This window comes from Coffea eugenioides, chromosome 6 (genome assembly GCF_003713205.1).
Source record: "Coffea eugenioides isolate CCC68of chromosome 6, Ceug_1.0, whole genome shotgun sequence".
Lineage (NCBI taxonomy): Eukaryota > Viridiplantae > Streptophyta > Magnoliopsida > Gentianales > Rubiaceae > Coffea > Coffea eugenioides.
Genome location: NC_040040.1, coordinates 5,378,705 through 5,516,855, shown reverse-complemented (window position 1 = coordinate 5,516,855; position 138,151 = coordinate 5,378,705). Strand labels below are relative to the sequence as shown.

The 138,151-nt window shown below is 38.5% G+C and overlaps 19 protein-coding genes and 2 long non-coding RNA genes across 25 annotated transcripts in view; 7 read left to right on the top strand and 14 right to left on the bottom strand.

Annotated features, from left to right (window-relative positions):
• LOC113775727 (UDP-glycosyltransferase 73C4-like) overlaps nt 1-10,837 on the top strand; it is an 11,267-nt gene extending 430 nt beyond the window's left edge. The window contains exons 1-2 of the mRNA XM_027320718.1: nt 1-907; nt 10,430-10,837. The exon at nt 1-907 is cut by the window's left edge and continues 430 nt beyond it. Coding sequence (XP_027176519.1) covers nt 1-907; nt 10,430-10,724 — 1,202 coding nt within the window. The 3' untranslated portion in view covers nt 10,725-10,837. The remainder of the gene's footprint in view (nt 908-10,429) is intronic.
• A 948-nt stretch (nt 10,838-11,785) lies between these two features.
• LOC113775441 (UDP-glycosyltransferase 73C4-like) lies at nt 11,786-13,720 on the top strand. The gene has a single exon (XM_027320324.1). It carries the CDS (start codon nt 11,879-11,881, stop codon nt 13,472-13,474), a length of 1,596 nt encoding a protein of 531 aa, XP_027176125.1. The 5' UTR covers nt 11,786-11,878; the 3' UTR covers nt 13,475-13,720.
• Nucleotides 13,721-15,335: 1,615 nt separating this feature from the next.
• On the bottom strand, nt 15,336-17,582 carry LOC113773201. Its single transcript, XR_003468772.1, has 3 exons — nt 17,505-17,582; nt 16,378-16,441; nt 15,336-15,546 (listed from the first exon to the last, which is right to left on the bottom strand). It is a non-coding gene; the product is annotated as an uncharacterized LOC113773201 (long non-coding RNA).
• A 5,105-nt stretch (nt 17,583-22,687) lies between these two features.
• Nucleotides 22,688-24,989, top strand: LOC113775265 (UDP-glycosyltransferase 73C1-like). Its single transcript, XM_027320069.1, has one exon. The coding sequence runs from the start codon at nt 23,220-23,222 to the stop codon at nt 24,699-24,701; it is 1,482 nt and encodes a 493-aa protein (XP_027175870.1). The 5' UTR covers nt 22,688-23,219; the 3' UTR covers nt 24,702-24,989.
• Nucleotides 24,990-29,888: 4,899 nt separating this feature from the next.
• LOC113773313 (UDP-glycosyltransferase 73D1-like) lies at nt 29,889-32,603 on the top strand. Its single transcript, XM_027317923.1, has 2 exons — nt 29,889-32,080; nt 32,359-32,603. The coding sequence occupies exons 1-2, from the start codon at nt 30,606-30,608 to the stop codon at nt 32,375-32,377; spliced, it is 1,494 nt and encodes a 497-aa protein (XP_027173724.1). The 5' UTR covers nt 29,889-30,605; the 3' UTR covers nt 32,378-32,603.
• Nucleotides 32,604-33,700: 1,097 nt separating this feature from the next.
• Nucleotides 33,701-36,346, bottom strand: LOC113773314 (probable pectinesterase 15). 3 transcript variants are annotated; one of them, XM_027317924.1, is made up of 5 exons: nt 35,870-36,346; nt 35,442-35,613; nt 35,104-35,352; nt 34,458-34,708; nt 33,701-34,059 (listed from the first exon to the last, which is right to left on the bottom strand). In XM_027317924.1, exons 1-5 carry the CDS (start codon nt 36,310-36,312, stop codon nt 33,858-33,860), a joined length of 1,317 nt encoding a protein of 438 aa, XP_027173725.1. In that variant the 5' UTR covers nt 36,313-36,346; the 3' UTR covers nt 33,701-33,857. The 3 variants fall into 3 exon arrangements, with proteins under 3 accessions (XP_027173725.1, XP_027173726.1, XP_027173727.1); XM_027317925.1 differs by having other exon boundaries at nt 35,146-35,352; XM_027317926.1 differs by having other exon boundaries at nt 33,939-34,059; nt 34,451-34,708.
• A 1,395-nt stretch (nt 36,347-37,741) lies between these two features.
• On the bottom strand, nt 37,742-45,787 carry LOC113773311. The gene is made up of 21 exons (XM_027317922.1): nt 44,844-45,787; nt 44,488-44,559; nt 44,179-44,383; nt 43,988-44,096; nt 43,618-43,710; nt 43,426-43,518; nt 43,215-43,307; nt 43,035-43,127; nt 42,860-42,941; nt 42,721-42,780; nt 42,594-42,646; nt 42,328-42,494; nt 40,980-41,193; nt 40,777-40,834; nt 40,635-40,691; nt 40,294-40,539; nt 39,506-39,570; nt 39,375-39,431; nt 39,192-39,285; nt 38,340-38,480; nt 37,742-38,270 (listed from the first exon to the last, which is right to left on the bottom strand). The coding sequence occupies exons 1-21, from the start codon at nt 45,567-45,569 to the stop codon at nt 38,133-38,135; spliced, it is 2,916 nt and encodes a 971-aa protein (XP_027173723.1). The 5' UTR covers nt 45,570-45,787; the 3' UTR covers nt 37,742-38,132.
• Nucleotides 45,788-49,415: 3,628 nt separating this feature from the next.
• Nucleotides 49,416-50,518, bottom strand: LOC113774515. Of its 2 annotated transcripts, none has more exons than XR_003468822.1 (2): nt 49,932-50,518; nt 49,416-49,848 (listed from the first exon to the last, which is right to left on the bottom strand). It is a non-coding gene; the product is annotated as an uncharacterized LOC113774515 (long non-coding RNA). The 2 variants fall into 2 exon arrangements; XR_003468823.1 differs by having other exon boundaries at nt 49,949-50,490.
• Nucleotides 50,519-51,483: 965 nt separating this feature from the next.
• Nucleotides 51,484-60,381, bottom strand: LOC113773149 (paramyosin-like). Its single transcript, XM_027317701.1, has 8 exons — nt 60,069-60,381; nt 59,229-59,426; nt 58,971-59,093; nt 57,605-57,642; nt 57,367-57,526; nt 52,484-55,999; nt 52,206-52,315; nt 51,484-51,998 (listed from the first exon to the last, which is right to left on the bottom strand). The coding sequence occupies exons 1-8, from the start codon at nt 60,153-60,155 to the stop codon at nt 51,758-51,760; spliced, it is 4,473 nt and encodes a 1,490-aa protein (XP_027173502.1). The 5' UTR covers nt 60,156-60,381; the 3' UTR covers nt 51,484-51,757.
• A 2,002-nt stretch (nt 60,382-62,383) lies between these two features.
• LOC113773315 (carotene epsilon-monooxygenase, chloroplastic) lies at nt 62,384-66,044 on the bottom strand. Its single transcript, XM_027317928.1, has 9 exons — nt 65,429-66,044; nt 64,589-64,885; nt 64,304-64,501; nt 63,952-64,053; nt 63,517-63,657; nt 63,320-63,427; nt 62,962-63,044; nt 62,696-62,858; nt 62,384-62,569 (listed from the first exon to the last, which is right to left on the bottom strand). Exons 1-9 carry the CDS (start codon nt 65,918-65,920, stop codon nt 62,516-62,518), a joined length of 1,638 nt encoding a protein of 545 aa, XP_027173729.1. The 5' UTR covers nt 65,921-66,044; the 3' UTR covers nt 62,384-62,515.
• A 6,878-nt stretch (nt 66,045-72,922) lies between these two features.
• Nucleotides 72,923-74,665, bottom strand: LOC113773446 (protein DMR6-LIKE OXYGENASE 2-like). The gene is made up of 4 exons (XM_027318096.1): nt 74,360-74,665; nt 73,972-74,219; nt 73,403-73,751; nt 72,923-73,302 (listed from the first exon to the last, which is right to left on the bottom strand). The coding sequence occupies exons 1-4, from the start codon at nt 74,663-74,665 to the stop codon at nt 73,057-73,059; spliced, it is 1,149 nt and encodes a 382-aa protein (XP_027173897.1). The 3' UTR covers nt 72,923-73,056.
• A 5,531-nt stretch (nt 74,666-80,196) lies between these two features.
• LOC113775983 (purine-uracil permease NCS1-like) lies at nt 80,197-82,283 on the bottom strand. Its single transcript, XM_027321049.1, has one exon. The coding sequence runs from the start codon at nt 82,215-82,217 to the stop codon at nt 80,442-80,444; it is 1,776 nt and encodes a 591-aa protein (XP_027176850.1). The 5' UTR covers nt 82,218-82,283; the 3' UTR covers nt 80,197-80,441.
• A 1,342-nt stretch (nt 82,284-83,625) lies between these two features.
• On the bottom strand, nt 83,626-85,326 carry LOC113775596 (purine-uracil permease NCS1-like). Its single transcript, XM_027320549.1, is given in 2 exon segments — nt 83,626-83,893; nt 83,896-85,326. Coding segments are annotated over 2 exon segments (1,536 nt in total). The 5' UTR covers nt 85,283-85,326; the 3' UTR covers nt 83,626-83,744.
• A 2,689-nt stretch (nt 85,327-88,015) lies between these two features.
• On the top strand, nt 88,016-88,921 carry LOC113773445 (RING-H2 finger protein ATL51-like). The gene has a single exon (XM_027318095.1). The coding sequence runs from the start codon at nt 88,016-88,018 to the stop codon at nt 88,919-88,921; it is 906 nt and encodes a 301-aa protein (XP_027173896.1).
• A 4,977-nt stretch (nt 88,922-93,898) lies between these two features.
• Nucleotides 93,899-96,169, bottom strand: LOC113775627. Of its 2 annotated transcripts, none has more exons than XM_027320578.1 (4): nt 95,990-96,169; nt 95,578-95,760; nt 95,161-95,376; nt 93,899-94,564 (listed from the first exon to the last, which is right to left on the bottom strand). In XM_027320578.1, exons 1-4 carry the CDS (start codon nt 95,990-95,992, stop codon nt 94,325-94,327), a joined length of 642 nt encoding a protein of 213 aa, XP_027176379.1. In that variant the 5' UTR covers nt 95,993-96,169; the 3' UTR covers nt 93,899-94,324. The 2 variants fall into 2 exon arrangements, with proteins under 2 accessions (XP_027176379.1, XP_027176380.1); XM_027320579.1 differs by having other exon boundaries at nt 95,578-95,757.
• A 5,870-nt stretch (nt 96,170-102,039) lies between these two features.
• LOC113776075 (vacuolar protein-sorting-associated protein 37 homolog 1) lies at nt 102,040-106,886 on the top strand. Its single transcript, XM_027321148.1, has 7 exons — nt 102,040-102,197; nt 102,794-103,018; nt 104,387-104,474; nt 105,159-105,198; nt 105,301-105,347; nt 105,428-105,548; nt 106,537-106,886. Exons 1-7 carry the CDS (start codon nt 102,184-102,186, stop codon nt 106,698-106,700), a joined length of 699 nt encoding a protein of 232 aa, XP_027176949.1. The 5' UTR covers nt 102,040-102,183; the 3' UTR covers nt 106,701-106,886.
• Nucleotides 106,887-107,213: 327 nt separating this feature from the next.
• On the bottom strand, nt 107,214-109,799 carry LOC113773443 (dnaJ homolog subfamily C member 28). The gene is made up of 3 exons (XM_027318093.1): nt 109,471-109,799; nt 108,557-108,887; nt 107,214-107,500 (listed from the first exon to the last, which is right to left on the bottom strand). The coding sequence occupies exons 1-3, from the start codon at nt 109,797-109,799 to the stop codon at nt 107,408-107,410; spliced, it is 753 nt and encodes a 250-aa protein (XP_027173894.1). The 3' UTR covers nt 107,214-107,407.
• Nucleotides 109,800-110,682: 883 nt separating this feature from the next.
• On the bottom strand, nt 110,683-112,479 carry LOC113773442. Its single transcript, XM_027318092.1, has 3 exons — nt 112,435-112,479; nt 111,428-111,839; nt 110,683-111,234 (listed from the first exon to the last, which is right to left on the bottom strand). The coding sequence occupies exons 1-3, from the start codon at nt 112,477-112,479 to the stop codon at nt 110,861-110,863; spliced, it is 831 nt and encodes a 276-aa protein (XP_027173893.1). The 3' UTR covers nt 110,683-110,860.
• Nucleotides 112,247-116,357, bottom strand: LOC113774748 (DEAD-box ATP-dependent RNA helicase 38). The gene is made up of 8 exons (XM_027319358.1): nt 115,980-116,357; nt 115,220-115,513; nt 114,678-114,905; nt 114,310-114,375; nt 113,782-114,198; nt 113,584-113,695; nt 112,991-113,076; nt 112,247-112,896 (listed from the first exon to the last, which is right to left on the bottom strand). The coding sequence occupies exons 1-8, from the start codon at nt 116,154-116,156 to the stop codon at nt 112,834-112,836; spliced, it is 1,443 nt and encodes a 480-aa protein (XP_027175159.1). The 5' UTR covers nt 116,157-116,357; the 3' UTR covers nt 112,247-112,833.
• A 7,330-nt stretch (nt 116,358-123,687) lies between these two features.
• LOC113773020 (aspartic proteinase-like protein 2) lies at nt 123,688-130,127 on the top strand. The gene is made up of 10 exons (XM_027317533.1): nt 123,688-124,146; nt 124,749-124,878; nt 124,984-125,234; nt 125,737-125,964; nt 126,913-127,075; nt 127,694-127,767; nt 127,878-127,974; nt 128,136-128,199; nt 129,258-129,329; nt 129,437-130,127. Exons 1-10 carry the CDS (start codon nt 123,896-123,898, stop codon nt 129,604-129,606), a joined length of 1,500 nt encoding a protein of 499 aa, XP_027173334.1. The 5' UTR covers nt 123,688-123,895; the 3' UTR covers nt 129,607-130,127.
• A 1,351-nt stretch (nt 130,128-131,478) lies between these two features.
• LOC113775971 (ER membrane protein complex subunit 1) lies at nt 131,479-137,910 on the bottom strand. Its single transcript, XM_027321034.1, has 12 exons — nt 137,688-137,910; nt 137,455-137,582; nt 137,288-137,350; nt 136,301-136,422; nt 135,872-135,987; nt 134,971-135,778; nt 133,678-134,409; nt 133,038-133,259; nt 132,816-132,911; nt 132,544-132,738; nt 132,254-132,367; nt 131,479-132,132 (listed from the first exon to the last, which is right to left on the bottom strand). The coding sequence occupies exons 1-12, from the start codon at nt 137,792-137,794 to the stop codon at nt 131,872-131,874; spliced, it is 2,964 nt and encodes a 987-aa protein (XP_027176835.1). The 5' UTR covers nt 137,795-137,910; the 3' UTR covers nt 131,479-131,871.
• Between the last annotated feature and the right edge of the window lie 241 nt (nt 137,911-138,151).

The following is a 138,151-nucleotide window of genomic DNA, read 5'->3' as shown; positions in this document are numbered from 1 at the left end:
TCAATTTCTTTGCGGCTGCCAGAATGCTACGACCATCAGTTGAACAATGGCTTAGTGAGCTGAAACCGTCCCCGAGTTGCATACTTTCTGATATGTGCCATCCATGGACAAGTCAAGTTGCACGGAAGTTTCAGGTTCCAAGGCTTGTTTTCCATGGGTTTTGCTGCTTCTCCCTCCTCTGCTCGCACAATTTGACAAATTCCGAGGATCTTGACAACGTAACTTCTGATGCAGAGTACTTCACGGTGCCTGATTTGCCTGACCACATCGAACTGACCAAAGCTCAGGTTGTAGGCCTTGTCAAACCAATCATCCCAGAATGGGCAGAAATTCAGGAACAAATAAGAGAAACAGAAAAGGAAGCATATGGAGTTGTGGTCAATACCTTTGAAGAGTTGGAGCTTGATTATGTTAGACAGTATAAAAAGGCGAAAGGTAAAGGTGTCTGGTGCATTGGCCCTGTTTCCCTGTGCAACAAAGAGAATTTGGATAAAGCTGAAAGAGGAAACAAGGCTTCCATTAATGAACACCAGTGCATGAAATGGCTAGACACATGGGAGCCAGAGTCCGTAATCTATGCCTGTTTGGGAAGCATTACCCGGTTGGCAACTTCACAATTGATTGAACTTGGACTAGGCCTAGAATCATCAGGTCGACCTTTTGTCTGGGTCACTAGAGACGCATCCGATGAATTTCGGAAATGGCTTGTTGAAGAAAAGTTTGAAGAAAGGACCGAGGGCAGAGGGCTTTTAATCCATGGTTGGGCGCCACAAGTTCTCATCCTGTCTCACCCATCAATCGGAGGGTTCTTAACACATTGCGGGTGGAACTCAACTATAGAAGGGATAAGCTCAGGTGCGCCAATGATCACATGGCGACTGTTCGCTGAGCAGTTCGTCAATGAGAAGTGATGCGACTGCCGAAGAGAAGGTCCGACCTGGCCAGATGCGTGGAGGGCGAGCTGAGCGGTCTGACCTGCACACGGGCGAGCTGCGGGGCAAGGTCCCCTGTAGCAACTCCGACGATCAAGTCAGAAGAAGATTCGTAAGTAAAGAGTAGTGCTTGTGCTGTGAATAGCGTACCTTGTGTTTTCCCCACGCATGGTATTTATAGAGTCACAGGTAGTAGTCTCCTAGTAGAACAGGGAGTCCTTATGGGAGCATAACTCTCCCTAGGGCTCCATAGCTTAGTTAAGGCGTGCTTGGGCTCTGCAGCCCGCGCGGCCCATCCGCTTGGGGAGACCGCGCCCTCTGGGCCACCCAAGCCGACCTGCTGGGCCGGGAACCTCCTACCAGCCGAGCTTATGGGCCAGGCCGACGTGTTCGTGGGCCCCACTACACTAGCCCACCCTCAAGTCTAGAGTCATCGATCGTGCGCGTGAATCTAGGCCGAATTCTAGGAGGTCATGTCAGCTCCTTGTGGGACCCGCCGTCAGAGAGTGGTGCAAGCAACCGTCGCGTCAGTTCGCGTCTGTCACCTCAATCGTCGCCTCGGCCAATTATGGCGGTTAGGAACGGTTCCCCATAACTGCTCGAATAAATGCGCGCCTCTTCGTTTTCCCGCGCTGTCGCTGCCTATAAATAGGGTCCTCCAAGCGTCATTTTCACTCTCCTCCTCTCATTTCTTCAGTTCGCTCCTTCACTCCCCAGCTCGCTGCTTCATTCCTTTCTCTTCAAGAACACATCGGGTCGCCCCGCCTTAAGGGCCCAGAGTCAGCCCGGGCAATCCTTAGATCATCCTTTCACCAGTAAGTCCCCCTTTCCTTTTATGTCTTCTTACAGTTCGGATAGTTCTGACGTTACCAGTTCAGCCCATAGGCACAGAGCTGCCAGCCCCATACTCTTAGATAGCAGCTCTTCCGATTCCTTTAGCTCTTCTCCTTCTATTTCATTTGGACCGAGACCAGTAGCCTCGCCTAACCTGTCCCCAGTTAGAGTAATGAGCCCAGCTGAGCGACCTGCCCAGCCTATAGTTGGAGCAGCTGAACAGGCTGCTCCGGATCAGATGGCAGCAGGGACCTCAGGGGGGCTGAGGGGCGACTTTGGAGAGGTCGACACTATTCCCCCAGCCCTGGCTCAAAAAGATGTTGACGAGCTGGCGGAAAAATACGAAATTCCGGCCCAGTTCGAGCCCAGGGCCGCCCGTTCAGGAGAGGTTGCCAGCCGACCTCCCCCTGGTTTCGTGGCGATCTATAGGGACCAGCTGATGGCTGGCCTCCGTCTGCCCATCCCCAACTTCCTCTTCTTCATTCTTACCTTCTGGGGTATTCGCATAACCCAGGTCATCCCCAACGCTGTTCGCTCTATCATAGGCTTTTTCATCCTCTGCCGAGCACTCGAAATCCCTTTTTCTCTTGACCTATTTCGAGCCTTCCAGATGAAGGTCAGCGGGAAGGTCCCTGGGTGGTTCTACTTCGCCCGACGAAGTGGAACGAAAACCCCCACCCGCGAGGTGTTTACGGGGGCACCTTCCTCCATCAAGGACTGGAAACCTCAGTTCTTTTTCGTGAAGAACCTAGGTTTTCCTCCCCTTACCTGGAGAGCAGAGACTCAAGTCTCAGATCCCATTCCGTCCCCGCTCCCCGTGTTCGAGCTGAGCCGCCTACTCAGCTCGGACACGAAGCTGGACGTGAAGGAGTTCAGCAATGGCCAGCTTTGGGCGGCGGGGCTGATCCGAGCTAGCTCCTCGGATCCTTCCTTAGAGGATAGGCCACTCTCGACAGACGAGCTGGACGCCTGTAACTATCCTGCCCTTCCCTCATCATTATTATATTATTTTTTTTTTTTTGAACCACTGACCTCTTGGCCCTCTGCTTGTGCAGTGAAGCGGTTTTCCTCACTTCTATCCATTGGCGGCAGCAGCAACCCGGGCGCCGCTACTCAGACTCCGTCGGCCATCCCAGCCAGCTCGGTGCCTGTTCCCGTACCTCAGCCAGCTCCCGCCCAATCCTCCAAGGCGGTTGAGGCTGGGAAGAAAAAGAAAAAGAAGACCACTGCTAAGAGAGCCAGGGTGGAAACGCCCTCGTCCCCAGCTCGGGAGGAGAGGCCAACACCCGAGCCTGCCCAAAGCGGCCACTACGGCGTGAACACCGCCGAAGAGCAAGCCCGCGCTGAAGCTCCTCCAAACCTGTGGCAACGCCAAAGCTCCATGCTCTTCGACCCCCAGACGCAGCTGACGACGCACCAACACCCTATGCACTTCTGCCCCCAGTGGAAGCTATCCATAAACGACCGAGCTCAGTTCCCAGACGTAGCTCGGGAGCTTATCCAGGGCGCCATCCTTCCACGCGACTTCAACCTAGTCAAGACCATGGATTCGTCCGACCTCCTCAATTACTATTACACGGGAGCAGCACAGGTCGGTATTCTCCCACTTCTTTGCTATATGTAAGAGGTTACTCTTGTCATGGTTTTGACGCCTCCACACTTGTCCTGACAGATGAATGTGGTCGGGCCCGAACTGGCCAAGCGTTACGAGGGCCTGCTCCCCCTGCTGACTGAAACGAAGGCGGCCAACGAGAAGTTGCTCAGCCAGAACGCAGCAGCTGTGGCCGAAGCTGAAGGCCTGAAGAAGCAGCTCGCGCAAGTCCACACAAACTTCGAGCTAGAACTGAAGAAGAACGCCGATCTGACCTCACAGCTGAAAGAGGAGCAGCAGAAGGCAGCTGAGCTGACTGCTCGGGCGGAGGCGGCCAGAGCTGAAGGAGGCCAGGAAGGCGTGCGGGCCTTCCTCAGGTCGGACGGCTTTAGGGGCGACCTGGCTATTCTGAATACCCCTGTTCTGCAACATGGGTATTCCCTGGCCCTAAAGGAAGTGCAGGGGCTAGATCTGCCCGGGTTCGATCTGAGCAAGTTTTCCAGCTACAACCCCCTGGCCGTGGAGCAGCTCGACCGCCTGGTGGAGGGCTACACGCATGGGCGGAAGCTGGTCGACCTGGTTGCCGATCCTTTGCTGCCGGTGACTACCCCTGAATCCGAGCAAGAGGAAGAAGAAGGCGAGAACTAGAGTAGGGTCTTGAAGTCCGAACTGTTAGTAGGCAGTGGGAGCTCGGCCCTTTCTATGCTTAATTCTGTTAGCACGAGCTCAGCCCCTTGTACAGTTTTACTGAATTTAATGAAAAGCCTTTCCTTTGCTTCATACTTAGTCGTATTTGCCAAATTTCTTGTCAAAAAGCTACATCAGTTCGGCCCTGTGCTAATATAAATGAACTACATGCTCCACGGCCCCAAACAAAATGAACTACACTCTAAAACAAAATGAACGAACACATTGACATAAATAAAAGGTCTCGACCTTGAGATGTTCTAACACGCGCAAGCTTTAACGAAAAATTCTCAAGTTGGAATTGTGCCAGGTACGCGGGACTTCTTCCCCCCCGAGGTGGGTTAACTTGCAGTACCCAGCTCGATCTGCCTCTCTCACCACATAGGGGCCTTCCCAATTTGGATCTAGTTTGCCCGCGCCCTGAAGCCGACTCACGCTATTCTTTCTCAATACCAGGTCTCCTGGCTTGAAGGTCAGAGGCCTTACCCTAGCATTGTAGTGTCGCGCGACCTGCCCTTTGTACTTAGCCATCCGTATAGCCGCCTCTTCTCTCCTTGCTTCCAGCAGGTCCAAATTAAGACGTAGTTCTTCCTCATTGTCCTGAGCTACGAAATTCTGAACCCTGCCCGAGGGAACTCCTATCTCCGCAGGGATCACCGCCTCGGCTCCGTAGGTTAGAACAAAAGGAGTCTCCTGGGTAGCAGTTCGGGGAGTGGTTCGGTAAGCCCACAGTATGGTCGGCAGCTCGTCCAACCACCTAGTTCGGGCGAACTCCATCCGTGTCTTCAAACCATGCAGGATGGTCCTGTTGACGTTCTCGACCTGGCCATTGGCCTGAGGGTGGCCTACCGATGTGAAATGCTGCCGGATCCCGAGCTCCGTGCACCAGCCTTGAAAAGCAACGTCGGCGAACTGGCGTCCGTTGTCTGAGATCAAGACATGGGGTATACCGAATCGGCAGACGATGTTTTTCCAGAAGAACTTCTGCACCGACCTGCTGCTAATGGTGGTAAGGGGCTCGGCCTCCACCCATTTGGTGAAATAGTCTACAGCCACCACTACATGCTCATAACCCCCCGGAGCTCGGGGAAACGGACCCAACAGGTCGATTCCCCACTGGAAAAAAGGCCAAGGGCTCTGGAGAGGGATCATCTCCTGAGTCGGGGCGTGATGGATCGGCGCATGCAGCTGGCAGGACTTGCACCGAGTTACCAGTTCGGTTGAATCCAAGAACATGGTTGGCCAGTAATAACCAGACAGCATTCCTTTCTTGGCCAAAACCCTCGGGCCGACGTGGTTTCCACAGATGCCCTCGTGCAGCTCACGCAGGATGTAGTTTCCCTCTTCCGGAGTGATGCACCTCAGCCACGGGCGTAGGTAGGATTTCTTGTAGAGTACCCCATTTGAGAGCTCGTATCCCCGCGACCTGAGGAGGACCCTTCGCGCCTCCACCCGGTCTTGAGGGAGTTCTCCACTAGCTAAATACCGTACGATGGGATCCATCCATGAGCTCACTACCTGAATAACAGCCGAGTCCACCTGGTCATATGCCCGATTTCTGACGACTTCCACCAGGACTTCTTTGTTCAACGTACCGACCGAGGTGGAAGCTAACTTGGACAGGGCGTCTGCCCTTTTATTTTGGCTTCGTGGGACCTGTTTGAGTGTGAACAGCTGAAACTGAGCCCTCAGCTCGTGCACTTTGGCGACGTACCTTCTTAGGGGCTCCTCCTTAACTTCATAACTTCCCCCTACCTGATTGACTATCAGTTGCGAGTCGCTGTAGACTGCTATCGACTCGGCCCCCAGCTTCCGAGCTATCACCATCCCTGTTACCAGGGCCTCATATTCGGATTCGTTGTTGGAGGCCCTAAAATCAAACCTCAGGGCGTAGGCCAACTCGTCCCCCAGAGGGCTGGTCAGGAGAAGCCCTGCTCCGCATCCTTCCTTGCTCGACGACCCATCCACGAACAGCGTCCAGACTGGAATGGTCTGATCAATTTTGCCGGTGGCCTGTTCGATCTCGGCAGCCTCTTCGGCCCGTTCAGCCTCCGCTGCGTCTCCGATCTGTCCGACCTGAACTTCCTTTGTAGCCTGTCCGACCTTGACATGTCCTTTAGCTTGCTCGGCCTCGACTGCCTTTATGGTCTGCTCGACTTTGGAAGTCCTGGTGGCTTGCCTGACCTGGACAGCTTCTCTGGCCTGCCTGGCCTCTGCTGCGCCTTGGGTTGTTTGGGACCGGGAGGTCTGCGCGGCCTCGACTGCTTCTCCGGACTGCTTGGCCTTGGCTGTGTCTCTGGTCCGCTTGACCCGTGACTCCTGTTGTCCGAAGGAGACCCCTTCAGCTATGAAATCTGCCAATGCCTGGGCCTTAATGGCCGTGCGAGGTTGGTAGCGGAGGTCGTACTCGGACAACTCCACAGCCCACCTCACCATTCTACCTGACGCGTCCGGTCTGGAAAGAATCTGTTTGAGTGGCTGGTCGGTCATAACCACCACGGGGTGAACTTGAAAATACGACCTGAGCTTCCGGGCCGCGTGGACTAACGCTAAAACGTACCGCTCAATCGAGGTGTACCTTGGCTCCGCACCCTGCAGAGCTCGGCTGACATAATACACAGGCTTCTGGATTTTTCCTTCTTCCCGAACTAGCACCGCACTGACTGCCTCCTCCCCCACTGCTAGATAGATAAATAAGATCTCCCCATGTGTGGGAGAGGTCAAGGCTGGCAACCGCGCGATGTGGGCCTTTAGCTCGTCAAACGCTCGCTGACACTCGGGGGTCCACTCAAACTGGGGACCTCTCCGCAGGGCCTTGAAGAAGGGGGAACCCCGAACTGCAGATTTCGACAAGAACCTGTTCAAGGCCGCCATCCTGCCAGCTAGCCGTTGAACCTCTTTTATGCTTCGGGGAGGAGCCATGTCCATGATAGCTTTCACCTTGTCGGGATTAGCTCTTACTCCGTCTTTTGATATCATGTACCCAAGGAACTTGCCCGATCTGACCCCGAAAGTGCACTTCTTGGGATTTAGTCGCATCCGTGAGCTCCGTAGGACGTCAAAGATCTCCCTGAGGTCGTCGATGAACTGCTCCGGAGTTCGGCTTTTCACCAGCATGTCATCCACGTATACCTCCATGTTTCGGCCGATCTGGTTTTTGAACAGCTTGTTGACCAGCCGCTGATAGGTCGCGCCTGCATTTTTCAAGCCAAATGGCATGGTGGTATAACAATACGTACCGTATTCGGTGATGAAGGCAGTCTTCTCTTGGTCCTCCTCATCCAGAGCTATCTGGTGATACCCTTTGAAAGCATCCAGAAAGCAGAAGATCTCGTACCCAGTTGTTGAGTCGACCAGCTGGTCGATGCGAGGGAGAGGGTAGCAATCCTTCGGACAAGCCTTATTCAGGTCGGTGAAGTCCACGCACATCCGCCAAGCCCTGTCCTCCTTTTTGACCAGCACGGGATTGGCCAGCCAGGTCGGATAGTAGATCTCTTTCACAATTTTGGCCTCCAGCAGCTTGCCTACCTCCTCCTTGACGACCTCGTTGCGTTCAGGCGCGAAGTTTCTCTTCTTTTGTTTTACTGGTCGGGCGCTTGGGTCCACATGCAGCTTGTGAACCGCCAGTTCGAGAGGAACTCCGGGCATGTCGTCGGCATTCCAGGCAAAGATCTCGGCATATTCCTCCAGGAAAAACTCCAGGGCTCTCCGCGTTAGCTCGCTCAGGCCGGATCCTGCCCTGACCACACGATCAGGTCGTTCGGGACAGACGGGCAATTCAACCAGACTCTCGTCTGTCTCCAGCCTCTCCTCTTTTTCCGCAGGTTCCCATGGTTCCAGATAGGCTGTCTGGGCTACTAGCTTCTCCTTACCCTTAAGGGTTGCAATATAGCAGGCCCGAGCTACCTCCGGGTCCCCCTGCACCTCGGCCACTCCCTCGGGAGTGGAAAATTTCATGCTAAGGTGTAAGGTCGAACAGACAGCTCGGAGTGCGTTTAGGGTTGGACGTCCCAATATCATGTTGTAGGAGGACGGCTCCTTTACCACCGCGAAATTCACCGAAACAGTTCGGCACCTCGGTGACTCCCCTATAGTGACCTGGAGGGTTATCATTCCCTCAGGCCTTACCGGCGGACCTGCAAAACCTATCAAGGGAGTACGAACTGGGATGAGCTGCTTATCTTCCAGCTGCAGTTCTCTGAAGGCCTTGTAGTACAACACATCGATGGCGCTCCCATTGTCAATGTACACCTTTTTTACCTTATAGTTACACGTGACGACTTCTATCACTATTGCCTCGTGGTTATTGGAAGCTAAGGGTACCGCATCCTCCGGCCCATAGACGATCTCCTCGTACATCTTTAAGCGCTTGTTTGAGCTCTCCCCACTGGGGGGAGGTCTGTTATTTCGCCGAGCCGAATGGCTATCCCCTCCAGCAGGTCCCCCTGCAATAGTGTTGATTACTCCCGCCAGATTCGGCACCCCACGTACCGGAGTCCGCTCCCGAGGACCCCGAGGTCGGTCGTGCGAGCTGGACGCCCGATCTCGTTTGAATCCTCCCTGCTTCTGATCAGTTCGCCCCTCGCGGACGAACTGGCCAAGATGACCCCTCCGGATCAGCTTTTCAATTTCCTTCTTAAGGTGGCGGCAGTCTTCAGTGTCGTGCCCCACATCCCTGTGGTACGCACAGTACAGGTCCTGATCTCTCCTGTTTCTATCCCCGGCCAAGGGCCGGGGAGGTCGGGAAAGTCCCTCTTGCTCCATCACCGCGAGGACCCGAGCTCGGGGAGCCGTGAGGGAAGTCCAAGGCTTGTCTCCCCCTAGGGGTCGGCCTCTAGGCGGGTGGTCATAGGTAGGCTTCCGCCCTTGGTCACGTCGAGCGTCTCCTTGGTCGGTTATTCTTCGGCGCTTGTCGTCCCTCTGCCTCTCCTGAGCGCTCTTCAAGCGGTTAGCCTCTTCAGCATTGGCCTTCTCATGAGCTCGATCCAGCATTTCCCGAACTGACTTGGGCGGTCTCTCAACGAGCTCGGTGTATAACTTCTGCTTCCGTAGCCCGTTAATGAAGGCAGCCATGACCACCTTGTCGTCTCGGTCACGGACCTGGAGGGATTCGTTATTGAACCGCACCATGTATTCACGCAGTGATTCCTCGACCTTTTGTTGGATGGTCATAAGGTGAGCGGTGCTTTTAGAGAAGGCTCGTGAGGAAACGAACTGTGCCGAGAATGCTCGCGCGAGCTGGGTGAAAGAGCTGATCGATCTGGGGGGAAGCCCCTGAAACCACTGCCGAGCCCTTCCTTCTAGGAACATCGGGAAGGTCTTGCACCTGACCGCATCCGCGGCCGTTTGTAAGCGCATCTGCGTCATGAATACGAACAGGTGGTCTTCCGGATCCGTGGTGGCATCGTAAGGTTTCATGGTTGGAATTTTGAACTTCGCGGGCAGTTGGTATTCCTCGATGTCAAGCACAAAGGGGGAAGCAATATACCTCTCCGCCTCCGGGTCGAGGATTAGGTCAAGCTCGTCCCGTACCTGTTGTCGCTCCCTCCGGGGGGAGAGCCTCCGGACGGGCTCCGGATGTTCAGTTCGGGAATTCTTGTGAGATGGCTCTACGACCTCGACCTGCTCACGTGTGAGTTCCCGATGCGTCCGCTTGGCCCCGTGATTGGGACTCCCAGTTCGGGACCCTGACAGGTCGGCTCCTTGTACCTTAGGCTCCTTGTCGGAATGACCTCCCGACTGCCCTTTGAGGTAGTCCATGATCGCCTCGAAGGTGGGCAGGTTTGCTGCCACCGTCTGCACCAGCTGTTCGGGTGGGATCCGTGAGGGCCCCGCCCCTGCTCCTTCAGGTGTCGGATCCTCATGAGAGTTTTGGGGGCCGCTTCGCTCCATCCCTTTGGATCCACCAGCGTTCCTTTGAGACCTAGTTTTCGGCATGATTCGCGAAGAGAAGTAACGTGTTTCCCACAGACGGCGCCAATTGATGCGACTGCCGAAGAGAAGGTCCGACCTGGCCAGAGGCGTGGAGGGCGAGCTGAGCGGTCTGACCTGCACACAGGCGAGCTGCGGGGCTAGGTCCCCTGTAGCAACTCCGACGATCAAGTCAGAAGAAGATTCGTAAGTAAAGAGTAGTGCTTGTGCTGTGAATAGCGTACCTTGTGTTTTTCCCACGCATGGTATTTATAGAGTCACAGGTAGTAGTCTCCTAGTAGAACAGGGAGTCCTTATGGGAGCATAACTCTCCCTAGGGCTCCATAGCTTAGTTAAGGCGTGCTTGGGCTCTGCAGCCCGCGCGGCCCATCCAAGCCGACCTGATGGGCCGGGAACCTCCTACCAGCCGAGCTTATGGGCCAGGCCGACGTGTTCGTGGGCCCCACTACAAGAAGCTAGTATTATATGTACTGAAAACTGGAGTCAAGGCTGGAGTGGAGTCTCCTGTTTACATAGGACATGAAGAAGACGTGGGAGTGCAGGTGACAAGAGATAACACAAAGACTGCTATTGAAGCGTTGATGGATCAAGGGGAGGAAGGGCAGATGAGAAGAAAGCGAGCCGCAGAACTGAAAAAGATGGCAAGGAAGGCAGCAGATGAAGGTGGTTCCTCACACCTCAACATTGAACAGCTAATCAAAGACATCATGGAGAAAGTTCACACTAAGAGCATTACAGATGATTCTTAGAATTACGTATTTAACATGCATGTAATCGTGGTTTTTTCTCCTTATACCATCAAGAGCATATCTTATGAGCTGTCTTTTTAGTTGATCCTTTTTTTTCAATATATATAAATGTTAAAAGAGTCACTTTGCCTGATCAATGCTTTTGGCGTTGAACAAAAAGAATAGGTTTTCTACAGCATTAATAATCAATTCTGCCCATGCGGTGTTGTCTCTTAGGTTTAGTACTATTGGAGAAGTACTATCAAGTATCAACTTGGCTAGTTTCTGTGACCTCCCTTATCAAAAAGCTTTACGTCGTCTTGCTTCTATGCAAATGATTGAAGTTGCAAGGGTCTGGAGGGATCTCAGCTGCCCCTTCATTCAGGTCATGACTCCGTAAGCTACAAAGCAGGGGAGTCAGGAGCAAAAAGCCTTGTGAAGAAAGATTTGAAGATTGTAATGAGAAATGGATTGTAAATGTACAAACAAGGGATATTGCTGGAGTCATAGTTGGTATGGAAATTGCCGTCTTCTTTGGTGAGGACATGGCAGGGGTGCAAGTCAAGTAAAATGAAATTGAGGCGCAGATTGATGAATGAAGGACAAGAAAGAAAAGAAATAAGGGGGAGAGCTGTACTAAATAACAAAGGGGGCAATGGAGGAAGCGGGTTAATTCGACACTGCTGATCCAATGTATCATGGAGCTTGCAATATGAATGCATGACTACATGAGAATATATTATTGTTTCACTGTGCAGGAGATTTATTTTATTAGAACAAAAACAAAATTGAAGGAAGCATGGCGATCTACAGCATGATTCTTACGGAGGATTTTCATTCATCGCAGTTTGCGCTACAAAAATACTCGTAATTGCTGTTCGACTGTAATTTACTAATTGAACTGGCACTAGTCTATCAACTTCTAAAACTTTTTTTCTTTTTTTGGTTATCAATAATAAAAGATAAGATACTTTTTGGCCGGATGGCACTTGAAAGTCTAGATTTAAGGTCTCCTATTCTTGTGGAATTCGCAGACGGACAAATTTGAGACAAAAGGAAACGGCACTCTAGCTTGCCAGACCAATCCAATGAATCATTAATCTGATAGTGGAGACAAATTAACTTCCACAACATACTTAATATTGTATTGGAAGAATGACATAAGTTTTGGTCAGATGTTAATGAATCAGCAAGCATCCATCATTTTCAAACCACAGAAATTTGAGTCAGTGTGCCTTATATTTTGCATTGACCTGTACAAGCATATATTAGTACCCACTCCTCAGACCGCAACTTCTAGAGAGTCTTCTCCAATTGTTGCCATGGCCTCCCATATCCAAACTCACTTCGTCTTGCTGCCCCTAATGGCCCCAGGCCACATGAATCCAATGATAGACATTGCTAGGTTGTTGGCAAGGCGAGGTGAAATTGTCACCATAGTCACCACAACCCTCAATGCCAAAAGGATTGAAACAATTGCCAGTGGGCTCTGTATTCGAATAGTTCCACTCCAATTCCCATCTGTTGCTGCCGGCTTACCCGAAGGTTGTGAAAATTTAGATATGATCCCTTCGATGGACTCACTCTCACAGTTTTTCGTGGCAACAGACATGCTACAACAACCAGTTGAAGAATTGCTTGCAGAGCTAAAACCCCGGCCCAGCTGCATCATATCCGACCTGAGTTTTTGGTGGACAACACTTGTTGCTCAAAGGTTTCAGATTCCAAGGCTTGTCTTCCACGGAACAGGTTGCTTCGCGCTCTATGTTACGCGTAGGTTGATGATTTCCAAGGTTCCGAACAACGTAAAATCTGATTCGGATTATATGGTTGTCCCTGGCCTGCCGCACAGAGTTGAGCTTACTAAGGCTCAGCTTCCGGGTTTGGCTAACCCGAGTGTATCTGGCATAAATTATTTCCATGAGCGGATGAAAGAAGCTGAGAAGAACGCGTATGGGATAGTGGTGAACACTTTTGAGGAGTTGGAAATGGATTACGTCGAGGAATTCAGAAAGGTTATGAACAAAAGAGTTTGGTGTATTGGTCCTGTTTCACTGTGCAACTCAGACAAGTTAGATTATAAGGCCGAAAGAGGTAACAAGGCCTCAGTGGATCAACACAATTGCTTGAAGTGGCTTGCATCCAGGGAAACCAATTCTGTAATCTATGTTTGCCTTGGAAGCTTATCTCGTCTGTCAACTGGGCAGATGACTGAGCTTGCACTGGGTTTGGAGGCGTCGCAACGACCGTTTGTGTGGGCTACGAGGTACAAATCAGGTGACTTTGAGAAATGGCTTTGTGAAGAAAAATTCGAAGAAAGAATCAATGACAGGGGTCTTTTAATCCACGGTTGGGCACCACAGGTACTAATCCTCTCTCATCCTGCAGTTGGTGGATTCGTTACACATTGTGGCTGGAACTCGACTCTTGAAGGGATTTCTGCTGGTGTGCCACTGATAACTTGGCCCATGTTTGGCGAGCAATTCTGCAATGAGAAGTTGATTGTGAACATACTGCGGGTCGGGGTTAGAGTTGGAGTAGAATTTCCTGTTAGATTCGGAGAGGAGGAAAAGGTTGGGGTGCAGGTGAAGCAGCAAGACTGTAAAACAGCTATTGACGAATTGATGAGTGAAGAACAAGAAGGAAAACAAAGAAGAGAGAGAGCTCGAAAACTTGGGGAAATGGCAAAGAGGGCACTAGAGGAAGGGGGTTCTTCTCACCTAAATCTGGATTTGCTGGTCCAAGATATCACAGAGCATCCGATGGAATAGAAGACGAACGGCCAGTGAAATCAAACATCACTCACCACCGCGTTGGGTGGAGCGGTGGTGATTGTTTCAAGTTTCAACCGGTTAAAGGTTTTTAATAAACACACCAAAATAATTTCGAATATACTACTATTTGTATCAACTTTTTACGTATAATATTTTAGGAATGAACAGCTGGAACACGAAACAGCTTTGACTACCAAAGTTTGACACAGGAGCGATTTTGGTCTCTAAAGTTTGATCTTAGCCTTATATCTTTATTTCTCTCCTCTTTTAAAAGAAAATGTACGACCAAAATTTCTCACAAATGTCACTTTATCCTGATAAAAATTGAACAAAAAAAATCATTCAACCGATCCTAAATGTGCTTCGAACTAGAAACATTATGGAGCAGGTTTGCTTTGGTCTAAACTTTGAGAACTAGAATAGCTCTTGTGCCAAGTTTTAAAGACCAAAATTTCATTTTTTTCACATATATATATATATATATATATATTAAGAATGCACTACTCCACAAGCTACATGTGTAAAAAACTATTGGGATTAGCCTAATAGTTAGGAGCGGACTTTTAAATTTTTCCTTAGTATCAAGTTCAAATCTTATGTTTGACAATTAGAAGTAGGAAAAATATGAATGTATGAGTTATGAGTGTAAACTTTATCCAATACGTATGAGACAATAAATTAGTTGGGTTTGACAAAGGTAGCTTCTCCTGTCGGTTGCGCCGATAGTATTTAAACCTTTTGCCTTTACATATGTATATATATCAACCTTCATTGGCGTGATCTTGGAAGTTTTGTCCCTCTTGTTAAGTAGATACTCCAAGACACGCAAAACAAGTGTATCCAGCCAGGTAGGCCCGGAAAAACATTTACTTTAAGGGTCTGTGTGGTTGTCATTTTCCTGAAAAATCACTTCATTTTCCATAATTTTTCAGTGTTTGGTTATTAAGTGAAAATATTTTTCAAATTTCTTTTTTCATAATTTTCCGGTGTTTGGTTTATCAATGAAAATATTTTTTGATATGTTTGTTAATATGTTGCAAATATTTTTCTACTCTCAAAATATTTATTTCATTACAAGTTAATTTTAATTTCTGTCCATTATAATCATATTATCATTTTTTAAAATATGTATTCATATTACACCATGAATTCTTAAATGGAATTATTAATGATACTAATGAATTGGCTTTTTATCTTCTTTTTTTAAAAAATCATTAAGGGCCGAGAGTCTCTTCTAAATTGGATGCCACAACATTTTCTTTATTTTCTTTATTGTCCCAAATCAGTGATACTAAAAAAAAATTAGATAACCTCTGCACTAGAAACAACATCTTTTGTGAAATGAACTAAATAAAACACATATTTTATGGTACAGAATTAGAACCATTGGTACATAAAAGCACCTATCAAGCCTAGAGTGACACAAATCCCTGCTTTAAATGTTGTCAGCCTTAGTTGGATAAAAAATCTGGAACAATTCAATACATACAGAGGCAAATATATGCCAAAATATAAAATATTGCTCAACAAAAATGAAAATCACATCTCCAAATGGAAAACGGTCCCAAAAATATCAGTTGCCCAGATAGTAAATCATGGTTACAAAAGGAAACAACTGTACAACACGTCACCAATGTTCATGTGAACATTTTATAGGAAAAAACTTAGTGACCAGAGCTTTGAACAAATCCAGTTGGCCTGCACCTACAACTTCCCATTGTGACAGCCCCACCTCTCCCTAGGGCAAACCCTAGGGTATCAGCGGACTGCCTGCCCAACTCTCGCCAGGACTCAGTCGTTCAAAGTACTAATATCATCAATGAAACGAATGTAACATTTGACAATGCAGGGGATTGAAACCCTAACTCAAACATAATCACTAATCCAACAATTCAGCTTAGTACATATATCATCGCATGCCAACTTACCACGCTTCACTCAAAATTACATAATATAAATCATCCTTAAGAATTTAAGCTTACAAGTCTGCTTAAACGAAAGTTACAACCTCAAAACGCAAGAACGGCAAAATAAAGCTAAGAAAGCCCTCGATCAAATCCCTTCCCGATCTGTTAAGTAAAACAAAGGGAATGGGGTGAGCTAAAGCCCAGTGAGGGTCCAGGTAAAACAAGTAAACACATAGCCACATAAAATCACAAAATAGCCAACTAAACACCGTACAGTAAAATAACAGTTTAATCACAGTTCAATTCAAGGATACGGGTGGCTTTCAAAAGCCAAAGGTCCACTTGAGCTTGATCATAATTGCCTCCTGTTGACACTCCGTCAACACTTGTAACAGTATATAGGTCCGTAGAACACCACTTTCACCAGTCTCCGTCCACCAAACAACCCCCCACCGGGCCCGCACTCCATAAACAGTAGTTTGGTAATACTCGAGTATACCAGGAATCCGAGTTTCCAATGCTCAAGGATTCCAATGAAACAGTATCAAGCCGAGGATTTTATCACTGGTGGTGCTGGACAACACAACAAGCAAGCACAACGGCTATGCTTCACCAGGGACCTCCAAGCAAGATTCAATTTCCAGTGAACAGTAAACAGTCCTCAAGGTTTATCGGCCTTCTCGACCAAGCCCTTGCTGGCTCGATACAACCGACTCACCTATGAGGTTGGGTACCCAAACAGTAACAGTAGTTGGTGGAATGTCATCCACGCAACTTAAGCACAGTCATGTATAGCAATATCTCATTTCATGTTAATTCATTCAGTAAGTAGAGCCTCAGTGAAAAGAAAAAAAACAAGGAAGGTCGAGTGCGATAAAGTACACACTCGCCTCAATTTTAATTAAAACAGTGTTTGGCTCAAACAATAACAATTCAATACTTTCAAGTACACAAATATTTCACATAACAAGTAGCAGGTAGTGGAACACTCACCTGTCAAGCAAAAGTAATAATCGACGTCAAACGTCTCAGTTACGATCACCGTCGTTGCCCAAACCTAGGTCAACGAGTGAAAACATTAATAATTGGATTCGTTCCCTACTAAAGTATAGGTTCATTAAGAGGCCAAGTGAGTAGCTTAAGCTACTTAATCCGGCATGCAAATAGGGTCTAAACCACGGTGAAAGTTCATGGAAAACAAGTCTAGTATGTACATGAAAGTTTGGCAAAAGAAAAGTTTCACTAAAGCTCAAAGGCTTCATTACGGGTTAAACTGTCTCGCCCGGCCAGCCTCGGGGAAACGGTCATTGCTCATTGTGGGAAAGTCGGAATTAGGTTCCGTCAGTTGCATTGGAAACTAGGTTCATAAGGCTAAATTTGTCTAGAAGAAACCATTTCCAAAATCCCAACATAAGTGGCTCAAAATTAAGAAACCAAATGAACTTTCTGGACTGTCTCGGATGAACAGTACCGCCCGGACAGCCAACTTTCCAGACTCGCCACGGATCGTTCGGGATGAACCAGAAAATGAGATTTGTACCGTTTTAAAGCTCTAAGAGTCTACTTTCAATTGCCACAAACGGCACTCAATTCCGATCAGTGAGTAACACGTTATGACCTTAACAAGATTGCTGGACAGAAAATTTCTGGACCTAGTCCAGTTTTCCTCCTTTGTTTATAACTCAAAATTTATTCAACCAAATTGGCTAATTTTTTGTAGACAACCTCCACACACATAACCCAACATATAACACTCACATTTGTAGCCAAAATGTGCATGAAAATATCAAGGAAAAACCGGGCAGCAAGCTTAAAAAGTTTCGGTCAGCACACTTTAAAAATTTCTAACTTCTACTCTTCTTGTTATTTTCATTCCTTGCACATAACAAGTATTAGATCCAACTAAATAGGGGTTTAAAACATATCAATACTTCATAAACACACATGAATAAGGGTTAGACATTTCATCAAACACTTGGTATGCATATTAGTAAACCTAACCATTACTTGATTAACTCAAGAAACTAACCCCAAATTCAACCATAACAAGTTGTTTTTCACCATTTCAACCTCAAGTAGATGATATAACATCATAAACCCAAATTTTAAAGATTACATACCTTACTTACAAGTTGCTTTAGTCACCAAACAAACCACCACAATAGAAGCTTTAGGCTTGAAACAACCTCAAAGATTGAAGAAAATTTTCTCACAAACTCTAGATCTTTCTTCTTTGGATTTTTGTTCTTGATTTTTTTTTTCTAGGGTTCAAGGTAAGTATATGGAGCTCTCTCTTCCCCCTTTTTGTGCTAAGAAATTCGGCCAACAAGGGTTAAAAAGGAACCAAGTTTAGTCTTTAAATTGTTTTCTAATTCCTTAGTCAAACAAACCCATGGCTAGGGTTTTGCCACATGACTTCATTAGTAACCTAGACTTTCTTAATCTTTGACTAATGGTTCTCTTAACTTTTCAAATGTACCAATAATTGTTTAACAACTCTAATCTCACACAAAAATCTCTACTACTTAAGAAAAGAACACTTGGTCAATTTCAAGTGGTGCATTAATTTAAACAAACTCAAGAAAATATTTTTCTTCAATTACAATGAAATGGAATGTTATACATGGAAATTACTATAACATATAGAAAATATATTGTAAGGGCATAGAATAAGTAATTTAAATCCTAGGGTAAGGCACTTGGTACAATGTAAGTGGTGGAAAAGAAACTAACTCAACAAAATTGTTTTAGCTAAAAGTAAGGATATGAAATGTAATGCATGAAAATTGTTTTAATACATGTAGAATGCTATGCAAGGGTATATTATAAGTGGTGAAATAGTTACAACTAACTCAAGAAAAACGTTTTAATTTCTTAGTGTATACGATAACACATATGGGATGCAATGCTAGGGCTTATAATCTGTGGTTTCATTCTTAGAGTAAGACATGTAGTTTAGAAAAATTGACTTTTAAAGTGAGGGTTCTCACACCCATGGCCACGGCAAGTGGCAAGGTACTCAATCAGCCCTCCTTTTTCCACTTCTAGATCACCTCTAGGGTTCAATGGTGCTGAAAAACAACCAGAAAAAATAAATATCTTAATACATGAAAGAAGCATCAAGTCCACCCATGAAGCACAACCTATTATAACTCAATTGCTCTAAATAAGACAGGTAAACGAAATAACAACAATAGCAACAAGAATGAAAATCATGACATCCCATCCAATTCTAAAATCATGACAACAAGAATGTATGCTCCCAGACCTAATAAGGTTCAAAATCCAACTGCTCTTCTTCTTTTTTTCACTAGAAGCTCGCTCCCCTGTACCTCAAGCTTGAACAAGTGCAATATGATGCGTACAGGAGCAATTCGGGACAACCAAAAGCTTCATGACCACAAGTCTCATGTTGTGAAGGCAATCTTGGATGGTTATGTTCTCCTTCGTAGGTGACAATCAGCATTAAAGGCTCCTCCAAGCATCTCTCCACATGCTTTCTGGCAGGGCACCCTCTCATGCTGCTGTACTTGTAGTATCCCTTGCACAGAGATTAGCGAATGTTGAATCTAGGCACTTGGAGATCAACTCCTCTCCTCAGCCCTCCCACATTGAAGGCCGAGATAAGATTAGATTTAGGCTCATAAAATAATTATGTCACGACTTCCAAGAAGCTCTCAAGCACATCAAGAATCAGAGAAACATAAAACATGAATAGGATTGGAGAAGAAACAAATCCTTCCTTTTGCCAAACTAAAACTGAATCAAAGACGAGTAAAAATTCCTGGCACTATAGCGTTTTCACTTCAAAATTCAAAGTGGATGAGATGCAATTAAAAGCTAAACTGTAGATCACTCCACCGAGAGGGCACAGTAAAGTAAGTAGGTCAAGAAGCATAATAATAAATAACTGATGATTTTTCTATGGATTTTACTGCAAGTCAAAGCAAGCTCCATCATGGAATAACAGAGACTAGCAATGTACCTGGGATGAGGTGAACCTTTGATTGGTTTCTGGCCATACTTCCTCCAAGAGTACTCATCGGGAGGGATATCCGCAAGCTTGTTACTGATAGCAGGTATTTTGATTGATCTCTTCACCGTGTTTCCTTCTTAGGGAATTAAAAAAAAAAAAACGAAGACAGTGACCATAAATACCACAAAAAAGACAACAAAATGAAATTTGAAAAATCTAAGAGGACGGAAAATAACAACCTTTTCTTTGAGCAGTGACATCGTCCACTATTTCCACATTTCACACTCCTATTCTCTCATCTTCCAGAGCATCATCTCACCAGATTGTAAGAAAAACACTACCCTACCCTACCCGGATTCTGAGCAAGTTAGAGGGCCGAGACAAAAGCGCCAAGATTAATAATCAGATTCAAAGTATCAACAAACCCCCAAAACTCAGCAGCCAAATTAATTCATTAGCATCAATCAAATCAAATATAACCCTAATCCGATAAGAACAAACTAAAACAAAAGCAACCACAAAAATTCATTCAAATCCAACTTCAAGAATCTACACTAGTAATTCTAAACAATTTTTCAAAGGAAAAGGGAGGGAAAAAACTAATAAGGGCAAAAAATTTTCAAACTGATATTGGCCGCTTTTAAAGGAAAAAAATGAGAGAGAGAGAGAGGGGGGAGATGATCTTTTACCTCCGAAAGTGGGTCTTTGCCGGAGTTGGAGATGCCACTTGCAAAGAAGGGATTTGTTTGCTGATAAGATGTCGCTGGAGGCTTTTATCGATGGTATCGCTAGAGGCTTTTATTTGCCGGAGTTGAGGAGATGTCGTTGCAAAAAAGTAGGAGTTTGGTCTTTTCTCGATGAAGAGGCTGTGAAAAGAAGACTGCTTTTAGGAAAGGAAAATAACTTCACAATCATAGACAAGGAAGTTATTTTCCTCCCGTGGGTGTAACTTATTTTCTATCAGAAATTATTTTCCCAAATTAATTATCAACCAAACAACAGAAAATATGGAAAATATTTTCCGGAAAACCTTTTCCACCCAAACAAACAAACCTTAAAAGCATGATAGCTTGGTTGCTTCGACAGTGGAAAGTGAGAGAACTTCCCACGTAGGCAAGTCAGCGTCAACATCTTTGTCCATGTTTTTGGGGTCCAATTAAGGGAAGGTAACCGGCAAAGGCTATTATCATCTGAAGGAGCTAATAGCAAATACCAATATAAATTGGGTTGGATCGTTAAAAGAATTAGTGAAACTATAGATGTTATACCTGGATAACAGTGTGAGAGCAAAAGACCTCTAAATACTTACACCAGGAGATTGTTTATTGGACTTTTTTCAGTTAACTTGTGTCATATTTGTTTACCATGAAGTGGAACAAGGAGCATTGGTACTTATGCACCATAGACATCATTAGCCGAAAAGTCTTCATTTGCGACTCTACAAATTTGATACCGATTTGAAAAGTCACCCTGTCGTGTATAAGATTACTTATCTGCAATTTTTAAATTTAAATTAAAATCTATCAGGTCAATTATGTCTCGATTCTTGAAGTACTATGTTAATTATGTTTCTCATTATTCATCTATCATTTTGATTCTAGTTAAAAGGCCACTATCTATGCAATATATAAAGTTAGAGGGGTTGTGGTTAGTGTAAACTTTTTTATGTCATTTTTTAAACTTTTAATTTTATCATTATAGAAAAACTAATTTTTGCTCTAATTACTTAATTACATTTTGCTAATATAACTATTCATAACTACCCTAAATACTATAACTACCAAATTACAATAACCTTATAAACCAAATTCTTTAGTAAATTTATAATAAATGTATTTATGCAAAAAATAAAATGTATATAAATTTAATTTCTTTTAATTATTTATGTATATAATTACTCATCTATGTCAACTAACAATTAAATTTAAATCGGCATAACTCTTTTGTCCAATAAGCATTTAAAGCTTAAGATTGGAATACACATGCCTTCATTTCCGCATAACTCTTTTTTATTTTTCCTAAAAATACAATGGACCCGCATTTAGAACTGCTTCTAACCGGTCTCCAACAGCTCTTTTCATAACTGTCCCTTGCCCGGTCCGACGGTGATGTCTTGTTCTAGTTTCCTTTGCTCTTCCCACCATGCAGTCAGCTTCGCACCTCTGTTTTTAAACTTGGACTCAACCGGGCGATTCGACTGATTGAACTGAGAATTGGTTAGTCCTCAGTCTAAATTAGTATAAAAAATCGGGTGAAAGAAACTCGATCAAAAGATCGATTTGATCGTAAACCGGTAAACCCTAAAAAACCCAGGACTGATAGTGGAAAGCTTTTATGGCGGATGGCAGAGAAAAAGAAACGAGAGGAAGAAACAAGAAGAATCCTTTATAAGTTAAAAAATCTTTTCTCATATTATACTTTGACCCCTCAATATTTTAAATAATCATAATTACACATATAGAGTTCTTTTATTACTCATTTGCAGCCTTACTTTTTGCATTTTAACAATGATTGATATTTTCATTCTGGATTCATCATCTTGTGGAATTAGAGACTCATTAATGTTATTATATCTTACTTAAAAAAGTTCCACTATGAGTACTTTATTCTATTACTTTATTATTAATTTGACTCCTTAATATATAGGACATATGAGAAAAGATTGAAATCACTATGAGTACATATTTATTCTATTTATTTTATTTTATATATAATTAAAAATATATTTATGAGTTCAACCTCGAGTTTAACCGGTGGAACCCATTCGCTTATGATCCCTAAATTCTGTCGAGTCGTTACTCGATTTGAATTTCAAAACATTGCTTTGCACGACGTGATAACTTGACCCCTTCTGACTCAAAGGACATCCACCGTTACTATACTGGGGCCGCCTTCTAGTCCTCCGAACCACCAGATTTATTGCCAAGGCTTTTAGCAATAGTTTCCAAACTATTGCAATAAGTGTATTGAAGTTAAAAAGTAGGGAAACCGTCCGAAATTCAATTTTAGATAACAAACAGCTGGCTGGTGATAAATGACTCGAGTGTTTGTGAGATGTTAAGAACTAAGGGTTCAGTTTGACAGGAGGTCAAGGATTCACTCGCCCTTAATTTCTATAGGATTGAAAATAGAGTAGATGATGTCGATTCATAAAAATAAGAAAAAAAATATAATTTTAGACATGAAGTATTAATATAAAAATAAATTCTAAAAGATAAGAAATTATGTAGAGTTCAAATATATTTAATACCCTAACTTAAATATAAATCCTACAAACTAGCAACATATTTTAGAGCTCAAACATATTTCCACCTCTGATCCTTTTTGTAACTCCAAGAAACGACCCAGGGAGAAGAGAGAGAAGTAAGAGACAGAGTGAGCGGAAGAAAGAGTGAGTAAAAACACTACTCACTCTTGAGTTTTTTGTAATCAATGACCATCATATTTAGGGTAAAAACGCTTGTAAGCAATTTTTGTACACACTTCCAATTTTCTGCAGAAATCAAAGAAGTTTTCTGCAGAAGATTCCAATTTTTGTGCACACTACGTTTTTATCCGGTCTTAAGCCGTGGAGTGAAACATTAAAACTTACGAGCAATCTAGACGTTCGCGTTTGACAGCCTACTTAGCTATCTAAAACGACTCGTAAGCAAATTATTGCCATGTAAGCAGCACAAGTTATTGCACCGCTTTGCGGGCTCTATCTATATATTACACCTTCATCCAAAGTTCAGCTGCCCCTCGATAGATTTCCTGCCCATCAGAATTCTTTCTTCAATAGTAGAGTACCGACCGATTTTATACCATTTATATCTATATATATATATATATATATATATATCTCAAATATCTGCAACAAATGGATCCCCAAACCGAGCATCTTCACTTCCTCCTAATTCCTTTGATGTCTCAGAGCCATATTATTCCCTTGTCAGATCTCGCTAAATTACTAGCAAGGCAAGGCCCCATGGTCTCGATGATTAGCACCCCCAAGAACGCTAACAGGTTTAAAGCTCTCATCGACTATGCCGCAAGGGAAAACCTCAAGATCCAGTTGATCACAATACCATTCCCAGGTCAACAAGTCGGATTGCCAGAAGGATGTGAAAACCTGGATGCACTTCCTTCTACAGACTTGATAAGGAGCTTTGTGGATGCATATAGTTTGATGCAAGAACCAATAGAAAACGTTGCCAAGAAACAGTTAGAACCGAGGCCAAGTTGCATCATTTCCACCAATGCTCTTGTATGGACTCAAAACCTCGCCCACAGGTTAGGAATCCCAAGGTACGTCTTCCAAACCGTAGCTCCCTTCACTCTCGTCTGTGCCGGCAGAATAGGCAGGTTCCTCGAGAGTCACGACTCTTCGGATTTAGACGCATTTTGGGTACCGAATTTGCCGCACAAAATCCAATTCAGAAAATCCCAGTTGCCTTTTCCGGAGAGCAGGAAAGAGTCGGGTGATGTAAGGAAAGAAACTCAGGTTTCAGACAGAGGGAGTCTGGTGAATAGTTTTGAGGAGTTGGACCAGTGGTATGTGGAGGAACAGAAGAGAGTTCACAAGAACTTCTGGGACGTCGGACCCGTTTCTTTGATCAACAGTACAGGGTCAGCGACAGCAAAGAGTGACCACTACAGTTTAAAATGGCTGGACTCGATGAAGCCCAGCTCTGTTATTTATGCGTGTTTCGGCAGCATGTGTCATCTGTCGTTCGGGCAGCTGAGAGAGATTGGTCTGGGGTTGGAAGCCTCAGGCCGCCCGTTCATATGGGTGATCAGAGAAATTGATTATTCGCCACAAGTGGAAAAATGGTTAAAAGATGAGAAGTTTGAGGAGAGGGTTAAAGGGGTCGTTGTCAGAGGATGGGCACCGCAGGTTCCGATATTATCCCATTCGTCAGTGGGAGGATTCTTGACCCATTGCGGGTGGAATTCTACACTGGAAGGAATCTGCGCAGGGGTGCCAATGCTATGTTGGCCAATGTTCGCGGAGCAATTCTTCAATGAGACATTTGTTGTGGATGTCGTCAAGATCGGCGTGAGGATCGGAGTCGAGACGCACATGAGGGTTGGCGAGGAAGAGAAGACCGTTGACAGAGAACAAATTAAAGCAGCAATCGATCAGCTGATGGATGAAGGAGAAGAGGGGGAAGAAAGAAGAGAAACAGCGAGAAAGCTGAGTGAGATGGCAAGGAATGCTACACAAGAAGGGGGCTCTTCTTACAGGAATATCACATTGTTCATTCAAGACGTACTCCAGCTCCAGCAACAGGAAGCTGCAGAAGACGAGAAAGTGAATGAAGACAGAGACTCAGAAATCACAGACAAACGAGTGATGTAGACGTAGCCATTTAGGAGGGCAGGACCCTTTCCTTCCTTCTCATCTATAGTTTGTTTTGTACTCCTCTATATATGCATGTATTCGTCCCGCGTGAATGGTCCAGCGGTAGCCTCCTCCTACAGGAATCGAGTCGGTCCCGAGTTCGAGCCTCAACTCTGCTGGATTCCTTCGCGCACTTAACGTGCTAGGATCGGGTTGGGGCGCTGAATCCGGGCCGCAGGGAATTAATCGGGTCTGTAAGGATTGACCCGGACACCCCTGTGTCGACAAAATATATGTATATATATATATATATATGCATGTATTCATGATTTCTCCAACACAAGTCTTGACTTCAAGCAAATTCTATTAGTTTCCAAAATTTTCAAGCAAACGTGATTAATCTTGTGGATAAAAGATTTATATATATATATATATATATATATATATTTCATTCCGCAAACAATTTCACACATGATTCAGAGCACCATTTGTTGGAACTTTTGTTTTCTGAGGAAAACAAAATATGAAAAAACGTGGGCAGTATACTATTTTTCTTTTGATAATTCCGAGCCCCACATATTTGGGTACCCCCCGGGGCCCCGGCCCGGCGGGGGGAACGCAATTGCACGTGGAAATGATAGTGAAGTGAGTGAAGTCCACTGGCCCGCCCAAAATCCAGCTGTAATCTTCTAGAAGTAGACACAATCCAACTAGGAATGTGATACCCGCATCCACGTGGTTTTTCTTGCTTCTTTCAGCTTTCCTCCGCAACTAACAAACGGCTGATGGATACAGACGCTCTGCCTTGTCTATCCGATGAGGGCCACCGGCCCATTAACTAGAAACTAATCCGGGAATTGCAACCTCGCATGCATCTTGGCTACGTAGCCGTTTAATAGTTTGTGGTGGCTCTTTCAAAACAGCGAGTCCTTACCCATTATGCTATAAAAAAAAAAAACTTTTATCCCAAACAAAAAAAATCTGCAATACAGAATAGATTAAGCAGCCAATCAAATCCCTTCCCCGGCTCCAAGTCCCAATTACCAAATGGGACCATTTCAATTTTAATTTTGGGCAGTTCTCAGACTACGCTTAATAGTAAAAGTGGTGAAGGGCAAACTTGCAATTTAAAAATAAATTATTTCTTCTATAAACTTTTATGTTACATAGATTTTCTTGTTACTGAACATGACTTTGCTTTTTTAAAGATTTTTTTTTTTATCTTTAAGAGTATAATTATGTTGGGTATTTATGGATAGTTATATTGGAAAGATATGTTTTGGTAGTTACGAAACTTACAATGAAGATAAGTTATGGCTGTGAGGATAAAAATGAAAGTTCAGAAAGTGACAAAAAAAATGTTTACATCAAAACTCAACATGTATGGATGTTATGGGCCCGAGTTAACTTTTGATGAATTTTCAACTCCGCCTCAATCTTGGGCTTAGGTACATGAAAAAATTTAGTTGGGTTGCTTTTTTTTTTTTTTTGAAATTTTTTGGGAGAAAAATAAAGAGATGATAGAAAAATATTGAAGGATAATTTTATACAGAATTAAAACACTGCTTTCTTAGAAATTGAAGAACCTAACACGGAAAACAAAAGGGATATCAAGCTTACTAAAGTGATGATATCACATTGGTAGTACTGATTCGCCTGTATATTACTATAAAAATAAAGGAACTATATAAGTAAACAATACTTGACTTAAAGCCTTTGCTATAAATGACAAAAAAAAAGTTAGAAATAGATATTTTAATATGATCAGGAATACGGAGATAAAGATACCATTTCATTGACATTTTCATTCGCTCCTAGATTAAAAATAAATAAAAAATTTCCCACCGCACTCAAACAAAAGCTTCTTGCATCAATTTATTTTAAAATGAGATGAAACTTTTTGAAACAGTTGCATAGAAACTCGTATCTTTTCTAGTAAACCTTCAAAAAAAAAAGAAAAAAGTATGACTTAAACACTTAATACACAAGATTAGAAAACATCATATCTCCTGGAGTTGTTCAGGTAGCCTATACCCATACTCTATTGATGACCGCGTTCTCTGATCATATATACTCTTTTCGACCCATTTTAATAGTCATAATTTTTTTTCTACACAGTTCAAGAAAAGTTAGTTAACTTACATTAAATGGAGTATGACTATTTAGCTTTACATTAATTACAACAATAATATTGATGGAAAGTTGCATTATTCAATAATTACCTACATTAAATAAGTTAGGTTGTAGTCTTTTTTTACGACAGCGATAACATTTCTATAACCTAATTTATCATAATCTATAGGGAGGCTATGTACAAGAGGTTAATCGGTACAAGAACATGATTAAATCAAATGAGTATTCCGGCATCTCCTTTGGATTTTTTTCCCTGTAAGTGGGGTTCGAACCCACGACTTACAGCACAAAAAGGGATTTAAATAAGTAGCCACTGAGCTTTATTAAATAAGTTAGGTTATACTCAATAATTACCTATATTAAATAAGGACATTTTAGAGAAGGTTATAGTTAACTATATTAAAAAAGAATATTTTAGGGAAACTCATAGTTAATTATACACTTAAATTGAAATGTGGACTATAATTTGAGATGGATTAAAAAGAAAAACAAGACTAATTTTAGTATTTAAGTGCATTTAAATATTTGATGGATTACAAATCCAAATACTTCCCAAATTATCCAAACAATCCAGAGAGATTTAAGCTAATTTCTAATTTTTTTTATCAAGTCCTTCAATCCAAATGCAACCCAAAGATCTTTGAGTTACGTTTCGCTCAGTGCACCTATATACTCCAGGGATGTAGCCAGTAATTGCATTATTGTAGCTTTTCGGTATAGAGTATTTTCACCACATCTTTGTTTTCTTTTAGCAGCTCGATAATTAAGTAAGGCTTAATTATCAGGCACATGTAGTACATATATACGTATCTGTATGAACCGTGCTTACGTATAGTACTAGTTGATACCCCTTAGATATTTTGTAAGCAGCGTTGGATTTGGACCTGGTCAAAGTCAAGGTCTTGGAGCGTAAACAAGCCTAACTTCATATGGCGCTCTTAATTGTTCTCACCGGCCACCTAAAATTCAGTGATTGACTATGAGCAGCCGCAAAGTTGATTTTAGTTTGAGAAAAATCAATCGCCGTTCATCAAGAGAGTTGCCTTGAAGTACTACAATATTTTTTTCAAATCAATCGCATATCGGTTAGTCAGGACCAGACCAACTAATCTAACTACCCCGAGAGCTGATCAAACAGGCACCACCCGAGAGAGCCCCCCAGCTACAAACTCGTCTTGGCAAATAGAAGCCGCAAAAACAGAGAGCGAGACTGCTAGATGAAGCATAATTGGAGGGAGGGCAAATGGGCATGCGCAGATCATCTTGCCAGGAAAAGCCTTGGAGGAGTGCACCAGTGCAGCGCTTGCAGGAACCGCCACAACACTTGAAAGAAGTGTTCGGAAATGATGTAATGGGCGTTGCAATGCCCCCTCCAATGTACCCAAAAAAAAAGAAAGAAATATTCTTAATTAATGTACTTTGTTATCATTAAGTATAATCGACCTTATTTAATATATAGTTAACTTTTCTATCAATAATTGCATTGATTCATGCCTTGAATGATGCAACTTTTCATCAATATTGTTGTTGTAATTAATCATACTTCTAATAATCACACACGGATAATTTAGTAAAATAGTAGGTTACATTTACTCTTTCAACAAAATTAACTAATTTTTCTTAAACTATGTGAAAATAAAATCAAAACTATTAAAATGACACTGAGAGAGCAATAAAGATTTTGGACCATTCCACTCATTGTCAAGTAGTTTTGACACCGAAACTCAAATTCTTTCACACTTTATAGCACAAATTAAATCATTTTTACTTCGTTTAGTTATCTTCTTTTTCAGTTTTTCCTTTTGACGGGTAATGGCTAACAGTATTGAGAACAAGATACAAGCATATATAAACCACCACTGCAGATTGCAATTCAAAATATTTTTTCTCGCATGAAAGTCTCTTTTTTTCTTTGTTTTGTCGAGAACGATAATATTTATATAACCTAATCAATCTTATTTTATAAGGAGGGAAGAGTTTAAAAAGATTATATAAGGACTAGCAAATATACATACCTAATTAAATTAAAAAAGTGTCCTGACACTGACTTTAAATTTTTTTTCACTGCCGGGACTTAAAGTCCCTTTGTTGCTGGTTTTGGCTCAGCGGTTTCCTCGCGCGAAAGTCGACAGTAAAAGCAGCCAAATGGCTGTCAGTCTTCTGGGCTTGAGGGGAGCACATGGTTGACGGAAACGGGGGTAGGAGCGGTCATTCTCACGAGCTGTTAATGGCCATGATTTGGCCTCAACAAATTGTACGGTCCAAATCATAAGTTGTGCATCGATTTTCACACCGTGTGTGGGACTCATAAATTTTTGTACTAAAATTACACGTTGTGCAAATAAAGTTACGCCGTGTGCAACCAAAGTTACGCGCTGTTGAAAATGGTCAAAACCGTTTAATTAGTTACATTTTAGCTCAAGTGGTACCCGGCATTCCAACTCAAAGACCTTAAAGGTCAAAGGGTTCGAGTCCTGGGGAGACCCCCTCCAAACACCACCAGGGAATCCAGGCTCCCCTGCTCCCCAAGACGGTGGCGAGACGGACAAATACACAATTGGCCTCCACAAAAAGGCTGTAAAGTTCCATATCCTTCACTTTGCGTCTGTTTTCTAATTTCTAATTTAGTGTCCAAAGAAATTACCTAAAGTCTCTCTCTCTCTCTCTCTATATATTTTTAATAATGTTACGTAAAGGTAATAACGTAAGCATCATTTTAGAGTAGCAATTTGTGGTCGAACAATTTAATCCGATACAGAAACACCTCTGAGGTCTGGTCCTTAATGAAAGTTCCTTTCTCTTGGATTTGTTAATTGACAATTCGAGAAGACGACAAATGATCAGAGTGTTTCTGGAAGCAACGGAAGATTGATCCGAAAAGTATGAATCACGCGAGCAATGATGAGCAGATTCGTGTATGTATCAACCATTTGAAATTTATATTCAACTATAGACAACAAGCATCACGACACACGAAGACAAATCCTATGGCAGCATAATTGGACTGGACGATTATTATTATTATCAAACCCCAAAAAAAAAAAAAAACAGAAAGAAAGAAGAAGTCTGGACGACCGGTTCTTATCCCCTGCCGTGATCAGTAATGGCAAATATATCCACAATTTTCCGCATCATCAACCTGGAATTTCCTTCTCCATACCTTATGTTTTTCTTTTTTTTTTTTGGTTTGGGTAATCTGTAAGGTTTCCTTCTACACACTTGATACGACGACCGAAGTTGAGACACAATCATAGCGGAGATTTGGTCGAAGCAAAGAAACAAATCAACAGAAAATTACGTAGAACCTAGAAACTACCACACCTGTCAATCAGTTTCTTCTGTCACAATTCACGACGTGGATACAAATCCTTTAGGCTTCTTCGTAGGGGCAAGGGTGGGCCTGTAACCTTGCCTAGTCCCTTACAACACCGGCCCGGCTGAATGAATTTGAGAAGACCGCAAGAACTCTTATCAAAAAACAGTACAGGAGTGAACATTTTGGCCATATCTGTCTAGCTACTGCGCAGATGCAGTCAAGCTAACCGTAATAGACTCGTCGAATTCATCACCGGCAATTGTTGACTTTCTTGCCCGGCGCTTATCACCACCATCAACTTTCTTGATAACCGGAATCTATGCCAATTCCGCATTTCCGACTTCACCCCACCGAATTTTCTTGCCATTGATCCACGGTCGATGCATGTGTAACACATTCGCTGGCCTTTCTCGTTGCAAATTAACTATGTCTACACGCCAAGTTGCCGAAAGCCTGATGATCATGTTTAATTAATGGCACCAAATGTGCAGGATCTTCACTTTGTGCTGGTCCCTTTACTAGCGCAAGGCCACCTGATCCCGATGATAGACATGGCCAAGCTTTTCGCCGAACATGGCGTTAGAGTAACCTTGGTTACTACTCCAAACAATGCCCCCTCATCAAAAAGAGCTATTCATCGGGCTCGGGAATCAGGGCTCTCCATTCAAGTGCTGGAAATCCCGTTCCCCTCTACAGAAGTAGGGCTGCCACCAGGCTGCGAGAATCTCGATAGCGTGCCTTCCAGAGATCTTCTAAGAAAATTTTACACCGCACTGCATAGTCTACAGCAGCCACTGGAACAGTATCTCCAAGAACACAAGCATCCTCCGAGCTGCATAATTTCAGATAAGTGTATGTCCTGGACGTCCCAAACAGCTCGAAAATTCCAGGTTCCAAGAATAATTTTCCACGGAATGTGCTGCTTCTCTCTATTGAGTGCCCATAACATCAAGCTCTACAGGTCTCACCTTTCCGTTAGGTCCGCTGCTGAACCCTTTGTCATCCCAGGAATGCCAATGCACGTCCAAATCACGAAAGCCCAGTTACCAGGATCATTCGTTGCATTGCCTGACCTGGATGATGTCCGGGACCAGATGCGCGATGCTGAATTGAGCTCTTATGGGGTGGTGGTTAATACATTTGCGGAATTGGAGAATTGTTGCGTGGAGGAATACAGAAAGGCTACAGACAAAAAGGTTTGGTGCATCGGACCTGTTTCGCTGTGTAACAAGCATAATTTGGACAAGTTTGAGAGAGGGAACAAATCATCCATTGACGAAGAGCAATGCTTAGAGTGGCTCGACTCAAGGAAGTCAGAGTCAGTTCTTTATGCTTGCCTGGGCAGCCAGTGCCGGCTAGTTCCAGCCCAATTGATACAAATCGGATTGGGATTGGAAGCATCTAATCAACCATTCATTTGGGTGATTAAGACAGGAGAAAGATTCTCCGAGTTGGAGCAATGGTTATTGGATGAAAGGTACGAGGAGAGGATCCGAGGGAGGGGATTACTGATTAAAGGTTGGGCGCCTCAGGTTCTTATTCTGTCCCACCCTGCAATCAAAGGATTCTTGACACACTGTGGTTGGAACTCTACCATAGAAGCCGTGTGCTCAGGTGTGCCAATGATAACATGGCCTATGTTTGCTGAACAATTTCTCAACGAGAAATTGGTTGTAGAAATACTTAGGGTCGGTGTTCGAGTTGGCGTTGACGTGCCAGTAAGATGGGGAGAAGAAGAGGAAGTTGGAGTACTAGTGACTAAAGAGCAAGTTGTAAATGCTGTGGAAAGGCTAATGCATGAAGGAGAAGAAGGCAACGATCGGAGAATCAGAGCCAAAGGGCTTGGTTTGGCTGCAAAGAAGGCCATGGAAGATGTAGGGTCGACTAATATCAACGTATCACTTCTGATCCAAGATATTATGGAGCAATCCTTTAAGTTAGGAGAAGGGTAAAGAGCTGTATTACTTGTTAGCAATAAAACGTTTGCGAAAAACTCTCTTTGTTATTTTCTTGTTATATTTCCTTTCTCAAGTTTATAAAACAAGGTTACCAATTTCGAACCCTCTGCGCTATGATTAAAGCAAGAAATAGGGAAAAAAAAACAATGTTTTTGTTCAACTGATGCTGATTCTGCCATATCTTGAATAACGAATATTTTTTAGCTGTCAATTTTTGAAAAGAAGAAGCACTTAAATCAAGGATTCGAATAATTCTTTACTCTCCCAGATGCAGACATCAGAATTAGGAAGCCAGAGCAACATTGGCTAGTGCATTTTATTGTCAATCCCGAGTTGTAAAACTCTTGCTAAGAAACTGCAGCCCGGTTCTAGAATGGTGGGAGACTTGATTCCAACCACAATTTAGTTCGTTGGACCATCTCTACCACTCTCTGCGTGGGTGGATCGGCCCAATCCATCAATATTTTACGGTGGAAAATGAAGACAATCTAGTTGCAGTGCTCGTTGCTCAGAATGCAGGTAAGTTCCTGTTTTATGTTTGTAACCGAACATCATTTTAATGGAGGAAATGGTATACTTAGCCAAACCACTGGTCATCGTTTTAGATCCCTAAAACACACAGTTTAACATTAGAGTTGCATTTCATCCGGTGGCACAGCAAAGCAAACATCATACTTTCATTTGTTTACCATAAGAAAGCAAAATTTATGTTCAGCTTAACTACATTAATTACATAATCACCATTAACAATAAGTTAATAAATTGAACCCAGATTAACTCAGAAAAAACGATAGAACTAGTAGTAAAAAAGACTTGTCTACATGCACCTAATTCTACTTTGCCCCAAAAATAACACTCTCGCTGCCCAGAGCAGCAGCTCCCACAGCCAACAGTGGAGCAAATCTCAAAAGAGATGCAGATTTCAATGCCTTGCTGCAAAGGAAGGGTAATAATATGTAAAGTGTCAAAAAAATATGATAGCGTAAAAATTTTACTATAATGATTGATGCTGTAGTTCACGCTACTCATCAAGGACTATAGATCAAAATAAAAAAATCAAAAAAAAAAAGTAACCAGAAAAAAATTACCAGCGCTTATGGTGAAAACGTCAGAAACTAGAGATCCAGATCGAGTCTCGCATGGAAATGCAGTCACTGCTAAGATACTGGAAGACAAACAAGTTAAATCTAAGCATACGGGTAACAAAACTTTATAGTTGGATTGTTTAGTTAAAGGCGCCGTTGTATATTTACCAACTGCAAAACATACACAGTTTTCCTTATTGTTTCTGCTAACAACTCTCTACTTTTTGGCCTCCCGTTAATCAATTGCATAGGCAATGTTAAGTGCTTTGACAAATTATCATCACATTCCTCCAATTTGGCTGCTACATCATTATTGTGCTTCTCCAAGTTTTGAGGAATTTTCTGTAGTGCAAAATGGCAACAATTGCAAAAGTGGAAAATTTTGGAATCAATGCATAATTGTGATACTTTCTTATGGCATTTTAAAGAAAATCCAAGCGAACGTATCAACGACATTGTAAATTAGGTAGACAGATCGTTGTGGAAATTTTCAATATATTAACAGTTTATTTAAATTCACACCCTCTTAAAAAAGTCCAAAACAGAGTTTCCATAATCTTTTTGGCTGGCATGTTGGAGCGGGTTATTTGCTTATATAGCAAGTTGAGTAAATGATTCTGTTCCTTCTCAGTCATAGACATAGTTTCTTTAAGCGGCAATATTAGAAAGTGTGACTAAGAAACTAAATAGAGGCCATCTCAAAAGCCTTGCCAAAATGATCCAGTGAGCCATTTACTGGAGGAAGAAGCCATTCTTGTCCATCTATGTAGGTGACATCCAAAAAAGCTGCCGCCTCGGACTGCTTCAGCTGCTTTCCGTATGACACCCTGAACGTGTAATTAGCTCCCGGTCCAAAGCACCCATATTCTCCAAAGAACACCGTCCTACAAAATTTTGGTATCGATTGGTTTTAATGCAGTAACTAACAAGAACAAAAGAAATTAAAATGGAAGACTACAATCTGTAATAGATGTCATCTCACGGGGAAATCCTTCTTTTAGAACTAATTGAAACCTTTAAAGCAGGCGAAGATCTATCGATTCTTCTCCTTTGTTTTCTTAGGAAAATTGCAATTAACATCGACTGGTCAAAACCTTGGCAGTCCTATGCAAAAACTACACAACTCGGTCCAAAATTTTTAAGACATTATAAGAATCAGGTTGGAATTTGGTGGAGAAGTTTTCCAAGTATTCGATGTAATTTTCGTTTCGGGTTACTTAATTTGGGGTGAGATCAGCTACCAATATATCATTAAAGATAAAAAGTAGGATCAACCACAGACTGGTCTCTAGAGGGATCTCTCCAATCATTCCAACCATCTGAAGAGACAACATCCGACATGCGTGTCTTTGAGAAAACTACTGTAGCAAACGATCCCCAAGCTCGTCCCAGCCACACTTTACCACTGCCTTCAACATTGCAATTCACGAAAGAGAAGCCCGAATTGTCGCTTGTTGAGTCCCTCCCCTGCGCTGTGATGGCTCCACTAATACCACTTGAAACTTCTTTTGCTACTGAATTTATCACGCAATCCTGCCACACCAATTTTGCCAAGATATAACCATCATAATTGCTATTTATCCGTAGTTTGTAAAGTTGTAATTTGTATACTGTAATGCACATTTGTTAAAGAGGCAATTCGGAGATGACAAGGACACGTGGTGATTTAATTGTCTGTATCTTCTTACAAGATTCAATTATTAATGCACATAGCACAAATATTTAAAGGATTGAAACTGAGTTCATACAGGAATTTTCCTTGCGGTATAATTCACAGAGTTGATTTATAAGATGAGGTGAAAAAATTCGTGAGATAGTGATTTGCATGCAAATTGTCATCGTACAAGGTGATGTGACGCGATCTTAAACGCATGCATCATCTATATGTATCCATCTTTTCTATTTTCTTGTTACCCTAATCAACTTACAGGCAGTTCTGTCAAACGAGAGGTAGTCTCGTGCATGTATACCTCGTAAAGTGATCTTCCATTTCCAAAAATGAAATCGATGGACCCTTGGATGAAGCATTCTTTGAAATAATGCCTCCCTCTATCGTCATTAAGGGTATCTTGTGCCCCATAAAATCCACACCCAAAAAATGCAGCTTTGTCACCTGAAATCCTCAGTGCCACAGCCTGTGCTCCAACTACACCTGGGGAAGGAGGAGGAGCCGTGTTCTTTCCAAGATCCCCAAAAGAAAAAAAAAAGTATTAACCAAATTTGAAGAAGAATGGTTGATTTAGTATTTTTCTGGGATGATGGTTACCTGAAAACTGATATTATAAGCTACAAAGTTGGTGGATGAAATGGCAATTGTAGAGCTGAGTGCAGTTCCTCCAGTCGAATTAGCAGTGTCATTCCAAGCTATAGTCGTGTTCAAATAACCCTGACCTTGTATCATTAAGTTCGTCTTATTTGCACTAACCATCACTTTCTCCCTGCTTCCATATATGCATCCATGTGAAAAAAAAAAGGCTTAACTACATGGTTAAAAGGTAAAATACTAAAAAAAAAAATTTCTACCAAATTTCTTTGATTTGGAACCAATATTCAACAAGAGTTGAATTTTTGTTCTTTTACTGGGCCATAGACTAGCATCTTATTAAAAAAAAAAAAAAAAAGAGTACAAAATGCTGCAAAAACATTTGCCTGTGACTTTTGACAGTACTTGAGAATTGAGATTAGTTAAATTACCTGTACGTGCCTGAATCAACTATGATAAGTGTCCTGCTCAGGCTAAAATCAGGAACAGCATCCACTGCCTTCTGTACACTGCTGAAATTCGCACATCCCTTTGAATCTACTGTGAGGACGAGTGAAACCCCATAAGTAGCAATGAGCTTAGACTTCCATGCTGAGTCATCGCAAGAGTTCTTACTTTTCTTCCTCCTCCTGTGACTGTGATGATGTCTGGACCTTCGACGTGCAAGTTCTTGAATAATGTCCATGAAGTTCTCAGACCCGCTTTTCTTGATCATCCTTTGTGCAAAAGTAAGTTTTAACCTACTAGTATCATCGTTAAAAGAAGTGACGGTATTAATTGAAGAGTGATGGGCGGGATAGAGAGAAACAATAATGGAAACAAGCAGAATGAGAAAGGAGGCTAGCCCCAATAAGGCTGTTGTTCTAGCAGTCATGCTTTAGTTGCTGTTGTTGGGCACTCGGGCTAGTATTTTTCACGTTTGGTAATGAGATTAGTGAAGAGAAAGTATGAAGTAGCAGCAAATTTATTAGTGCTAATGAGGAATACATGGATTGACGTGGGAGGTAAGAAAAGTAGCCCATGGATGTACCACATTTGCTCGTGACAGTGAAATGTGATTGTGCGTAAGGGGAAATGATGACCCCTTTTCTTCCTCTCTTTTTTTCCTGTCAGCAACTGCAAGTGACAATAAAAGAGAAGGAAGATACGGGCAACAAATGGATTGAGATTGGATGATGCACACGCTATCGCTAAGCCATTCTCTCTCTGTTAGAGATTTGGTACTTGGCATCTCTTCGCGTCATGATAAAAGCAAATGTGCTAGTAATCTGAATGACCCCTATGAATTATCTGGGGATGGCCGGTGGAATCGGCTGTCCTTGAATCATTGCATGCTCTCATTTAGATGATGGCGATAACTTACCTTCTAGATTTGACGACAAGTACTGCGTTTAATAAACTCGAGATCTCAATCATCACCTTTGAGTGACCTAATTGTGCTCGTAAAAAGTTTTAGCCCTGATTAAGAAGATTTTCATTGACATGTTCTTCAGTTTTGGGGTAAGAAGCGTATGGCAGAAAGATGTAAGAGACAGTATTTCTTACTGTCCTTTCTCCTGTGGGTTCTGATACTGTAGGATTACTAATAATAAGCTTCTCCCTTCCTTTAGCGTGTCATATATCAACTATACCTACGAGACGACAACCTTCTTGAACTTCTTCTTCCTTTTTTCATTTTATCCCCCAACCTTCTTGAATTCATGTGGCTTTATTTCCCTTAGATCTCCCACCAAATTTCTATTCTGTCCCAGATTAATGTTCTTCATTCTCTTCGTGGTTCTGGATTCTAGATTCAGTCACTTCTCAAACCAAATGAACCATATACAAACTCAAAAGGGGTTTTTTCTTTTGCGTAGAGAAGAGAGAAACTTGAGTCGCTCCGATGGAACTTGGCGATTACTTCAAATGGTCTGAGAGCTCGTCGCGTGAAAATATGTACTCCGTAACATATAATGTAAAGCAAGTACAACATTTATTTTTTCTTTCAATTCGCCCAAAATCCCATTACGGACGTCTCCCTTTCTTTGAGAACTTGTAAACATCCTGGCCATAACCTTTAGATCGAAATACTAACTCTGAATTGCCACGAAAAGACAATCGCCTCCATGTTTGTCATGTTCCATTTTTTAACCTTTCGCCTTCCTTCGGATGAATGGATTAGCACAGGATAATTCGTCAGGCACTTAAAAAGGTACTACTACTTTACATGGCAGGGGGGGTCATCCTCCTTTGAAGTGCAGACATGAAGACCTAGAATGCGTATAGAGTCTATACGCACGGCTAAGACAGAGACCAAGAGGAAAGAGTATTAATCAATTTCCTTTACATTATACTACTAGGCAATGCACGATCCTAGTTAGAAAGTCATGCTTCCGCCAATCCCACCAGCAGAGAAAAAAATAAATCAATTATCAGAGTTGAGGGGACACAATTGGCATGGAGGAACTGCAGCTGAGTTCTTTTCCTTCTCTATTATCTAAATTATCTACAAGCAACAAAATTCCACTCCATGAAGGGAAAAAAATTCCCACCAGCTGGTCTTTGCTAAAAATCAATTTACTACGATTCAAAAATCCAACCATTTTCAGTCTATCCCAGTTACCGAAGCCCAAACAAGCACATATTTCAACTCCTGCTGCATCTTATCTGCAGTACAAGCTCTGTCAAATGCTGAAGATGATCCATTTTGATGAATCACTGTATGGGAACATCAGAAACGGTATTAGCTTGACCATCTTGATGCTTGATCCGGCATTTGGGAACCATTTTTTCCAGCATAGAAGTCCCTTTGAAACTCATCATTTGCCAACAGATCTTCTTGTAATTAACAAGCTGCAAACAAATAACTGTCAAGACACTTGAAGAATAACCACCAACAGCCTCATGTTAACAAAAACTGACCTGATCATGTGAAATCTTTTTAAAACCAAACTTTTCAGTCCATATTGATTCTGCTTCATCAGCAGCTGGAAGCACTAAACTTCTGATCTTCAGAAATGCCATCAATTTCTCGATACAGGAAAACAGTAGTTGAAAGTATCCCTGTGTTGGTACTTCAGCATTAACAACAGTAATATATTTCACTAAGAAAGCAAAAAATGATCAACAAAATTACAGCAACTTGAATCAACTGAATAAATTCCTAACATAATTAAACTTCAGAGGCACAGCACATTCAACTCTGCCCAGCTCCAGTGTCCTAGGATAATTTTCCACAATAATATGATTATGAGATGATCAAAGCCTAGGAGCATGTGAAAGATAATTAGATGAAATGAAATTTATGTCCCCAATGAGGCCAGAAAACTTGCTTCTTGACAATTAAAAAATATCCCGGGGATCAGTACAATGATACCATTATAAGCATATCAATCAGCAGCAAATTGAACCACTGGCATTAGAAAGCACCTTGAGTTGTCAGTCAGTTATATCTTAGAAACATGAAAATCTTAATCACTTTCACACACACACACACACTACACACACATGTAACCAATAGCTATGCATGTATGCACGTGTAAAGTATCAGTCCTACAGTGAGCCAAGCGAGTCATCATTGACTTTGCCTACTGTGTCACCTTGAGCTCAAAATACAAATAAGATCAAGCACAACTAATTTAGGCCAAGTTCATGTTCAAGGTTTACAGTGTTCAACTCCACTAATTTGATTTAAACTTAGTAGCAAGGACATTTACTTCCTGGCTCATACGGTAAATCAGAAGGATGATACATTTCAACGCATGATGATCTCACCTTGCCTTGATGGCAACTTTTAGTTGCAACTAGAGGGAGTTCTGCTATATCCTGCCCGAAAATCCGGAAGATCGCAGCTGATACAACCTTTGAGCTGCATGATCAGAAAGAACTTGTTAACTGCCGAACGAGGCAACTGCAATTACATGAGAAAGCTATGAAGAGAAAAGTCTGGTGATTTACTTGACTGTCAATATTGCACAGTACATTCCGCTAAAATCATGGCCCCGAATGTTCCTTCTGCAATAGAATGAGCACACATGAGAGCAGAAACTAGTGATGCCTCTTTAAGGACAAACCACCACCATCCTTACCCATAAACCATAGATGGAATAAAGTCACGCCCAGTTACTGAGTCAACAATAGGGTCAAAGCAATCCTGTGACATGAAGCAGTGAACAAACATGTTGATGCAACCTTCTTAAAAGTATAAGCAGTAAAGCAACACAGACCTCATCAGGAAGAAAATAAGTATTTCAAACAGTTATTTGCATGAAGCATAGAACAACCCTTTGCAGTAAATACTGAAGCCACTAAATTGAAAGAAATTCATGCACATTCCCTTACAGGCATTTTCTTTGATTGCTACAGAAGACAAAATGCAGCAGTGACCTATCAGACTGTTGAAATATTAAAGAACTAAATTTCGTGTAAATAACTTTTCAAACTGAACATATTTTCTTTCTAAGTCTTGTTTACTTGCTCATTCCCCTTATAAATTGTGAGTAAACATTTCTAATCAAAAGTATGTCCAATTCGCATAGTGTAGTCTCCTACCTTATTCTGCAATTGAACTGGTTAAGAAATGGATATCTGAAGTTCAGTCAGCCGCCTCTTCACCACCCCAACCCCCACCCCCACAAAATAAAAAATGGAAACTGAAATTTTGCTTAACAGTGCAAGGAAACAAATTATTAACCCTAAAATTGTAATAGAAGAAGATCTAGGAACAAAAACAAGATACAGTCCTTGATAAATGTCTCAATAATCATAATGGAGTCCTAAGCAATCTTTACATATCCACTTACATAAATAGGCTTTATAAAAAGTCATTTGCATAAATAGAAGACACCTAACCAAAAAACAGCTACTATATACTCACATGAAAAATTCCAACAGCGTCAGACAGTAATGGTTTAGTTTCCCGATTGACATTTTTGGCATTGAGAAGCCTCCAACTCACATCAAAAGCAGTAGTGACATCAGAGCCATCTAGCATGTGCTTCTTCCTTATGACATCCAAATAAGACTCTGGTATTTTCTCTGATCCAGAACTTACCAAGTTAGTTAATGCCAAATAGATCCTCTTGCAATCCCCAGAACAGAACCATTTCCCTTTGGGTAATTCCTGTTGTACAAGTTGGCAGAATTTTGACCCAAACAAACTTAAAACTCAAACAGAAAAAACTGAGCAAATTAATTATTAAATCGCAAAAGATGCACCTTTAAATCCGCCATCTTCTGTTTCTTCAAGCAGCCAACATGATATTCCTTCTCACACTACAATTAGACCAAGTGAAACCGGCGTTTTACAAAAAATCACTTGATTTTCTAGGACTGACTGAGGATAGTATCAGGAGAATACCTGATCACATAGTATGACAGTACGAGGACCAAAACCAGACTTGCTGAAATCATAACCTCTGCACAAAGATTTGACAATCAAAAGAAAATTACATGAATAGATGATTGTAGAGCCTCAGGGGGTGTACTGATGTACTATGCCATCAAGTCTCTGTGAATCAGCTAGCTTCAGCAATGATGTCTAAATACTTAGAAATAGCCTACCTGCATATCACGCATGCAATAACTTCAGCATCTTCTGGGTTTTTGACAATGCGAATGCAGCGGTTTGTAATCTGTTCTATGGGGTCAATTCCAGGAATCCTTCCAGCTGCCACAGCGTTGGCATTGTGCTCCACAAATCTCTCCCTCTGAAACATGTTCTGGCAATAGTTGCAGAACCATTTACCACGAGGAATTGATGGCAAGGAAGCACACGCTGCATATCCACGTCAAATTGACTTAGAAAGAAATTCACCGGTACAACTAATTGAGAAGAGAATAGGTTCCAAGAAGAAAAAGCACCAAAAAGTTTGCTCAAAGCATGAATCAAAACTTTCACATTCCACATTAACATAAGCTAATTCAAACTTAAGGAAATAGAAAGAGAATTTTGATCGAGGCCAGGACAACTTTGAGACAGGTACTTAAAAGAACTGAAGCAATTCATTGAATATCATACTTGGTCTGTCAAAAGAATATTTGCACTGATGACGTGCACATGCATAATCCATGTCTGAGTAGATTGAACAGAAGACCTTTTACAACACAAGACCAATTCTGAAGTATGGTGGGAACTCAAATTGGTATGTTAATATAAAACCAGTTGTTAAAAGTCAACTTTTCTATCTGAAAAGTTAATATTTTTTCTTATGAGAAGTAGGATGGGTAGGACAATGTCCTAATAAACACTATCCGACAAAGACAAAAAGGCATCTGTAGTTATTGAAATGGCCCATTTGACTACAAGAATTACATGAAGAAGTAAATTTATTTGCATTTGAAAGAAAAAATCTCTGAAAATGTTTCTGCAGGGAAATAACAAACTACAAAAGACCTCTATGGCAAGAATAATGCATATGAACTTCCGCCCACTTTATCTTAGAAGCCTATTATATTTAGTTTGAAAATATTAACACCCTTTTAGGACAAAAACACTCTTGCGCCGTCACCAATAAATGCAGTGCCAACCATATTCCATCATTATAACAGCTGGCAGCAACAGGTGACAGAAATTAACATCATTATTAGATCCAGTTACAAAGTTGGCAGTACACACACAAGAATCATTTGATCACAAAAGGTTTATTTATAAAAAAAAATAATAGTTAATCCAAGCAACTTGTATATGGCATATTCATAAGATCAATTTCTACAGGGTTCCTCATCCATTTCTATTTCTCTGGCCAGCTCTCCCACCCCTTCCTAAGCCACTGATGCATAAAAAACTGAAATGTCAAAAAGTAGATTGAAGAAATCAGAAACCAATCCATTTGGAATGTGAAATTTCTTGTGTAGAAAATTCATAGCCAAAGGTCAAATAATGTAGAAATCTATGTCCAAGCCAATTTACCTTTATGAAATGCCCTTGGGCATCCATCACAAAGTACAAGCTTTCCACCATCAGCACAGATGGTGCATAAATCATCATTGTCACTAGCAGTACACCTGCGACCTCTCAGCAACTTTACCGCAAGCTCATGAAGAGATACTCCATTAGATGTGTAAATGTATCCATAGCTACAGAACATCCAATAGAACTGAGAATTTGGACAAATAAGGACTAAATAAAGGGTACTGCAATAGTAGAGAGCAGATAATAACAAGAAAAGAACTTACGGTTTTTTCCTCGATGCCCAACCAGCATGAGCTTCAAATGTTGATGGACTGACCTGCTCAAGGTTGAAAGGAAGATCAACACATCGATGCACGAGGAGATCCATATGTACAGGAAAAATCACCATACCTCAAACTTGCAGCAATTACAGACAATTCCTAGTCCTTTTTTATAGCCTGTGAGTAGTTCCTGTTCATGCAAAAGGTAGAACATTGCAGGATCAATATATTAAACACACCTCAGCAAGTGCAATATTTATTTCCATCACCTGTCCTCGGGAATAATAACTTAGTACAGCTCCGTCAGGCAATCCACCTTCCTCAAAAACCAGCCTATGCATCCTTTGATCTCTATATAAAAAAACATTATAGTTGTTAGTTTTCTTATAATAAGAAGGCATAACAAAACAATAACCAATTAAGCAAAAAGAAGTCGAGACGGACTTTTTGGTTATCTTCCATTGGCTCTTGGATTGTGGAGAGACAAATGCCAAAGCACTTTTAGAGGATTTCGGAGATTCAGCCGGGCTCAATGAGCTACAAACAGGTGAATAAGCAGGAAGATAAAAATATGCACTCACTATACGTAATTAAAGAACTTGCATGGGGAAATTAAAAAACAACCTTTTTAAGATCTTTGCCTCAGTTTCAGTTTCTAATGAGTTGCCCATTGCAGCACTTCCAATTGACTTCCTCCCAGAAGTAGGATTAGTTAACCTAAATAGTCCAAATGGAGACATTTCAGCAGAGCACAAACAATTTTTAGGTTGAAACCATGGCTTTTCAATCCGGAAATATAGGGGGGAAAGTACAGAAGCAAAGCAGAATAACCCACTTCTTAGTTATCTTCAACTGGCAGTTCTTTTTGGATGATACGTATCCAGAAGACTTAGGTGATGTCTTCTTCTCAGTAGCCATTTCTGAGAACCTAAAATTTAACACATGCTATAGAGTTAGGGATGTTCCTAACAGACAGAAAAATAATCTTATCAGAGCAGTTCAAAAAAGCAAGTCAAAAGCTGCCAACTTTCTCTTTTTCCTCCCTCGCCGATTACTTGGAGAAGCAGTTTGCCCACCAACACTTTCAGACGCTTTTAATCTCACAACTGGATCTGATTTCCTGAAATAACACAAGAGTGTAACTAGTTGTCTCCCTTAAAGCAGGAACATATTCGGTAAGCAATAAGCAGCATAAGAATTTTGAAGCCGGAGTTAATATGCTACATAACTGTGGGGAAACTCATTTCGTTTTCTCTTTTTCTTGCATCACAACTGTAGAGAAACTCATTTTATTTTCTCTCTTTCTTTTTCTACTTTTCTGTTACTGTTATTTCTCTTGCATCAAGTAAAGAAGTTGAACAGCTGGCTAATGAAACTTATTGTCCAAGATAGCATACCTGATTCTCTCATATGGAGTATGCATCCTACTGTCTACCGATCTTATAGATATGATGCAGGAATCACAGAGCTGATCCACCTTAGCAGCAGAAGTTGCAAGAAACAGCCCTTTAAATCAAAGAACCAAACCTTATTCAGATTACAATTTAGTAATACGACAAACTCAAAATTTTCAGTGAAATTAGCTTACTCTTGCAATTCTGACAACTTATAGACTCCTTCACAGGCAGCGGACCTATGATGCTTTGGATTATTTCCTCCACTCCCTTCAAAGAAGATCTCCTGCACTCCTTCACCACATCAAGGAGGCTTTTCCCGTTCTCAAGGCAGATGTACTGTGTTGCGCGTCTATACGATCTACACGCATGGATTTCAAATTTACAGGGCGGTACTACCTAGAAATGCAGGAGATAGCTATAAGTATTAACATTTCGAAGCTAAACCTGGAAAAACCACATCCCGATAATCAAAAAAATGGAGTAATGGGCTAAATACTTACTGTTACTCCCTTGCACAAACTACAAGAACACAAAATCCCCCAGTCCTTAATGGTGCCCCGCAGAGGTATACCCTACATTGCAATAACAATTTAGTTGTACGAAGAAAAACACACGCTTATCAACTTCAAACATCGCCAAGCATTCCTATGCTAGCAAGCTTCAATAAGCATCTTATAAGTCGCAGATACGAGCAATCTCCGGTAACATTTGTCCTCGCAAAAATTACTCAAATTTAGAAAACATTCATTCCAACCACAGTCGAACCATAAATGGCAATTTCAATACTCTTTTTAACTTATTGGGAAAAAATGGTTAAGGGGGAAAAAAAGGGAAAACAGTGGTGTCAGCATCATACCTTCTTGCCACCGTTATAGAAAACCGGATATCCTTCAAGCAGACCTGTCTCGAATAGCTCCCTCACTGTGGTAGGCCTCCCTTTGATTTCAATCTTTTTGGAAGTCAGCTTACCGACGACATCTACAGTCCCATTCTCGTCAGATTCTGACTCCAAAACCAAGGCGTCCTTAAACCCTTGCGAGTCCCCATTAGCCATCTCCTTATCCTCCATCTCGACCTCTACAACCGTAGCTTTTAATGCCGATCGGGTGAACCGCCTAGCGTTACCATTGCTGCTTAAGTCCAACGACGCAATTGGCCCTTGTCGAACCTCAACCTCGACCATCTCGTCGTAATCCTTGGCCAACTCGGTCTCAGCCTCCGCCGCTTCAATTACCGAATTGGGTTCAGTGGTAACCATAACTCCGCCCTCCGATTGATCGCCGCCGTCAATTTGAAATTCAGTAAGCGAATCTGCCGAAGCTAGGGCTCCGCGAGGAGAATTATTAGCGGCGTCAGCTTTGTGCTTTTTGCTTCTCTTATAGAAGACTCGGACGGCAGCCCGGGGAGAGGAAGAGGGAGAGGGAGATTTGGGTTCGGGAATGGAGGGGTTGGAATGAATAGGGAGGTCCAGCGGTTGATGCGACTGTTGGTTTTGGGGCAGAGATTTGGATCTCCGCGTCCGACCTAGAGGTTCAGTCAACTGGGACTGAGCCTCCATTGCATAGGCCAGCTCTCGTTTCATGGTTGTGTGTTGTTGAGTTCAAATGATTGAACGCAACAACACCAATGAATCTGTTTAACTATCGGCGTCAGTGTGTGAGTGTGTGTGGGAAATAGGCCTGTGCATGTAGCTTGAGGAGTGTGAATTTGGGTGGGCGCCCGGAGGGAGGAAGGAGGAGGGTTTAGGCCCTTTAGGGGGTCACCGAGTCCCAGTCCCTGTCCCAGTAGTAGTCGTCTAGAGGGGAGGAATCAGGAGTGTGTGTGTGTGTGTGTTGCGGAGTTTTTTAGAGTACATCGAATCGATGACGAGAGAGGGAAGGGGAGAGGTGGGGCAGTGATGTGAATAAGGGTAAAATCTGACGTTTGAAAGTGTGTACTGGCAGTCTATCTCTATCCTTCTCTACGCTTTCTAACCCTTTTTGGCGTAAGCCAAGGATGTGTACAATTAATTAATCTGGGCATTCTACCGTTTTACCCTCTCTTTTATTGACGATATACATTTTTTTTTTTAGCAGGGTAGAATTTAATAGGGGTATTGAACCTCAAATCTTCGAACCCGTATGGATTATTTATCTTTTTTTGAATTTTTGTAAAAAAATATATTATAACAATTTAATATATATAAGATAAAAAGGTGATTGAAAAAAGTGTTAAAAAAGACCTGAAAATTTTTGAATGAAAAATGATAATTATGTATAGCTCCTTTCAAAATTAGACTTACCTCCCTTAATTTAAAGCTCTGCAGACATGTTCAATGTCTATTTGAATGCTAAGAAAATACTACTAATTTTACTTCCACCTTTACCCTCGAAATTCAGGAAAAACACAAATACAAAAATGTTTTACTGAAGATTTGAGGAAAGGGCACTCTTGAATTGCTAACCCATAGAGAGAGCACAGTTTTGGTATTTTTTTTTTATAATTAAAAGGCATTTGCACACAGTACCTTTGAAATAAATTTCTATCATTCACATGATTTTCCAACATCATGCCCTATGCCAACGAGAAAAAAAAAAAAAAAAGTGCAGTAATTCTGGACTAATATATATCTTTGCATTGCGAATTGTGATAATTAGCAACAACATTCAAACTCTTGTGGGCGACGGAGCTAGTTCATCATATAGATGACCATCGCTGCGGAGTGGTAAACAGCCAAAGTTCAAATTAGGCCTTAGGGGCTGGTTGAGTTGAGATTGAGCCCATTGCACGTATATATGTACCAACATCAGTATGTGATTGTATCTATTCTTAATTTGTTGGATGGAGGTGTATTTTTGCTAATATTTGTGGTGGTTAACTGGAACTGATGCTGCTATTTATTAATTAGACTTCTCTTTTCAGAAATAAAACGTACCTCTTTATCTCTAGAAAAAAAAAAAAAACCTTTTTACGTAACGATGATGCACATTAATCGATAACTATTGTTATTGTTCTCGATGAATATATTTCTTTGGTACCTAATTTATGGCAACGAGACTTTTAATTAACTGGGGAAAAAAAATAAAATTAGCATGTTGCATGGGCCCAAATAAGTAATTAATGAATCATAACTTATGATTACGGCTGATCCCTCGGGGAAGCATCTATAGAAGTCCAGTTGTGAATCTGGAACAAACAAATTAGGGGCCTGTTTGGCACCCTAGTTTTTTACCAAGTTTTTTAGCTACTAGTTTTTTAACAACTTTTGCTACAGGAACTCCAAAAAACTTTTCAAAATTTTTTACCTACACACTTCAAAAATCTATACACAAAAAATTTCTCAAAAACTTTTCTTCCTCCCTCACCCAACCCACCACACCAGCCTCCACCACCTCTCCCGACGCCGGTCACTTATTCCAGCGCGCCGGTAACCTCAAAAAAAAATTTTGAATTTTTGAGTCCCTCACCCTCAAAAATTTATTATCTATATTATATATTTATAATATTATATATTTATATATTTATTTAAACATATTATAAATATTTTATTTTATTTAAAATATATTTTTATATATTTATATAAATATTAGATACCATATAAATTAATATTAATATAAATATGTAATTATACATTTATATAAATATTATATATTATATATTTAATATATATAATACATATTATATATATTACACATTTATGTATATATATTTATGTATATTTATATACAATTATATTATGTATTATGTATAATATAATACATTTATACATGATATTAACACACAATATTAATTATACATTTATACATAATACTAATACATTTATACATTTATATTAATTATATTAATACATTTATACATAATATTATATATTTATATATTTATAATAATTAATTTATATATTTATATAATATTCATTTATAATAATATACAATTATTACATTTGTAAATATATTTATATTATGTATTATATATAATATAATACATTTGTATATTTTTATATACCTATATAAATATATTTATTTATAAATGTATTATAAATGCTTAAATATATATAAATATTTAAACAATAAAAATTATAAATTATAAACAATATTAATTATACATTTATACATAATATTAATACATTTATATATTTATATTAATTATATTAATACAGTTATAAATAATCATCATATATATTTATAAATTATAATTTATACATTTATATAATATTCATTTATAATATATACATTTATATTAATTATACATTTATACATTTATAAATATATGTATATTATGTATTATATATAATATAATACATTTACATATTTTTATATAAATATATAAATATATTTATTTATAAATATTTATAAATGTATTATAAATGCATATAAATATTTAAACAATAAAAATTATAAATTATAAACAATATTAATTATACATTTATACATAATATTAATACATTTATACATTTATATTAATTATATTAATACATTTATACATAATCATCATATACATTTATAAATTATAATTTATACATTTATATAATATTCATTTATAATTTATACATTTATATTAATTATACATTTATACATTTATAAATATATGTATATTACGTATTATATATAATATAATACATTTATATATTTTTATATAAATATATAAATATATTTATTTCTAAATATTTATAAATGTATTATAAATGCATAAATGTTTAAAAATATAAAAATATAAAAATTATAAATTATAAAATACTCAAAAATATGTTTTAAAAATACCTCTAAAAATAATCCAAAAAACGTCTACAGTAACATTTCAAAAAACTTCTACAAAAAAGTTTTTCACCTTACAAAAACTTCTACAAAATTTTTTCAAAAACTTCTACAGTGCACTACAGTAAAGTTTTAGACAAACTCCCAAAAAACTCAGGTTCCAAACAGGCCCTAGGTAGAAGCCTGCAGTTTGATGTGATTAGTGTCGAGGACGGGCAAAATAAATAAAGTTGTCAAAATTTGGACATCAATTACTTTTCTGATTTCTCAATTAGATTACAGGACTACGCGGGAAAAGTTTCAGTAGAAGGAGAAAGCTAAGTACCACATGCATCTTCAAAAAAATTGCGCTGCCTCGCCTGTAAGTCTTTAACGGTTGGGCCATGCCCACCAATTTAATAAGCTACTTTTAGGCATGCATATGCATATGCGTTAAATTTTGCAAGCAAGACGAGTGTTAATTCTCGCCAAATGCCTACCGATTTAATCAAAGTGGCTATGAAGTGCATGGCACTTGTCGAAACATGCATTACCCGTCATGAAATTAAGAAAGTAACAACATTTGATTTAGGCACAATCCGCCTAGCCATTTAGATTATCATTTTCCTGCAGCCAAGCATATGACGACTCCAGGTAAGTAAGCACTGATCAAGATACAAAAGCATAGAAGTTGCCTTGTATGACGATATATCGTACTATACTAAAAACAGAAATATAGATCGACTCTAGGTAAGTACGGATCAAGATACAAAATGATAGAAGTTACCTTATACAACGATATATCGTACTATATTAAAAACAGAAATATAAGTAAGTACCGATCAAGATGCCAAAGGATAGAAGTTGCCCTGTACGAGGGATGACATAAGGTGCTATAAATAACAGAGATCCAGAAGAAAACAACATTGGATTTAAGCATCATCTACCTAGCCCTTGAGATTATTATTTTCCTAATATAGGCGACTCTAGATAAGTACCGATCAACATGCCAAAGGATCGAAGTTGCCCTATGGTGATGACACACCATATCATATCAAGAACAGAAATCACTCTTCTGACGGCAATTTCTCGTCTCTTGTTACTTGTTATTGTGGCAAGTACTGCTCAAGATGCTAAAGGATAGATGTTACCCTGTATGATGATACACCGTACTATATCAATAATAAAAAAAAGAACAAAAACCACTCATCTCTTGTTATTACTCTGAGAATTACTTGGAAGGTGAGCATACACATATCCGCAGTTGAAGTAAGCTTTCCACAGCTGCTGGCGGGGACCATCGATCACCACCGGAGGAGACGCTCGGCCACCCTTGCCACCCGATTGATCAAACTCAAGCACCAATCCCATCATTGCCATTACACTGGCAAGGGCAGCAGAGAAGCAAAAACGAGTGCACTCCTCACATGTGTGACGACAAGGAGAGGGTTTGATCAAGGAGGGGGGCTGGGGTTTTATAAGGATGTCGTTGGTCATGAGAGCAATAAAAGGGTGAGGTGACTTAAGTAGGGGTGTGACTTTTGGGATGCTAAAGCTAAGCATATCAATACAAAATTAGAAAAGGAGTGAAAAAAGAGGTTTCATATCAGGATCTTCCAAGGCATATGCCATTAGCACCTTCCCAAGTCCAATCCACATCACTCATCACGGTAGTAGTACTACTACTACTCCCGCTTTTGGCTCATCTTTGCTTTTCCTTTTGGTTCTAGATCCTTGTACATGGGTGGGCATCATATGCTCCTCCTTTTCATTGCAGGTTGATGAGTTATTTATTGGACGTTACTTTTGGCTATAGGTTATATAAATCTTGGAGTGATTAGAGAACTTTCACAATTAGACACGAGAAAAAAGAAAATACAAGATGAAATCAGCAAGTAGTTGCAACTTTTGGGCTAAAAACTGAATTCAGTTTTAGGCCTAGTATTTTTCCCGAAAAGAGAAAGAAAAGAAATAGTAGTACATCTAACCTGCAGGGATGTATCATGTATGTGTTCATTTAATCTTTTTTAAGTTTGATACTTGCCACATAATTGTTCTATGCTTGAATTGTAAGCTTGTTTGTGGTCTGTATATACGCAAATCTTATCTTACCTACTACAAAGAGGCAGTTTGCAATCCAATTGCAATTGGGATGGGAATTGAATTCAATCGATTGTGCGTTTATTCGATCTAATTAATTGTGATTGGACCCTTCTCTTTGTGGCGATTTTGTTTTGAGTTTATTTTGACCGTGGTGAATGTAGGTTTGTGTGTTGTGTGATGACATATTTGTCCTTCCTGGACAAACAAATACGGATGGATGGAGTCGAGCAAATGCATCATCTCGTTCCCTAAAGGAAAAGAAGACAGAGCGGAATCGGCATCTCGAGCTGAGTTCCACTGAATAATAAGATCTAAGGGCTGCTAAACAAAAGTTGGATATTGCATCTAACAAAAAGGCTGAAACTGGAAATTAGGTCAACTATACATGCAGCAAGCATTTTGAAAAAAAGTCTGATGAGATTCGTGGAAAGTTTAGAATCATATTTAAATTTGATTCCAAGCCAGTCAATGTGCTAAGTGCTCCCTGACGTATTATTGCCTTCCATCAATACCACACCTTTCATCCAAACAAAGATTTTCTCCACTTTGCACAAGAGATCCAGAAGCGAATGTTCATATTTGCCCACTTAATAATGGTCTCTTGATTAACTAACGATCCACCAAGTCATCTCTTTGTTAGATTTACTTTCAAAGCAGTAAATAAATTGCTTTAAGCATCAAGAATAACCATACAATACAAGTCACTCGTGCCTCCAAATGAGCAAGTTTTGATCATTCAACAAGCTGGATGCTGTGATTGTATCGAGTCAGTGATGGCTTAACTATACCGTTATGTACAAAACCCCACTCCCTTTTGATCACTTATTATTCCCAATCCTCCTTTTTCGACTGACAATTACTTGATCTAAGTATCTATGTATACCTTTCTTGATTAAAAAAAAAATGAAGAATGTACGGCAAAAATAGCTTCATCTGGCCGACTTGGTAACACATGCATTCAAGAGAACCACCTCTTTCCACTTTTGGCTGCCTTTAGCTTCATCACAAGATCCTCCCGCTGGGCTTCCACTTCGGCATATTTCAGGCTCATTTCCAAATACCGCTCGCGAAGGTCTCTTAGCTCCGTCTCTAGTGATGACTTTGTTCGTTCAAATCTCTCTCTTGCCTCTGCTTGACTCTCTGCCAGTGATATCTTCGAGCAGGCCATCGTTTCGCTGCTTAGCTCCTCTGATGAAAAGCTGAAGGTGGTCTCAGCAAGAACGCGAGTTAGAATATTTATGTATTTTGTGTAGAAAAAAAAAAAAAAAAAAAAAAAAAGGAGCCAATGCTTCATATATATGGATCAAACAAGACATCTAACGATCCTATTATGGCTATCTACTTCCTTTCTAGATCACTCAAGTTTATATTAAGGGAATTAGTTCTCAAGATCTTTGTTTACGAACCTATGCAGCTGAATTTTGTGCATGTTATCCTCATCCAGTGCCTCAGCGAGCTCGTCAGCAACTTCAGCTGGACGAGGACTTCCATCCTTGATACTGCACTTACCATCGCACTGAACAAACATGATAGAACCAAAAGAAAATGAAGAAGTCAAAACAGGCACTACCTAATTAAAACTCACTCAAAAGATTCCTCTTTGACAACTGAATCCTATAAACTATCTCACAAGTAAAACCTTGATTATTCTGTTATTTTGCAGAAAAATAAGATTATAACTTACCTTTCTGCCACAATTATGTTTCTTCAACACATCCATTTCAAGAGCTTGAACTTTCAGCAAGCATTCTGATTTTTGCTCTTCAAGCTGAGATATAATCTGCTGATACTGCTTGTTTACTTTTCTGACTTCGTTTAGTTCATTTTCCAGATCGGCATTCTGCGCAGACAAGGTCTCTTTTGAAAGTAAAGCACCCTCCATTTGGAGTAGCTTTTCTTCCAGGGCAATTGCCTTTTGTTTGCAGTCCTCATAGTCAGTCATTGCCTTTTGTAAGCTCAAAACTTTTTCAACACAGGAATTTTTCTCAGCCTTCAGACTCTCATAATCCCCAGATACTGTCTGATATGAGGCTTCTAGTTTTTCCTTCTCAAACCTGCACTCTTCAACCTTGCTCTTCAAAACTGAGACTTCATCCTGCAGGTCTGCTACTCTTTGAAAATGAACTTTTAGGTTGGCACTCTCCTCTCGGAGTTGTTGGTTTTCATAGTCAGAAAGAGTAAGCTTCAATTCAATGTTGTTCAGAGCTGTCTTAAGCTTTTCTTCAGTTGTCCTGCGACTTGCTAATTGCTTTAACAATTTTTCATGGTCAGCAATTGGTATTACATGACTCTTTTCGGAAGCAGAAAGCTCAGTCCTCAAGCTTTCTGCCTTCAACTCAAATTCTACATGTAGATTATTAAGCTCACGCTCGCTCAATTCTAATTTCGAGTTAACTTCTTGAAGAGCAAATTCCAATTTTCTTTTATCAGCATTCAGACTGGCAATTTCAAGAGAAGCCTCAGACTCTGCTTTCTCCTTTTCCTCATGAGCTACAGAAATTTGGGTCATCAGGCTTTCCACCTCCTTCTGGAGGTTCTTCACTTCAGATGACATCTCAAAATGCATCTGATTTGACAAAGTCTCCTGCAGAACAAGTTTTTCCTTTTCATTTCTGCATTCCTGAATAATGGCCTCCAGTTCAGAATTCAGACTTTTCTCTTTCAAGGTAAATGCTTCCAGTGTGGAATTAAGATTTTCTTCTAGAGCTTCAACCTTTCTAGTGCAATCAGAGAAACATTTTTCAGAATTCTCTAATCGTGTCGCCATCTGCTCACTATGTTCATGCAATTCTAGTTCCTTCTTCTTCAGTTCTTTATTCAATTTCTGAAGAATCTTGCGCTCTTCGCCAAGTCTGAGAATGGATGCTTGTAAGTCCTGATTTTCTGCCCTAAGACATTCACAGTGTCTTTGAGATTCCAACAGTTGATCCTGTTTATCTTGTATATTTTGGTTGAAACTGACATTATGGGCCTCCATCTCAATCTCCAATCTTCTGATCTGATTTTGCAGGTTCATTGCAAGGGACTTGGAGTCCTTTAGTTCCAATCGACAAGACTGCTGCTCATCTCCCAATTGCGTCATTTGAACATCCATAACTGATATTCTTTCTTGTAATTGCAATTTTTCATCTTCCAATAGTATGATTTTCTTCTCTAAGTTGCGTTTTTCCAGTTCTAACTCTGCTGATTTTCTTTCAAGAATTTCCTTTGCAGAGACATGGGAATCCAATCTGCTACTGAGCACTGCAAAATCATTTTGTAGATCATCCAAGCATTTGGATGTGACTTCATGTTCCCTCTCAATTGTTTCATTGTTCATTTCCAGCTGGACCTTTTCTGTTTGAAGATCAGCAACTTGAATTTCTAATTCCCTTTGACGTTGGATGTGAAAATTAGTTTGCCCTTCCTTACTCAACAAATCAGCTTGTAGCTTATCCATCTCAGATCTCTTTTGAGATAATTCCTTCAGCAAACTTTGACAATCAGCTTCTAGTTCTGCCTTTGAAATCTCATGCTGTTGAACCTTCAGGATCATATCTTCCACACTTTTGTGAGCTTCAGTAATAGCATCATTTCTCTTTTGGATCTCAATTTCACCACATCTAATGGTCTGCTCAAACTCAGCAATCCTATCTTCCAAGATGTTGTTCAGCTCAGAGAAATAGTTGAGTATTGATTCAGTGAATACCTTTGAGTTGGATGAATCTTTCTTGCTCAAATTAGCCACATCATCAAGAATAAATTTGCACTTCTCACTTGCATGAGGAGAAACATTAGGCAATGGCTTCATTAGACAGTGAAAAGCCAATTCCAGTTGTTTCAGTAATTCACAGAATAGTCCAGAAGATTCAAACGCAGCCCATTGCTCCTGGTCATTCGTCTTTGACTTGAGCTCTGGATCATACATCTGCGGTTCAGTGTCACTCACATCAGATTGCATGCTAACAGATTTCGCTGGCAGCTCACTAGATGTTGAACTGAAAGATCCACATTTTCCAATGTGTATATTCTCCGACTCCTTAATCTTCAACAAAAGCTCCAAGTTCTCCTCAGTAAGCTCATTGCAATCGCTCTCTAGCTCATGCACTTTCTCTCTCAAGGATTCAATCTCTTTAATAAGATCAGAATCACTTCCACTATTCTTTTCCATATCCTCCAAGAGTCTTCCTCTGACAGACTTCATCACTTTTGCTTGTAAATTGGTTATTTCTTCATCCTTAACACTCAACTGATATTTGTATACTCTCTCCATATCTAAAAGGGACTGGCCATTCAAGCTCCGTTGAGTTTCTAGCTCATTAACTTTTTCTTCCAAGGCTTTCTCAAGACGCTGAACATCTATTTCCAACATCTTTTCTGATTCCTGAAGTTGTTGAAATTGGAGCAGTAAGTTCCTATTCTCCCCCAAATTTTGTTCAACAGAACTTTCACTATCAGCAGACTTCAAGTGTAGAGCAGAGAGATTCTCTATCTCAATTTTCTGCTGTTCTATGGTAGGTTCCAGCTCTTGGAGAATAGAAACAAGCTCGATGTTTGATTCTTGACTTCTTTTTAGTTGCAGAGATAGATTGGCATTAGATTGTTGATGATACTTTAGCTCACTTTCCAATTCCTCTTGAATTTGAGTTTGACCTTCAGATTGAAGAACTGAATCCTCTAAAGCTCTCTGTTTGAGAGTTGATTCCTCCAGCATTACATTCAACTGTTCAATTTCTTTCTTGAGGCCACTATGCTCTGCATATGCTGCTGAAAGCTCCATTACTAAATCAGACTGCTTTTTTGACTGACCTAAGAATTCTTTTCTCAACATATCCAGATCAAGCATCAATTTCCTGGCATTTCTCTCCCACATTTTAGCTTCTACTCGGAGTTCCTCAATAGTACCTTCTGCTGCTTCCAGAAGATCTTTAGATCCAGTGTTTCTTGGAGATGCGTTGCCAGACTCTTTTCCACTACTGTGCAAATCCATTTTTGAATTCATTACCCCTGAGTTACAAGATGATTGGCTTGAAAAAGAAGAATCATCAACAGGATAGTTATCATGAGCTGAACTACTCTTCGAGCTAGCTCCAATGTGTCTCTGATGAGTGGTGTATCCATTGCTTTGTAATTTGTGCATTGGATTAAAAGGGTCTCTTCTTTTCGAACCCTCTGCATAGTTCGCATTGTGATTTGAATTCACTCCTGAATAATTTTGATCCTGCAGTGAGGTAAAAAGGAAATCCAGGTCACAGATTAATGACAATTTATTTTGTAGGCACTAGACTCACAGTGATAAGTGACATGCAAAACCCTCTACCAGAATTGTATTGACAAATCAATTTGGAGAGTAAACAATCACCATTTGCACCGTAAGCTGCTAATACTTGTACCGAGTGATCATAGAAGAAAATTTATAATTCATTTCAATCAAGCTTTGCTCCTATGATTCTAGAAGTTTTTCTCAGATTCAAGGAGATGATTCAGTTCTAGCCAATTGAGAGAAAACTAAAATTCTATCTCCGCTACTGCTAATAGTATTCGTGCATTTCTTTTGGAGAATGGAAGTTAGACTAGGGATGTAATCGAGTCGAGTTGAACTCGAGTATGGCAAGAAGGATGCTCGAGCGAGTAGCATTATTGGAACTCGAGCTCGAGCTCGATGATTGCTCATAAAACTCGAGCTTGACTCGCATTGGCTCGAGTCAATACGAGCCTTATGAGCTCGAGTCAATTCAGAAATTTTCATTTTCTTGACAATTTTTGAGTGAAAAGACATTATTGCCCTTTAAAAATTTTCATACGATTTGAAACATTTCGTAAATTCAACCACTTTTTTAAGCATAAGGGTAATTTCATAATAATAATATATTAAAGAATTAAAATTAAAAAGCTCGATAAGGTTCGACGAGCTTTCGAACATTGCATCTGGATACTCGAACTCGACTTGTTCGGCTTATCGAGCTATTCGAACTCGAACTCGGTCAACCCAAGTCCGAGTCAAATTTTTGACCGAGCTGCTCGCGAGCAGTTCGGTTCAATTATAGCCTTAAGTCGAGCAGCTCGATTCAATTACAGCCCTAAGTCAAACTTTGTATTTTTGGAATTCTATTACTATTAAAATTTTTAATTTCCATAAAAAGGCAAAACTTGAGTAAACAACACAAAAAGAGTCAATATGAGAGTATTATACGTTTGCTGGACAATAATTTAACCCTTTAGGTTAAGATGAAACTTTAGCACTGTGATGAATTAGAACCTAGATGGTAACGTTCTTATGAATTTCCCACGTAAGTCGCAGCATGTCCTTTTCGGTGGATGAAATCTTGTCCACTTTTAGAATTGTTTTTTGTACATATCTTTGCCCTCTTTCTGAGGAGAACAGAATAAGCTCTCAAGCAGATCAAGACCTAAATTTCCAAAGACGCATTCTTAAGCTTGCTTTGTTGCACCAAGATGATTCTCTTTTAGCTCACTTTTTCTAACATTTCAAGAACCAAGGATTTCATTAATTCAGGCGACTTGTGATTCTAAACTTCTTTTTTTAAGCAAAGAAAGCTTCAGTAATGAAAACAGTTTAATGCAGACCTTGTGATTTTCATGATGAGAGCTGACATCCAGATCTTGACTTGAAGATACTTTACTACTGCGAACAAGTGAATTATCAGCTGTCTCTGACGTGCTGGAAAGAGCTTGAAAATCTACATCTTCATTTTGCCTCTTGAAATTAGAGTTTGGACTCCCATGCCTGGATAATTTGCAGAAAGCATTAGTTGAACACAGAAATAGTGTAGAAGAGCATTCAATGTCACGAGAGACTACAAACCTGATATTTGGTCTTGGAGTTAGGCACTGAATTTTGACCTGTAAAATTCAAAAAGCATTCTGTTCTCAGAACCAAAATGGCACAGCAAATCACCTTTCTGTTGTGGAGCTCTGAACCTAGAAGATACCCAACCACCCAACCACCTGATCTAAAGTAAAGAAGCTAAAATTGATCTTAGTGGAAAGAGAATTAAATATTTACCAAAGAAAAAATGTCCTCTCAAGAAGAAATCATTTTATGTATTAAACAGAAAGGACCGAACCAAATTCACATTTAATAGAATAAGCAGCATTATGTAACTGAGTCACGACCCCAATATATGCCACATAGATGCCTTGATGCATCAAATTGATAGCAAGAAAATGCTACTCGTGGCTGGTCTCATGTGCCTCACTATAGTCTTATTTATGCAAACACTACAATTTTGAGTATTCTACAATATCCTTAAACATCTTTGCTCCTCCGCTCCATCGTCTTAATTCCAGAAGTGCAAAAACAACAAAACCTAGTTGCACTCATCAGACAGTGGTCTATTGGAGAAACAGCACGTAAATACTGAAACTTCAAAAACCTTTCCAAGATGACTTACTGATTCACATTTAATTATGTCAATTAGCTAATAAAGTCTAATGAATTTGAAGGTGGTGGCATTTGGTAAAGGGCAGCAACAACATCCTAAAGATTGATTCACTCTAGCCACCAAATGTAGAGAGAAACAAAGAGCGAGAGAGAGAGAGAGAGAGAGGCTGGAGAGAGAACATGCAGTTTTCTGCTGATAGAGTATCAAAGACTAACAAAAGATTTCAGACATGAGCCCATCTTGGACCAATAATGCTGGAGACTCAAGTCCAACAGCCAGTAAATGGCAATCTGATTTCCCATTTGTTGCCCAGAAGCTGAAGATCTAAACCGTTGTCTCTGAACCACATTCTTTTGCAATTGTCTATCAGGTAAACTAAAATAGATATGTTGTCATTTGAAATTCCCAAGGTTAATAACAGGATAAGTTTTATAATTCTGTAAGTATTTTCAGGGATCTTTAATTCGATTTTTCCTATAAAAGTCTACTACCAATTACATATAGATGTAATGATGTCAAAGCAAATCCAATCCTGATAAGCTTAGCTGTGGCTACTGCTCTTCTATTCAGTTACGATGTAGCAGTCTATATGGAAACCTGAGTCTAGGATTTTATTTATCCTGGATTTACAAATTAATGATGGATGACTTGCCCAGATAATTAACAAAGAGCCTAATATAACATATACTACTTAAGAACGTGTACAACTCCTTTAAAAAGAATGAGTGTGCTTATGGGACAGAACAAAAATTTCAATATAACTACAGAAGACGCCTGTTAAGGTACCTGTAATAAGGTCTCAAAGTTGCATTTTCTCAATGGCAATATAACTGCAGAAGACGCCTTTGAACTCGTGTGGCAGGACACATTGATGGTTGCTTCTCCGAGAATGCCAGCTCTAGATGACCCCTAGAGTAAAGCAGCAAAATGAACATGACGTGGATCCTATCAGATTAGCACATCTTTGCAAATTTAGAAGAAGTTAAGGCTGGATAGACATAGCCTTCTCGAATAATCCAAGACACAGAAAGCATTTAGCCTAACCATGGAGACAACAAGCTTGAAGAGGCACTCTTCGGGCTCTTTTGAAGAATCATCTTTCGGTATCCAGACAGATTCAAGAAGAGTCTCTGTCCATTGACAATTTCCATTTCGCACTAATGCTTTCCCCAACCTTGCAACTGTCTTACCAGATTCCACAGAGGTCATCGAGAGAAAAAGCCTGTCCCATCCTTTTGGTACCTATTGTGTGCATTCAAAAATGAGAATGAAGTTACCAATGACTGAAAGAAACCTGCAAGCCAGCTGATCGAGTGATGTTAAACACATTAGAGTCATTTATGGAACCAAGGAGGTGAGAGCACAAGGATCACATTAAAGTCACCGCTCAAACATTAATTACCGCTTTTTGTTTTGAAAAATCACATTTCATCCTCATCCCTTTAGGCTTTAATCAACAATCAGAAGAATGAGTTTTCCACTAGTGCAGCATCTGGATCCATCAGTTAATTGAGTAGCAAGCATTTAAAGAAAACAATTAAGTGGCCCAAAATCTTTATTCTATCAAGATTGCCATTCGCAGTATGTATGATCAAATTGCTCCTCTGTGACCTTTGAGGATCCTAAAACAATAGTTAAAATGCAACTATGAAGTTTCGTAGCCAGAAAGTGATAATCAGAGTGTTTTGATGGAAAAGCAAGCGATGCCCTGACACCAAGAAAGTCGTCCTATTCCAATTTCCAAGAATAATGCATCAAGGGATCAGAGATATTACCATCAACTCAGACCGAGTAAAGAAAAGCAACTCTTCGCACTCTTCTGAAAGAGCAAAAAGTAGAAAACCATCGGAAAGTCAGAGGGATCAAACAAGTGGGATATTGTACCTGAAGTGCTTGGAAATTGGAGAATTTAAAATCAACCCTTTCTCCTGATTTTGATGGCCTGTGGTTTTGTCTCTGTGACTTGAACATTCTCCCTCTCTTTCTCCTGCCCAGTTGGCGGTTGCTCACTTTCTCCTCTTCTCGTCACAACTCACAATGCAGTGAGTATTGTAGCAACAGACCTTGAAATATGATCGAGACAAGCAGGCACAAGGGAATGCAAAGTTGAGGGACAGAGTAGAAACGCGATTGAGTGACAGAAACAAAGCAAAGAGAAAGACAAACAAGAGAAGAAAGGAAAGAAAGAAGAGGGAGGGTTGTTACACTTGTTAGCTAGCTGGTCATTGTTCTCAACTTCTCATGGGGTGTGACATTATTTTCTGTGTACTTCTTGTTTGGCTTTCCAGTTTCCATACGATCAACTGCTGTCATGTGGTACTATACTGGTTAGTGTCCGCAAACAGATACGCGCACAAAGAGGAGAGAGAGAGAGAGAATGTGTCGTGCACTCAATTCGAAGGTCCAAACTGGCTCATCAAATCAGATCTACGCCCACTCCTCCCCGCAGACTCATTCATTCCTAGGCGTTACAGGTTAATTAGGGGAGCAGAAGCCGAAGTCCAGCACATAATGCGACTTTTACAGTTTCTTGTTTAATTTTGGATTTGTCCTTAGTTCGATTGTATTTTTGCAGTTCAAGAGGGGAAGGTACGAGGGGTACAATGAGCAGACAAATACCAACTTCGTTGAAAGCCAGAACAAGGATGTTTTTTTGTCTTTAGCAAAAAGAGAAAAACCGAAAAAAAAAAAACAAGAAGTTGCTTTTTTATATTTAGCACATAGGACTATTCTTGTTCTTTTTTTTTTTTTTTTTTGTCATCTCAGGCGTTTTACAGTTTATACCGAAACCATTGACTTGTAGGTACTAATCAACGCAAGTTGGCTATTAGGTAAATCATAAAGTGCAGATCTAATTGTAGATTTAGGGTTCAAATCTCGGCATCTACTTTAAAATCTAAAGAATAACGCATCCCTTCTTGATCCAATTAAGTCCTCTCCTAATGTAGGAGTTGACGATTGGCAAAAATAATTAACTTGTATAAGGAATAATGCATTAACTTGTACAAAGTACAGCGCATCCCTCCTTGACCCAACTGAGTTTTTCCCTAGTATAGGAGCTGACTATTGGCAAAAAAATTAACTTGTAGGTACTAAAATTTCCGATTTTTAGTTTTTGCTTCAATTTTTAAAAAATTGGTTTTTCCTACCAATTAGTCATAAGGAAATTTTGGAATTTTTGTATATATATATATATATACTATAGCGATTTAATGTATATAAAATTATAAAATAATTGAAAAATGTAAAAGTTCTTCTTTAAAAATTGTTTGGCAGGCAAGTTTTTTGCCAAGTTTATCTGTTACAAGTTTTTTAAAAATTTTAGCTACAGTAATTTCAAAAAATTTCTCAAAATTTTTAAACTATACATTTCAAAATATTCAAAAATTTACACATTTCAAAAAATTTTTAAAAAACTTCTACAGTAAATTATAGTAAAATTTTAGATAAACACCAAAAAAACTCACTTGCTAAACGGGCCTTTCAATTGGAACAAGGCCGAACTCACAATGCTTGCCCCCTCCGTTTACAAAGAGACTAAAAGGACTATTATACTAGCTTTTATATTATCCTATACATATGGGAACAACAAGTGATGAATTTATGTAGTATTTGCCTATTAGGACAACGTGCACCGATGTTAACTAGGATCGAAAATTAACTAACATATTGGACCACATTTTTTTACAAGTATCCTTTATTTTTTGGATGCTTTATTTTTTTATCTGAACCTGCAAGCTTAGGAAGTAAGAAATTCAATGCGTAAATGAAGAGACTTTTGACTTTCTTTAGAAGAGAAGATGTGTCTAGTTAATGTGAGTGGTAGAGATGAACTACTGATCATTAATGATGAAGGTTGATGGCTACGTGTCCGAAATCCTAGGAGAACAGCTAGTCATCAACTTTTGCCGGAATTTTTAATCTGGCCGCCCAAACTGACACATAACCATCAGCAGCCATGGGGGGGGACACGTGTCACAAACACATATTTGTGAAAATTTGTTCGTCGTCATGGATTGCTTATGAATTTTGTATGCTTTTTTTTTGGTCAAAATTTTTGTATGCTTCTTTCGAGTTGTCAAAATAAGCTTGGTTACCGGTTAGCCAGGTTGTTTGCCTTATCACGTTTCCGAGGAAGGGTAACATCATCAACTGCGATGGATGATGCCAAAAAAAAGTCTACTAGAAAGCAAAAAAACTTGAGAAAAATTTGATAGAATATAATATTGAGTGGGCAGAGTGCAATCAAGAAGGTTCAGGAAACAAAAAAGCTTGTAAACAAGGGGAAATGACATGACTGATATCCGTTAATGACAAGACACCCAAGAGAATTAGACAAATGCAGGCGTACTTGAAAGTCTTTGGCTCACTTTCATGTACAAGCCCTGCAGAAAAGAAGAACATTTATTATTATTGTTTAGAACGAACGAACATAATAATCTTAACTCAATTCAGACAGAGAGCAGAGTGTAAGCAGAAGATTAAGTTGGGAGGATGAAAGATTTACTTACATTGGTTGTGTGTATGGTGGCTCCCGTTGTCATGCTAATATTTTGATCTGGGATCAACTCGAAGTTCAGGTGCTGCAGGATGACTGCGAGAGCAACAATCGCTTCCAGCAGTGCAAATTGATCCCCGACGCACTTCCGAGGTCCTCCACTGAATGGGATAAATCTGGCACAAAATATTTCCAAAACCATCATCATCATCATCCAAGCACTTCTCTATGGGCCATTAAGCCTAAAATTGAAAGTGCTCCCAGATGATTGGATGGTACCTAAAATCAGTATTTGTTTCATTAGGAACTGGGCCTTCCAATTCAAATCTTTCGGGCACAAAATCTTCTGCTCTTTCCCACACCTTTTTACACACAGCAGAAACAAAATGTTAATCCATTCTGAAACGCTTCCTTGTGAGTAGGTCAGCAAAGATGTGATGATTATTAACATTACTAATGTATTTTTACAACTATTGGGCGGAAGGCATTAGCTACCGAATATAGTGTATTTCCTGCACCAAATCTCAAAATAGATCAAGTCGTTACCTCACAGTAAGTTAGGCTACAGAAGATAAAAATATATATAACTATACCGGAGGATATGAAGAACCCAATGACCTAAATAACCAAGCCTTACCTGCGGAGAGTGATGGATATTGTACACCGAGATCATAATATCTTGACCAGTATTAACCTTGTAATCCCCAGGAAGCACGTCAGGAACCTGAGCTCTTCTTAACAGGACCTAACAGAATTTATAATATAGAGGTCATCAAGCAAAGGTAGTGTTGGCTTGCCACTGATTCAAGTTGAGAAAAGCGGTAAAGAACCTACTGGAGGATGAGGATACAAACGCATTGACTCATTTATGCACCGTGTCAAGAACTTGAGATTTTTAACATCTTCAAATGTAGGAGCTCGACCTCGTAAAATTTCGTCCACTTCTTCCTGTGCCTTCCTCAAAGAGGATGGTGACTGCAAAAGAAGAAAAGTGCATATTCATTCATATAAAAAGAAGCGAATGTTCACATTCTTTGAACCCAATAAAAATAAGAACTGGAAATAATGGATGCTTTCCGAGATCTTTTTAGCCTTTAAAAACCAGACAGAGCTTACAAAATGGTAAAACCAGCCATATAACTTGAAAAGAAATTTATTCACTTCCATAGTTCACATTTTCAGTCTATTGCTCGAACTGAAAAACTTTTAGAATGTGAGGGAGTTGGTAAGGCAGATCAAAAGGAAGATGCATGATAATAACAATAATACCTTACTTAGCAGGTAAGATGTCCAAGTCAGTACGGAACCAGTAGTTTCATGTCCAGCAACCAACATTGAAAGAAGATCATCTCGTAGCTGAGCCCTGGAAACCTAAAACAAATAACTCAACCTCACTCTTAGGTAAAAGAAGAAAATCGTTGGAAAGCAAAATTATGTCCCTTATAGTAAGCACATCTTCAAGACGAGACTCTGCAAGAAGTAAGAAACATGAACGAGATATAAACTCCTAGACCCAAAAATACTTGTCATTTCAAATTCTTATAGAAAACATAAACTTTCTAAATCAGAGTCAATGAAATGGCCCTATGAGTCTTGGTTAGAGATCAATACTAAAACAAACCTCCTCCCTGCTTGCAAGCAAAAAGCGAAGGATGCTTGGATCTGAATCATTCACGTATTCCTCCTCAGTTAACCTTTCACCCTCAGCTTCTACAATCTCTTTACACTTAGTAATCAGCTCTTCAACTGTTTTCCTGATCAATGTGACTGCCCTTTCAGCTTTTATTTGTCTCGGGACAATTTTACATAAAGCTGCAATCTGGAATGCCAATTAACATAGGTCAATTATATCATCCTATTAACTCTACAATAAAAAGACACAACAAGAAAACACCAGACAACCAACCTTCCAATAAGGTAATATATCAGTCGAACGCAGCTCTGCTTCTTTCAGTGCTGTATAAACTGCATCAATAACTGGACTATCAGCAGTAAGGGAATCAAAATTATAGTTGAACAAAGCCATTCCTATAACATCAAGAGTTAGTTGAGAGAACTTTTCCTCCATATTAACACCAGTTCCAGTGACTGCATTAGCTCTAAGCTTCTCTACCAATCTCTCTGCACATCTGCAAAAGACCCGATCAACTATTACTGACAAGTATGTCTTGTGAAGTGATGGAACCACAGCCCTGCGCCTCGCCTATAACAAATTGCATTTAATCTCAAAAAAAATATTAACATTTGTTGGCCATGCCAAATGAGAACAATAATCAGCATCAATTCCCCCAACATCATCATAATCAACTTGAAAAATGCCAAATTTCAACACGACAAATGCCCGCGGACCAGATTACTGCTTCAAGTCAGCCAATTGCATGGTATGAAAATCAATCTTATAATGATTAAAATCAAGCTTGAACCAGACAAGCCATTATTTCTCATCAAAGACATGAGAAATTAAATCTCAATTCTCAAGCATGCAAAGCAGAACAAAGAATGTTTCTCACACTCCTCAACATACTATACACAAAAACAAACACAGATCACACAGTCTGGAAATCCCCACTGCAAAAGTAGCTATTACCTATAAAATTACAGCCATACAACATAATACTCACAAACAAATTTGATACAATTACTGACAATGATGACAAAAAATCACAATTTAGCTCATTCATCCCAAAAAAGTACATGAAAAAAGAGAAGGGGGGGGGGGGGGACAGAAAAAGCTAAAGGTTTTTACCGTCCACAAAGGGCCTTCAGCAATGGCAAAGCCAGAACCAAACAAGAACTCAGACACCTCAGAAACAAGACCCTTAGCATATTTGCCGTAATTCCTCAAGACGTGCTTGGCGATAGCAGGGTCACTGACCACCACAAAATTCCTAGGCCCTGCAGCCAGGCGATAAATGGGGCCATACTGATTCATCAATTTGTAGAGGGGAAGGAAGAGTGCACCGCCCAAAAGTTCAGAAACATCCTCAAGCTTAGCACTGGCAACGGGAATGTTGGAATCGTCATTTTGGCCCAAAGTCAAGGACATTGTTAGATTAGTTAACCAGTCTGGACTAACCCATGACGTGGGCTTAGTAGAGGAGGATGTTTTCTTGTCTATAGAAGATCTAATAACGCGAGGCGAAGAGTATGACTGTATGCAGGATGGACTTTTTGGGCGGCTGTGGAGGAGATAATGAGTGGCCGGGGTAGTGAGGAGAGAAAGAGAAGAAGAAGGCATGATTCTTTCTTCCTTCCTTCCCTCTCGCTCCACTCTTCAGCTATCTGTTCGAGTGTTTGGTTCATATGGTCCTTGACTTCTCTCTCTGCGGATAATGGGTTTGGCAATCTCCAGACTGTTCTGGCTCCTGGGAAGAGAAAACGCGCTCGTCTTCACGATAAGGCGTAAGCAGAGTACCAGACAAAATTGATGATGAAAATGACCGGTACCCATTAAAAAAATACTATAATGCTTTTTAGTTTTTAGTCAGCAGCACTTTACTAAAGCATAAAGCTGAAAATTTCTCCCAAATAAACATATTAAAACTTGTTTTGAAATAATACCCAAATTCTTTGTTTGGATAGGGTATTATTTGAAATAATTACTGTAGTACTTTTTATGATGTGATGTATGTGAGATAAAAAGGTAATTGAGAAAATAAAAAACTGTATTGAAAATTGTAACGGTGATGTCAGCAAATATATTTGACCAAATAATCTGCTGTCCAAACAAACCTGTTTCAGGTTGATGAATTTCATGAATAATTAAAATTCACCCATATCGTTCTAATTGTTTAAATTAGTTAAGAGGTATTTAAACTTATAATTTATTAATTATAAATACACTTTAAATGCAAAAAAAAATAGTGATTTACAAATCCAAACACCTTCTAACTAATCTAAACAAATGAATTTTAAAATTTTCATCAAATCCCTCAATCCAAGCATTGCTCTGCAATCTTTCTGAGCATTAGAAAGAAATTGATGGATTATAGTTCCTTATTCCACGCCAAAACTATAAGGAAAAATATGAGAAAGGGGCAAATTTGGACTTTGGCTCCTTTCATCCAGTTGCAATAATTTTTTAAGAAAACTCATATTACGTTTGCATAAGCATAAATTTTGTCCTTGTACACAAACTCGAGATAAAATACAACAAACTATATAAGAATTACGCCAATTGAATGCAAATAAATTTGTCCCGAACCCTAGAGAATAATATCAAGTTATTCATGCAAAAAAATATATATTTTCTTATATATCTAGAAAAAAAAAGGAGATGAAAATGTTAGAATTGAATCTATGTTTCATACTTTAAAAAACTACTTAAATCATTCATCCAAAAAAAAAAATACAATATTTTTTTTTGATGTATTTGGAAAAAGATAATATGAAAATGTGCCTAGGAGAGGAGGACGAATGTGACTAATTGTCTTGCTTCTTAGTGAATATAGATAGGTCCATATGATACATTGGGCCTATGTGGGCTGCGTGGCTTGTGGCTGCCAGAGATGTCTTCGGGCCTGAGGCGATGTTCTTCATTACTCCACAACTTTTCGTTAATAAACCGAGACTGCGCAAGTTTCGAACTTTTCTCTCGCAAGTGCAAACGCACCATTTTAATTTTAAGTTGTTTTTCTTTTATTTTACTCCAACATTATACATACAGTTTCCCACTTCGTGCCATAATATTTTCGGGTCCATAAATGATTTTCCTTTACACATGGCCGGACAATTACTTGTCAGTTCCATCTTATAAACGATGAAAAAGGGAAGCAAAAATTTAGCAAGACGAATTAATATCAAAATAAACATCAATCAATTTCATAAGTAAACTTAGAAAATGAGCTATAATTCTCAAGTTAGAAAGATATTTCATTAATTCAAGAAAATAAATTGAGTTTGTTTCGATAAAAATGTTTATGCATTATGTGGGACTAAACTAGGTATTAACAAATTTAGGACCGTTCATGGTCATGGTGTGCATTTTATTAAAGGGTTATTATCACTTTACCCCATTAACGTATGGTGCTACTATCAATTTTCTCCTTAACGTTATCTTTTAGTCACTTTACCCCCAAGACTAACGGTCAAATTTAACGGAATTTGTTAATTAAAGTAAAAAAACATGTTTAACCATTAAATTTGTTATCACTTTACCCCCATAAAATATAGTTTCATTATCAATTTACCCCCTAGAGTTATTTTTTAGCTAATTTATCATATCATTAAACCAACTTAGCAAGTTAAAAAACTTTAGAAGAAAATAGCCTCCTATTTGCATAATAAAAATAATAAAAAATTTAGAGTGACTTTTCTCATTTTTAGTATCAAGAAAAAAAGTCAAAGTATTAATTTCTTTCTTCTTGACAATTTTATTAATATTAAAAAAAATAGAAAGATGGAGAGGGGGAGTGGGAGGGGAGGGGAAGAGAGAGAGAGAGAAAGAGCTCAATTCTTTTTTAAAAAATTACAAATAAAAAATAATTAAATACTTTTATTATTTTAAAATTATTTCACTTTTTTGTTTACCACAAAATTTCAATTCTAATCTCGACATCCTTAAAGTTATATGATAATGTTAGACTTTTATTTATTTTCTTTTTTTGTAAAATCTAATTTTTTATTTCCTTCTTTCCTATCTATTTTTCTTTTCCAGTATTAATAAATGTGAAAAAAAATTTGAGAAAATCCTTTTATTTTTATGTTTTTCGATCTTTTAAAGTGAAAAAAAAAGAATAACCATTCCAACTTTTTTATTTTTAATTATATATAAAAAAAGGTAAACATATTTAAAAAAATTTTACCATACTAGTTAGATTAACGATGAGATAAAATATCTAGAAAATAATGTTAGAAACTAAAGTGATTGTATTATTATAATCTAAACAAATAAAGTGATAATAACAACGTAGTAATGCTATAAAATAAAAGGGTATTTTTGTTCAAAATTTCTTAACATGTTGAGTTGAATTACTTATGAGAGAAAAGTGACTAAAAGATAATGTTATGGGGTAAACTGATAGTAGTAATATAGTTTAAGAGAGTAAAGTGATAATAACCCATTATTAAATTGAACAAGGCACACACATTTACTCCTCAAAACAATTGCTTGTAAACAGAAGCAGGGTTTTTGAGTTCTTTTAAAATATGATATCCTTATACTATATAAGATTGAGTTTTGATCAAAGAATAGGTTGAATTTCAACCGCATAGGTGGGGGTTTTTTGGAAATGTGTAATGTTGTGTATTAGTTTAAAAGTTTTAGGTACAATTTAACGAGGCATGTATTTGGGTATGTTTACTGAAATGACCCCATTTTAATACATTTAAAATTGTCATTACAAACCATCTGAGTATTGATGGAATGTGTAATGAGTGCTCATAGAATTATTGGTAGTTAAGGGATATTCTGATAATTACACCAGCACACAAGCATATATGGGTTGTACAAAATGCAAAAAGCATTATTCTCTGTAGAGGTATTTTGGTCAAAGGTAAGTAGAGAGAAAATGGTGAAGCCTAACATACAATATAGTAATACTTTTGCCAATGTTGGTTGCCCATAATGCCCTTTCAAATAATGAGCTTAATGGTTTAAATTTGACATAAGAGTGATAAAGCTTTGTTGGAGAGAGCTTTAATGGAGGGTACTTGAAAAATCACTTCTGTAACCGATGAATAGTATAACTGCAACAAGTGAAGCTTCATTTGCGATCAATACAAATATTATTGCAATACTTTTGAGCTACCATAACCAATTAATAGTGTAACCGAACCAAGTGAAGCATCATTTGCAGTCACTACAAGTGTTATTGCAATACATTTGAGCTGCTGCCCATAATGGAAATTCTATACATATTAAAGAATCTTGACTCACATATATGTGGTCTGTTTTCTCTTTTGTTTAGAAAGGTATAGTCACTTCATGCGAGACTAAGGCTACGTTCGCACCACACTCAACTAGTAAGCAAGGCTGGAATCCTATGTCGTTATGCATAACTCCTGGGATTGTCCGCGTGTTCTTAGTACCTGCAATTACCTATTTTTATCGCGTTGCCTAGCTGTAAGATAGCATTTTTTTCATAGATTCGGTTGCCCTCTGTAATTTGACTGGGTTGGTTATAATTTTATAGGTTTGGAGCAACAACAAGAAAAAGCTCTCGGTGGGGATTATGGAATAAGGTTAGTTTTTTGTGTTGTTCTGCCTTTCTGTATTATCACCGACCTTTAATTTGATACCGTTTTATTGTAACACTGTGTGAATTGATTGATTATATCGTTTATTGTTGATTTGGGTGTGAAGTGTTCACTTCACTTACTACTAAATGTGTTCCTTATTTTATATTATATGAGAACAAATTTTTATGTTGTATTACATGCCCGAAATTGCTATAAAGTTAATGACAACTTAATCTATAATGAGAAGAAGCAATTTGGGACTTGCATTCACTTATCTGTCAAATGCAAGTTCGTCAAAGGTACCGGTTAAACATAAGACCACATCAAAATGGATTAGCAGTGCTACAAGCGTACACAATAATAGAGCACTTGAGAGATCTCCAAGAACTCAACTCCCGAAGAGCTTGCTGTCATATCAAAGTACACAACTAACTATGCAACCACATCAATATCCTGGAATTCTGGCAGTGCAATAAGCGCAGCTGAAGTAGCAGAAAAATCAGACTTTATCTCTCAAGGAACGGCAATAGATGTCGCAATAATAGAAATGGAGATAAGGAAAAGAGTCGGCCCAACCAATTTGGACACCTCATCTTCTACAAAGTCCAGTGAAGAAACCAGTGGTGCAACACCTGCACAGCAAAATGACGAAACCACCAAGAAGCAACACAACTGAGTACTTAAGGCTGCCTATTAAAGTATCTAAATTAGTCTACTACTATTACTATCACTAAATAAGGGACTGCATGGTGCCAGGATTATAGCTATTACTATATTTGTTTTCAACAATCTTTGCTTTATGGACTATTACTACTGTTCTCGTTTGACTACTTCATGGATTTTTTTTTTTTTTGCAATAGTAAGTGCTTCTCATTATTTGATGGCTATTTCTTCTCACAATGTACTATTGCTTGTTCAACCAAAAAACCTCCTTTCCCACAAGCACTCCCTCTAGTGTTTAAACAATATACACAAATATCAAAACTTGTAAAAATTAGAAGGAAATGAATGTCTTAGTTTATATCTATTTTCGAAAAAGTCGCATGTCGTTTAAAGTAAGAATTTTTTTTGACGCATTAGCAGTTAGTGGATGCAATTGCGTTCATTTCACTTAAATATGCATCAACTCTATTAAAATCATATGCATATGCGTGCGTGAACACGAATAGCTCGATTGAAAATTGAAACCAAGCACTTTTTAACTTTTTTAGAAAGCATTTTTTTTTATGGGAAAAATGGGAGAGTTGACTGCGGTGTTTTGAGCCATTTTTAAAGAAAACTAGTAGAAACTATGAATGCACACATTTAGCATCGTTTTCTAATGGGCTCTTGAATTTGGCACGCCTATTTACTATCCAAATGCATATCTCTTTGTCTGCTGAAAAGTTTGCTTTTGCTTCTCCTTGATGGGTTTCAGTTTTGGCAAGTTAAAACTCTGAGCAGCCAGAATAATAATAAATAATAAAAGCATCACAATTTCTATAGACAAAACATATACACGTACCATAAATTTAATCAATTTCTAGGTCGATGTAGCAAAGCCATGCGGGAATTGATGGAACATATTCTTTCAGATTGCTACTGCAAAATCCATAACTGGCCATTTTTCTGTTTGAATAATTGCTGACAGCAGACAAGAACATAAATTTAGGTCGGTATATCTGGCCATTCTCATTTATATGCAATCCTTGATTCCTTGCTTCTTCCTCCTGCTTAGGTAGAGGAAGATGCAAAATATTCCAATACTTGGCTATTTTTCTTTTAGCCGATCCCTCCTGACGCCAAAAAAAAAATAAAAATTGTCAAGACTTGAGAGGCTGCAGACTTGGTAGTCGGATAGAGGTGTGAGTTGACTAAGTTATGAGAAAAAAATAGTAAAGTAAGAGTTGACCACAAAGTCAAGATTGGGCATCAGAAGCTGCTGAGTCCTGAGTGTGATAGGAAATTTGAACGAGCAACGATACAATACAACACATTAACATCCGGTCCCCAATTACAGACGCAGACGACTGCTACTTCTCCGTGTAAGTAACGCTGGGAACGAAGAGAACTTTAAAACCTTATCCACGTTCTACCTTCGAAATGTTTGATGGAATTAATCCAGCAAAAAGGAAATAAAGAAAGAAATAAACAAACAAGAAAGTTTGATAATATGAATTTCGAGTTTCATTCCCTCCTATCTATAATATGAGAGGATTGCTTCTCTAAGAAATTATAGAAGAATTACCCGTTCGCCTGTGATTATTCTGTTTTTAAAGCAGGAAGGCAAACTTAAAAATTGACTTGACAATTTCTAAGCCTCGTAATGCCTTGTGCTCTTCTTGTCTAAACGTGAAGAAACAGAGAACTTTATAGAAAAGAGTAGAAATTGCGGGGATGTGAGGGCCAAGGCATTATTATTACTATGAAACATCATCTCAAGGCAGCTAAGTGAAGGGTTAATTAAGAATTAATTGCATCAATTTCCATTGGGTAGACGTTGCATTAATAAAAGGCATGAATGTCAACTCTGATTTTCTATGCATTAATGTGGCGTACTGTGTCTGACGTTGGAGACTGAAATGCTTTGATAAGAACCCTATGCGCAGTAGTATTCAATTCATGAGAGCTTTTGAGGTTTAGTAGCTAATTTTAGCTCTGTATCTCTCCACCTTTGCTAGGCTTTTCAAGAAACATTAATTTTTAACAAAAATTCATTAAATGCTGATAAATTCTTGCGTGATTTCCATGTGAAAATTCGATCGTGTTTGTTCGACGCAACAAAATTAGTTTGACAGCCAGCCAACCCTACAAAGACTAAATATCCAAAGAGCTGCGCAAGGTTAGGTTATCGATGCTGGAGATGATCCCCTTATGTTATGACCCAGTAAAATGGGAGATGCGAAGTTACGACGGGTGATTCATGGACAGATGATTTGTTAGGAATAGCATATAGCTTATACATAATTTTTTTTTTTAAAAAAAAACAACAACAAAACGCTCTCGAGTCTCGACTACAGTTTTTTTTTTTTTTTTTTTAAAAAAAAAAGCTCTAAAATCCTGCCCTATATCTAAATTCTTGGAACCCTGGTTGTCGAGAGATGTACTCCACTCCACGAGCTAAACAGTAGCAGTCTCTGAATAACTGATGGCCCAAAAAGTCAAATACAGAGTCGATCTCGTCATCAGTTTTAATTTCCTGGACTGATGGATGATTCAAGTCAATTTCCTGGACTCCAGGACACCCTTCTCTTGGTAGTCGCAGGATTTTATGTGATGAAGAAAAGCAGCAATATCAGTGTCCCTGTAACGCCTTGGATTTGTTTGATTTATAAGCTTCTCCGCCGGGCGCACCGCGGATTGGGATGGAAGACTATGAAGAGAAGCCACTGAAATTCGAGACATGCTGGAGTTTACAACTACTCTATGCAGTACGCTCTTGTATCTGCCGTTGCTGAAGATCTGAAACAGTTGTACGTCACTGTTAATTCGCAACAAATCGGAGTCTGATAGAGAACCAGGATGGGAATTAATCGAGAAGTATGCAAGTAAAAGAGCATACCTCAAGTTGATCTCCAACATTGACAACGAAGGAGCCGGGGATTGGTTCAACGGCGAGCCATCTCCCTTGATGCTTTATTTGAAGCCCTGCAACTTCATCCTGGAGAAGAAGCGTTAGGATTCCAAAGTCAGAATGGGATCTTAGTCCAAATGTCAAATCGGGTTCCGGACACGGAGGGTAAAAATTGAGGAACATTTGCTGGCTTCCATCTTTTAGTTCACTCAAGATTTGGTCATCCGTATCAGCTGTCGTGTTCTTCGTGGTTGTTAGCCCGAGGCTCTCCAAAATTGCTTCTAATATCATCAGATATAAGAATTTGGTTTCTTTAGCGTAGGTAACCGCCAATCCCCTGTTTATCCATAAAATATTCGATTAATTTTGGATTAGAATAATGTTTCATTGCTGTACTACAAAAAAAAAAAAAAAAAAAAAAAATTTGTTTGTTTAATCAAGCCATTCCAATCAAATGAATTTGAGTAGGTCAAGCGACTTCTTTGTTTGGTCCTTCATGCATTCGGGCAGAAGTTAAATGTATTGCCATACAGCTCAGTTTCTTTGTTGGCTCTAACCTTAAGTCCATGGGAGAAGAAGGCCAGTGAGAAAGGACATCTTCTAGAGGGTTGCAGACTAATTTCAAGAAATCCCTCCAACAGAAGACGCTATCTTTTAGCTGATTGAAGCTGGTGCCATATCGAACCGGCTTGCTCATATCTGCTGACATATATTTCTCTCTTTCTGCTGAAGGAAGCTCGAAGAACCTCTTGGTCACGTCCATCATATTGCTGATTACCTCGTTCGGAAGGCCGTGACTCACAACCTGCATTAAACGATCATAGTGAAAAAGAATGTCATGATCTTCTTACATTGATGATCTGCAGAGTTATTTGGACGTCCAATGCAAGGTTAATTAGTTACCGATGATGAATCTCATGAATGTTAAAACTTCTTATTACAGACCTGGAAAAACCCGTAATTTTCACAAGCGCTGGCGAGAGACCTAACGACTTGAGAACGTCTAGGTCCGTGCAATCCTGACAAATCAATGACTGGAAGCTGAAGACTGCCATCGGTCGTATGAGTTTTCCAGTGTGTCTGATTTGGACGTTCCGAAACTGGCAGTATATACTTGCGGGGAACCCTCCTGATGCCAATTTCATACAGGTGTTTTACTCCTTTTTGGTATTGGCTTTCAACAGGATGTTCGTTCGTGATGCTCATCTTGCTCTGCGGTGATGCCGGTGTTGCTACTAATGCAGGAGACATCTACTAAACAAAAAGCATCTGAATCATACATGCAGGTAATCATGTTACATGCAGATCGTCAGAAATTAACAAATCATTTAAAAAAAATTAAAATTAAAAAAAAAAAGGGAGAGTGGAGGAGGGCAGGGGATCTGTTCTGTTCAGAGCAGGTTATCTTACCTAGCTCGCTCTCAATTTGGAGCAACCTGAGATGAGGGAGAGGGAGAATAAATGAGGTGAGAAGTTGGGAACAAAGAAAGAAGATTGGTGTTATGTATATATAGGCGGGATCGAAGACAAGAACAGTATCCAGTTTTAAGAAACCAGCTTCGGATGTTGAATCCAAGTGCTGGTTTTTTACAAAGAAAGCGTTGACATTTACGCTTGGCAAGTACTAAAATACAAGGTGGGGACAATGTCCGCCCTCCATTACAAGCAGAATTATTCTTGAATTTCAACTGAAATCTGAATTGTCAACTTTCCCAGGACCTACATCGTCTCTTCCCCTTCCTCCTTTTGGCCCTTTTCTGTTTTATGGCTGACTTTTTGCTAATAAGCCTGATCCAAATCTCTTCTTCCGTCTTCGTCATCACAAGCTTTTTGCCATTATTGTATGCCTGTGACTTCAAAGTATTTGATTCATTCTGCATTTACAGCGTTCTGGGATTTACGGATTTCCTAGAAGCCACACTAATTTATCCAGTCGCGCGCCATTTCTGACCCGCCTGTTGCCATGCCAACGGCTCCATCAAATCAAATGACGCCCCAGTAAGTAGTAGTTTCATTGCCGAGTAACACGAGAATAAGTTCAAGATTAAGAGTCTATTTGGATAGCTATTTTGTGAAGTTTTTATTAAAAAAAAAATGTATTGTAACGATTCGATATATATGCGAGATAAAAACGTGATTTAATTTGATATATGTAAGATAAAAAGATGATTTGAAAATAAGTTCAATGTAAAACTTTTTGGAAAAAAAATGGCAATTCAAATAAGATAACGTTTCAAATTGTTGGGCTGAGTAACATTTTTTTTCATTCATATGTATGATTGCATGTATGGATTATTCTAACATGTGCTCTTAAGGCACTCGGTAACACACTTAATAATTATTTTCCTAACCTATCATATATATACATATACTCATAATTATTATTCTCTCTTGCAGTTATATATTTTTTATACTTAATTTTGTCTACCATTCCCCATATTTATTTATTTTTTAATTAATATTATATTTTAATTGCATTTATATACTTTTTTTATTTAATTTTATCTACCTTCTCTTATATATATATTTACTTTTTTTAATTAATCTTATATATTTCAAAAAATATAACACACTAAAATATATTTTAACGGTGCCCACCGGTCGACAAAACCGCGTCTGTATATGCCACCAGAGTGGCCTTCGATTCTTTTGCCTACTTAATACGGCACGAAAAAAGCCAGGACAAAATTTCCCACCCAGTACATAGCATTTCCTGATTTCCGGAATAACAAAATCTTGAATGGATTCTCTATTACAGATGTCGCAATGCTGTCCAAAGCTTTCTTGCTTACGGATGAATGAACTAATAACTATGTATGGATTCATTCAAGGAAGAAAGGGAGGATGTTACCAACTTCAGTTAGATCCTCAAAATAAAATGATGTGCAGAGATTTTCTTCTTTTTTTTTGGCTTTCTTCCTTTCTATTTCAGTTATTTCCATTGGCGGCTTTTACAATAACTCGAAAAACCGAACATTGAAGTTAAACTAATAAACTGGCTGATCAGTTGAAGGGATGGTATTGGCTGTTGTTGCAGTTGCGTCCCGGGCACTTCGAAATTGGAAGATCACGGGGTCAGTGACAACGTCAAAGGAACCGACCTCCCAATAAAAATTCCCTCGGAAACAGGTTTTCAAAAACAGCTCATGGAATATGTTGCAGAATTGTGTGTTCTCTCCATTGACCCATTAGTTGTATCTACAAGTTTGAAATCCTTTCTAAGATCAAAAGGTTTACAAAATTTTTCCTCATCTATATAGTGGCATCTCGAATTGAAATCAAACCAGCACTAATATGTGGAAGTTCTGTTTATCCCCCCCTCCTCTTTCTCGTCTTTGTGTGTAAAACATGCAAGGTCAACTACTGCATATAACTTGAAGTTAAATATTTTCGGATGAAATTGATTTTGGATCATGGTTTTCATTATTTAACATATTCTATACATGCCCAAAAATTATTAATGTAAGAGCTTATTAATTAGATTGAGTTCTAGTTATTTATCCTCCCGCCGGCCTTCCACAAAAAAAGGATAGTGCTGTAGTGAGTTGAATCAAAAACTCTAGTCCTCATAATTAGGGGTGCGCAATGAATTCAAAATCGGTAAATCGGAAGTTTAAATTCGAAATTTTTCGAAATTTTGGCATAAGAATTATCAATCAAATTCGATTTCGAATTCGATAAATTCCGATTTCGAATTCGATTCGGAATTCGATAAATTCCGATTTCACCGAATTCGGAAGCCTTTTTTTTCTTCTTTTTTCATTTTTTAAAAACAACTTCTCATAATTTATTCTTTTTGCTCTTTTTGGTAAAACAACTTCTCACCGAATTCGGGCAGAATTAGGTTATGTTCTTTTTGTCCTTTTTGGAGTTTGGTTTTGCTAGACGTATTGTTATTATGTTATAATATAAATTTTATATTACATATATTATAAAAAAATATTATATTATATATATATTATAAAACAAATTTGAAATCGAATACCGATTTCAATTTCAAAAATTTCATTACCGAATTCGAACCGATTTTGCATATTTCGAAATTGAAAAAATTGATTTGCATTCTGAATTACCGATTTCGAAAATTCGAGTTCGGTCGATAAATCGAAATTTTTCGATTTTGCACACTCCTACTCATAACCACCCCACCTCCCTGCATGAGCCAAAGGAGCATGGACTCAGTCTGCTTCCTTAGATGTGGAGAAACATTGGAGTATTATATTCTAGAAACATTGTGGACTTTGAGGATTAGGGCATTGCCTATTGAATTTATTAGGATTTGACTTTGAGCTTCCCAACTAATTTCCAAGCTTACATTGCATTCATTGCAGCAAATTAGATTAGGAAGTAACTCTCGAGATTTTATATCCATTTGATTTGATAACACTGCAGATGGAAAAAAAAAATAATACAGTAACTTTCAAGATTTCCAAACTGAAATGCGACAAAAAAGCAAAGAAAATAGTCTCAACTTTACCAAGCATCACCGCGTAAAAGACCTCAAATTTTTGAGAATTGAGTTTTAAAAAAAAAAAAAATTTCATTTGAACAATATTCCAATCAGCTAGTTTTGTTCCTTGAAGAACACGGGTGCATTATTAAACTTTCAAGTCTGATTAGTACCCTTACGTTATTAATATTTTAGGGTTACATTTGACGCACGGGATACGTATAATAATACGTTCAATCCTAATGCAAAATACATAGTCTCCTCTGAAAACAAAGTGAGCCCTTTTAAGCTTTGGATCATTAATCTGTTAATTTCAGTGGAATGAGCTGTGAGTTTGTACCATTGAAGGACTATATATATGGAGGTGCCATTGCCAATTGCCAAGTCAACAATCCAACTCAACCCATACGCCACTCTGTGTGTGTGTGTGTGAATATATATATATATATATATATATATATATATATAATAAAGAAAGATGATGACGTGCGGTTGGGGTGATGCCAAGCTGGTCATTTATCCCACACAACCTTTTGCTGCCGTGTCATTTCCTTTTGTTTCTTCTTCTCAATTCATTGCATTGTTTTGAGTTGGACGTCAGCCTACCATTATTGCATCTACAGCCTATGTAATTCCTATTATTCAATGCTTTTCCCGGTTCCCATCTCATTTTTCCTCTCTGGCTCTGCGGCTATCCATCGAGGAGGACAGTTTCCTCCTCCTCTTTGTTTGTTTGTTGGTTTTCCTTTTGAATTGAAAGTTGAAACCCACAAAACAAAAGCAAGAGATAAATGATGTGTTAGTTTGCCTAATAAACATCTCTTCTGTCCGAGTTTTTTTTTTTTTCTATATGTTCCATCACACGGCTTGGTCAACCGGCTTTGTTTAGGCATTTTCTTTACTGCATTAGTTAAAACGTACACTAACTAGTACATGATATTTGTCACATTTATTTAATAAGGAGTATTTAAAAAGTTTTAGTTGCTGTTGACAATTTATAATCCAGCGCGATGTGTTACTTTACTGATTCTAGTTAAAAATCATAAGCAGAATAGTTTCTTGTTGTTGGGACTCTTGAATCTTTTGAAGCTCAACATCTGCCATGGCAGGTTGGATTGGGACTCTTGAATCGTAAAGGGATTGGGACTGTTTTGTTGTTCGCGAATGGAATCCATGGCAGGTTGGAATTTTTCTTATTGGAATTGTTCTTGGAGTAAGACATCAGAGTAGAGCAAAACCCTCCAGAGTGCAAAAATACAAATGTACGAGGAATTAATTACCTAATTCAGCATGATCTCACTTGCTTCACTACATTTTGTCTGTCTGCGAGTGCATTGCAGCTGTCCAACCAGGTTTAGAAATTTAAATTAGCACTTTCTTAAGCTGTTAATAGTGTTGAACTTACCAAACTAAGGGTGCATTTAATAAAACTTGAGTCTGAACTTAAAATCTAAATTCGTTAAGTGACTAATATTTTAAGTATTAAATTTGATACATTTTTTTAAATATATATCACGTTAAGTGATAAGTGAATAACTTATCATTAATTTTTTGAAACAAGTTTTGCTAGAAAATTCAGTGACGTATAAGTATTGCGACTTAATTAATTCATATATTCTATTTTTTGTTATCAAATGCGTCTGAATATGTTAACATCTGAACTTATTAACTTTAAGTGTTGAATTGAATTATCAAACAGAGCGTCTAAATATGGGGGAAAAAAAGGTGGTGCCACTATTTGCAGGGGAATATGATGAGATTCGTTGATTTTTTCTTCCCCTTTTTTATTAACAGGAGATTCGCATTTGTTGACGCATCAAAAAGTTATTGAAAGGATAAAAAAAAAAATTTAATCTCAAGACACTTTCAAAAATTTTTTAATCATTAACATCAGTAGCTGGGCTCTGAGAAGCTTTTACGGGCCTTGCACACTAGGACTAAGAAATGATTTGCTCCCACGTTCCAGTCAAAAAATACAATTGCCGCCTAACTGGACGACCCAGCTTCAGAGGTAGCTGCTCATGCAAGTTTGGGATGACCAATCAATTAGTTGGACTTGGACGCGTTACATAGTTGAAGTTTTTGATCCGACAAATCTTCAGAGGCTGGATGCCGCTCATTACACTGAGAGGCCCATTTTTACTTCCAATGGGAAAAATTGGCCTTATGGGCCATGCAAACTTAGCAACTCACCCTTTTAGACCGAAAAGAACCTCATCTTTTCGGTCCGATGGTGTTTTTCATCTGCAGGGTCTTCAGCAGATTCAAATTCCAAAGCACAGCAACTCAAGAGCATAGAAATTATTAAGCCATTAATCTTAACTCTTGAGTATATGCCCAAATTATTATATAATTTTTCTTTGGTAAGCTCATTTGTTGCATAATTCCGTATCCAAGGGGTTGGATGCAGCGGTTTTACATGGTACAAATTTGGATCATTGAACGATCACAAGAAGATTTGAACTCCTTTGTTGCTGCAAATTTAAGGTGCACTTGAAACTATGCACGCTGTATAAAACCTATTGCCTACTTCCCTTAGAAATAAGAGAGAAAAAAAAAACATATTTAGTAGGCAGACTAGGATGTAGATGATACTAGGGGGTCCATGGACGCATCGTTGTTCTCTTTTCCCTTCAAACATGACAAAATACAGTAGAGAATTCCAGCAGAAAAGAAGCTGAAAAACCAAGCATTGTTGTAAACAAGAACTAGTGATTCTGGAACTGAGCTCAAAATCCCAACCTTCTGCAAGAATCCTGGAACTACTGGCAAAATCCCAAGAACCAGAGCCGTCATTGCAGCCAAGTTGAATCCGCCCGAGTAATAATATGCACCCCGAGGATCCAATGTGTAGAGTTGCTTAATACTTAAATTAGTTTTCTGAACAAGATAATAATCTGCTAACAGAATGGCCCCAATCGGTCCTAGAAGTGCAGAGTAGCCAACTAGCCATGTGTAAACAAAGCTCTCACTAGACTTGAGAAGTCTCCAGGGCTGGAATGCAATTCCAAGAACTGCAGTGAGCAATGCACCTCGTCTGAAGGTAAATCTTGAAGGGCTCAGGTTGACTAGCGCATTGGCAGGGGCCACAACGTTAGCAGCAATGTTGGTTGTGATGGTTGCTAGGCTGATGCCAAAAATAGAAAGGATCATCGTCCAGAGCCCTCCAATTTCGCCCAGCAATTGAATTGGATTGGAGATGACGTGGCCGAAAATGGCTTTAGTTGATGAAGTTACTGCTAAGCCAACGAATGTGAATGCACCCATGAAAATTGGAAGCCCTGCTTGGCCTATGATCTGATCAGTTTGACACTTTGCATATCGGGTGAAATCAGGGATGTTCAGGGCAAGCGTAGCCCAGAAACTTATGTTTGCAGTCAGTGAAGGAAAGAAGAGTGCCCAAAATTCTGAAGATGACAGCCTTGAAGATAGAGAGAGCATGTGACCAAATCCGCCGGCGTTGATATAGGACCATGCAAGAAGGCAAGAGGTGAGCACGATCAGAATCGGAGCAGAGTACTTTTCCAGCTCCCGAATACCGTCGATTCCATTCCAAACAATTGCCAATTGTACGAGCCAGAATACAATAAAACAAGAAAATTCAACAACCGAAGTGCCGAGCCAAGGCAAAGTTTGTGAGAAGGCTGATTGTTTAACAGCCTCCGGCAATAAAAGGAAAATTGCCTCACCTCCAATCCATGATTCAATCCCGTACCAACCACAACCGACCAATGCTCTGAGCAGAGTTGGAATATGGGCTCCGCGAATCCCAAAGGAAGATCTAGCCAAGACAGGGAATGATATGCCGTAACGCGTGCCAGGGTGGCCTGTGAGAATTAGCGGAACTAATAGAATTATGTTGGCTGCAACAACTGTCGCAATGCCCTGCCACCAGGCCATTCCGAGGTCAACAAGGCTTCCGGCGAGATAGTAGGATGGGACTCCCACCACAAGGCCAATCCACAAGGTGGCCATTTCCAATCCAGAAAAAGTCCGCTGACCGGAGGCTGTTGGCTTGAGATCATCATTGGTTAGAGTTGGATCAGGGGCAAGAACGTCAAACTCGGGACTACACTGGGGTTGACTTGTTGCCATGGTTAAAATGGCGGGGGGACATATCCCACTTTGGAGGATACTGGTGTTGGGATGATAAGCTTCACTTCTGTCGGAAATGGACAGTTGAGTTGGTGCGGGAGTTTGGTTTGTGTTGAAGGGGTGATCCCTTCTGCGATTTGCGAAAGTTGCTGGGCTATTTGGGATGCCATGGCGTTGACGGTGGTGGAGGTGGTGGGGATGGGGATGGGGATGGGGATGGGGATGTAGACGGAGGCTGAAGCATTTGGACGAAACCATTGCTGACTTGTCAAAAAGATTCCGCAGGTGGGAGAATCTATTGGGCTAACGTATCCCTCTCTAGTCTCTACGTCAATGGGTTTTGGGATAAGCTAACGGGTGGTGGCGGATCTGTTTCGTCACCAGTGATACTAATTGGCTAAAGCTCTGGCATAGTTATAAGGTTTTTATTTAGGGATAATTTCAGAAACCTCCCCTGAGATTTCTAATAATTTCACTGAGCTCCCTAAATTTTGAAAAATTACACATACCTCCCTTGATTTGATAGTTTTACTAACAAAACTTTAACATAATATTGATATGGTCAAATTTTTAAATGAATACCCAAAAATGCCCATGTATAATGAATTTTAATTTACTTCCCTATAAAATTATAAGATTATCTAATGTAATTATAAGAAAAATGTGCTGAATTGCTCATGTCCATACCTACTATTTGATAAACAACTATAATAATAATTTTATCATTATGATAGGATATACTTGATGGTATTTTATTATAGATCTAGATTTATAAGATATAAAATAAAATGTTGAAATAATTGATTCAGAGTTTATGAATTTTTTGAATAGTAGGATTGTCATAATTTAGTAGTGATTTTGAGCAATTTTTTTTATTTATTGTTAATTCTAATACCAAAAATAGAAAACAAAGAATAGCAAAAAACATGGGATTACGTATAAAGTTAACTCATAAAAAAATCATTAATTCAACATTTGGTTACAATAGAAACTAGAGATAATAATGGTAATTTTACAATTTTATTGACAAAAAATTAAAATAAAAAGGAAGAAGAAGAACAAAGGACGAAAAAATAATTTTAAAATCATTCTAAATATACGCATACCAAATAAGTAAATTTCATTAAAATATTTAAGGGTAGTATTGTCATTTTAAATGATAAAGGGAGGTATGTGTAATTTTTCAAATTTCAGGAAGGTTCAGTGAAATTATCAGAAACCTCATCTGCAACACATTTCACACACCATTCTTACACCAATTCTTCAAAGCTACTTCTCTCTCTAGCTTGAAGAATCCTCCTCCCTCTCTCTACAAACAAGTTCTTAGTTTTTATATTTTAGTTTTTAGATCAAACAAAGGAGCTTGAAAATGAGAAAGACAACTATGGAGATCATCTAAAAATGAATAATGAAGTGGATTTTATTGGATTCGCATCCAATTATGCACGAATATAATATTGGTATTGGTATAGAATAATTTGACTTTTACGCTACAGAGCTCTATTTTACATTACTTTTACTATTCTGCCACGAGCTAGTCCAACTATTTAATTGCACATATAAGATTAAAAGATGAACTGTCGGGAATCTGCAATAGATAAAAACTCTCTCTATCCTTTTTCTTTTTTTTTTGTGGGGTGTTAGGGGGTTGTGAGATAAGAGAGTATCAAAAAGAGGTCATAGCTGTATTAGATTGAACGCCATGATCTTTTTTTCTCTTGAAGGATAATGTGCACAAATTGTTTTGCTACAGATTACATGCAAATGCCAACAGTGTTGTTAACTCTAGGGACTGGACTTGGGAGGCATGAGAGGTTCTAGCCCATCTTTACTTTGTTTTCCCTTGAACAGTGAAATGATGCAGTAGAGAATTCCAGCAGAAAAGAACCCGAAAAACCAAGAATTATCGTAAATTAAAGCCAATGGATGTGGACTGATCTCAAAAGCCCAACCTCGTGGAGAAAACCTGGAATCACCGGCAGAATCCCCAGAACCAAAGCTGTCATTGCTGCTAAGTTATATCCACCTGAATACCAATATGTCCCGCTAGGATTCAGTGAGTACAGTTGCTTGATACTCAAATTTCTATTCTGAATGAGATAAAAATCTGCCAAGACTACGCCCCCAACGGGTCCTAGCAAAGCAGAGTAGCCGACTAACCAGGTGTAAACAAAGCTCTCACTCGATCCAAAGACCCTCCATGGTTGGAAGGCAATTCCAAGAACTGCCGTCAGCAGAGCCCCCCTTCTAAAGGTAAACGTTGAAGGACTTAGATTGACTAGCGCATTTGCAGGAGCAACGACATTAGCGGCGATGTTGGTTGTGACTGTCGCAAGGCTTATGCCTAGAACAGCAACAATCTTGGTCCAGAATCCGCCGCCAATTTCACCCAGAAGTTGAATCGGGTTGGAGATCACGCGGCCAAATATCACTTCAGTTGATGAAGTTACTGCCAGGCCCACAAATGAAAATGCACCCATAAAAATTGGGAGCCCTGCTTGTCCTATGATCTGATCTTTTTGGCTCTTGGCGTACCGGGTGAAATCAGGAACGTTAAGCGCTAGAGTAGCCCACAAGCTTATATTTGCTGTCAATGATGGAAAGAAAAGAGACCAAAACTCTGAAGGTGAGAGCCTCGAAGATAAGGAGAGCATGCGGCCGAATCCACCAGCCTGGATATAAGACCAAACGAGAAGGCAAGAGACGAATATGATTAGAACTGGAGCAGCGTACTTTTCCAGCTTCCGGATCCCATCAATCCCGTTCCAAAAGATGGCCAGTTGTGCTAGCCAAAATACTATGAAACAACCAAATTCAAGGGGGGAAGTGCCTAACCAGGGCAAAGCTTTTGACAAGGCCGATTCTTTGGCAGTTTGAGGTATGAGAAGAAAGATTCCCTGACCTCCAATCCATGTTTCAATCCCATACCAACCGCAGGCAATCAGTGATCTAAGAAGAGCGGGGACGTGGGCTCCGCGAATGCCAAAAGATGATCGAGCGAAGACCGGAAATGATATGCCGTAAAGCGTGCCGGCATATCCTGTGAGGATTAACGGGATTAATAAGATCATGTTGGCTAAAACAACGGTGAGAATCCCTTGCCACCACGCCATCCCCAGCTCTACTAAGCTTCCAGCCACGTAGTAGGCCGGCACTCCAACCACGAGTCCCACCCACAAACTGCCCATTTCCAACCAAGAAAAACTGCGCTGGTGGGATGTGGTTGGCTTCAGCTCATCGCTGTAAATCGAATGCTCGGGTTCAGTATCGTCGAATAGGGGTTGATGAGGAATTGTTGCCATTTGGTCAAATTTTTGGAACATCAGTTGGCTGGGATTAATTTCGGCTGATAGATAAATTGTTCAAAGCTGGGAGACTAGTCATGCTACTGCGTGGTTTTATTATTGCTTGAGCAGGAGAAGATAATGATTGCAGGGGCGGGCCATTAAATTGACTTGAAAAGAATTTTGATGTCCAAAACACGCCAACTAGTGTTGTCAATGAATCGTCTGCCAATAAAAGATTGCAAACAGGTGGGATTCAAACTTGAAACAAAGTATAAAATCCTGCCAATTGGTCCGGCCTTCATCGTCAACATTAATTGTGATTTCATGAAATGTCACCCTAAATACTCTCAGGTTTCCTGTTGTAGCTAGTTATGTGTTCCTTCAAACATCAGATCACAGTTGAAATGAACTCGCACCGCTCGGAAGGGAAATTGAATCGGATGAATGGAAACCATTATCAGATAAAAATTTCGCTGGATAAGCAAAAATTGAAAAAAAAAAATTTAAATTTGGAGCTCTTAGCGCTTAGCAGCTTTATACTTCACAAGCTTTTGGATGAATTTACCATCAAAGCACATGTATAGAATTATCCAGTTAACAGAAGGGAGTTAAGTAAGAATCACATACTAAAATTATAGGAAGAATTTCTTTGTTACGTTTCTTTCCTTAATTTTGTGGCCGTGTGTGCGTGTTTTTTTTTTAAAGGTTCTTAGAAGTTAAACCAGAATAAAAGGCTGATCTAATTATAGGTCCACATTATTCTAAAGAGTCGTGGTGCCAGTGGATTGGGCCTAGCCTTGGAAACTGCACAAAGAGCGATTAGCGTCATACCATGTCCTTTTCTATTGTACTCCAGGTTGCAGCTGGCAAATTGATGCTTGAGCCCATCACAATCCACAATGCTCAGCACGTTCTTTAGGCCTGATCCTGAAGTACGCTTTTTCTCAACTGATAATCCTCGTACTTATAGCTTTTTTAAAAAAAAATTTTGGATTCAATGCACTCCTAACCTTTACTCTCAATTACACTTTACTCCTCTGAACTTATTAAATAAGTACCTTGTCCCATGCTTGACGTTTTAGGATAAAAGTGTCCATTCCATGTTGATTATTTATATATTCCTTTTTTCTTTTTATACTTGTCTCTTTTTTTTTTGTTACTTTTTAAGTTTTCTCTCTTCTCTATTTACTATCATTATCTATATATTACTTTTAATCTTCTTAAATTTATTATTTATTTATTTGTATCTATTTTACATTTTATAATAAAAAGTAATAATGATCACAAAATTTACGCTATAACAAAAAAAAATTTTTGTTAACAAAATATAATATGTTAGCTATGTAGATAGAATATTTCATTTAAATGAATACACCTAGAGCTTAGAATTAATTGATCATTAATAGCAAAAGTAACGAATAAGCAAATAGTAATAGCATAAAGTTTAATCTATTGTACATGATAAAAAATAAATAAAACACTAGTTACTTTGTTTATCTAGTAGTATGTACTTTTAAATATTAAATAATAACAAATTCTAATTTGGTAATATATTTTTAAATAGTTAAACTGCTAGTTATATGCCCTTTTGATTATAAGCGGCATATAACAATTTCTCATGTTATATAAAGTTTGTCATGAATTTTTCTATTAGTGTAAATAAATAAACTCAAACAAGATAAAATCATAAGTTAAAAAGAAAACTACAATTTGATGACAAGCATTCAATTAAATAGGAACTTGAAGGAAATAGTTACATGAGGCAGCCAAATCATACAATTCGGATAAGGATAAACGCCAAAATAGGTTTGATGTCTTGCGAGTACTTATGCCCAACAGTCGGAGATTGGCATACGAGAATATCCATGCATACGGGCATGAGTCGTGAGTCGTCAGCAGCATCCACCTACGAACATGGGTAAATGCAGCGGTGGACGAAAGACTCGATATCACCATGCCATGCCACCGGGTCAAATTTCTTGTTCCTTTGCTAGAAGCCAAGCAAGAGCCTTGGCAAGGCTCCGTGAGAGTAGTTGAACAAACCAACGATGCCTGCGGCCTAGGCTCTAAAATCTAAATTGCTTCCTGTCTGGCCTCTTGCCCGAACATGTAGAATCGCCGGAACCTATTCATTCTCCCCTTTACATCCCTCCACTTGTTCCTGCTTTGACCACATGTATTTCGTCCACCCGCACGCGTCCAAGTATATATATATATATAATTATATATAGATATATGTCTTGTCCGACCTCAGTATTTACAGCTCATCTCATAAATGAATTAAGGAAAACAACGTTAAGAAATTATATTATGCCACTTGTAATTTACATGGGATCAGCTCCCCTAATTAGTAAATAAAATAACTCAAATTGTCAAGTCTCACACGCTTTGTTTTAGTGCTTGAAAAAGCTACTACCATTTTAATTGGATGAAATGGTAACAACGCGAATCAATATACAAAAAAAGGGAGAATTTGACCACCATATACATATATGTGAAAAATAGTACTGGTAATTAGATTAGATGTCGGGCTGTACATGGGGGTGTAACTAGGCTACCTGTCTACTTGTCCAGTGTCAGACGTATAAAAGGAACCGAATGCATCCATCCAGGCCACTTCCAAAATCAAGTAACCCAAAAAAAACAAGAAAACATAACTCTAAAATCTTAAAGAGTGAGTGTTCCCTCTTGGTTCTAATTAAAACCTAACTTAGACGTAAAGGCTTCAGCTGCACCAAATATGAGGGATTGATATCAAGACGATGATCCATGGAGAGCCTGAATTCACGTCCCGGTACTCCAAATTCCTCCTTCTACACACCCCTGCTGATATCCATGATTGGCGTAATCTCCACTTGCGTAGTTTTAGTAATCTATCACTTCATCTTAATCAGGTACTGCCACAGGAGGACTCCTCAAACCGCCTCCAGTGGCAACGCTGTGGCTCAAGCAGTCCCCGGATCCCCGTCACTACCCTCTGGAGTCGACCACAAACTCCTGGAAACCATCCCGATCATTGCCTACTCATCCACCAAACAACAGGGCGGTGATCATTCTTTGTTTCGCGTGGATCAGAGCGAATGCGTCGTTTGCTTGGGTGCGCTGGAACAAGGAGAAATGGTGCGTTTGTTGCCAAATTGTAGGCACGCTTTCCACGTCCCCTGCATCGACGAATGGTTCGTGGCGCATGCCAGCTGCCCCGTTTGCAGGTCCCCCATTGTCGCCCCGGCGGCGACGGTGAATGACGATATTCCCCCGTCGCCACCTCCGCCGCTGCAAGTGTTTACTTCTTCATCATCGTTTGATGTTGGAAGCAGTAGGGTTGAGTTTCCGGGTCAAGATTATGGTAACGATGCTTCCTCCTCATCGTCATCATCATCATCATCGGGGTCTTTTGGATTGCTTCGGCATTCTGGGTCTTTGGTACTACTGCCTACGGAGAGGGCGTCATCGTCGGCACGTGTAATAACAGGGCTGAAGCGGTCATTGTCAATGGATCAATCTTCTGTGATCATTGAGATGCAGGGGGAGAGCAGTACAGATGATGACGACGCAGCGACGACTACGGTTGGGGCATTTCGATCCGTGAGGCATTTCGATCGTGTCTCCGCAAAATTCCTGAGTTCCTTTTCTCGATTACGTTTGGGGAACAATAATGAAATTCTTCCGTACTGATTCTTTTCATTCTTTCTTTCTTCCTCTCTCTTTTTTTTTTTTTTTTCCTTTTTTGGTGTGATTTGTTTAGACATGCTGAATAAATGAATGACGAATCAATTTTGGGAAAAATACGGAATAAGGAATATAGAGCTGGATTTTTTGCCACGGTCTGCCTCCTCCTTCGTTCGTTCTTCTTTTCAATCCAATTCCAAGTGACTGATAGACAGTTTAGAAGGAACTGCTTTTTTATTTTTTCAAAGAAAAAAGGGTGCAAATGTAATACTAGTAGGATTGAGATGTCAAATATCACAAAGGAAATTAAAGAGGTTTAAGAGCAAACTTCTACATATGGTAGTTTGGTTTTATTGTGGGCTAAATTGCCTTAAAAAGAGCGCGTAAAACAAATCTCTGCATTTGGACACATAATAAAGAAGGTGTTATGGACTCGTTGATGGACTGGCATTGGGCTTTCCCACATATATATTAAACCCAACCCGACAAGAAACCCGATAGATAGAAGGATATGATCAATGAGTCACTAGTTTCCATGCAGTGGATTATTGGTTAAATAGATGAGTATTAACTTAATATTTATAAATATAAAATGGTAATTTTAACATACTTAAAATATCTAATAATGTGCTTTTAGAAAAGTATATAATGAAAATATAAACATTAATAGAAGATTTAACTTCATTTTTGTCATGTTTTTATACAAACAAATAATATAGTCAAATAATGAAACAATCATTTTTTGTCTTTGTTTAAGAATAAAATAAAATTTTAATTATTCAAATTTTGTCAATTTCAAATTTAAAAAGGATTAATTGTATAATAAAAAAGTAAAAAAAGTAAATAGGTTCAATAATAGGTCAAGAGAGTAGCCTCTATATGGTCATGCATGAATCAGGGCTCTCCAATTGAACTTTTATCCAGTTCTATTTGGTTATCATGCAATCTTTAGTGACAAATGACATCACTTTTATGCAAATATAAATTTTGTCAATAATACAAATAATTTGCAATTATATCAAAATTGTATGAAATTATGTCAAAAATTGTAAGAATTACAACTATTGAATCCAACTAGACAGAATCAACCGGAGAGGCCCCCTCGATCCGTCGCGCATCAATCATTTTTATTTTTATTTTTATTTTTATTTTTTCCAAGGGTAATGTGACAACGATTGCAGAGCCACAGGTTGTGTAGGAGTTATGTGATACAACAAAACTAACCCCCCAATAAATATATATATATATATATATATATATATACATGTTTACATTTTTTTAATGAGCAACAAACGACAGTATCGATGATATACCATAATTTAAAGCAATCCTGCACGATACATGCTCATTTGTCAATTCAACTTTCCTATATCCTATCTATGACAGAAATAACACTAAACCGTCCTTTGCAGTCCAAATATATTGCTGAGAACTGATGAGTTCGGTAGACATATGGCTCCAATCCAAGTGCAGTAAAGCGGTGAGCCAATTTAGTCGGACTGGCAACCAAAAGAATACAGTTAAGTGGCCCTCAATGGATAGCTCGGCTAGTTCCGGTCATCTGTTTTTACAACAAGATTCCAGGTTCGACACTCACTTGTTATTATTGCTGGGCATCTTTGGGACGAGCTCTACCCAGCTTGAGGGAATTAGTCCGGATGATTTTGAAATATCTCTCCAGACCATAAAAAAAAGGGAATATAGTTAAGTGAAATTTATATGCTTCGCCACAACATCTTTCAATTAAAAGAAAAAAAAATTGATTGCACACACGAAAAGGGCCAGAATAAATACATAACACGGGATGATTGAATCACTGATCAGTGCCTAGGTGGTTGTTAACACTCCTAAAAGTTATGTCCCATTTGTGTCAATTCTTGAGTGGCAGTAATTCAATTGTCTAGTAGATGAGAGATGACGTGAAACGCTTAACCAACTGCATTAAACAAATTAAGTATACCTCTTTCCGTCTTGAATTTGGTGACAATTGTTTTCTTGGAATTGTTTTGAGCGAATATATTTTTGGACGTCGGTGAAGCCACCGACGAGTCCTTTTAGGTTGAGATACTACTCTTTTGGGAGCTGTCATTTTGTAGTACCGATGATTAGTATAGATGCTGCTGTGCTGACTATAAGTTTCCTACCGCATTGTCTTAGCCTATATTTCATAAACGTTTACACAATAGTACAGAGTCCTTTTGTTTGGATAAGAGTTTATTTGGATGATTTATTTAAGATAATTACTATAGCACTTTTTTGTGATGTGATGTATGTGAAATAAAAAGGTACTTGAAAAAATGAAAAAGTAATTGGAATTTATAAAGTAAATTATTTTGTTTCAAATTATCTCAATCCAAACGTGTTTTTTTGTTTCCCCCGGAGGAGTGATAAGTTACATGAGTATAGTCGTTGTTGGGCAAATCAACAAATTAATCTACAAAAAGAAGACATCTTAAAGACTAAAACTAAAAACATAAAACTAGTCAATCAAAAATTTCACTCAACATAAAATCCTTTATTATTAATATTATTATTTTGAAAGATCTAAATTGGTTTAGTACCCCTTGAGAGAGGCTCTTCAACAAATCATATGGGATCCAAAAATATCAACGCTATGACAGAGCCCTGAAACTTGACATTTAAATGGATTGAGAATGACCGCTCAAATTCTTCTGCCCACCGAAAAGCAAAGAGGAACCCTTCAACGGCTCTTCACCAATCAATAAATACGATTGCATGAGGCCCTGGATTGATGTTTCTACTGTTTCATATAAACAATTTCCATTGATTTCCATTGATCTCAGGTTCCCAATGCACTGCACTATTATCTATCCTGAATCCTCAATTTCCTCATCCATTCCCATAGATCTTGGGTTCTCAATAGCCAAACAAAATCATTGACGTCTTCACTAGAGTACGTACTGTCATTAAGCCAACAGCTTCTTTTTTCTTTTTTTTTTTCTCCCTTCCCAGATGGTTGTCAATGCCAATGGGAGGAGGAGGAGGAGCTCGCATACAACCATGATTTAAGTGAAAACTCTAGCAACATACTATTTGATAGCACTGAACCATTACCCTTTTAGGTCGCCTTAACATTGGATCATTAACAGTAAACCAACGAAGATCAAGATCTAATTTGAAATCGGTCACTGTTTTGTCATATCATTTTGTAATTGAAAATTGTTTGATCTTTCAGATCTGAAACTTTCTACCATAATAATGTCCTCACAGGTCGGTCAACTGGCTGCTAGTTAAGACAAATATGGAGGCAATGAATTTCGTCAAATGGGTTAGGTATGGTTTAGTTTGGATTGAAAAAGGTTTATCCAAGCGCTCACGATTAGTACTACAAATTACTGTATTAACTGACTGTGAAATCTTCGCCTCGATTGAAGAGCAAGAAAGCGATACACAAACTCCATTTTAGTCTATCAACCAGACCATTAATTAAAGCATCAAAACTTGAATAAGCTCAGGTCATCCGTCCCACTTTTATTTGAAATTTCACTTAAAACTTCTTTATTGAAACTGACTTTGAAATCAAACCCTCTCGATGGATAAAAATAAATATTGATAGTAGTACTCAATTGCAGTCATTCAACCACATCACTGAAGTAGCAAAACCTGAAGTTGAAACATAACTTAATTATAAGTGGAAACTGGTGATTATCTATCCTACTTTTATTTAAAATTTCACTTGAATTTCTTATTGAAACTAGTGATTATCCATCCCATTTTTGTTTGAAATTGACCCCAAAAAAAAAAAAGTGACATAATGACCCCTTTTTGTTTGAAGTGACGAAGTGAAGGTGTGTGAGAAGGAAGTCAACTGAAACCTTTTTTTCAGACAAATCAATAGTTTTATACAAAACCAAGGAGCAAATCACGCCTGCCTCAATATTCTGATGCAAAATTTTGAGAAAATCAAATATCATAATCAGAATATATTAGCTATGAAAGGATTAGTATAGTCTTTCAAGAACCCATTAATGCGCAAGGGAACCTGTTTGATAAACCAATTCAACATTTACATTTGATGAATTCAGATCTTAATGTATTTAGAGATTTGAATTAATTAATTAAATGACACTGAATTTTTTGATGTGATATATACTTAAATATATCAGAATTAGTACCTAACAATTCAGTAACTTAACTTCAAATTTCATATTTCAAGTTTTAGATTTCAGTTTTATCAAATGCACAGTAAAAGTCTATTCTACCACTACCATGGAATTAGTCATAGACAATAAATTAAGCCAAAATGTCAACTTCAAATTGTTTTTGTTTAAGAAGAAAGGTATCTTCGGGAAGTTAGGACTTAGAATAGAATCAAAAAGACAAATGTGACCGAAGATACTGAGAGCGTGCTAGGCGATTCCTATCTGCGGTTGTAGTTACAGATATATATACTCAAAAAGCATGATTATCTATCTATCTAAATTCTGAAAAGTGGGCAACGATTAAGAGGTCACAATTTGTCTGGACACCAAGTAGGCAGCGTTAATGTTTATATCATAAAGACGTAATAAAGCAGATGATCTTTTTGGTTCGTTGTGCAACCGAGAAGAAATGGACTTTGGTCTAATAAACAAGCCATCGTCACATCATGGAGTGGGAGAAGGTATCCAGCCGCTCGCCGTGTATGGCCTGTGAAATCATCACTCTTTGGGCAATTTACCTACTTGTTCGGCTCCACCTACATTAGGCAATTCTACAGCACACATTTCGCTCTCCACATTATTTTCATGTCAAAAATCCAAGTACGTGGGCCAAAAAAAAAAAAAAAAAGAAAAGGGAAAGAGAAGAAAAAAGATGATTAAATCGGTACTAGATTAGAGCAGCATATCCTAAGTTATACAAACTAGGTAACAAGCAAAAGAAAAGTTGATTTGTCCGAGTGCACTTTGTATTAAACTAATAGATAAAGGGCACTGTATCTTTATGCAAACGGCCCATGTGCGTTAGTGGGGCCATGAAAACTATAAAACGGACTCCACAAAGACTTGCTTTAATTTCTTAATTACATGTACACCTTGCTGCTTTCAACAATAATTCTGCATTATTGCCCTCCCCACGGGAGAATTTGTATGGTTTTGGGGCCCCCTTCAAAGCCAAAAGGGGAACTTACTAAGGCTTTTTGTAGGTGGGCAGCCCCCATTTCCTCCTCCTCCAAAACAAATTACAAAAGGCCCTCCTCTATTCCTCCCCAAAGGAAAGAAGGAAAAGCGAGCTAGGTGCTGCAATTGTTTTGGGACAGCGACCCCCTAAATTGAGGTTTGTGAGCCATAATTTATGAGTTGTCTAAAGTACTGGACGTTTAATTTATAAGGCCCCCGGGTGGAGTGGGGGGGAATGTGGAGAGAAGGGGGAGGAGGGTGGTAACGTGATTAACTTAATAGTAATAACTTAGGAGCGGAAGGGCGCTCTATGGGGAATGCCTTTTCTTCTCCTTGCAGTTGAAGGAGGCGGAGGAGGCGTGGCCGGGCATATGTCATTTTGTGTGCCTTCACGCAATTCTCCTTCTTCTTTTGATGAAGACATTAACACTCCTCTTGACGATATCCCTTCACCTCTTCCCGTTGCCACTACCTCATTCTTTGCATCTAAGGTAAAGCTTGCATCGCCATTCCTCTTTATTCCTACAAGCTAAGTTAATTTTCAATACAGATAACAAAAAAAAAAAAATTTTAATTAATACCCACTTAATCAGAATAATTAAGTAAGAAATAAATTAACCCACATGGTCAAGCAAGTAAAATTTCTGACATTCGTATTCTGAGAATAAACTAATAACCAATGATGATGACATGCATATAAATTAAGTCTTTTTGTTTATATGAATAAAATGTCCTCCTCAAACGAACATTAAAAAATATATATATATATACATACATGTAGCCATTGGTTGGTGATTTACATCTGTGAAAAGGATGGTCAGGGTTAAATTGTAGCCCTCGATCATGAATGATTGGCTGTGAGTTGTGACCCAAATGGTGGATGATCAACAGATAGTGAGGACGATTATTGTTTGGTTACAATGAAGATGATGGAGATGGTTTGTGAAATGTGGGTCATGAGTACTCCTTCCTATCATGATGTGTGAAATGTGAATGACGGGAAAATGGCTTTGTTGCAAAAATCAAAAGGCAACAACGTGAAGCAAGAGATGATGATCATGATCAAGAAAAAAAGGTACGACTTGGGAGTTGAGAGCAAAAGTACTAGTTACTAGTACTACTAACCTTACATCCCAATGAACAGAATCGAAACGGGTCCAAAAGGCTCCTCCCGCAGGTTTCGCAAATGTGGGATACTCCCTTGCCGGTTTTAGGCTGCGGCCTCTGATTCAGAAATAAAACCCTCGCGCTGTTTATCACGTATGTCTGTACCCCGCTTATATCCAATACCTTTTGAATCTCTGAAACTCTCACCACATCATGATACGACGACCTCCTTATCTGAAATCCCACGATCACCATTCACCGCCACCGCCACCGCCACCGCCCCCCCACCCACCACCAAAAGGTATTATTAAAAAGAGAAGAAGAAATGAACCAGAATCAATAATGTTACTCCAAAACAACTCACTGATAGATAGAGAAGAAGACGATGGCCAAAATCATATCCCGAATCAATCAATGTTGACAATGTGTACCAACCTGAATAACCTGATGGTCTTTGTGTTTGGAGGAGCGGCAGTAGAAGCAAAATGCGTCCTCATTGCAGTCCAGGCAATACATGTTGCATTCGCTCCTGGCGGCATCGCCGTGCGTGCGGCACACCGAGAAGAAGCCGGTGTTTAGCAGCGGTTCTAGCCAAGGAGGGACCAACATTGTGTCCTGCTGAGCAACCCCAAATTTTGCAACAAAAAAAAAAAAAAACATAACGTAAGGTGGAGGAGCCAAGGATAAAAGGAGGAGAAACCAAATAGTACTACTGTATACTCGAAGGGAGCACTGAATGCCGAGTAATAGTACTACAATACTACTTATAAAAAAAATAAATAAATGAATAAATATTTATGCTCTTTCTCTCCAACGCAATTCGAGCATAGCCAAAAGACATTAATACCATTGTCGGAACTTCGGCTGTTCTTGGGTTGTTGGAGCAATGTGAATCCCTTTTTGGTAAACAACTGTGCTGGATTCTTGCTAATGATGATGGAGAATCCTTCCCGAGAAGAATTGACGGAGAAAATTGCAGAGAGAAGATGAGATGGGGGAAAGGAATGGGGTGGGGGCAAGAGGGGGCCTAACCTAAACAACCAGCAACTTAGAATTCAACAACAAAACACCACCTAGACTAGGTGGACATAAGCCAAATAAATAAACATCGTCAATCAGCGGTCGAGATGCTGCGTGGTGGCTGAGGATAAGTATCAGCCGTTGGATCCGGCTGCTGGGTTTGGCGCTTACGCTACTTTGGATCTTCTTTGCGTCTTTACGTAGGCACAATGGGTCGGCCACAAGGCTACGTCTGAGCTTAACATTTGCCGCCGGACGACGCCGTTTCTTTCACCACTCCCCGTCGCGACGTGGCGCCACCTAATTGGTTTTCCATTTGGGTCCCGCGCATACGTTTTCTTGTTGCTAATGACGTAGGAATTGACGACGGGATAATATTAGGACTATATTGCCCGAAACACCCTTCGCACTTGAATTATGTCAAAGCTGGCCCCCCTTGAGAGCGGTCACCATTCACCAAGGGCCAGGGGCAGTTCCTGTCAAAATTTTAGGCAGTACGTCATGTCCGAAGACATTTTCAATTTCATCTGCAATAATAAAGGCATTTAAAAGAAATTCCAATTGATTTTTTTTTTTGCAAAAAAAAATGCAGGAAGTTTATTAGTAGGACGTGAATAAGAAATTATTATAAAATCGCTACAAAACAAAAATCGGCGGAGTCCTGCCGGCATTTTTGCAGTCCTCGGTGGGTTACAGTGATGCAATTGGATGGGTAGAAGAATCCATTCCTCGCTATATCTAATATATACGTATATATATATATATATGCAAAGATAATGCTCATTTTCGTTATTTCCTTTTCTTTGGGTAGCAGATTTTTTATTCTCTCTCTCTCTCTCTCTCTCTATAAATATATAGTATATACATATATAAATATATTTTTTAAATTTTGGGTTTTGGTGAAGAGAGAGGGTTTGACTTAAATTCATATGAGGAAGTGAAGTAAACAACTTACATTATTATTGCCAACTTGTTTCCGCTTTCAATTCGTGAGTAATAAATTGGTAATTCCCATGCGTTTCAATTGATTCATATTTCTTCTGGATCTAACGTTTATTTCATTAATTGTCTATTCCGTGCATCTTTTAGAATGAATACATAGCAGCTTCATAAATGTTATGGAGTAACAAATGAGGTCTCCCATACACTTGAAAACAAACTCAACTCTCCACTCCAGCGATTTTGCTTCCTCCATATGCCAAGCTTAATTTCCTAGCTAAGTCATAAATGGTTAGCAGTTATGTTAAATTGGCCGTAGAAAAGAAAACTAGAGGCCAAATCAGGTGTACGTACATACCAATATTCCCAAAGTGAGAAGTTAGAGAATACATCTTCCAGCAATGCATTTCTAGAAATAAACGCTTCTCGATAGGACATAGAAATCGTGTTAAATTTTACCTACTTCCCCTATTGGATGTCTAAGTTTGAAGCAACTCGTAATTTTCAAGTCTTAACCGATCGAATAAATCTAATTCCCAGAAGAGTTTAAGAGTGAGGAACCCACCAAAAAAAAAGAACCCATGCCGATCAAGTTTTTACAAGAAGATACCATTGTGTTGGCATTTATGTGCCATATTCTGGCTGATTCATATGCCATAATAACTTAACTGCACTAGTTATTATTAGTAGCCAATATATATGCTTGTCTGTTCTGTGAAGTTCATTTCCCGTTACCATCAGTGTAAGAAAGATTTACTCATCATATATATTTGATTTGAGTGTCCATTTCACCATTCTTATTTTGGTTTAAACCTTTGTTTCATGCCATTTTGAACCATTACAGGCTTCGTTAAAGGTTCTCATTCCGTTGCTTAGGTTTCATTTTATATCTTTGTTCGATTTTTTTTCCTTCACCAAAAGGAAAACAATCTTTTAAAAAAATAAAATAAAATAAAGTAGCATAAGAAAAATATGCGTCTTTACAAAGCAAGTCATCGAATAGATATATTGTGAAAGAAAGCTTTATGAACCTATATCTAATAGTATATATCCGCTTTGCTCTGTAAAAGCACATACGTTTACTCAATTGCATTACCACGGCTTTCCGCTCAGAGTTCCCTGAAAAAGAGACGCTCCTCAATGGAAAAGTAGCTTTTTCGGGCTTTTGATTTGGAGTAATTTCTTCTTTAGTAAAATAGATTGACATATGATATACTAATATACAAGAGAAGTTTGTGGAGTGCAAGGCTCATCTCATCTAATTTTTCTTTTTCCCGGCATCCACTTTAATGTTCATACCTGTCTTAGTTTGTGGAGTTACAAGTTCTTGGCGTGGTTCTTCCAAAAGAACTTGTCTTGCCTCACCCAAGAAACATAAATTGGAGTGATTATGGAAAAAAATAAAAAACTCAAAGCATGCATAACTAGAAATTCAAACTAGGTCACTTATCTATGACATTAATTTGTGGCATCTAAGTAGTATACTTTATAAGTTTAAAACAAGTTCGGCCAATGTGTTCATGTGAGAAAAATCTATAAAACGAGTTAGCAATGCATCACGCAAATTTTAGTATTTATTCCCCTTATGATCTTAAGTAATTAGTAATTTTCAATTTTTTTTATCAGACGGTAATAACTTGTCTAATCTACTCCTACTCTAACCTACCCTGAGGGGGAGTGGTTCAATGTGACATAAAGGAACCGATGGGAACTGAATCACCATCGAACTAAACGGGTGTACTACGCATCCGTATAGATTTAGAAGAAGTAACATATAGATGTACATTGATTGGAGGTAAGGTTTCAATACTTAACCTCCCACCCACCAAGACTTAAAGTTTTTTATGGTAGGCAACAGGCCGTTGATTAATTAGTAATTTTCAATCAGTAACATAGATGCTGCGCATTGGTGTGTACCAGAAAATCCATTACCTAACCGCTGTGCTTCTTTTTTTTGTTGACAAAGCAAGTAATCGTTATTATGATTAATCGCAACTATATTTAGCAAATCTATCCGCATAAATTTCGGTATGATATGCTGACATGGCAATTTAACTCGCTTTCTTAAGTCCTTGTAAGGCAGCAAGTGAACAGTTAAAATTGACGTTCTGCACAAAGAAAGGCATTAGATAAGAAAATATCGAACCACCAGCCCAAAATCCCTTGCCTCCCACCAAAATGCCACATTTAAGTGGTTTGCTTCAAAAAATCTAGGCGGGTGTATTGTGCATCCGTTTGGTCCGGTGGTGGTTTAGTCCCCTCCGAGTTATCTTTAGGCCTTCTTAGGCCCACCTCCTCCCTCTTAGTGTAGAATAGATTAGGTTATACATCAGTTGTCGTCTCCGGAAAAAAAAAAAAGAAGATAAGAAAATATCGAAACAGGGAATTACTCGTATGGGATTTTTTTATACGAATCTCATGCAAATTCATAGTAGTAACTATTATCTCCTTTTTGTACTTAGTTACTTTTCTGATTTAGTTTAAACCTTAAAGAATTTAACACTTTGTGCTCCAACTAACCGGTGCCCATTGATTTGAAAATAAACTAGACAGACACATAGGGGTATACCCATTGAAAATGGAAATGAACTTTCCGTGATGGAAGGAGAGGAGAAAAAGGAAAAGAAAAGTTGGTATGGGTGACTGACGTGAAACATAGGGGAACCATGCCGTACGTCAAATACTTCCATGACTTTATTCAAAAACATCTGAAGAAGAAAAAGATATCTAAGGAATCATACAATTTTTTTTAGCTTAATGGTTGAAATTAGGAAATGCCTTGCTTGATGTGCTTGTTGTCGATCTAACAGACATATGGAGGCAAGAGCAACTAAAGAATAAAAGAAAAAGCAAGGCCCTCGTCACACTTTCCTCATCAAAAAAAAAAAAAAAAAAAAACAAGAAAAGGCCCTTCTAGTTTTCTTTTTAGTTTTAATCCTTTTCTGTTCTTACATTGTTCCAGCAATAGCAATAATGAATCCATTTTACCAAGAAAACCTCAGAACCACCAACAGCTAGGACCAGAAGATGAAACCATCGAGCTAAAAGTTGCAGTAACAAGACAGAAGGACAATCCTGTTATGGGCGTTGGAATCACTATAACAGGTGACAACCAAGAGTCGATGATAGGATGGGCATTAAGAGAGAGAAGCTCAGGTTCACAGATTGTGGATGAGGCACTAGCAATTAAAGCTAGCCATGAGCAAAGCTATCGCTCTGCAACAAAGGAATGTGCAATTTCAAGTGCAAAATAAGCAGCTTCTCAACCACAATAGAACACAGAAGTGACAAAAATAATGAAGTGGAAGATATTCTTCAATTAAGTAAGAGTATTGTTTCAAATATGCTCCTTTTGTTTAGTTAGAAGTGATAAAAATCATATAAACCCTAAGATTAGCTCTTTCGCTTTAGGCATTACACTATACGAGGAAATCTTACTTCCTCAGTATCAAATATACTGACTGTACAGTTAACTCAAACCATTGTTCGTAATTGTACAACGCTTGACGTCAATATAATCAAATATCGTTTCGAAAGAAAAACCAAGAAAAGCAATACAGAAATACACTTTACTAGATGCACAAGCAGCGCCCTATTGTTGCACTAGTATTGCTCCATTCACGAAGAATAAAAAGCAAAAATGCAAATCCTAATGCTATCTTACTGTGAAATAATTCTCATTATAAATTAAACCTCCCCCCCCCCCCCCCCCCGCGGAACACAGAACACAACCCCACCAAAAAATAAATAATAAAAAAGCGGAGACACTAGCAGCCTGCAGAAAAGTGCCTTGGTAATTACAGCTGATTATATGCGGCAATTAGGATATACGCATAAACCTTTATGTAAGTTACAAGAGTGTTCAAGGCTGGCATGCAAGGGAACGTGGCTCATGAGTCATTTACACAGTATCTTTAGCTGTAAGTACCACCCTGCATGCTATCATTAATGATTTATCTTTAATTATGCACAAACCTGTTTTTATGGAACGCTGGTACGTACTACAGCATTAAGCACTTGTAATAATTATTATTATGATCTTCAAAGCAGCCAGATTGCCTAATTACAACGATACGGGCCCTCTGTGTAATCCCAAATGGCACCTTCTCCCTCTCCTTGCCGCCATGCCTTAAACGAGCACCTTTTTAGTCTTTTCCTGTTTATCTGAGTGAAATTTAAGCAAACAACACCATTGACCACCACCAATATTATTGATTGATTAACATTCCAGGTGCCGGTCAATCCAGTTTTACATGAGGCTTCAGTTTCCGCACTCGATTTCTAATATTCTAATAGGTTTCCCACTTAGCTTTAAAGTAAGAAATAATAATATATTCCACACTTATTGCAAAAAATGCCTTCTCACTGTTCGTAGGATTCATGCTTCATTAGGACTGAACCAAAAAAAGTACTAGATGTTTTGCATAAAATGAGTTTTAAAGTAATTTTCGAAATTTTGAAATACTGAATTAATTTAAAAATAATAATGCATATTTTTGCTAATACTGGCTACAATCAAGACTTCTGATTTTAAAGAGAATTTAAGTTGACTTTCTTATCTTTTATATTCCAAAATATACAAAAAAAAAAAAGAAGATTAATTTCAATTTACTCGGAAAAAGAAATCTTAGAAACTATTCTACTATCGTACAAACACAAGTTTAACATTCTTTCCCAAAAAAAAAAAGAAAAGAAAGAGAAGTCCAACGTTGCCACAGCCTACATCCCTCGGCTACTTTTGATACTGGTGTCTGACAATAACTAGGGTCTACTTTTGGTTTTGGGCCGAGAGTCCCGCAACACGATCCATATCGTCCGGGTCGAACATAAGCGCCAATAACTAGCGTCTACTTTTGGTTTTGGGCCGAGAGTCCCAAAACCCGATCCAAATCGTCCTGGTCGAACGTGAGCGTGTTGCTTAAGACTTTTGAGATCAATTTTCCAGGCAGTTGCCGGTAAACGATAGACGTCTGACGAGAGACGAGAGGACGCGTAAATGTCCTGAAAATTGTAACGGAGAAACGAAAGCTTCCGTTCTCCGTCTAAAATCCGGAAGCTGATTCTATCGCGATCGGGGATAAGATGTTTAAGTTCTGGTAACTTCTTGTTTTCACGATACAACTTCTTCTTCTTCTTCTTCTTCTTCTGTGCTTAGCTTGTTCTAGGGTTTGATAATCTTCCTGTTTGAAAAAATTATTATCAAGTCAATCAATAGCAGACGAGATTTTGTTTATTTCGAAGATTCTTGTATACCTTGTGAATTTATTTATTGTGATCTTACGAAATTTCTGTGCAATTCGATGGTCTTTAGATGTTGATGCTTTACATTTCATTTGGATAAAATAATAGTTAGTACATTCTATCAATAGGCATTAGCTGATTCGATGGTAAGGGTTTTCAGTTCATTGATATATTCGGGGATCAAACAGTTATTGTATACGATTTGTGGTCGAGTGATCCGTTTTGGGAACTTGCTTTGAAACAGGTTTTTGTTTGTTTTTTTTTAAAATAATTGTACTGCTTGCGTCAAGTCATTAGCCCAAAATTTTGTACTCTTTTGTTCGCTGTTTATACGCTTTTATTTTTGTCTAGCCCCTTCAGATTCCATGCAATTTGAATTCTAGCATTTGGTCTAATTTGAAGAACCTCACGTAGTCGATACTGGGACAACTGCAAATTAATTTATATACAGGAATTCTCCGGACCAACAAGCTCAACCACGGCCCCAGGAAATTTCTACTGGTTCATGGGGTCCACCATCTGTAGTTAGTTCACCTAGTTCTTCTCGTCCTGGAACACCAAGTGTTAGTTCTTCTGGCAGCTTCAGTATTCAAAGGCCAGCAGATCGATCACAATCTTCAGCGCATGTTTCTCCATCAGAGGCTGCTGGCATTATTGCTCATTTAAAAGATAAAAGGTTGATATGTCTTTTTGTTCACCAAACCGGTCATTTATCTGTTTTATTCTCCATGCTCTATCATAATGATGATTTGTTTCAGCAGTTCTGTTTTTGCTTTGAAAATTTCACTTTTTTGCATGATCCATTTTCAAAAATTTTTAATCTTGCGATTGTTCTATCATGGATGGTCTTTTTTCCACTTGCTCATCTCACTCTGTTTGGAAGCTTAGTAGGCCTGATGGATTAAATGCTGAGCCACATGAGTTTCACTTTTGTCCATACATTACTTGTTGTTTTTATACTCTTAGCATAATTTCACTGCTTGATTTGCTTAACTGAGTCTCTGGAATTTTAAAGGGTAGACAGTCTACTTTTAGACCATCATGATTTGACTCTTTAGCAGTCTGATTATATAATCAGGAAAATGAACAAAAATTAAAGAGAATGCATTTGGTGCTTACATAGAGATTAGTTTCTTGGTTCTCTATTTGACATACTGATGTTGGTATTTTATAAATACAAAGTGATGATGTAGCAGATAATTTTTGCCTATTATACATAAATGCTGAATATTAAAAAATTTCTTGCAAGAAGAAGGTTCCATCCAATGAAAAGTCAGGCTTAGGCAATCAAGCAAATCGGTGCCTTTATTACTGAATAGGGAAAACTAATACTTCCACCATCTTGATATTCTTGTTGCTTTGGGATATGTGTGTTTTTTATAAACAGTGAGATGCTTTTGTAAACTTAAGCTCATCTTACCTTCGCTGTGCTTACATTTATAACTCTGGACAAGTGTTTGGCACCAGATGCTGTTATTTAAAATTTCAAAACTACATAACTCATTTTGGGGCCAAAGAAAGCTTCCATTACAGTGAGTAATCTCTTAAGGAGTAAAGCGTGGTATATTACAAGCAACTTGATACATGCACTGATATGAGAATTAAAACAAAGTTGGTAGGCCTGCAATGAAGGTTAGAAGCTGAAATATAAATCTTTTTTCCATATATGGAAAGTGATACAAAAATTGGGGGTATACAATGGAAATTAGGATACTGTAAATGGGTCAGAGGGTTTTTTTTTCCCCCCTCTTAGAAGCAATTTTCGGTTGTCAATATGACTGACATTTTAACCTTTCAAGAAACCAAGAAAGATTAATGTGGTGTATCTCCGTTTGAGGGAACAAAATCTGGTTTTTGAGATGCTAAATAATCAGGGCTTCATGTTTCCTTATTTTTTTTTCAATTTGTTTTCTCTTCTATACTTTCTGACTGTCATGTGTCTCTACCACAAAATGTTTTTAGGGTTGATGAGCTGTGGAATTATATCTTTGACATGGCATAAATTTTTTGCTTGTGGATATCATGGTTTTTTTTTTTTTTACAGTGTTGACGAGTTGCGGAAGCTTCTTTCTGACAAGGATGCTTATCACAATTTTTTACTTTCTCTGGAACCTGTAAAAACTCAAAACAAAGTAAGTAGCAAAATTTATGTGTATTCCACCATCTCTTCCTGCTTTATTTGGATAACAGTTATCTACTATTTATAATTATTTCATCAAGATATACTAAAAGGAGATTTGCCCCTGTAAAAAATTCCTGAAATTGAGTTGCTTATGTAGATTGGAAAAATAGTACATTGAATTGGTTGGAATTTCAAAACTTTAGTCTGTGTAGGGATGGTCTTCTAGACAGCCTTTTTCTTTTCATACAAAACTTTCCTTATTAGCTAGCTAATTTCTTCTGAAACAATGTGGCTAATTGTCTAAAAAATGGTTGCTTATTTGTTTATTCTTTACCATTGTTCATGACTTCAACATTGTGTTTCTTTTATATGCATGCCACTCAATGAGGAGAATATGTTCTCATGCTTCTCATTCCTCTACATAATGAGGAAGAGTGTCTTAACTCTTGTTTGGTTGTCTTTTTTCCCCTTTCCTTCTCTTCACCATTTATCCTTCTTCTGCATGCCTTTTCACGTAGTAAAATATCTAGTTGATAGTGAATCGTCATGTACAGTGGGATCTGATGAGAACTTTAGTTTAGAATTTTGTGTTCCTTAATTTAGTCTATGCCATTTTATATATTCTTTTTTGTTGATCCTTATTGGCATTGTCATTTGCTTCTAATGCTTGCTCCATCTCCTGTTAATTAACCAGGTCAGGGATGAACTTCGGAATGAAACCTTGCAACTTGCTAGTGAGTCATTTGTATTTTCAATTTCCGGTTATAAAGATAATTCTGTTGTTATCATTTGCTCAAGGTTGAATTGTATACAAGATGACTTAAAATTTAATGCAGGTGCGAATTTGGATAAGGAGCCTCGCATAATGGAGCTTAGGAATCAGGTAATATTGCTTTAATTGAATGGCTTAAACTTTAAATTAGGACTTGCCTTTGTTCTTATTACTTGTTTTATGGGGTGCAGTGCAGAATTATTCGCACTACTGAGTTGGCTGCTGCTCAAGAAAAGTTGCATGAGCTAGACAGGAAAAAGGAAGAGACCCTAAAGTTTTATGCTCCGGTATCCCTCCTTCGTCAGCTTCAAGGTATGTAACAATGTGAAGTTTCTTTTAATTGTTATTATTATGTTGATAAAGATAACTTCTTCTTTTGGTCATTACTCTTCCAAGCTTTAAGATCAAGTCAAACTTCTTAAAGAATTTTTGAAATCTGGCTTTTCTTCATATTTAATATTGTAAAAATGATAAGAAAGGAGTTGAAAAACGATAAGAAAGGAGTTGAAAGTTGCTGCCAACTGGTAGTGCACATCTTCTTAATCAAAGTTGCACTAAATTACCTCACCACAACTGCATTTGATATTTCTGCAAGCACATTGAAAACTCTCACCTGAATCATATTTTCTTGACTCTATGTTCTATTTCTCTTGCGGAGAACCACATTATAGGCCAACTTTTTGTTTTTGGTGCTTATAACATGAGATTCCCCCGGGATATTGCATAGTTTTGGACCATTTACTTGGGTGTGTGTGTTGGTGAATTGCCAACGGCAGGGTCTTCATACTTAGCTGTGGGACTGGTTGGTAAATTATGTGGTTTAAGGTTGCGAGAGCTTCTTTGCTAATTTGATTGGAGTTGAAGAAGTGATTTTTCTTTGTGTTACTTTTTTCTGAAAGTGAATGTATGTTTTTGCAATTCTCAACCGATAAATCAAGCTTTGAGAGTCTAGTTGTTTAGTTCTATGTAGTTAGGGAGTACCCTTGTGTGTAAACATCATTGGTTATCATCAATAAAAAGCCTATTTTTGTGCCACCGCTGCCTCCCTCCCCCCCCCCAACCAACCAAAAAGAAAATCAAGGTCGGAGAGTGCGCAAGAATTTTTTTCTAGCACTGGAGTATGTTGGGGACTATATGACATTAGCCTTAATATCTGAAATTTTAGCGTCTGTCAGTGGTTATTTTGAATTATCAGATATATATTTGGAGTTAAAAGTTTGAGGGAAACCAATTTGTCACATGGAGTCAGTTATCCAAAGAAGAGTTCTTCAGGCTCAACCGAATGTTTTATTCGTTGCAGAGGCCATGAGTACAGCTGAGGAAGAATCTGAAGCCCTCCACAGACAGCTTCTTGATCGAGAAATTGATCTTGGTTCTTTCATACAAAAGTACAAGAAATTGCGCTGCACATATCATAGACGAGCTCTCACCCATCTTGCTGCCAAGACATCTTTAAATGGCTAGACGCTTTGTAACATACTGTATATGTGAATACTCTATAATCATTTATTTTTCTTTTAAAGTTGCAATATTTTAAAGGGGTGTGTTGTTGGGAACGCTACTGGTCTGTAATTTCCTGCTGCTACGCTCAGGCCTTGCGCCCTTTTGTTTTCACAGCGTTGTTTAGTTGGTAATTTTAACACGTATCTAGCCGTACCATTAACAATTTCTTTCATCTAAAATTCTTTCGGTCCGGTTGTGTAGTCTGTCCTTTGAAGATGCACTTTGACAGCAGAGTCACGTTGACGATCAGCCAACAGACTAACAAATGCCTGGGGTTTTGCTTTCTCCGAGTGAACACTGGCTATAGCTTGGAAAGGCAAAACAATCTCTTGGAACATCCAGCTCTCATCTCAGTTTCTGTGAGTTCGATAGGTTAAAAAAAATGCAAATAGAAATTGGACGAATTATGGAAGCAATAATGCGTTAGATGGTATGATTCACTAATTAAAAAAAAACACACACACACGCGGATCCTTCTTTCGAAGAGAAAATTTTTTGTCATATGAGCGTATTGTCGCAACCATCCATACCTCCAACCCCGTAAATCACTAATCTGCCCTTAGCGGCGGTGAAAAGGAGGACATAAGGAACTAAGGAAGGAAGAAATAGTACAAGGAAAACGATGAAAGAGAGAACAAACACCAATCAATACAGCTGTAAGAAGCCACCTATACTGTTTCTGTCAGGCGATCTAGTTCTTTCTCCCACTTCAGTCCAAACATCTGACGGCCAAATGGAACAATGAGATTGTACCGAAAAACCTGCAAGCATTACAAGTTCCAGTGAGCTCATGCAAGAAACAAAGTAATGCAGGGCGTCTAAGCTCCATTGAAGATGGAGCAATTCTTGACAACTCAAAAAGGTCTAATTCTCATCTTTTCTCTGCAAGGAAGAGAGAAACTTTAATAGACATGAGATCCATATAAGGTGACTTATTGAACACCAGCGAAAGCTGCATGCTTTTGGGGCTGTGTGCATTAGGTTAAATTACATATATATATATATATGCTGTTCTACAGTATGAACACAGGCCGATGATTGCAAATCCAACTTGCAAAAGCATTGCTGTCACCCATCAATGAAAATAAAAAATAAAAATACGTAAACATGAAAGCAAAAGTAATACTCCAAGCTAACAAATTCCTGTCATTTACTTATTAATTTTCCTTCTTATGGTATGTCGCCTATGACTAAGCCTTCACGAAACATGACTACATCCCACTTATACCACAACTTCAAAATTGCTATTCCCTAAGCTCTCCTAAAGAACCTGCTTTTTACAATGTAAACAATAAGAATTCATAATGTTTAAACTTCAGAGCAAGTATCCTGTTTACCACTCCCGTATGCTCTACCACGTGTTTGTAAGTAATCTCAACTTTTGAAACGATATTTCTTCAATAGATATTTTCAGACCCCAAGTGAAGTTTGGCCAAAGAACATCAGATATGAGTGGAAGTATAACTGTCGCATGATCATCTCATACTGTCAAAACCATAACTATGAATTTCACATTCTATATATGCAAAATATATATACTTCCAAAAGACATAGTGACAACTTCAGCAGTTAAATCTCCAAACGAGACACTTTGATTATTTCGTCATCTGCTATTGAAAATAGTCCGACAGAACATGGCAGAAGTTTTACTAAATTTGTTATGCCTCAACATAATGAAATTGACCGCTAATGAGAGACATAGAGACGCAAGTTCTCAACTCTGCTCAAGTATATGATAAGAAAAAGATGAATAGAGAGATAAATTTACCAAAACGCAAGTTCCATATGCATACACTTAACATTTACTGACCACTCACCTTGTCATTTATGTCCTGTAATTGCAGCTTTAGAGCCTCTGAGCCTTCGGTCCATTTGTCATCATCTTGACCGCCTTTAAATGACCAGGCCTTTCTAAGCGCTGTACGCCATTCTGCAATTCTATTCCTGATCTCTTTGTTTAACTCAACCCACTCAGGGGCACATCCATTTTTTGATAGAATCCGGTACAAAGTATCTTCAGCTGGATCTGCATGGGGATTAACACTAAGGTCCAAAGGCTTTCCCTTCCCAGGCAAGTTCTCAAACTGGCCTTCCTCCATAGAATGCCATATCCGTTGCTCCACGACGTTGATAATGTCAGTTTCGGACCTGTCCAATTGCAGTAACATCGAAAGGTTCTCATACACAGGTTATGTCATGCAACAAAGAGTTTATTCTCATACAACACAAGTTAGTCATCCTTGAAAAGAGTTTAAACGCATGACGGCAGAGCCACTTGTTCAAATACAACAGTAATCTTTAACTCGTACAGTTTTTTACTACACTTGAAATAACACTCTTCAAGTCAACACGGTAACAAATTCACATTTTGCAGAGCTTAATTACCGCACATATAATTAGCAAAAGCAACGGCCTATTCTACTTTACCTATATAACTCTAAATTGCAGAACAACCGCAACATATCAAAAGCTAAGTGAGTATACAACTTTGATTAATGATATGAAACGAACTCTCGAGGACTAGCAAATGATATTCCAAATGTACCTCTCAGATTTTTTTTTCATTCTAAAAGCCAAAAGTTTAAGTTCCAAAAATATTTACGCGAATCTTACTTAAACTTTTTCAATTATTCACAAAATAACTCGTGTATAAGACATATAGAAAGAAAGGAAAAAAGGAAAAACAGTAACAAAATCATGGAGTTCGTTTCATTTTGCGAGATGTCGGTACCTGACGTTGTTACGTTGGCCACGGAGCTCAGGAGGGAGTTTACGGTCGTTAACGGCGTCAATTACGGAGGAAAGACGGTCTGTTACCTTCCCCTTAGGTTTCTGCGAGGTTTGGGAAGAGGAAGATGATGAAGAGAAAGCGCGCAACTGCCTTGGCTTCGAGACGCCATGGTCGACAAAGGCCAAAAAAGACGACGAGGCTCGGACGGAAGCCGCTGAATTCCGCAATAATGATGACGTTGACGACGAGGACGCTGACGCTGAGGTGAGAGCAGGAGCGATCGCCCACGCCCACGCCCTCGCCCTCCCCCTCCCCAAACGAGTCGCCATGGCACAGACAAGCGAGCGGCGTTGGGATTGGGCTTTTCTAGCCTTTTGGGCCCTTAATTAGGGCCTCTGAGGCTAATGACTTGTTAGGTCTACGTGGATGATTGTGGAACGCTAATGTGAAGGATGTACAAGCTCACTTGCCATGCATACCAACCAATTGGACCTCTTGGAGGCCGAGTTGAGTTGCGGCCCGTTGCCCGGCCCACGTAACTAAAGTTGCCTTTTTTTTTTTCTGTTTGAAGCAAACTTTCTTTTGTTATGACTTCTTTTTTTAAAAAAATAAATAAATAAATAAACTTCACTCTTTTCAGTTGGGACATGAATCTTTTAAGCCTTCTGTCTTCCTTTTTCTTTTGGATTTCCTTTTGAGCGAACCCATTAACCAGATGTAAAATAAGACGTTGACAAATTGCCAATGTCTAATATCCCCATTTCTACTTTCCATGCAATTAACTTTCATCCTTAAAAAGTATGTCAATGCTACTGGTTCGGTTGATTTTGAGGTAAGAAACCTTTTCTTTTATCACCATTATGACACAAGTATTTTGTGCTAATTGACGAGATGATTTTGGGACGGATGAGCCGAGTCGACAGCACGAACTCACCTGTCAAGATCTAGAACTGTCCGGATCTTATACTCCGATGCTAAAATCAGTTACGGTGGAAAGTTACAAGAAAAACCAAAAACAAATTTTAGCAGATATAATTCCTACTAATTTTTCCAGCACTTTGTCATATCATATGCTATAGCTAACTACTGCCTCTTAGAGTCTCGTTTTGACGAAATGTGATTGATACAAAAATGGAGCCGAAACTATCAAATTACCCTGAGCATACAATACAATAGACTCAACTGAGTTCCAAGGAGGAGCAATTAATAAATTTAATTAAATTCACATATTGGAAACCATCATATTAACCGGACAGGAATCCACGCATGGTCCTCAAGAAGACCATTTAAAAAGAAAAAAAAGAAGAAGATGAGGAAAATATTTTTGTAATAGAGATACCAAGCAACAAAAACAAATTAGTAACATTTAACTGAAAAGGCGACATTATCATCATATCCACGCATTGCTGTCTTTTGCATCTTCATCTGATGACCCATCATCACCATTGTTCGGAGCATCAGGCTCATCGCACATTGGGGTGGTGTAATAGAAGGGTCCAAGCACGTATTTGATAACGTCCCGATACACGACGGTTGGTCGGTGGAGCTTCACGCCCGTCTTTCCGCCGGCAAAGTCCGTGGCAACGTTGCACACTGGGTCTGGGGAGGAGACTAGCCTTAAAAAGCAATTTTCGGCGTTGACCGCCTTCCCGTTGATGTACTTGTTAATGATCATATCAAAGTCTCCAGCCTCATCTGTCAGATCACTTCCATAGTACATCACCCTGCTTCTATCGTCCAGGCAAGTTACGGATACCTTGCAACCTGCATTTGGGCATCACGTACTCAGCCATCAACTCCAAAACTTGGAAATGATGAAGTGAATCAAAAGAATCGACCAATGCTGTTAATTGCTGCCACGTTGATAATAATTAATGATCACATTTTTATTTTTATTTTTTTTAATGTAGTAGTAGTATGTATACAACCCTAACAACATAGATGGGGTAAACTTTACCTTGCAAGGGCTTGGCACCATCGATCCATTGCTTCCATCCCTCGGTGCAGTCTTGGCATAACACTTTGCCACCGACATGAATGGCCTCCTTTCCTTCCTTCCAATCATCCATAGCTCCGACGGAACCCGTTAGCAGCAAAGCTGAAATTATCAACACAACAAATTTATCCATGATCTCCTCCTTTTTCTCCCTCCGAGATTCAAAGCCTCCGACTAATCTTGATTTGTATTCGATATTGTTGTTTTCATTTGACCTAATGTCTTTTATAAGCAAGTCCACTTGCTCACAAAGGTCGGTAGGATTGAGTGGAAGCGCACCACCCCTATCACTATGACGTGCAAACCATAAAGTCCGTTTTGTTTTGTTTACATTCCCTTCTCTTTCTTCCTTTCTTTCTTTGGATATCGCATCCTGTTAGGCGTCATCATAAACTAGATGACTCTTTAGTCTTTACACTGATTATTCCTGGACAACAATATAAGTTGTCAAAAATTTGGTTTGTAAATGGATAGCTTTGCATTTCTAAAGATACAACGTTAAGAGGGAGGAAAACGATTTTAGTGATTGCCAAATATGTACAGTGGCAGGGCTTAAGTAGGCATCAGTTTGATTGAACTATTCTGTTGTCTATCAACCATCTAACCTTTAATTTGCCTGTGTATCATCCTCTTTCATTATGCAAGATGCTTTTACTTCTACAAAAGAAGTGCACCATTCGTCCAAAAAACTTATAAGAATAACAAGTTTTATAAAAGGTAAACTGCTTTTCTGTGGCTGGGTTGGTCTTAATTACACACATACCATCCGTAGCTAATCAATTAATCGAAAAACAATGTACATCTTTGTATTATGACCGAAAAACAAGCGAGCTATATGTCAATCAGAAGTATACAAAAGATCTTTTATTACACAGCAGATGAGATCTATTGGTTGTTTTCCATTTTTCATTTTCTTTTTAATCCTTTTGCAATAATATTGGAGCTGTTGCAAGACAACCTTAATATACACGGAATTCCATACCGTACACTTCAGCAGCTGCAACCTCCTCCATATTTCCTCGTCATTAAATTACATGAGCCTAAACAGCTATGGACAAAAGCCCAGAATCAGAAATTGGAAATCCGAATCTTATACTACGTCTTTATCGCAACCACTTGACCAGCATCGTAAATCACCACCAGCACAACTCACTTTTAATATCGAGTACCATAAATACTTCATTTCTGTTCTCGGTACAAAATTGGAAAGGTCGGACTTCTTCTGTCATTCTTCCAAATTTAGATCAGAAGACTCGAAACTACCATAATTCTCACCCCTTTCTGCCGCGTGATGTCCGGCTTTAGGAACAAAAAAACAGAGCCACTTGAGAAGTTGGAAATCAATTGACTGAGAGCGTAGCATGCCATCAGAACAGCCCCGCTTTTTTAAGTGCATCCTCGAAGTCTTCATCACTGTTCCACGATCCCACCTGCAGATGTTGGAAGGACAATTATAAGTTGACGACAAAGTTGTTTCACAAGCATAAAACTTCAGGCGGACTAGAAAGGCAACAAAAATACTACCTCAGCTACTTGGCAGTTAAAGTAACTCTCAATCTTTTCCATCACCCTCCTGTCTCTATCACCGCAAAGTAAGTTAAACACAGCACCTGTAGACGTACAAGAAGGTCAAAGTTAACTGCAGCTTCCTGGTAAACTTATAGTCAATTTGCCTCCGAACAGAAAACAAAAGCAAGTTGCTTACATTGTCACAAGATAAGTAACCTAAAAATATGTTTTAGGTAAATTTTATATGCCCACACTGACAACATTCATAATGAAATACACACAAGGAAATCAAAAGCTGGCCAACCGCACATGACTACCCCCCAATGAATCATCTAACATCTTCAGGAATCAAAGTAAACAAGACAGAAGATTCATGGCTTAATATGTCTCTCTTTTTTTCATTATCCCATTTGCAGATGGCCAGACAGTTTGACAATTAATGAAAAAGCATGAACCTGTGCATTATGCTATGTGATCAATTACTTTAACATACACATTCAACAAGATAGAAACTAGCTACTTTTCCAGGTAAAATATCATGAAATTACATTGAGAAGCGAGAATTGAGAACAAACAATGGAGCACAAGATTAGATCCATGAAATTTACCTTTGCGGCCAAAACGGCCTGCTCTACCAACCCGATGAAGGTACACCTCGTAATCTGGCTCTGACAAATTGTTAAATCTGACCGGGAGTTCATAATTGACTACCAAGTTAACCTGTCAAGAAATCTCTGACTAAGATTTACAGCGGGAAACAAACAAAACAACATACAATGATGAAAAAGCAATGCAATCAAAAGCACCTGTGACTGGTCAAAACCCCGAGCAAGTACATCAGTTGATATTAGAATTTGTGTCAGTCCTTCTTTAAACTCTTTGATTATCTTGTCACGGTCTTCTTGCTTTAAAGCACCTTGAATAGTTGTAACCTCGTAGCCAAATTTAACTAAACTCTGATGCAGTGCACTTGCACTGTTGCGTGTTCGAACAAATATGATTGTCTGACCCACTTTTTCTCCTAGTTCAAGGATTTTATCCTTAACAACCATGACTTTTGCAAGCTCATCTGGACACTGGACCTTGTACTGCTTCACAGACTCCAGCGATAGTTCTTCCTTTTTCACAAACATTTGATTATAATCTCTGTTAAAGATGTCCCTGTTTATTTTATCCACAAAAGCCCTGACTGCATCATCAAATGTCGCAGAAAACAGAAGAACCTGCAACAAAATTTACAAGCAACCAACCCAAGTGTCAAAATATACTTCAAATATGAACAAGATGTAAAATTGAACACAACAGTACACGCACATAAGCAGATAACTACAGACCTGGCAATCAGGGCTGCTCTGAACTATTGCTCTCATAATTTTTACAGAGTCATCCTTAAACCCGCTCTGCAAAGATTTAGTCAAGTATCAAGACCAAATGAACACTCGTTAGTAACATAATCTAGAAACAATGAAAGACAGTATGCAGTTATTTTGCCTCATTGCTAGTAAGATCATATCATATTAATAAATGCCTCCTCTGTTTCACCCCTACCCTTCCAACCAAAAAGAAATAATGAATTAAAAATAATCAACAAGCGCATATTGAGCTCTTTGACTGCAAAATTAATGATTATCCATCACATAATATACCTAAATCATAAGAAGGTGGGGGGGAGGCATAAGCAAGATAGACAAAAATAATTTACCTCAGCTAACATGTGGTCTGCCTCATCAAACACAAGAATCTTCATGAAACTCATGCTCAGTTTCCTTGCTGTTATCCACTTACTTATTGTACCAGGTGTTCCAATCACCACATGTGCTGTAACAGGAGGTCTCTTTGAGATTGGTACGAAGCTGGCACTATCTGCTGGGATAGCTAATTCTGATGTTATCCCTGTGAATTTCCCCATCTTCAACAATACTTCCATATTCTGATCATTTTATCAACCACTCCCAATAGTTAAAATTTTATCTACATTTTTCCATTCATATGCACTTTAAAACAAACATAAAATTAGAGAAACTTATCTATATAGGCAATTTTCTGTTAAGAGATTAGTTTGCAACACATAATGGCTAAAGTGAAAAGAATAACACTTGAAATTTTATTGAAAATCAAGAAATATCATTAAGTGTTTAAGTTTCCAAAAGTGTAAAACTCTTAACTCCCCCAACAACAGTGTAAATCTTTCATGAAACTCTCAAGAACGATTCCACAAGACTATCATCCACAAATATACTCAACCTGAATGGCTAGTTCGCGAGTGGGGCAGATGCAGAGAGCCTGAGGAGCCGAGAGCTTTGGGTCCATACGGCTCAACATACCAAGAACAAAGCAAGTGGTCTTTCCCGAACCATTGTGGGCTTGAGCGATCAAATTCTTGAATGGTGGAGTCAGAATCATCGGCAAGCTGATTGCTTGGATCTTGCTAGGTCTCTCAAATTTCATTTCTACGTATAAACCCTTCAAAAGTTCGGAAGACAAATTCAAGTCCTCAAACTTCTTTGCTGATGCGTATGGAGTGTCCCCCGATGTGACCTGAACCATTGTAACCAAATCGCAACTTAGCTACATTCAAACAGAACTCCCAAAATTCAATAGACGATGTTAAAAGTCTATATTTAGAGATTCACATACATCCTAATGAATATAACTAGGCAAACAGAGTGACAAAATTAAAATTGGTTTTCAGAGATATGATGCTTGTATCTACACACAGTAACTATTAGTGAAAAATTAGCAGACAATCCTAAAAATCAACATGTCCATGAAAATTAACATTGAATGGGCAGCATGCACCAAAAAGTTGAAAAGAAACACAAAGCCCAAAGCAATTGCTCAAAATTTGTCCAAAGCAATTGCTCAAAATTTGAAAAACGTAGTACACAAAAGTAACCAAAAATCGATTATTAATACGTCTTGTTCGTATATATAAATTCAAATTAAAAACCCTAGAAGAACATAATATTCTAGAATTAGATCTATGGGCCCGAAATGTTCATACAGCTTCGATGGACGAGTCGTCCGGATCTGTAAGGTCGTTTTTAACTTTCTTGGACTCATCGATCGCTAATGCATCAATTTCAACTTCCTCGGAGGTTCCTGCAGCTTCTTTGTCAGCTTCGTCGGCCCACCGTCCAATGATTTTGGACTCCGGAATTGTTTCGCTGCTATCCGCCATTGAGAAGAGCAAAAAGATTTGAAGGAAGGAAAAGAATCGAAGCAATCGTATATAAAAGGAGGATTCAAGAAGGAAAAAGGTTTATGGGGAAGGTTTTCGAATATATAGGCCCCGACAGTAGCTTAAAAAATACGCCGGAATTGGGGATGGTAAACACGGATCACGCCTCTCTCTAATTGCGGCCTTGACCCTAATAATTCAGCCAAGAACAAAGGAGAAAAAGATGTCTAAACCTCAAACAAAAAAATACATACACTACTAATTGCAATCTAGCCCCTTGGTTCCATCATTTTTTATTTTATAATTATATCTCAAAATTAATCTTAACAATTTCTTGTGATAAATGTATGTGGGAATCTCATTCTGGTCAACAACACTGTACTAGAAACAGCCCATACAAATAAGGGGTTTCTTTTTCTTTTTCTTTTATTGATGATTAAATTTGTGTTTCAAGGGGGGAAAGAAAAGATAAACGCCTTCGGACAGCAAAAGCAGAAGCAGATTTAAATGTACTTTTTTCTTTATATTAAATTAAGCAGGTGTTTGGTCGATTTTTGGAAATTGGCAAGGACTATTGTTCCTTCCATGTATTTGTTTGGGAGTGGAATAAAATAATTAAATTGAAACTCGTGATAAAAGTGAAGATTGCTGAGAGATTAGATTTTACACTTTCGTTCTCGTTAATTAAATGCAGTAGTGCTTTACCGATAATAATTACTGGTAACATGACAATTTATGTTGGTTATCTTTTTCTTGTAGCAATGTAGTTAATCAAAATTTATATAATTAAAGTGAAAATATCAATAGAAAACTATTCTACGATTAAGTTGATGCCTATTAAATTGCGGATTTATTATTTTTAGTGTATGTTCATCCTGTCATTAATACAAATTCTTATGATGTAAGTCAAATCGTATTGGATAGTTTCCAATAAATTCGTAAATGAAACTTACTTTTTATTAATAAAAAAAAACAAGTTTGAGATATCAACGATTATACAACTTTTGTAACAGATTATAATCTATTAGAATCAATTTGTAAAATTTTGTAATATTAGTTATGTAAAATTTAGTATTGCTACCTATAATATAAAAACTAAAAGACACTTCTTATATATTTGTGGGAAACGAGGATTTTTTTTTTCTGAATGTTGTGAAGATACATTTTTTTTTTTTTTTTGTTTGGAATAACAGGCCTGGGCTAGTGGTGGTTACTCATTTATTTATTTTTTATTTTTTTATGACTTGAACCCTGTACCTGTTACAAATGTAATATCTTACCAATTGTTATAATTATGAAAATTTCAAAATAGATAGCTGTACCAAATTCTATATATATATATATATATATATATATATAGAGAGAGAGAGAGAGAGAGAGAGAGAATGGGCCAAACCTTGATCCTTTAACAACCATGATCGCATCTGATAACCTTATGTATCCCTCATAAACAGACGAGGAGAAGACAACTAAGCAATTACAAATACATGACTAGACTACTGACTACTGTTAAGCAATTACATAAAGTAAAACCTTTTTTGTTTTTTTTTTTGGTAATGCATTTGCAAGATTGGAGAAATAGGAAAACATACCAAATGGACACGGTAACAAATTTGCAATTGAAGCCCCCGGGGCTAGAGCCGGTGGTAGTACCCCAATTGGGGGAGTGCCTCCGCGAAGGTTCGAATCTCGGATAAAGCGGTCGGTGAAAAAGCTGGACAATCTCTTCCGACCCACAGAGGATTAGTTAGATCATTAGGTATTACCAGTCCGAAAATCCAGATACCTCTGTGTTGCCAAAAAAAAAAAAAAATTTTGCAATTGAAACATACTAACATTTCTTTACTAGCGCATATTGTTTTTCTCAAATATTCTCCAGAACCAAAAAGACTAGGAAGGTATCTGCACTTCTTTTTCGCCCCATGGAACTGTTAAAAGACATGCCCGTATTTAGGATGGCTGAAGATTAAAAATTCGTGAACAAATTACTGTTTATTCGCAGTCATGCATTAACCGAATATAGCTCAATTAATACATGGGCTAGAGAAGACAGAAGTTATATATCGGCTAATTCATTTCCTTTTCGGTAAGATCATACCACCTTCATATAAATTCCAAGTAGAGCCTTATCGGATCACTAAACCCACAGCTTTTGATTTCACATCCAATAATTTGTGTCCACAGTGCCTTGTTTGCAAAGGGATTTTCATTCCAAAAAAAAAAAAATCTTTACATTTTCTGCGAACACATTTTTTTTAATCATCTTTTTCAAAAATTCTTGTCAACAGCTTTTGAATTCACATCCAATAATTTTTTGTTGACAGTTAATATACATGACCAAATGCACATGATGCATAGCAAATTTTATGTTGAAGTTGTTTTGAGACTGTTCTCAACCATTGATATGTTGTAATTATTCTTGCCAAAACGTGGTCAAAGCGACGTAGTATCATTTTATGGGCTATTCATGAGAAATTAAGGAAGGAAAGAAAAAAAAAATCATTCTTATAGTTTTTTCGTGAAATTTGTCGGCACCACCTCTCACGCTCAACGTTCGCCTCTCTGGATTTGCATTTCTAGCTTTGCTTCTTCAAGTTGCACAACCGATGAAGTTCTGGTCTGATATCTACACGAATTTCCTTCCTTGTATGCGAGTGCAATCAAACATCTACTCTAGCTCACTCAAGCATACGAAATTTAGGCCTTGTTTGGATTGCATTTTTCTGAATTTTTTTCAGAAAAAATACTGTAACGATTTGATATATATGAGGTAAAAAAATAATTAAAAATATATTCACGAAAAATGTAATAATTTTCCTTTGAAAATTTGCTGCACAAACAAGGCTTTAGCTGACGACTATTGCCTCATCAATTATCATGCATAATGATGGTGTTTTCCGCGAAAATGCTAGGATGTTGATAGAAAGAAGCCTTTTTACATTTAAAAAGAGAAAACGAGAATGGCCCATAATTAAATATTGCATAATCTCATGTTAGATAGAAGATGTTTGTAAATTGGATTTTTCAATAGCACCAATCCAAAATTATTTTGAAATGCAACTTTCACACAGGTAACAACTAATAGTTATACGAGAAATCCCGTTCGCGCATGTCAATTTACTACAAGTCTGCAGCAATTAAAATTTTAGAAAAAAGTAAAAGCAAGTCAATTATAAGACATACCTTAGGCTCTTGCCTAAACTACATGTACTGAGGTCCTGTTTCGGTTGCTGCTTTCTAATTTTTTTAAAAATTTTTTTAAAAATATTTTTAAAAATATTTATTTTATTTATTTTTTATCTCTCATATATCACTTGTTAAAAAAATTTCTTTAAAAACTTTTGAAAAATTACAATCAGAACAACTTCTCGGTAAAGACACTTCCTTGACACATCCAATGTGCTGAAGAGGGCATGTGATAGGGTTTCGAATCCTCTGTCCCTAAAATAGTATCTGTCCCTTATTTATACAGCTGTCACGTGTCTCTAATCTTTTGTTAATCCAAACTCAAATAAACCATGGGTTTGTTTGCATGGAAAGCAAGCTTTTAATTAGATACTATGCTGATATATATATATTTTTAGTCTTGATGATATAATTATTCATTTATATTTTTTATTTTTAAGCATGTGCATGAAGGTCCTACTGGTAGTAGAGATGGTTTAAACATATGGGAACCAAATAGCCAACGTATGTTGTGCTCAACGCAATTGTCACATGTAATATTTTATTGTTTATAATTAAATTTTAGTTATTCCAATAATTCACTTGTTTGCAAGAAATAGTTATTTTATCTAAAATTTATTTGAGTTTGGGTTAACAAAATATTAGAGACATGTGGCAGCTATATAAATAAATGACAGAGGAGACAGAAACTACTTTGGGGACAGAGGATTCGAAGCCATGTGATGGTTTTCTATTCCTTAATAAATTGACCACCAAAGAAAACAAGAATATGAATCAAATTTACCATCCATGGACTGATTACTTCTCATCAATTTTGCCCCCGTAATTTCTCAAGATAAAAATACGTCAGCGAATAAAACTTCGTAATAAGTTGCCGACCGAAAGTAGCATGCTCCATATCGACAGACTTTGATGCAAACATGGATCAAGTATAAAGTTTTGATATAAATAATAACGTCACGGTATCACGTACGTAGCAATTTTTCGATCTTGTGAGGCCAGTGGGGACAAAAGATATATAAACATGTATACCGTATATATATGCATGATCCTTCTTTTTCTTTTTTGTTTTTTTTAAGGAGACATTTCAACTTTGTAGCTGCCATATAAACTCTTTAGCAGTAAAGGGATGGGAATTTAATGCATAAAGTAGTTGAGTTCCGTTACCTTAATTATAAGCAGCACCAGAAGGAAGCCGCCGTGATTGAACAAAGAACGCGTCATTTACTTTGTCATATTTATTTATAGCATTTGTTTTTTCTTGTGTTATGTTTGTCAAGGAAGGAGACTCGTAACTTCACAAAACAGACTTGTGTTATGTTATGTTTTGGGATGCGGATAGCTTTGGCATGATAGTGTGTTTGGATAAAGTACTACTTGAAATAAATTAATGTAGCAATATTTTTGAGTAAATCATATATACACTGACAGTGTATACACTATCATCGTTGAATTCATATCATGTGTGCAAAAGTTAAATTTCAAATTCAAATTTTGTATAGTTGTCATTAATCCAATGCTGACATTGTACACACTGTCGGTGTAAGAAAAATTAATCCAATATTTTTTGTGATGTAATGTATGTAAGATAAAAAAAAACTGTCGAAAACATAAAAGTGTAGATTAAAAAATATGTTTATAGCAAAATATTATTTGAAATAATTTGTTATCCAAATGATGTGTAGAAAGGGCGAGAGTAAGATTTGATTTCTACTACACTCCAACTTTGCTCAATGATCATATTCATCGAAAAAAAAGAGAGAAAGGAAAATTTTAAGTGGAGGAAGTGTATAGTATAATGATAGAGATAATTAATTGTACAAAGCAAAAGCCTTAAAATGGACTTGGCATCTCATTGGTAAACTTCCCTTCTTTTTCCTGACTAAAAGCAAGAAACTGAGGAGGCAATTGTGCTAGAAACCAAACCCCAGCGAGCTTAGTCACCGACCCAGAAAAGAAAGCGCCAAGTCAGTTCAACTTTCAAGTTCGAATAAATCTGCTCATCCTCTTTTTCTTTCTTTATTTTTTTCCCCAATCATCTATACATTTTTTTTAGGTCAATCGTTGTAGATAAACTTAAAAAAAATCACATAAAGTCTCAATGTATCCGTATAAATTTAGAAAAAGTCATTTAAAATGACAAATTATATATAATAGCAAATAATGAAACGTAAAATTTGAATTATTGACTTCTTATCCCACCAAACATTAAAAATTTTGATGATAGCCAACCGCTCAAATGACTATTAGTTAAATCATCTATATGCTATGAAGGGAGAGGATTTGGGTCAGAATGTTGGTCTTCTTTTAAAAGTTAGATATTGATTTCATACCAAAAAAAATTTTTTTTTTTTGCAAAAGAATTAACAAAACAGAGCAGGCAAAGGCAAGCTCCTTGGTGCTGCTAGTAATTACGGTACTCCCAGTAATATTTAAAACCAAACTGCCTGACGGCGATCTGACAGACATCGATCGTCTTCGTTCAACGACTGGCGTGGGACCCCTTGCTGCTGCTGGGGCCTTTTTGTACTCCCAACTAACCTACAAGTATAACCGCGTCTACAGCGCGTAACCTTAAGTCGGAGGTGCCCAACCGCCTGCCGCCGCCGCCGCCTTTTGGAGCGGCAAAAATAAAAATGGTCCAATCCCAAGCTCCTTACCATACCAGGAGTGGAGTACCTTTTTAATTAACATGTTGAGGCAGCCGGTTTAATGCTTAGCAAACAAATCTCTGCTCAAGAGACCAAATTCCCGTTTGCTAGTTGCAGCATCCGCAAACACTAACTAGCCATTCTTCTTCTTCTTCTTCTTTTTTTCTTCTTTTTCAGTTGAGACGACTATCCAACTTTACTAATTACTATCCGCGTAGTGCCTTTTTAACTATTAGCCTTTTTAACTATTCGTCTTGTCCCGATGGTGATTTAGTCTCTTTCAGAATTATCCTTGAATCTCTTCAGATTCTCCCTCTCCCCGTAATGTAGAAAGTTATCGTATCGATAAAAATAAAAATAAAATAATTATTGTCCGCTGCCTCTTGATGCACACACACACCCACCAAATGAACAAAATAAAGAATTTTTACTAGTAAGATGAGAATTAGAAGTTCGTCCTTCTCTTCTTTAGTTTTGGGAAGGAAAATTGCATTTATTTTTGTAAAAAATATATATATTATAACAATTTGATGTATGTGGGATAAAAAATTGATTGAAAAATATATTCATGAAAAATGTAAAAAAATTTTCAGTGAAAAATCACGATTCAAAATTGAATATTGCTACTGCTAGTGAAAAGGAACAGCTGAATTGCCTCCTTTGCAATATCCAAAATTTCAGATTGAGCGTTAGAGCAGTATTGTACTAATGATAAGCATTGCCACGTCAGTTAAACTTGAAGCCCAAGTTTACCAATACTTGCATACTGGTACTAATCTACAGCTAAGATCAGATGGTGCACGCTTCCGGTTAGCGTGGTATAAATCGTGAACAAAACAAACAAAACATGTTTGATTATTTCGTTTTCAATCAAAATAGTATCAATCTGCGTGTCTGCAACGGTAATCTTAGGGACGATGAGAAAGAAGGCCAAAGCGTATAAACTACGCACCAATAATCTCGAGTCTCCACTCCACCTGATGCCATATTAAAAAAGGAGGACGACTGCTAGTCAATTTACTTCCACTGTGGCAGTATTTAAAAAAATGTAGCCAAATATCATAAAAATTACCCAACACCAATTTTAAATTTCTACTTATATTAAATAAATTCCAATTTTTTTTTGAACTCGTAATCGTAATAACCGCAAAACTACAGCTAAGATTTAGTGGAAAATATTTTTTCCTTTACCATATAGTAGTTAGTACTTGTCTGTATACATTCCAGATTCACCAAATAGTTTGTTTGGATAATGAATTATTTATCAAAATTTATTTACTTGAATCATTAATACATTTTTTATTTATTTTGTTATCTTACATTCAAAAAAATAATTACTCATATAATATTTTTTTAAAATATTATCTCAAATAATTTACTATCCAAATAACTATAATAATATCACGATTGATCTTATAAAATTGTTCCACCTGTCCCCACCATCAAGCATATATATAGATATATTTGGGATGAAAATTGTTTCAACAATTCCCATTTAAAATTGTTGCAGCCCCGTCCCCATCACCATTGCAATTTCACGTAAACTTCTTGTTAATCAAAATCATCATGTAATAGTAGTAAACTTTAGGGAGGGAGTAGGCTTTCTTAATCAATAGCTCCAAGTACGCACGCGTTCACGTCACTTAAGTTAGCGTTTCGTTGGGGCAGTAAAAGCCCAAACTACAAAATCATGAACGAAAAAAGCATGCTCGGCAGTCTCCTCTGCTCGGCAGCACCTTTATAGTCCATCCTGTTTCCTGGTGGTGAAAGCTGAACATTGCTGCATCAAATTTAAAGCATAATAATTGTATTCATAAATAGTATAAATATCTTCGTCAGAAAAGTGCTGTAAGATTGCTGACAAGTGTAAACTGATATTGCGGAGGTTTAGGAGTGCCGGCGATGGCAGGCGTAGACTTACTACTGATTCTGGCTGTGGTGTCGGCCGCCATGCTTATGGTGGTTAATGGTGGCGGAGGAGGATTTCCAGCTAGTGCGCTCACTTTGGAGAGGGCTTTTCCGGTAAACCAGAAGGTGGACCTGGAGGAGCTCAAAGCTAGAGATAGAGCCAGGCACGCTCGCATCTTGCAGAGCTTTGCTGGCGGCATAGTTGATTTTCCGGTCCTTGGCACCTCCGACCCTTACCTCGTCGGGTAACTTCGAAAAGCTTTATTTCTTTTTTCTTTCTTTTCTTTTTTTTTTTTTGTTGGGTTTCTTTTAAATTTTTTTTGTGGAGTTGAACTAGACGTTTTGAAACTGGTAAATTTTGGATGAAATGTCGTGCTTTCGGATGTTAAATTTTGCTTTAATAGATATGAAGATTACTCTTTTTTTTTTAGTAGAGGATAAATTGCATGGTTGAGCGTTAAATATCTCTGTTTGTGACGTTTGAGCTTGAATTCTTGGCTAACACTGGACTGATTAATTTGAGGAAAATTACGGTCTTCCTTCTTATTTATTTACGGATTAGGTTGGCAAGTTTATATGGTTTGAAACAAATACTGTGGTATATCACTTGCATTTGTAAAGACTTGCACTGGCACTAGGCTAGAGAAAAGGTTTTATGACTCTTAAGCTGCTACCGTCATTTTCTTGTTCTCTCTTTTCGTCGGTTGAATTTATTGATTCCACCATTGCTTTCACCACCTGCACCATAGCACCCAGTAGAACGGGTGGTAGGGCAATGGTTAGGGAAGAATTCCAGGTGGATTATAAGTTTCCGTAACAATTTCTAATGCTTTTGTTTCATTTGTAGCCTTTATTTCACTAGAGTAAAATTGGGATCTCCACCAAGGGAGTTTAATGTGCAAATTGATACGGGCAGTGATATTTTATGGGTTTCATGTGATTCCTGCAATGATTGCCCTCAATCGAGTGGACTTGGGGTAAAATTTTTCTTTCATTCTTGTTATTGCCTTCTTCATTGCTTGAGTTGTATGAAAAAAAGACTCAAGTTGTACCTTATACTGATAACGTCTCGTGTGTAGCAGGTTCAGCTCAATTCTTTTAGTGCCACTGGCTCGTCAACCGCTTCTTTGATATCTTGTTCGGATGCAATTTGTGCTTCTATTGTTCAAACTTCTTCTGCTGAATGCTCCACCCAGGGCAATCAGTGTGGTTACTCCTTTCAGTACGGGGATGGAAGTGGCACTGCTGGATATTATGTCTCTGATCTGCTCTATTTTGACACAATTCTGGGAGCCTCATTCATTGCCAACTCTTCAGCTCCTATTGTGTTTGGGTAAAATTCGGCAACATAATGATTATAAACATTAAAGTTTCCTTAAAACTAACTCTTGTGACTGCTGCACGCATTATGCCTCATAGCCAGAAGATCATAATTTGTACCGGAATCTGACAAGCATAATGTCCTGGCAATTTTCTTTCTCTAGTAATTTAGAGCTTGCATGATTCATTAAAAGCAATAAAAGAAGATAAAAGATAATGATTCGATGCAGTACGTGGAATTTAAGTCACAGTAACCTTACTCTTGATCCCTGAAGCAAAATAGAGACTCGTTATATAGTTGGGGAAGTATAAATAGTCAAGCTTTGGATGTAATTGGTGTTCCTTATTGCCCCTTTTATCTTCTTTCGCCTAGCTTCTTTACTTTTGCAAGTATATTGTGTTCAGCCATGTGTTTCTTTTGGTCTTACACTGTCTCTTTCTTTCTTAAACTAGTTGTGAGTGTCTTAAATCTTTTGCTTGAATATAGTGCTTATGTTTGAATCCATATTTAACAGGTGCAGTACTACTCTGTCTGGAGACTTGACTAGATCTGATAGAGCAATTGATGGAATTTTCGGATTTGGTCAGCAGGAGATTTCAGTAATAGCACAACTATCATCACGTGGAATTACTCCTAAAGTATTTTCCCATTGCTTAAAAGGTGAAGGCAATGGTGGTGGGATACTTGTTCTTGGTGAGATTTTGGATCCCAGCATCGTTTATACTCCCCTTGTTCCATCACAGTACGTATTTTTTACTGTGTGCAGATATCCTTTTCTTTTCTAGTTCTTGTAATTAAGGCTGACAATTTTTGATCCCCAGCAACTATGTAAACTGCACTATGATCACAGCAGATTTTATGTTTCATTTTGGTTCTCTTGTTTACATTATCTGATTACAATGTTAGATGTTACATTTTGGGGTTCCCACCGATTATATGTATGCCTAGCTCTTTCTCACTGAATGATATATATATATATACAAGGAAGAGCTCTGTACATGAAAATCACCTATTAAGAATGAACCTGAGATTATTATAGGAAACTGGGCACTTTACCAACCAAATTGTTTGCTTGTTAACCAATCAGATATTATAGTTTTATAGAAGAGTATTCAATTGTTTCTGCCCTGGACTGGTTTTCATTGTTAGACTTGATAATGTCATTAAGAATTGGCTGGCGTACCATTGAGTAATGCAGCAGCATTGTGGATCAATCCACAAGCCAGCTACTTAGGATTTCTTTTTCTTGTACTCGGGAAGTTTCATAACTCCAAGAGGAAACATAATTGTTCTTCAGTCAATTTGGTGCACAGAGGAGATAACTAGACATTTTATTTCATTATGGAATGAAATTGTTGAAGGCATAGTGCTCTGTCATCATATACTTTGGCTTTGTTATTCACCAGCACAAGTATTTTTATTTTCTATATTGATCTTGAACCATTAATTGGTTTGAGCATGTTTGTCCCATCTCTTTTATTTTGGCTTCATCATTGAGCAGGGTATTGTTGTTGGCTTCATACTACTGGTTTCTAAATGGATCTTGGTGAACAAATATTTGGTTTAAACATGTAATTGTCCTATTTTTTTTATTGCTCCTTTCTTGTGCTTAGTTGCCCTGTAGTCTTTAAGACCTAGAACTTATTATACATTCTTTTCATATGATAACTTTCAATTGTTAATTTTTCAGGTCTCACTATAATTTGTATCTTCAGAGTATTGCTGTCAATGGGCAAGTGTTGCCTATAGATTCAGCAGTGTTTGCAACATCAGAGAACCGAGGAACCATTGTTGATTCTGGAACCACTTTGGCTTACCTAATTGGAGAAGCTTATGATCCTTTTGTCAGTGCTGTAAGTGATTTGCCTTCATTTTACGTTTGCTTTGAAAGTTATGAAGAAAGCAGTTTGCGTAACGTTCACATGAAAATTTCAAAGTAACCATGGATATCTAGGCTCCCTTTTCCTGGAAGATAAGGCTGCAGTTTTCTATGTCTTCTGCGAAACTATTAAAATGTTCCTTGTTGAAGGAGGAGTACACACCAAGTGATACTTTTTTAAATTCTGGGGGCTTTGTAAGCTGCCTCGTTGTCAAGTGTATATGAATTTAGGACATCTGTTTCATAATGGAAATCATAAATGTCTTGACTATCATTGTTTCTGCTACTTCGAGGGTATGTGCAACACCCAGGCAGTGTGTTTGCCCAAGTCAGCAGTTCCATAACTTATAATCATGTAATACTGAACAGTAGTTCGTCTACAATTTTCTTCCCTTTTTTCAAATCTTGACATATTTGTCATTGCATGAAGCATCATCGTGAATTTATTTGCATACTCTGAGGATGTAGTTGTTCTCAAAACTTCATTTGCTATAGATGAGCTTGTATTGAACTTGTAGGTATATAGAGATGCCCTAGAGTATCTGACCTTTCAGCATTTTTACTTGGAATGATTTGTTCATTTTCTCTGCAGATAACAGCTGCTGTTTCCCAAACTGCTAGACCAGTTCTTTCAAGAGGAAGTCAGTGTTATTTAGTTTTAGCAGGGTAAATCTCATGCATCATATTAAAATTTATCTCAGAGGTTCTCAGACTCGTTTCTGAAATTTAAATGATTTTTTTGCTGCAAAATGAATTCTTCTTGGTTTCCTAAACAGCATTACTGAGATATTTCCTCCAGTTTCTTTTAACTTTGCTGGTGGTGCCTCCATGGTTTTGAGGCCAGCAGACTACCTTGTTCATTTGGGGTTTGTGGTGAGTATGGAGATTCTGTTGACTAAGCTTTCTTATACCTTTAGAACTTTCTAAAGTGTTGCTAATTCACGTTATCAAATTTGTGGTGTAAATGATGCTGGCCGTGCTACAATTGAGTGAATTCTGCAATCCTAAAGTGAGTGTAGTAACTCATTTTGCAGGACGGTGCTGCAATGTGGTGCATTGGCTTCTCAAGGGTAGAAAAAAGCGTGTCAATTTTAGGAGGTTAGGTTTTTTCTGAAAAAAAACTTCATTGCTGTTAATTCTTGTCTGCCGTTTGGCATGAAATAAATAGCTCAGATATGCACTAGGAAATGAAGCATTCTGTTCACCTGTACTTTACATTCATGTCAGCTTTTGCATTTGGTGCATTTTAGTTTAATCTGTCAGACTTGCTGACATGGATCAAGATCACCCTACATACTCAAATTACCAACAAATTTTGGTGCTTGGAATTGAATCAACATCACATCCGTGTCAGCTCTGTAGATGTTGTGAATTGAGAATCAAGATTTCTGAATATGAGGATAAATGCACTTCTGCTAACTTGATAATTAAGTATATTGAGCCAAGAAAAAGAGGTTTAATAGTACCCAAAATTTCCCGTGCAGCAATGTGTCTGATATGACTTCTTTCATTAAGTAGATTAAAATGAGTAGATGTGCTGATCAAGATAGGTGCATTTACTTGTTCAGAAGATCATCGAACTCTTCTACTTGTTTGATTGTTAGTCTGGATTGTGATGGCTTTTGGATGTCATTTGTCCTTTGCTGTCAAAAGATAGAATGTCTACTTGAGAGTCCTTTTTTCAAGCGTAATCTACAGATTTGCTTTCTTTCTGTGTTCATAAGAAATAGCGGAAGCAATTCCCTCTGTTAGACTACATTTTCTTCATTTATGTTCTTTTTGTGTGTCCTAGTACTTTAATGCTTTTTTTGGTTCGTTACTAAATTTTAAATCTGTTTCACCGTGTTTACAGAGAGTAGCAGAAAGTAATTAGTCCTGCCTGTCTCCAGATAGAGCTTGTCTAGGTAGATGTTTCCTGCTAGGGTGAACAATAATGGACTGTCTTTGGCATTGGGAAAACTAAAAACTTCTTGCTAAAATTTGTGGATGCATGTTAGTCAACGTCATGGCTGCAAAAGTTTAACCTTTTTGGGGTTATGTCGGTCCCAGAGCCACCAATTTTCAGTACATTGCTTAGTGTTGCTGGTTACAATATTTTGCACGTCTAAGCTGGTCATTCAGCCTAACAAAATTTGTTGGTATTTTGTTTTTAACAGATCTCGTTCTAAAAGATAGGATTTTTGTTTATGATTTAGCTCATCAGAGGATTGGATGGGCAGACTATGATTGTAAGTACTGACAGTTCATTCCAAATATTCCTTTTGTCATATGATGGGAACCTAGCGCTGCCTTTCTAATGTGGATGATCTGTATCATGTTGGGTGTCGTGTATCAGGTTCATTGTCTGTGAATGTCTCTATTACTTCTGGTAAGGATGAATTTGTCAATGCTGGACAGCTGAGGGTAAGCAGTTCAACAAGCAGTGTGTTCTGCGATCTTCTATGCACGAGCACCATTGCTTTGCTTCTGCAAATACTAGTGTTGGTTGGCTCCCAATTTTTGTAATATAAGTTTCAGCCTCAGAATCCTCATTCTTGATTGAAGATAGGCTGTGCCAGTTTATAGCAATTGGCGGGCGGGTGTTAGAGGCTTAGAGCCTTCAATTCATGAGCATAGTTGTCTCTCCTGAGGTTAGTTTTCTTTGTATGTGCTTGTTACTGGTAGGATAGGCCATGATAGGCCGCTGGTCTTTTGGCTCTAACAAAACATGCAGCTCATTCTTCAGTCACCGTCTTTTTTTTAAGTAAGTGGAAAGTTTTGAATTCAGGATCTCTTACTCATAATCTTTTCCACCTTACCACCCAACCGAATTCTCCCCCTCACTATCTTGAAAATTGTAACATGTAAATTATGGTCATATTTTACAGCTATAGAGTCGATTTATGGTTTATGGGGGATAGAGAGACTAGTTCATTCTTCTTCCACCATGGTGAGAATTGTACAAATAAGGTGAAATTTTGGGGCCTAGAGTTCTTGTAATACGCGTTCGTGTTTGTAATGATCTCTTTCTTCGTTTACTGGATTGACCGGGACATCTTCTCATTCCAAGTTGCTTTCCATTTTGCAATATTCACTGCTAGAATTCCCAATGTCATGCAAACCGAAAATTTTGGACGTAAAGGTTGACTTCTCCAACGAGCTCGATTTGATCAATTTCTTCCCTGCACAAGTGCAAAGTTCAGCCTTTGAAAAGTTATTATGCATTAGGACGGGTGAAAGTTAAATTGGTGATCAATATGGTTTACAATATATTTCACGGTATAATATCTCTGAAGTGCTCAATTTACTAGTATTACATTGGGTTCTGGATTGCATTATGAATTTTAGAATTTCTGAGGAGAGTTGTAATGATTTGTGTAAATTGGTTTGAGATTGCATTTTCTGCTTACTCGACTTTGGCACTAATGAATATTAAGTCAATAAAATATGGACTAATGCTATATTGGAATTTGATGCCTGTGGATTCACTGGCGGTTTTCTAAGTATTCTCATTCCTTCTCACTGCTTGTGATTGTCCTTAGAGCTATTAAATGGAACAATTGAGCTCGACTCGATAAAGCTCGAACTAGGCTCGTTAATTGTGGTAAACGAGTTGAGCTCGAGTTCGAGATATGCTCGTTTAATTAACAAGTCGTAAACGAGTCAAGTTCGAACTCTAGATATACTCGTTTAATTAACAAGTCGAGTAAACTCGATTCATATGTCATTTCAGAATTCAAAAGTATAAAAATTGAAAATTATAGGTTTTTATTATGGTCAATTTGCACGAGCTCGAGCTCGTTTATGATAAACGAATCGAGTTCGAGTTCGAGTTCGAAATTGAGTCACGTGTTTTATTTGGCAAGTCGAGTTTGAACACATTTCAAAGCTCGTCCGCTTAGTCGAACGAGCTCAAGTTTGGTTCGAGTTAAATTCGAGTCGAGCTCGGCAGCCAAATACTTGACTCAATTAACAGCACTACTTGTCCTATATCTTCTTATTCACCGTCTCTGCTTCTTTCTTTATTTCTTTCTTCTTCTAAAGTTTCCAACAATAGATTGTGTTACTTTTTTTAAAAAAAAAAATTCAAAGAATATTCCAAACCTTTCAAGGAGAAGGAAAAAGGAAGTTCCTCCCCAGTTTAAGTTTGCTACAGGACTCACAAGCTTAAACGCCCAAGTAGTTTTGTGCTTTTTGCCCGTCCTTGGCTTCGAATATACAACTTCATTACTGAGTGGATCTTTGACCTATTAATGGAATTTGAGCATTAGCTTAATTCAACTGCTTATTAAATTCAAAAGCCACTAGTATTATTTACGAAAACATAATCATAGTACAAAATCCTTTGTAAATCATGTTGCGTACCTATTATCATTGTAGCTTGGGGGAAAAAATCTATTACCATCGTTGCTTCTTAAAAAATTTACCTATTACCGTTCAAGGCATACATTCCAGGATCCCAAATTCTCGACAAATTGACAGGTGAAACAATACATCATGTGACCTGCTAGACGCTTACTCCGGTGTAAAACGGTTTTGAGCATCCAACGGAAATGCTAATTGTCACATATTTCCTATATCATTTCTATGCCGTTCTGAATGTACAACAAAGAACTGAAGCTCCGCTTCCATGACAACAAACAAAGAACAGGAAACCCATGGTACAAAATCAACTAAATTACAGATGATTTGCAATCCTAAGGACTTTCAAAATAAAGAACAAAAAAGAAAGACCCAATAAGAATCTAAAAGGAAAAACTAGTGTAACTGCAAAAAATAAGATTAGAGCTTTCATCTCCACTTCTCCTGCAGCTCCTTCCTTTCTGACAAAATCCAAGTCACGAATATAGCCACCACAAGTGCAACAATTGTAATGAGCAGGAGAGCGTAACTGAAGTCTTCAGTAAGAGAATCATAGGTCTTCGAAGGTGCAAGCCTGGTAAAAAAGAGATCCACCCCATGGGCAAAGACGAGAGTAGTTGACTCTAACTTTGCAGGGACAGTTACTATGCCTCTAAGGCCTTCCACCTTAAGGGCATGCGTCACGTAAGACTGCAACCAACAAAAAAGTTGGCATTTAGTCAGGAAACAAATACGTTCCGACTGATGAATGAGTAATGAGATCTTCATGATGTTACATAGCAACAATATGATATGGACAATGATATTATACCTGTGGAATGATTGGTAATGAATCGGTAAGCGGTATAATTCCTTCCTCTTTCTCAGCTTGTGTGGGGTTAAGTGTTCGCCGAGGATCCAAGAAACGTTTATCAAGTGCCAAAACCTATAAAGTGTCAAGACAAAAAACTGCAATGAGCAAACAACGAAACATATAAAACTGAACAACCAAAAAAAAATGATATCCTTAGGACAGTGCCTACTATGAAGAAAGCATGAAAAAGGGTAGAAGTGGAGAAATGAGGGAAGAACCAATGAAGCATATGAACTGTAACAGCTTACCTGATCACCAACAGTACCAATAAGTAGTTGTTTGGAAGTTATGCCTTTAGCCGTGGATGTTGTGGATATTGCTTTCACAGAGTGGGAAAAAAAGTAAGATTGCTGTTTAGTCACGACTTCTGTACGAGTGTAAGCTGAAATAGCTGAGGTCAAATTATGTTTCCCAAGAACCAACTTCAAGACATCCTTGTTGTCCTGCATTTCATTAGAAACTTAGATATAGCATAGTTAAGAATAAATGGAACATAGAAGGATCATGTTGTAGAATATACCGCCCGAGACTGATCATAAATTTCGATCACAGACATCTCATATCTGTGAGCTCTAAGGTTAAAGTAGTGGTAAACAACCCAATTCTCACTAACGACCTTCAGAGAGAAAATATGAGTTAGAATATATGTCATGAAAAGTATGAGATGGAAAACTTTCTCAGTGGACAATCTGATATCAACAATTTCTTCCCCTTAATATTATTGAAAGACAGGCAGACTTACTGCATGGACAGGACCCTGTGAACCATAATGGGTCATGCGATGCAGAATACGTCCAGTTATGGTGTCAACAAGATAAACAACCAGCCAAGATTCATCAGGGGTGACAGATCCAATATCTCCAGCTGCTTGTGGAGCAACAGTTGCAATGAAGAGCAGATTCTTAGATATATATTTATACATCACATCCTGATCCGCTACTACTTTTGCTTGAGTGTGAACTGCCTGAAGATTAAGAGACATATAATAACAGAGAAGATTATAATCTATACATGACAGTGCAAAATGTAAATAAGCCCCAACAAAGCTTGTACAGGACTTATGTGCTCAAATTCACAGGTCTGAAAGAGCAAACCAACAACCAATATGCTTAGAGCGAGACATAATTTCGCATGAAAATGAACACTTCTTTAAGATCATCACTAAACAATCTGCATAATGGAAAAGATAGTAATTCAAAGTGCATCTAAAAGCAACACAGGACAAATCATAGTCAAGGTCCAACTTACCAAATACCACTCTTCTTTTTAAATTTTTTGGCCCATAAACTAAACATATTCAACAGTAAGAGTAGCACTTGTATGGGTGTGATTGTACTTCAATACTCTGACAACTCAGTACTAAAGTGAAAGATATAAAGTACCTCATTCAACTTCCTGGTTGCAGTTGCAATGATCCTTTCTGATTCTGAAGGGAAAACAATTGACCACAGATTCCTCGTGCCGAAACAATATTCATCAGGCAGCTGTAAAATGCAATTCTCCTTTGCTGCATGTCCCCTTAAGATACCATTATCAGCTTCCACTGAATACCAATAAATGTTTCCAACCTCGCGTTGAAAAATGGCAAGAGCCTCAGGACTTCTGGGATATAAGTGGGCATGCCAATCCTTATCTATCAATAGATGCAAACGCTGCTCTCTGGAATCAGTATGTGGCAGAGGAATAATTTGCACGATCGAATGAAAAGGTCCAACAGAATTAAGCTCCTTTCCTGTGTTTGCATCAACAATGGAGTACACACCAGGGGAATCAAGATTAGGTCCACATCTACCAAGCACAAGTATTGATGGGTTCTCATCCAGTGCATGATGATGAGGGACTTGCCATTGGTGTAATGTAAGAACATTAGGAGCTTCACATGTTTGTGACTTGCGCAGAGAATTCAACAAGACAGACCACACAATTTGCCCATCTCCTGTGTGCAAAGCAAAAAGTTTCCCTGCTCGAGTAAGTACAATGATCAGTTTTCGAAACCCATTGTGATCTCGAGTCATCTTGTTCTTCTCGGAACTTTGTAGCCTCAGTTTTTGTATGGCTGCAATATCGTCAGGGTTTGCAAGCATAAGGGTTCCTTTAAGCTTCAGTACATGCCCCTTCAAGCAGGAAAACAAAATATTAAGCAGAATAGAGGAACATATAAGAGCTAGCAAGTCAAAGGAGATCACATGCAAGAATAACACAGAAGAGGCTAAAGTTTCTCATCTGTAGAAGCTCAGATATATCACTAAAAAGAGGGAATAAATTTATTAAGTGCTGGTTGTGGAAGGACAAGGCACTAAACCACTATAATTATTTGTTATCTAGTCCTAAGCATGTTAGCAAAATCCATCACACAACAGAATTCTGAATAACCGTGAAGAGATTGGCTGCATGCCAGAAGAACTCTAAGTGAGAAACCAATATCAAATGCAATTTTGAGGAGGTCATGTTTTGACTATATTGCCACAAATGCATTCACCCTAATTTGGAGACAAAGAAGGTACTATAAAAGAGGTACATAAACCCACCAATTTGTTTTCATTTCTGGTTTTCTTCCCTCTCCCCCCCCCCTCTTGATTGTAACATGAATTAGTGTTAGTCTTTACTAAGAAAACATCTTGAAACCTAGTAAAATGCATTTATGACAGCTTCAAAATAATTCTGGAACCTCATACCTTAAGCCATTCCAAAAGGCTGTGCTCCACTGTTGCAACAGATACACTATCCTTCTCTAGTGGTAGTTCTGATGTTGTGACTTCAACAATTGAAGCCAGCCCATCTTCCCTGCTCCAGACAATTTCCCTTTGCTGTACTAACAAAAGGGAATGGTCTTCCATGACAATCAAGGCCCTAAATCCTGATGACCTGTCTGTTCGCACATAATTGTTGAGGAAAATCCGCTGTGCGAGCCCTCTCTGACAATCCATATAAATAGTTTCTTTTATCAGATGGTTACTCCAGTCACTAACGAGTTTCACAGTAAGCTGAATCTTATTGTCTCCATGTTGAATCAGGGCAATGGCTTGTTGATCTTCAAGGATTGAGAGAGAATCACTAATAATTGCAGTATGATCAATTTGGTCCACAACCACAAACTTGCCTTCATTTGTTAGTTTTACGAATATAATAAACTCTTTTACTTTTACTGCAACCATTTCAATAAGCTTATAAGGCAAAATTGCAGCAACTCCTGATGAATCCAAAAGGAGATCTGAAATATGCACTTGTTCAATACTAATTTCACCATCCCGGAAGCGAACTGATACCAAAGAGGATCGAGTGGAATCAAGTGCCACAGCAGTGTCACTTTTGAGGAATGAAATGTCCCCACAGAACCCACCAGTGAATCGAACTTTATCATGCTTCAGCAACTCCCCATTCTTTGCATTGATTTCAAAAGTAGCAAAATGAGAAGAACCAATAAATCCTAAAGCATAAATGATATTACTTCCATGACGATGAATCAACTGCTGAACATCAATGCTGCAATCAAGCAAATGTCAAATAGCTAATGTCAGAGCACAGCCATAAAAGTATTAAAAAAAATGACTTCTTTAACTGGAACAGTAGTCAAACCCTTCAGATGCTAAATCTTTCGTCCAAAGCACTTCCCCATCAATGCTTGAAACAGCGTAGAGACTCCCACTACCATAAACCAGGATCAGATCATCCTTGCCATCTTTTAAATTTGTCTGTACAACAGCAAGTTCTAAACATCATCCTCAAACAATAATTCATAGATAGCATTTGTTCGAGATCATTAAGGGGTTCAAAACCACTAAGAATGGTGAAGCAAACTAGAGCCAACCCATTCAATGTTTGAGTTACAGTAAGAGTGTTCCACTGTTTTCTAATTGATACATAGACTAAAGTATGAAACATCAAAGATCATCCAAGGTCACACAAGGCAAAAATTTCTAGAAACATCAAAGAAGTGGTGTATGAAAGCTTAGATTAAGACATTGTTTGTGAGAAGAAATTAAACAGACAAAGTCAATGACTCACTGGAATGGATAATATAGACCTTGAAGCTGTTGAGCCCGGAAGAAATGATTCCCATATCATCTGCCCATCAGGCAGGTTCCAAGCTCTTAAATATTTTCCACCAGATGACAGAGTAATAACATCTGAAAAGGAATATGGAAATAATCCTCCATGAGATTATAGTGCAGGCCAAATAGATCCCAGAAAACTTGTGGGAATAATGATTAATAAAAGGATTACCTCCTTTTCTTATCTGCATTGACTAATAAGAATCTAGAAAACATTTACAACTATTTTTGCTTTCATTTCATTAAACATTTTTATTTTCATGTCTCTCGCACTAGGCCAATATTAAGATAGACATTCAAAAACTTCCAATTTGTCAGATTATCCTTTTAAAGTTTGGGGATGAGGGGGTCATACACTCAGTAATGCAAGTGAAGGATCGTTGGGATAAGAGTTCTCTTTATGTGGAAGATAATTATCATTGTTCCTTCATACTCCCAACTCTAACATGTAGTTCCTTCACAGTTCCAACTCAGAAAAACCCCAGATCTCAGAATGTGCTTGCTAAGATCAGAAAACATCCTAAGTTGAGAAGTAGTGGACGCAGTATAAAATTGACCATGAAAACTGCTCCAGGTAAGTGTCATAATATGAAAGCTACAAAGCAAGAGAGAAACCTATGCGGTTAAAGGTACAATAATCTGTGTAATCAGGAAGCAAAACCTAGCAGGTTCACAGGCTCTAACATCCAGACCATTGGCACTAGGATTACAGGGTACATATCTTATTCACTAACTGTTCACAAAGGATTCTGTGTGATCCTTAATTAAAAGAACAGGAGGAATATCTCGCCTACTTAAATAAATTGACTATCCGTGTAACTATCTGCTGAAGATGCCTTCTAGGAATGCAAAACTTATTATTCTGTGAGCTTAAGGAATTGAGAGACAATCCGAAACTCAGAACCAAAAAACTAAAAGCAATGGGAAATATAAATATTACATTTTCCAAGGGCGATATCAAGCTCATTGACGGTGTCATTAGAACCCAAAACATGCCTCCAAACTGCAACATGGAAATTCAGAATCAGTGGACAATCAACATTCTGTGCAAAACGAATCCCCACTAAATCATTGATTCAATTTTAAACAAAAATGTAAAGTACTGACAAATCTCTCCGCGGCGAAGATCGAGCGAAGCGATGACGTTCTCCTCTGTGGAGACCACCACGCGCTTCCGCCCGGCCTTTTGAGTGTGGAAAACTGCGTGCTTCACCTTGCCTATGTACTGCTGATGCCTAACATCAATAATCAACTGGTTACCCAATCTACTTTTTACCTCAATATCAAAACATATAAGCATTCGAAAACCCAGTAGCACAGAAGAAGATAGCAAGGCATACCAGTCCATGAGACCCACTTGGTCTTGATAGAGGGAGAAAGTGAGGTGAGAGAGCGATAAGAAAAAAAGGAAGAGAAGCAAAACCCTAATCCTAATCGCCATGGCCATGGCGATTAGTCCTTAGCCGCTGAACGTTTTAGAGAGCGACGGACAAAGATCAACAGATCTAAGAAGGCGAAGTTTATAAAAGGAGCTGTCTTGCTCGCGAGGAGTTAATTAAGATTTTGAGTTGCCCAGGGCTGTGGGTGCTCTACATACTGTATCCAAAACGACACCGTCTAAGGTGGGTCAAGAATCGCTATGTAGCCGGCCGGCTGCGATTCCCGAGTTCCTTGTCCCTTTCTTGTTTTCTTCTTATTATTATTTACTTTTCCCCATTTTTTTGTCCTGATAAATTTCTGTTTGGATTGTAAATTATTTGTGATATTTTTACTGTAGCACTTTTTGTGATGTGATGTATGTGAA

Excerpts from the sequence above, each read along its gene's own strand:
- LOC113773445 (XM_027318095.1), top strand. The coding sequence starts at position 88,016 with ATGGAGAGCCTGAATTCACGTCCCGGTACTCCAAATTCCTCCTTCTAC.
- LOC113774748 (XM_027319358.1), bottom strand. The coding sequence starts at position 116,156 with ATGGCGGATAGCAGCGAAACAATTCCGGAGTCCAAAATCATTGGACGG. Across the intron at positions 113,696-113,781 it reads GGGGTTTTGACCAGTCACAG|GTTAACTTGGTAGTCAATTA; the intron begins GTGCTTTTGATT and ends ATTTCTTGACAG. Across the intron at positions 112,897-112,990 it reads TTAACTGCCAAGTAGCTGAG|GTGGGATCGTGGAACAGTGA; the intron begins GTAGTATTTTTG and ends CAACATCTGCAG.
- LOC113773442 (XM_027318092.1), bottom strand. The coding sequence starts at position 112,479 with ATGGAGGAGGTTGCAGCTGCTGAAGTGTACGGTATGGAATTCCGT. Across the intron at positions 111,840-112,434 it reads TGTACGGTATGGAATTCCGT|GATGCGATATCCAAAGAAAG; the intron begins GTATATTAAGGT and ends GACGCCTAACAG. Across the intron at positions 111,235-111,427 it reads TGGTGCCAAGCCCTTGCAAG|GTTGCAAGGTATCCGTAACT; the intron begins GTAAAGTTTACC and ends GCCCAAATGCAG.
- LOC113773020 (XM_027317533.1), top strand. The coding sequence starts at position 123,896 with ATGGCAGGCGTAGACTTACTACTGATTCTGGCTGTGGTGTCGGCCGCC. Across the intron at positions 124,147-124,748 it reads TCCGACCCTTACCTCGTCGG|CCTTTATTTCACTAGAGTAA; the intron begins GTAACTTCGAAA and ends TTTCATTTGTAG. Across the intron at positions 125,965-126,912 it reads ACTCCCCTTGTTCCATCACA|GTCTCACTATAATTTGTATC; the intron begins GTACGTATTTTT and ends TTAATTTTTCAG.
- LOC113775627 (XM_027320578.1), bottom strand. Across the intron at positions 95,377-95,577 it reads AAGACCATCAGGTTATTCAG|ATAAGGAGGTCGTCGTATCA; the intron begins GTTGGTACACAT and ends GTGGGATTTCAG. Across the intron at positions 94,565-95,160 it reads TCTGTTCATTGGGATGTAAG|CTTGTAGGAATAAAGAGGAA; the intron begins GTTAGTAGTACT and ends AAATTAACTTAG.
- LOC113776075 (XM_027321148.1), top strand. Across the intron at positions 105,199-105,300 it reads TGAAACCTTGCAACTTGCTA|GTGCGAATTTGGATAAGGAG; the intron begins GTGAGTCATTTG and ends AATTTAATGCAG. Across the intron at positions 105,348-105,427 it reads TAATGGAGCTTAGGAATCAG|TGCAGAATTATTCGCACTAC; the intron begins GTAATATTGCTT and ends TATGGGGTGCAG.
- LOC113773311 (XM_027317922.1), bottom strand. The coding sequence starts at position 45,569 with ATGAAACGAGAGCTGGCCTATGCAATGGAGGCTCAGTCCCAGTTGACT. Across the intron at positions 44,560-44,843 it reads TCTATAACGGTGGCAAGAAG|GGTATACCTCTGCGGGGCAC; the intron begins GTATGATGCTGA and ends ATTGCAATGTAG. Across the intron at positions 39,286-39,374 it reads TGTGCAATATTGACAGTCAA|CTCAAAGGTTGTATCAGCTG; the intron begins GTAAATCACCAG and ends CTGATCATGCAG.
- LOC113775983 (XM_027321049.1), bottom strand. The coding sequence starts at position 82,217 with ATGGTTTCGTCCAAATGCTTCAGCCTCCGTCTACATCCCCATCCCCAT.
- LOC113775971 (XM_027321034.1), bottom strand. The coding sequence starts at position 137,794 with ATGGCCATGGCGATTAGGATTAGGGTTTTGCTTCTCTTCCTTTTTTTC. Across the intron at positions 135,988-136,300 it reads GGTCTATATTATCCATTCCA|ACAAATTTAAAAGATGGCAA; the intron begins GTGAGTCATTGA and ends GCTGTTGTACAG. Across the intron at positions 135,779-135,871 it reads AAAGATTTAGCATCTGAAGG|CATTGATGTTCAGCAGTTGA; the intron begins GTTTGACTACTG and ends GCTTGATTGCAG.
- LOC113773149 (XM_027317701.1), bottom strand. The coding sequence starts at position 60,155 with ATGTTCAAGTCACAGAGACAAAACCACAGGCCATCAAAATCAGGAGAA. Across the intron at positions 59,094-59,228 it reads TCAAGCTTGTTGTCTCCATG|GGGTCATCTAGAGCTGGCAT; the intron begins GTTAGGCTAAAT and ends GCTTTACTCTAG. Across the intron at positions 57,527-57,604 it reads ACTCCAAGACCAAATATCAG|GCATGGGAGTCCAAACTCTA; the intron begins GTTTGTAGTCTC and ends CAAATTATCCAG.
- LOC113773443 (XM_027318093.1), bottom strand. The coding sequence starts at position 109,799 with ATGGCGACTCGTTTGGGGAGGGGGAGGGCGAGGGCGTGGGCGTGGGCG. Across the intron at positions 108,888-109,470 it reads GGCCAACGTAACAACGTCAG|GTCCGAAACTGACATTATCA; the intron begins GTACCGACATCT and ends GCAATTGGACAG. Across the intron at positions 107,501-108,556 it reads TACAGGACATAAATGACAAG|GTTTTTCGGTACAATCTCAT; the intron begins GTGAGTGGTCAG and ends TAATGCTTGCAG.
- LOC113773314 (XM_027317924.1), bottom strand. The coding sequence starts at position 36,312 with ATGACTGCTAGAACAACAGCCTTATTGGGGCTAGCCTCCTTTCTCATT. Across the intron at positions 35,614-35,869 it reads GTTGATTCAGGCACGTACAG|GGAGAAAGTGATGGTTAGTG; the intron begins GTAATTTAACTA and ends ATATGGAAGCAG. Across the intron at positions 35,353-35,441 it reads CTTATAATATCAGTTTTCAG|AACACGGCTCCTCCTCCTTC; the intron begins GTAACCATCATC and ends GATCTTGGAAAG.
- LOC113773313 (XM_027317923.1), top strand. The coding sequence starts at position 30,606 with ATGGCACCAAATGTGCAGGATCTTCACTTTGTGCTGGTCCCTTTACTA.
- LOC113773315 (XM_027317928.1), bottom strand. The coding sequence starts at position 65,920 with ATGCCTTCTTCTTCTCTTTCTCTCCTCACTACCCCGGCCACTCATTAT. Across the intron at positions 64,502-64,588 it reads ATATATTACCTTATTGGAAG|ATTGCAGCTTTATGTAAAAT; the intron begins GTTGGTTGTCTG and ends TTGGCATTCCAG. Across the intron at positions 63,658-63,951 it reads CATCTTACCTGCTAAGTAAG|TCACCATCCTCTTTGAGGAA; the intron begins GTATTATTGTTA and ends CTTCTTTTGCAG.
- LOC113773446 (XM_027318096.1), bottom strand. The coding sequence starts at position 74,665 with ATGTCTCCTGCATTAGTAGCAACACCGGCATCACCGCAGAGCAAGATG. Across the intron at positions 74,220-74,359 it reads AAAATTACGGGTTTTTCCAG|GTTGTGAGTCACGGCCTTCC; the intron begins GTCTGTAATAAG and ends CGTTTAATGCAG. Across the intron at positions 73,303-73,402 it reads ATGTTGGAGATCAACTTGAG|ATCTTCAGCAACGGCAGATA; the intron begins GTATGCTCTTTT and ends CAACTGTTTCAG.
- LOC113775265 (XM_027320069.1), top strand. The coding sequence starts at position 23,220 with ATGGATCCCCAAACCGAGCATCTTCACTTCCTCCTAATTCCTTTGATG.
- LOC113775441 (XM_027320324.1), top strand. The coding sequence starts at position 11,879 with ATGTTAATGAATCAGCAAGCATCCATCATTTTCAAACCACAGAAATTT.